Source organism: Hyposmocoma kahamanoa, unplaced genomic scaffold (assembly GCF_003589595.1).
Source record: "Hyposmocoma kahamanoa isolate Upper Pololo Valley unplaced genomic scaffold, ASM358959v1 87, whole genome shotgun sequence".
Classification (NCBI taxonomy): domain Eukaryota; kingdom Metazoa; phylum Arthropoda; class Insecta; order Lepidoptera; family Cosmopterigidae; genus Hyposmocoma; species Hyposmocoma kahamanoa.
The window spans coordinates 15,719,265-15,863,443 of NW_020654422.1; the positions used below are offsets into that span (position 1 = coordinate 15,719,265).

The 144,179-nt window shown below is 36.1% G+C and overlaps 10 protein-coding genes and 1 long non-coding RNA gene across 13 annotated transcripts in view; 6 read left to right on the top strand and 5 right to left on the bottom strand.

Annotated features, from left to right (window-relative positions):
* The first annotated feature begins 3,117 nt into the window (after positions 1-3,117).
* LOC113235074 (low-density lipoprotein receptor-related protein 6) lies at positions 3,118-33,060 on the top strand. Its single transcript, XM_026470631.1, has 22 exons — positions 3,118-3,316; positions 3,465-3,700; positions 14,085-14,275; positions 14,556-14,846; positions 15,636-15,820; positions 16,182-16,411; positions 17,251-17,421; positions 17,682-17,915; positions 18,400-18,541; positions 19,525-19,689; positions 21,393-21,537; positions 21,617-21,744; positions 22,913-23,066; positions 23,526-23,797; positions 25,112-25,354; positions 26,248-26,386; positions 28,044-28,316; positions 28,759-28,941; positions 29,799-29,967; positions 31,352-31,569; positions 32,124-32,285; positions 32,827-33,060. Exons 1-22 carry the CDS (start codon positions 3,226-3,228, stop codon positions 33,020-33,022), a joined length of 4,218 nt encoding a protein of 1,405 aa, XP_026326416.1. The 5' UTR covers positions 3,118-3,225; the 3' UTR covers positions 33,023-33,060.
* A 116-nt stretch (positions 33,061-33,176) lies between these two features.
* LOC113235393 (low-density lipoprotein receptor-related protein 6-like) lies at positions 33,177-36,532 on the top strand. Its single transcript, XM_026471072.1, has 3 exons — positions 33,177-33,201; positions 33,890-34,136; positions 35,852-36,532. The coding sequence occupies exons 1-3, from the start codon at positions 33,177-33,179 to the stop codon at positions 36,105-36,107; spliced, it is 528 nt and encodes a 175-aa protein (XP_026326857.1). The 3' UTR covers positions 36,108-36,532.
* Positions 36,533-43,528: 6,996 nt separating this feature from the next.
* LOC113235208 (cubilin homolog) lies at positions 43,529-55,537 on the bottom strand. The gene has a single exon (XM_026470833.1). It carries the CDS (start codon positions 55,494-55,496, stop codon positions 44,286-44,288), a length of 11,211 nt encoding a protein of 3,736 aa, XP_026326618.1. The 5' UTR covers positions 55,497-55,537; the 3' UTR covers positions 43,529-44,285.
* Positions 55,538-61,260: 5,723 nt separating this feature from the next.
* LOC113235209 (dolichyl-phosphate beta-glucosyltransferase) lies at positions 61,261-82,490 on the top strand. Of its 2 annotated transcripts, XM_026470835.1 has the most exons (7): positions 61,261-61,620; positions 63,286-63,460; positions 70,377-70,585; positions 71,682-71,896; positions 74,512-74,649; positions 76,066-76,270; positions 82,134-82,490. In XM_026470835.1, exons 1-6 carry the CDS (start codon positions 61,549-61,551, stop codon positions 76,262-76,264), a joined length of 1,008 nt encoding a protein of 335 aa, XP_026326620.1. In that variant the 5' UTR covers positions 61,261-61,548; the 3' UTR covers positions 76,265-76,270; positions 82,134-82,490. The 2 variants fall into 2 exon arrangements, with proteins under 2 accessions (XP_026326620.1, XP_026326619.1); XM_026470834.1 differs by lacking the exon at positions 82,134-82,490 and having other exon boundaries at positions 61,262-61,620; positions 76,066-76,335.
* LOC113235211 lies at positions 77,196-79,449 on the bottom strand. The gene is made up of 2 exons (XR_003310852.1): positions 78,652-79,449; positions 77,196-78,474 (listed from the first exon to the last, which is right to left on the bottom strand). It is a non-coding gene; the product is annotated as an uncharacterized LOC113235211 (long non-coding RNA).
* Positions 79,568-89,053, bottom strand: LOC113235210 (programmed cell death protein 6). 2 transcript variants are annotated; one of them, XM_026470836.1, is made up of 6 exons: positions 88,918-89,053; positions 88,438-88,507; positions 86,437-86,543; positions 85,717-85,985; positions 82,502-82,597; positions 79,568-80,789 (listed from the first exon to the last, which is right to left on the bottom strand). In XM_026470836.1, the coding sequence occupies exons 2-6, from the start codon at positions 88,494-88,496 to the stop codon at positions 80,778-80,780; spliced, it is 543 nt and encodes a 180-aa protein (XP_026326621.1). In that variant the 5' UTR covers positions 88,497-88,507; positions 88,918-89,053; the 3' UTR covers positions 79,568-80,777. The 2 variants fall into 2 exon arrangements, with proteins under 2 accessions (XP_026326621.1, XP_026326622.1); XM_026470837.1 differs by lacking the exon at positions 88,918-89,053 and having other exon boundaries at positions 88,438-88,625.
* A 294-nt stretch (positions 89,054-89,347) lies between these two features.
* LOC113235262 lies at positions 89,348-91,630 on the top strand. Its single transcript, XM_026470906.1, has 2 exons — positions 89,348-89,475; positions 89,868-91,630. The coding sequence occupies exons 1-2, from the start codon at positions 89,391-89,393 to the stop codon at positions 91,127-91,129; spliced, it is 1,347 nt and encodes a 448-aa protein (XP_026326691.1). The 5' UTR covers positions 89,348-89,390; the 3' UTR covers positions 91,130-91,630.
* Positions 91,631-92,063: 433 nt separating this feature from the next.
* Positions 92,064-95,268, bottom strand: LOC113235173 (60S ribosomal protein L27a). Its single transcript, XM_026470784.1, has 5 exons — positions 95,190-95,268; positions 94,956-95,019; positions 94,720-94,817; positions 93,442-93,594; positions 92,064-92,226 (listed from the first exon to the last, which is right to left on the bottom strand). The coding sequence occupies exons 1-5, from the start codon at positions 95,190-95,192 to the stop codon at positions 92,098-92,100; spliced, it is 447 nt and encodes a 148-aa protein (XP_026326569.1). The 5' UTR covers positions 95,193-95,268; the 3' UTR covers positions 92,064-92,097.
* A 1,968-nt stretch (positions 95,269-97,236) lies between these two features.
* LOC113235166 (protein SPT2 homolog) lies at positions 97,237-106,969 on the top strand. The gene is made up of 8 exons (XM_026470775.1): positions 97,237-97,431; positions 97,635-98,031; positions 100,039-100,152; positions 100,293-100,577; positions 100,745-101,614; positions 101,921-102,038; positions 106,112-106,200; positions 106,632-106,969. Exons 1-8 carry the CDS (start codon positions 97,375-97,377, stop codon positions 106,712-106,714), a joined length of 2,013 nt encoding a protein of 670 aa, XP_026326560.1. The 5' UTR covers positions 97,237-97,374; the 3' UTR covers positions 106,715-106,969.
* Positions 106,970-115,511: 8,542 nt separating this feature from the next.
* On the top strand, positions 115,512-127,925 carry LOC113235478 (7-methylguanosine phosphate-specific 5'-nucleotidase). Its single transcript, XM_026471174.1, has 7 exons — positions 115,512-115,801; positions 116,149-116,349; positions 117,538-117,697; positions 121,100-121,162; positions 122,652-122,781; positions 123,192-123,354; positions 126,714-127,925. Exons 2-7 carry the CDS (start codon positions 116,151-116,153, stop codon positions 126,884-126,886), a joined length of 888 nt encoding a protein of 295 aa, XP_026326959.1. The 5' UTR covers positions 115,512-115,801; positions 116,149-116,150; the 3' UTR covers positions 126,887-127,925.
* A 3,748-nt stretch (positions 127,926-131,673) lies between these two features.
* LOC113235477 (probable phospholipid-transporting ATPase VD) overlaps positions 131,674-144,179 on the bottom strand; it is a 112,684-nt gene continuing 100,178 nt past the window's right edge. Inside the window, exons 7-16 of the mRNA XM_026471173.1 lie at positions 143,711-143,933; positions 142,873-143,117; positions 141,972-142,187; positions 140,872-140,962; positions 139,488-139,639; positions 138,908-139,031; positions 137,660-137,922; positions 135,890-136,077; positions 134,547-134,684; positions 131,674-132,790 (exon numbers count right to left, since the gene is read on the bottom strand). Of these exons, the coding sequence (XP_026326958.1) occupies positions 132,733-132,790; positions 134,547-134,684; positions 135,890-136,077; positions 137,660-137,922; positions 138,908-139,031; positions 139,488-139,639; positions 140,872-140,962; positions 141,972-142,187; positions 142,873-143,117; positions 143,711-143,933 (1,698 nt within the window). The 3' untranslated portion in view covers positions 131,674-132,732. The remainder of the gene's footprint in view (positions 132,791-134,546; positions 134,685-135,889; positions 136,078-137,659; positions 137,923-138,907; positions 139,032-139,487; positions 139,640-140,871; positions 140,963-141,971; positions 142,188-142,872; positions 143,118-143,710; positions 143,934-144,179) is intronic.

The following is a 144,179-nucleotide window of genomic DNA, read 5'->3' on the forward strand; positions in this document are numbered from 1 at the left end:
CGAAGTTCAAATTGGAGGACAGGTCCATCCTAAGTAACTAGAGACAGTCGGCTATCGGTATATATCACGAAAAGTCGGAGTCAGCTTTGACCTGACTGAACTCAGTTTTGTGGAAAATAGACACGCCTATGTTGTGGTAGCATTTGGACAAGATTGGCATCGCCCCAATCGGAGACCTTAAGTGTCAAATCCAAACAACTGACCGTGGAGACTCGACAAGACTGGTTGTCCTCTCCACTAACCCTTGTATTGGTTAAGTAACTACCTACAACTATGCAGTCGTCAGCATACGCAAAGACACCTGGAATTAACATATCATTGATATGCAGCAGAAAGAGAATTGAAGACAGTATGGAACCCTGAGGAACTCTGGCATCAATCACCCGATGTTCAGAAGAGTAGTTCTATGTAGTTGTAATAGTTCTAAGACCACTCGAATCGAACGTTTCCTCAAGAAATCCGAGATCCAATTGTAACGGTCAATGGAAGGCCCATAAGAGGGAAACTTGCTTAAAAGGCTTGCGTGCCAGACACTGCCAAAGGCTTTAGAAATGTCCAAAGATACTGCAAGTGCTTCGCCTTGCTTTTCTATAGCCTCGCTCCATACGTGACAGATATACACAAGATCCCCAGTAGATCGCCCCAGCCGGAATCCGTTTTGGCAATCACTAAGGAGGCGCGACAAGAGGCGGGTGTTGAGTACAAGTTCCATAGTCTTGCATAGAATAGAAGTGACTGAGATAGGTCTATAGTTGGCAGAGTCAGTTTTGCTTCCTCATATCGGCACAGGTTGCACGTTTGCAAGCTTCCACGACCTGGGAACTACATCAGTCTCTAGCGAGAGGCGATAGGACTATTGTTAGAATTCCATCTGGCCCACGCCGGGATCCGCAGAGATCTAAAGTATACCTCTTTTTGGCGTATGTGAACTGGTGCCATAGTGCAGCCAATCTGAGTGTGAGAGTGGTAGGTTCCCTGCGGTATACAGACGCGAACTCTCTGCAAAGAGTGAGGCAAAAAGATTCGCCTTCTCTTCCGCAGTATGGGTCAGCGAGCCGTCCGCCTTTAGCAGTGGTGGTAAAGATGGGCGACAAAAGTTAGTTTCGACCGCTTTGGTTAAGAACAAAAAGGATTTACTACCTGCCGGATAAGAGGCAAGCTTGGCTCTCATGCAGCGTATATTGTCGAACTTGGCCCTACGTAACACGTTTTTGCATTTCTTGGCCTTATTAAAAACATTCTTCAGATTTCGAGTGCTCGGAGCTTTGCGTAGTCGACCATCTGCCCAAGCTTGGTACGCGGACTGTTTTTGTGCGTCAGCACGGCTACAGTCAGCGCTAAACCATGGCGGAGCTTGGGACCATTGGATACCTCAGAGTATAGTATGTAATACTCCAAACCCAAACGCAAAACTTCGACTACACGCACAGCTCGACAAGTCTCTTGAAGAAAAGCAAGCCTTAGGGATATGAAGCAAAGAAATGGCGCATTTCGTCCCAATCTACCAACCTGTATCACCACACCCGTCTCATACCACTAGGGTTCTGATCGGGTGGGAAGTATACGGATACAGTTTTCACCGGACAATGGTCGGAAGTACCCAGTGGGATATCCTTATCACAGAGTATCGCTCTGGATCAGTTGTTAGCAGAAGGTCCAAGCAATTAGCCGTATGAGACTCATCATCTAAGATCCTGGTCTATATGGCTATTAAATATTTTTTTCTGATTTAATTTGTGTTTTTTTTCTCCAATGTTCTAATTTTGTTGACGATGTTCAATTTTGATGATCAAAAATTTCATTTCGATATATCTTTAAAAGTGCTTGACAATTTGAAGGGCCGGTAAGATATTCTTTTTGGAATTAAGTTTTAATATAATGACAACCCATAATATTTACTTAAAACACAAAATTAAAAATTGTCACCAAAATTAGGTAAAAAAACCGTACCTGTTGAAAGTGCCTGATTTACTTTGATAACGATCTGTGAGTATGGAGATGTAGGTGATTAAAACCGCATTTCTTTGAACGTCTAATGACTATTCGTAGCTCTACTCTCACATTTTTAACAAGTTGACATTCCTATCTCCAATATATTGTAAATTATTATATATGGTATTTACTTTACAAATTACTATTTTTATTATATTCCCTTTCCTTAACCTTGTTTCTCAGTAAATATTAAAAAACCTTTTATACATATAGGGTTTCTTTAACTTTACTAAAAATAAAAATTAAATATTGAATAAAAAAATAAGAAATCGAAGTAATTAATAGCTACCTATTGGGTTTGTAAATCCCAAACCCTAGATATAATTTAGTTGCATATACACAACACTGGTTAACTAATAGGAAATGAAACTATTTTTCCGGATTTAAATCGCGTATATTTGTTTTTTCAAACAAACCGACGTTTCGGGCCCTTTACAGGTCCCATGGTCACGGTTGACAGTCAACAAATATACGCGATTTAAATCGGGAAAAATAGTTTCATTTCCTATGTGTAACAATCGCGAAAACCTAAGAACTCGATACTGGTTAACTAAGTTTTCTAGTTCAACTTGTAGATCTAAAGGTTTTCAAGATTGATTTGGTGCTAGAATTTTGCCTGAGCAGAAGGCTTATTTAATTTAATTATAAAAACACTAGGTGCGGAACAATGCCGGAAACGCGTAAATCTTAAAAATCCCGCGTGTCCTGTTTGCGGCATCTAGCGGAATTATGTTGAACGACACGAGAAGAACGGCATTCATTTTCTTCTTGGCCTCCCGAACTGAATAAGGTGAATATTAAAATAAACAAGTACAATAATGTATGAAAAATAAAGTATAATAATTAAAAACGTGAGTTTTTAATTGTAAGTATTTCATTAAAAAACAAGCAGAAATATTTTTTACAATAGAAAAGATGTCCAAAGAATTTTTTTACGAGTTCCAGAAAACATAAACAAACATATTAAGCAAAACGGAACGTCAAAGTTTACAAAAAAAGTGTAACTGTGCGTGCGTCTTGTTAAATTCTTTTTATTTTATTATCTCTATTGTAGCTAAAGTAAGGTCAGAAGTGTATTTAGCACGCAATAACGATAATATTATTTAAATCCAATAATGTGTAGATAGCACTCGTAATGATACACACTCCCGTGCCTTAGTTTCGCTGTGACAGTGTATTGTGATAAAATAAACACATGAAGAATTCGAGATTTGATCTTCACTTGTTTTCATTATGACGAAGCGTCGAAGAATCTTTCACGCGGACAAAATAATACAAAATGTTGTTCATGTGTTCTGTTTGTTGATGTTTTTACAGTTAAAAGGTTAGTATAAAGTTGTGATTATAATTAAGAATGTTATCTTTGGAATGCTTTGCATGGTAGCTGTCAAACAAAATTTGTTGAACCAAAATAAATCCTCAGTGCTCTATAGTACAATATCACCACTGATACCATTTAAATGTATTTTCAGATTATTACACAGAGGCAAGCAACCCATTATTACTATATTCAACATCAGCCGACATACGAATTATAGAAGTATCAGAATTACAGCCAAAGCTTACGAGAAACGACACTATTGTCAAGGGCCTAGAGCAAGGGTCAGCAGTGGATTTCCTCCATAGAAAAAACTTAATATGCTGGTCGGATCAAACTGCAGAGTTAATACAATGTATGAGCTACAACAAAACACATTCAGGAGAAAAGGTAAAAATTTATTCAGTTATATATTTATATATACAGTGGTGGTCGTTTAATTAGAAACACTTCTTATGATTTAAGGAAGTTTAACTTCAACGTATAATAAAATATATATATAAATTCAATAATAAATAATCATGCAATAATATAGCCACTCAAATAAAAAATCATTAAATGCATTAAAAATAAAACATATCTTACTTTTAATTATAAAATGAGTCTTACACAATGTACGAGTATATTTTCTGTTCCTGGCCGCTTGGACGTCTAATTAGAAACATTTGAAATAAGCATCTATAGCTCGTTCTTTTTTTGAAATTGAAGAATAACATTTCTTTCCTGATGTTTTCTATTAATTTGGCGGCAATTCAAAATTAGATCTGAATTTAATTTTGTTCAAAATGGGCAAAAATAAAAGTTATGACGCGTCAAGTAGGCAAATAATTGTTAATTTACATTTAGATCAAAAGTGGATGTACAGAAGAATAGCTGAGCATTTAAATTGCTCTGTGAAGAAAGTTTTTAATGCAATTGATCACTATAAAACTCATGGAACTGTTGAAAATGTTCTTAGAAAGGCTCGGCCAAGAAAAACCTCTCCCAGAGAAGATAAGCTAATCGTTCGTGTTGCTAAAAAAGACCCATTTAAAGGCTCAAACCAGATTAAAAATGAAGTTTTTTCACCTGATGACCCCAGAAACGTTTCATCAAGACTGATACGCTGAAGATTAGTGGAAGCTAAATTGTTTGGAAGAACCTCTCGAAAGGTACCACTTCTTACCAAGCAACATCGAGAGAAGCGATTATTATTTGCAATAAAATATGTTAATTGGATGGTACGAGACTGGAAAAACTTTTATTTTCAGGTGAAATGAAAATAAACATGGTAAATTCAGATGGAAAGCGCTATGTTAGAAGTCCTGTAAACAGTGCTTTTAATTATAAATACACAAGGAGCATAGTCAAGCACTCTGGATCAATGGCAGTACAAAAATATCTTAGAGGACACAATGATTCCCTACTCGGACGATCATTTGCCTGTAACCTGGATCTTTTAGTGTGAGAATGATCCTAAACACACGGCCAATAGCGTCAAATGCTTCCTTAGGGAACAGCGTATATCCATTTTAGACTGGCCAGCAAATAGTCCGGATTTAAACCCAATAGAAAATCTGTGGTATATTGTTAAGAAGAAAGTCTCAAACAAACGTAACACCAGTCAAAACGAATTATATGAAGCATTTGTTGAAGCATGGAATTCAATCCCCCTAGAAAAATGTATGACATTGATTGAATCAATGTCACGTCATTGCAGAGCTGTTATTGAAAATAAGGGATATGTCACTAAATATTAATTATAAATATTAGTAGGCTGTGAATAGTAGCTATTTCGTAAATAAAAATACTAATTGCTAATAATTAATAAAATGTTGTTTTTTTACACTTTTTTGTTGTTGTTTCTAATTACTTGTCCATTATTGTTTATACCTTAAAACTGATTTAAGTGTTTGTCCGTAATGTAATATTGAAACTGCAGTTGTGTAGTGGGATTTATATTGTTTTTCTAATAAATAATAAATCATTGAACCTATTGTTGTTCTATTTATTGTTTAGTTTCAAAATAAAAACGATTGCGGTGAAGTTTCTTACATAATGTCAAGGACCGTTTGTAGTGTTCCTAATTATACGACCACCACTGTATATATATATATATATATAATATACTATCTTCATATACATATTATCTTAAGGACTAAAATACATATGATATAATATAAAAACTAAATAACTAGTCTACACAAACACTTGTTGCGGTGAAAGCTAACTGGCCGCAGAAATGTTGATATATGACAGCCCTTCAGCCAAAACACCTACTTCGTCAAAGTCGATATGTGTTTGGTCAGCACTCACCACAAACAAATTAAAATTCACGTTTGGGCAGGACTCCAGCAGGCAGCTGGGGCAGACTAAAAGCCAAATACACCCTGAAGGTCGAGTGCCTCGGGGTGTATTTTAAAATGCAATTTTGCCGATCATAAATAAGCGTCAGTTGAGAGATAGACTAGTGCTTGGGGTGCGCGACGAGCGCCTGCGGCGTGAACTGTTGACGACCAAGGACCACACGAATGCGTGTACTGTTCAGTACTCTCTCAACAACCACGTGACGTTCCCAGACTCGTACCCTGAAGCTAGTGCATTATGGCAAACACCACAAAATCAAAATGATCCTATGGCAAAAGACAAAATAAAATCAGTGGATTATAAACACTGTGCCCAGGTTGACAAACCAAATGAGCGGTGCCCCTTTATTAAGGCTTAGTGTTATTATTGTAAACGCCATGGGCACATAACTCCAGCTTATGTCTGCGCTGAAAAATCTTATGCACCTATAACAGTAGACGTGGTTATTAATGATGCTTGATTACGGTTGGAAATTGATTCTGGAGCCTCAAGAATCATCATATCTGAAGACACATTCAAAAATTTGTGGGTGACCCGCCCCCATTAAAGTCGACAAATGTGGAATTAGTTACTTGGACCCGGGGTCCTTTAAAAGTGCTAGGGTTGGCACATGTGCAAGTAGTTTTAGGTGATAAAGCGGCCCAGTGTGAACTTGTTGTTGTTGCGGGCAGTGGACCGAGCTTGCTTGGTAGAAACTGGTTTGACAAATTAGGGCTACGATTGCTTGGTGTGTGTTGGTCAGAAGAAAAAGTAATTACATGGAAGAAGAAATATCCGAATTTGTTTAAAGGAGGTTTGGGTGAATATACGGGGCCACAAGTGTCATTGCACGTACGACCAGTGACGGGGCCACGATTCATGAAAGCGCGTCCTGTAATGGTACATCGGGAATGGTGGCGATGAAGCAACAAGTGGAAGACGAACTGCGCCATATGATTGAGGAAGGCATTTTGACACCAATCAAATATTCTATATGGCCACTCCGTTGAGAATTGTTAAGAAAGATGACGGTTCTTTGCGTATCTGTGGAGATTACCGTTCTACAGTCAATGCTCCAATACATGTTGCCACATACCCTCGTCCTACACCAACAGAGGCATTCTTGAACTTTGCAGAGAAAGTATATTTCGATACCTCCAATGAACACTACGCCATCTTTATTTTTTGGTCATCTTCTGTTATTTTTGTAAACAGCCATATTTATTTGCCTTAGTAAGTATGGCTGCTTAATATAAATATAATCTTAATCGTGCTCCCCGAATTTTGTAAAAAAAAGAAACAAGAACAAAAAAAACGAATTTTGTAAAATAAAAGAAACAAAAAACAAAATAAAAACAGAGCAGGTCCAAAAATTAAGTTGGCTTAGTGTTCATTGAAGGTATCGATTTAGTAAATTAGACTTAAGACAAGCGTATACTCAGCTCAAGGTAGATGAGGATACAGCAATGCTGCTGACTTTGAATACACCCATTGGACTAATGAAAATGAACCGCTTGGCTTTTGGAGTAAGTGCAGCAACTGGCATCTTCCAAAGAGTCATGTCCACGGCACTGGCAGACATGGAGGGAGTTGCATGTCTCTTGGACGATGTAGGTGTCACTGGGGAAATATGCAAGAACATAACCATCGATTGGATGCCGTGTTGAATAAACTCCAAAACATGGGATTTCGATTAAACATTAAAAAATGCATTTTTGCCTCCCAAAGTATAACTTTTTTGGGTCATATGCTGAATGCCGAAGGACTTCATCCATCTCCTGATAAAATAGAAGAGATTCAGGACAAACCAGCACCCATTAACAAACAGACATTCAGAGCATTCTTGGGACTGTACAATTTCTACGAGAAATTTTTACCTGATAAAGCAACATTACTGGAACCATTGTACCGTTTGCTAGACGTGAAGACACCATGGACGTGGGGTGACAAAGAGCACGAGGCATTTAATAAAGCGAAGAGCATCTGTCATCAGACTGTACTTTACTTGGATATGACCTAAATAAAGAGTTGTTATTGATTTATGATTCATCGGATTACGGCTTGGGAACTATTTTGGCCCACGTCATGGAAGATGGATCGGAACGTCCGGTGATGATGGCGTCGCGTACATTACAACCTCACGAAAGACGGTACGGGCAAATTGATAAAGAGGCATTTGCGATAATGTTTGGACTCTTCAAGTATCTTAAGTTACTTAAGTACTTTAAGTATTACTCTGGAGCACAGGTTCGTAGCTCGTGCCGGAGTCTGTGTGTACGTTCGCGATGACATCTGTGTCAAGCGTCTCAAGAACCTTGAGGCACCGAGTTTTTCCATTTTGTAGCTTCTGGTAGACACAGGAGTTACACAAATAGTGTACTGCTGTGTTTACCGATCGCACAGTGGAGATCAGGAGACGACCAAGCTGTTCCAATATCTGAGTGAGACGTCTGATGAGATTCAGCATAGATACCCAGCGGCGCAACTAGTCATTCTGGGGGACTAATGCACACCATCAAGAATGGTTGTTCCCATACCAGAGGACCGATCACACTGGGAGAGAGATGCGTAAACTTGCGTTAACGCTAAGTCTATCCCAGCTTGTCAGTGGCGCCACTAGGATACCAGATGTTGAATTTCATGCGGCTAATTGCTTGGACCTTCTGCTGACAACTAATCCGGACCGATACTCTGTGGTTGTGGAGACCCCACTGGGTACTTCCGACCATTGTCTGGTGAAAACTGTATGCGTATACTCCCCACCCGATCAGGGCCCTAGTGGTATGAGACGGGTGTGGCGATACAAGTTAGCAGATTGGGACGAAATGCGCCATTTCTTTGCGTCATATCCCTGGCAGGCGTGCTTCAGGAGATTCGACGAGCTGTGCTGATGCTGTAGTCGAAGTCTTGCGTTTGGGTATGGAGTATTACATACCATAGTCTGATGTACCCAATGGACCCCAACTTCGTCCATGGTTTAACACTGATTGTAGTTGTGCTGAAGCACATAAACAGTACGCGTACCAAGCTTGGGCAGATGCTCGACTACGCAAAACTCCGAGTACTCAGTGACCAACCCGTGTTAATGCGAATGTATGGGCCAGGAATGAAGTGGATGAAGGGTACTATTGAGAGAGTGGAGGGACCTAGTACTTATGTGGTGAGAACGGAAGACGGCGACCTGCACCGTCGCCATGCAGACCAGATAATATAATAGCTCGAGCGTTAGCTCCTACCTATGACCAACAGCCGTTTGAGTTCAGGTCTCAGCCCTCAACAACATCGGATCCCCCTATTGAAATACCACCCTCAGAGTTATGACCAGATATTATAGGAATACCTAACGATTGTTAATTATGACAGCCAATTATTAGTGTTGATTGTGATTACTTAATTATGGTAGAAAGGTATGTTGTGTATTTAGAGTTGTATTTACTTTGACAAATTGTTTATGTATGACAGTTGAAGGCAGAATGGAAATAAATGAGTTTTGCTTCTGATCTCAATGGCGTTGTACTTTTAGCAACAATTGAATATCAATGAGAGTTTTATTATATGTAAAAACATATACATTGTCCCATAAATTAATTTGTGGCTTGTGAAGACTCATGTCCAGAACAGCCAGTTTATTATTATTACTCATTATTATGTTTATCACTATATTTCACAATATTTTTTTATGATAAAATAAGTGCGCATTTGATCTCCAACTCACCCAATTACTGTACTTCTGTAACATAAATTTTCATAAATGTACAGATGTCAGCACAATAACCTACACATTGACACAGATCTTGTTCCGTTGCACTAAAAATGACATACAAATAGAAGTGTTGCTGTAAGCTGCTGTAAGAATGTGTTGTTAACTGTACTTTGACGCTAATGTTAGAATGCCAATTTCCTAAAATTTTTCTCTCAAAGACACTGATATTTTAATACTTCAGAAAGTTGTGCAGGAGTGGGCACAAAAACTCATGACATTTTTATTACAATTGGATGAATAATAATGGAAATTTATAGGATAAACATTCATTATTATGAATGAGTTGCGTCTCAATACTGCTTTTGATACGTTTTACGATTTGTTTACTCTGTTATTTGAACTCTGTTTCCAAAACGTAAAATTAGAAATGATTTTAATGCTAAGAGACAGGAATAAAAAATCATGTCAAACCACGCGCACGTTGAGATATCAATATTACAAATTACATATTCAGGACTCAAAAACAACATGTTTAAAATATTCTAGAATTTTAAGAAAATGCGTCAGTAAATCTCAAAAAATAGCCAACAATGTTTACCTAAACAATTCCAAAAATGTTTGCAAAGCAACATGGAAAATCATAATGAGTGACTCACCGAATAATGTGTGTGAAAGAATAATAGAAAGAATTATTTACAATGACATAACATTGGATAATACTACTGACATAGCGGAAGCATTGAGCAATAGTCTAATAAACGCATCTACTTCAAAAATTACAATCAGTCATCACGCCTATCCACAAAAAGGGTGATAAAAAGGATATTTAACTAACTATCGTCCAATTGCTCTAATACCAGTACTTAGCAAAGTCTTTGAAAAAGCTATACACAATAGACTTACTGACTTTTTTAGAAAAATACAATATATTAAATGCTGACCAACACGGCTTTCAGAAGGGCAGATCGACAACCACTGCTGCTTTTAAGTTAGTTACTAATATTACCGAAAATTTGAATACACTCACAGCAGGAATTTTCTTTGACATGACCAAAGCGTTTGATTTTGTGTCCAATACTATACTATTTTTACGGCATACGAGGTACAGCTCTCGCATGGTTGAACAGTTACATCAAGGATAGACAGGATGTCAGAAAGGAGTGACAGAAATGTAGAGGTGACAAGGCTTCCTTCAAAGAAGGAAGCGTATTGGGTCCACTCTTATTTTTTATCTATATTAATGATCTTCCTGCAGTAACAGGGCATAAATGTATACTCTATGCGAATGACCTTTCCGTACTGGTTCCCATCATAATCTGGAGTTAAACAAAACTGTTGCTGGTGTTATTGATTGGTTAAGATTGAACAATTTGACTGTTAATCTAAGTAAAACTAAAGCAGTTAATTTCTGCAATGTAAACTCAAGGAGTCTAGACTTCAACATTGCATACAATAATGAAAAAATCATCAGTAGTGATGAGATAAAGTTTCTGGGCATCATTTTAGATAGTGGATGTTCTTGAAATTCGTACATTGACCAACATGTAATAAAATTGACCGTTTTACGTATGCTCTTTGGCGTCTATCTAGAACTGTCAGCCAAACTGTTGCTCTTCAGGCTTATCATGGGTATGTTGTTTCAGTGATAGCTTACGGTATTCTGATCTGGGGCAACTCGTGTAACATTAGCAAAGTCCTTATCTCGCAAAAGCGCAGCGTTAGATCGATTTGCAACACTTCACCTGTAACTTCGTGCCAACCACTTTTTAAGAAATTAAATTTATTAACAGTGCCATGCATTTACGTTTTGAATGCCTGACCTTTGTCAAGCAAAATTATTCATTATTCATTATCAACGACATAAACCTTTATTTAACACGAGGTGTCCGGATAGACTTACTGTACCGGTTAACATAAAAAGAGAAGTGTATCGTCGTAACTGTCTACCTATGCGTGTCAAAATATATATATTTTGACACACATAGGTAGACAGTATATGTATATAATCGCTACCAATTGAGATTGGGGTTGTAACATTATAAAGTAGAAGTACTACACATAGTCATTTTTACTTGACATTGGCGAAATCATCGTTTCTTTCGATGGAGAAAGAAGAAGAAGAGATAAAAAATACGCCATATACAATATTCCGAAAAAGGTTATATCCAAAAGGTTATCTAACTGTTATTTTTATTCAATTCAAGTTATTATTAGTTATTTATTTAAACTTGGACAATGTCAAGTTTGCGACTTGTTATTTTAAATGAACATAATTTAATAAAATATTTTAATAATTAATATAAGTACACTAAATTTGTGGTAAATTTGCATGCTATTACTACCTAAGTGTGATATATGTTAATCCAACTATGTACACCACACTTACCGCGAATAAATTGTTATTATTATTATATTAATAGCACAGGTTTCCTTTTTCCTGGTATGTATTATTATTTTATTTATTTATTATTTATGAATAAGATTTTATGTGTATACATTATAAACATTTTATATTCACTCTCTCTTTTTCTCTTTATTTAAATCTTTAAATTCTCAGGACCATAAGATTTTTTATACTATAATATTTGGGATAATTGAATCTATAAGGGTAGTAGTGTATTTCATGAATTGTATACAACTTAACATTATATGACATTACACAACATAAAAGTGATAATGAGTGTATTTCAAATCTAACAACTAGATTTGTAACGAATATTTAGTTACTATTTGTTATTTGTCTTATTCGGCCTGTATTCTGTTAGTCGGACGAATATTGGTTCACTATTCGGCCAAAAACTAATACCTAAAAACAGAAGGAAGAAATAAGAAGTATATATGTTGCTATGAACCCAAAGTAAGTAACTAAAGCACATGTGTTATGGAAATCGGAAACAACGACGATACCAACAAACACACAAACCCGAGACAATATAGAAAAGTCAGGTTTTCTACATTGTGACCTCAGAGATGGCGACACAATGAAAACGGGTGTGCATGCCACTCGTACCACTGAGGTTGTCTAAACTTATAAAGGACATGCATTGTAAGTTTTATTTTAAAATTAAACAAAATAACTTACTTTTCCAAAAGATCAAAACATCTTAACATACGAAATGAAAACAACCTACTTATTTGTAGTTTACTAATGACTAAATAAAAGCTAACAAAATCAACCAAGTACTAATTATTCGCAAATCGAAACAAAATTTTATTTCGATTTGTTGTGTTTTTGACAGTAAATAAGTGAAGTAAATCAGTGTTGGGCGTTAATCAATTAAATTTCAATCAATAATTCAATCAGATTAAATTGATTTTAATTGCAATTGATTTCAATTGAATTGATTTTAATTGCAATTAAATTTGCAATTAAAATCAATTCCGGCCGCTTGGGGGCCCGGTTGGGGCCACGTTGGGGGGCCCGGTTGGAGGCCCGGTTGGGGCCCCGGTTGTGGGGCCCGGTTGGGGGCCGCGTTGGGAGGCCCCAGTTGGGGTCCCGGTTTGGACCCCGGTTTGGAGGCCCCGGTTGGGGGCCCAGTTGAGGGCCCCGGTTGGGGGCTCGGTTGGGGGGCCCGGTTCGGAGCAATCGGGTCCCTTAACTGGCCCCCGAACTGGGCCCCCCAACCGGGGCCTCCGACCGGGCCCCCCAACCGGACCCCCAACTGGGGCCCCCAACCGGGCCTCCAATCGGGCCCCCAACCGGCCCCCTAACCTGCCCCCAACAGGCCCCCACAACCAACGCCCTAACTCACCCCCATATGCCCTATAAATTTATCATAATTGTCAGTTTTAATTGTTAATCAAAAACATTGAAAAGATTGAAAATTGATTAATTGTTAATTGTAGATATTTGCGATTAACGATTGATCAATTGTTAGTTGCGAGAACCGCAATTAACAATTGATTAATTGTTAATTGTGGTTCTCGCAACTAACAATTGATCAATCGTTAATTGCTGTTTCGCAATTGACAATTAATCAATTGTCAATCTTTAATTGCCCGAACAATTAAATTTTGCCCAACACTGAGTAAAATAAACAATTACTTTCTTCGTTATGCCAATGAAATGGAAAATTTAAGTACCTTTTTTCTTTCATTGTACAAAACTATTATATACTAAATAATATTATATACTAAAGTCAGCTACAAAACTAACTAAAGTCGGATTGTGTATGGAGTACGCTGGCACTTATGGCTCTTATCTTATCTCCATCTTATGGGATGGCTCTTAGCAGAGCCATCCCATAAGATACCAATTGGTCAACTTGGATTCAGTTTAAAAGTGTGCTAAGAGGCTTATAGGCGACACGGATTTAGTAGAGGCGAAGCTGCAGAGCATTGAATACCTCCATTGCTTGCTTGTCGGTATTCTACAGGATATATCACGGAGAGTGTACGATGAAATTGCATGAATTAATTCCGTCTTGCCCTTTCAATCATCGGGGGACTAGGCGTAGGCTGCGGTTCCACATCACACATGTGTGCATGCTACATCACCGACCTCGTCGTCACTTTCAATCAGACGAGATGGAAGTCAAATGCGCACTTATTTTTGTATAAAAAAGCGAATGAAATGATACTTATTATTCACGCCAATTTTCGTACGTTCGTTAATTCAAAAATTCAAATGTCACAACGACCTTTGAATTCCGTCCTCTAAAAATACAAAAAATAAAATATTGATTATTTATTCCAATACACAAAAATAGCAAAGTTACAACAGATAGTCCCTTTCATAATTTGCAGATTCGAATAGTATCAGAAGGGCTAATAACTCCTACTGGAATTGCCATCGATTGGTATACAGAGAAGATATACTGGACAGATGGAGAGACAAACAGAATAGAAGTAATTAGCATTGAACAGAAACATAGGAAGGTGTTATTCTGGTCTGAAGTGGATTTGGCCCGAGCTATTGCCATAGTTCCTAAAGTAGGGTAAGATATTTGTAATGCTGTTCATTGTAATATTGAAATGATTGATAGAAATGACTTACCACAGTCACCATATTTATTAACGTGGAATCTATTTTATTTGAGACTATACTTATCGCACTAAGCTGAATCGCCATCGACCACGTGTCGTCGCAGCCGTTCGGACATAAACGCGACCGATCGGGCTTCGATATGGCATGAAAAAACTAATAGAAGTACTATTGACAATGACATACATCATACATTGTTTTACAACTTTATTAATCCGAATGCCTCTTTACAGACTGATGTTTTGGACAGACTGGGGAGAGATACCCAAAATAGAAAGAGCCGGTATGAATGGTGATCCTAAAACTCGAAAAATAATTGTTAAAGATAACATATTTTGGCCTAATGGCATTACAATAGATTATAATAACAATATGATCTATTGGGTAGACGCAAAACTGCAGTTTGTAGATGTTATTGACTTCAATGGTAATAAGAGAAATAGAGTTGTGGAGGGAAAAATAGAGTACCCATATGCTCTCGCCTTCTTTAGTGAGAAGCTTTATTGGACTGATTGGAAGACCTGGTGAGTACCACATTTTTCCTTCTTTAAAACTTCTTAAATATTACCGAAACCTATACAGGAAGTTTTGTACGATTATATAATTAGATACCCATATATCCATTCAGCAGTTCTGCCGTCCGTATCATAAACAACGTAATCGACATTTATAGCGAAATTGAGTTTATAACATATATGGAATCAGAAAAACGAGATCATCAACCTTCTATAAGCGGTTTTTTGTTATATCTTATTTAGTTTATGTTTTATTGTTAACCAAATTTAGCGTAATTCACATTTTTTTAAAGAAAAAATCCTTATATGACAATAACTCGAAAGATACCAAAATGTAAATGCTAAAAAAATAATGAAGGGTCCTAGAGACCCTACTTATTAGTAAACGTTGAACACAAAATGTCCTGGATTGCAGCATTTGCAGCATAACCAACTCTTCACCACTGTACAGTAGCCACATATCTCTCATTTATTGCAAGTGAAATGATAGCTTAATAATATTATATATATAAGCCTGCAGTGAATGTGATACGACTATTAAAAAATGCCAAATGCCAATAGGAAAAACAATTTTTATTTTAATACAGAATTCAATTTGGCCCCAAAAATTTTACTTTTAAAGATTTTGCTCCATTATTCCTTGAGATTTAAGTTTTTTGACTTTTGTTTTAACTTTTTGATGATTAAACAATTTTTACATTTATGTCAAAGCTCTTATAATTACGTATATTATTTCCAAATTTTATTTTATATTTTATTCATACAGTTCTACAAATTACCACAATCTGTCGTTTTCAGGAGCATCTACTCCTGGGATATAACGTCAAATGGTCCAATAAACGAACTTATGAAATCCTCACCAGTACCAGTAGATATCAAAGTGTATGACCAAAGCAGGCAACTCATGCCTGAAGGAGATTACCCATGTAAAGTGAATAACGGTGGCTGTTCACATTTGTGCCTTTTGTCGCCCAATGCACCTGGTAAGCGTTTGATGTTGACTCTACATAAATGTAAAATAAGTTAGAATAGAATAGACATTTATTGCAACGCGACAACACATAGATACAAAAAAAATGATAACATAAACAAGGAAAACAAAATTTAAAAAATTAATGAACACAATAAAAATACAATAAAAACACTAAACAAGACAAATCTGACAAAAAGCAAAAAACAAATTACTACAAATTTTGTACCGTCATTTGTGCGGTTGTGGCGTACGCAAAAGGATGTGGTGGCGCTGGTTTTTAATGAGGCCTGAAGCCAAAAAGTTGATTAAACTCAATATACTAGAGCTAGTTTTAGATGGAACCTAAACACAGGTTTTTTTATTTCATCCAGGTTACACATGCGCATGCCCAACAGGCGTGAAATTACGAGAGAACAGTAATACAACCTGCTACACAAGTCCTCAGTCATTACTTCTAGTCGCTCAACGTTCTACGATATCAAAAATATCCCTAGATTCGCTTGACTTTACACCTTACACACTGCCATTAAAGGACTTGAAGAGAGCCCAGACTGTTGATTTTGATCCTAAGCATGAATATTTTTATTGGGCTGATAGTCTGGTGAGTGCATCCACTGATATTTGAATATCTTATTTATATTCTTTAAACAAGTGTCTCTTTATTATAAAACTGTAATGAAAGAAAATTTGAGGCCTGGAAAATTGTAATCTACGATACGGTACACCGAAGACATTGGGCTCATTCAGAGTGCCGTCGCGGGCGCGGCGGCGGGTGCGTGCACGAGGGTCTTGGCGTCTTCCCTTTCACAGTGCCGAAGTGACTAAAACCTAGATCCACACATCGAAGTTGCAAACAGACGCTAGACCAAGCACTGTGAATGGTACGGGCGAATTGAACCAATACAACCACCGCGCCCGCGCCCTCCTCGACATAGGCACCAGCGCGGGCGCAGCGAGTGTCTACGTATACATTTGATTTACACACACCCGCCGCCTCTCTGAATAAAGCCTTTGTAAGCGGTAGTAGCCTAGTGGGAAAACGGTTGTTTCCCAATTTTGGTTCGACTTTAATTTCTAACGTACATTTATGATAGTTTAGTGGCAATAATTAACGTGATGAAAGCTGCATGTGGGAAATGGTTCACAACCACTGGAGAAACGTGTGAAGTCCCCAACCCGCATAAGACCAGCGTGGAGGTTTACGGCTAAACCCGCTGTTTAGAGGAGCAATAAAACTTGTAATAAGTTGGTGACATAATGTGTTTGTGGGTTTAAATTCCTAGTTGGAACATTTTATTTGCAGTTTAAAAAAGTGACAAAGTGGCAGACCCAGGTACAAAACCTGGGCCTGCAGCAGTGTGTGCTATCATCAAACAAACGATTGATAGCGTCATTATTGTGCACAAGTTTCGTCATAACATTTTCATTAAATTCATTCAGGCAAAAACCATATCCCGCGCTCGCTTAGACGGTAGTGAGCAATCCGTTGTAATACACAGCAACGGAATGCCGGATAGTATCGCAGTAGATCCATTGGCGAGAAACATTTACTGGACCGATCCCGTCACGGACACTATTAGCGTGGCGAAGCTCGATGGTAGCTCTAGAAAGGTAAGACGTAGAAAAGATCCTTATAAAAATTACCTGTTCAAAATTACTCGTAACTTTCGTCATAATCCTTCAATTCATAGTTACGTTCAGATACATGGTTGTTGTTGCACACATATTGCAGCTCCGGTGGTACAGGTGGGGCACAAATCTTCAGTTGTTCAAAATCTCAAATACCCTTTCTCTGTCCACATTAGTCCTTCCATACAATCAAAGTTCTAGATCTCTTAGTAAGCTATATATAATTTGAAACATTTCTGCAGGTTCTAATTTATGACGATCTATATCAACCACGAGCCATAGTACTTCATCCGACCGCTGGATTAATGTTCTGGTCAGACTGGAATGAGAAGAAACCAAAGATCGAGCGAGCTTATCTCGACGGAAGCGGTCGTACTTTACTTGTATCCGAAACTCTAACTTGGCCTAACGGAATGGCGTTAGATGTTATCACCAATAAGCTATATTGGGGTGATGCTAAAACACATAAAATTGAGGTAACTTTATAAACAATTGCACATGTATTTTTGAAAGTGAATTAAAACAATGGTGGGGTTCTCTGTGCAGTAGCAGTCTGGGTAAATGATGCTAATATATATAACGAGCAGTGCTATGTTCCGGTTTCAAGGTTAGGGAGACACACCGTTGCAGCCACAGGCGCAGAATATTACAGATCTTAAGCCCCATAGATCCATTGATTATCCGTTGAAGCCCCTTCAATGCATTTACTATGTAAACACTTGTCTTCAGGTGGACTGTTTTCTTGTTTAAATCGATAACTAAAATTTGGTGCTCAATTTTATTTTTTTTCACATAAGTAGTAGCATCTTCAAGTTTTTCAAAAAATTTGTTTATATAATACTTTCACGCCTTTCACAATTATTGTACACTTACAGAATTTAATAATTTGTAAACGTTTTCAACGACTGAAAACCTTACTTAATACATTGCACTAAAAGTGGATTTATTTTTGTATAACAGTTATGCAACATAGACGGATCTGGGAGGAAGGAACTTCATACGAATGATATTCTTCACATATTTGGTCTCACTCTACTCGGCACACATTTGTACTGGACTGACATGCAGCGACGCACTCTGGACCGCATTAATAAGGACAGTGGTATGTCTATAAACCAATTTTGTAGATTAAACTCAATTTAAGGCATACATGTCACCCTCATTTCACCAACTAACTGTCGCAAAGATTTTACTAGGAACAAAAGGTAGATGCGTCATAAACACCGCAACTAGCGCTTTCAACTGGCATCATATTGAAATGTCACAATAATATGTACCAAATGAGTGTAGGAAAATGGGATGCATTATTTACCATTTGACAAAGAAATTACACGTCTTAATACGAAACAAAAATAGATATGTTTCTACACCATCCATCCGTTTGATATACCTTCAAATCGTATAATAAGTATTTAAATATAATTATTGTTTTTCGATGCAGTACTTTTCAAGATTAGCCCGGAAAGTAGTAGTGGTGGTAAGTATATTATATCGAATCTTGGCACCAATAGTGAAACTCCCAACAACGTTGACCTCTCTTAATTTTTTATTCTTTGACCGCCACGCTCATTTTATATTGAAATAAATACTTACGCGTGATACGTGATTCCTTGCATTTTACAAGCCTTCCGGCTTCAAAGTTTCCGCCGACGACTTTGGGCAGAAATGTGTTAAAACCGGCACTTTAGGCAAATAGCCGGCACCCGGCTAAAAGTCGGACGAGTTAATTGAGTTTTAACCCACTGCCCACCTCAGGCTGTCACCGATTGATATTGTTATGTCTATTGGAGGGGCATCCTATATGTACCTTTATAATTACATTACTATATCTATTTAGTGTTGGCAATACTTGTAGGTAGTCCCACCACTGAATTACTACACTGAATATTTACTGTAATTCGAAAACCATTTACGTAAACTGAGTTAATAGTGTTGGTTACTCATTAAGTCGTATTTGTTAAGTATAGCTATGTACTACTTGTTATGTGCAACTGATTGTTCAATCGAATAAAAATAAGAAAGGCAGAAGTGGAACGATGCAGTACAGTTAGACATTGATAAAGAAAGACATTATTTTCGTTATAGGAGAAGAAAGAGAGCCGGTAGTGGAACAAATGGCGAATATGATGGGGGTAAAAGCGATCCGATTGGGTGAGCAACTAGGTTGGAACCAGTGCGTGAATGATAATGGAGGTTGCAGCCATCTGTGCTTCAATAGACCTAAGGATTACGTGTGCAGTTGTCCTCTGGGTAAATATGCTATTTCTTTTCAACTTCAGTGCGAATATTATTGCACTAGTAGTGTGGTAGACTATCGCCTACAATCAACACCTAACAATCCCCCTTTTTAGAGTCGTGCCCAATATTCTTCTTATCGTAATCATGGCATATACTGTAATCCTTGCCATCGTGGTGAAAGAATTTGCCCATCGGCGTTTTTTTACTCGCCGATTCTTGCCCAGGGCCGCCAGACGTACAGGAAGGCATGGCACCTCGTGCGGGAAGCCTCCCCATTCGTGCACTCCAATGGTGGTAAATACTAGAGTTGCAATGAATATTCTGTCTCTGGTTTTTGCTATTCGGCCAAATATCGAATATTGAGTCACTATTCGGCCGAATACCTAAAAACAGGAGAAAGAAATAAGAAAAATTCAGGAAATTATCATGTAAATACAAATTTTTCGCTTCTTAGGGTCGTTTTCCAGAACTCTACTCAATGCTCAAGTCAGGACTTGAGCAGACTTGAGTATGATTTCAAGCACTGGAAATACGACTCTAATGGCAAGGACTTGAGTATGATTTTCAGTGCTTTAAATCATACTCAAGTCCTGACTTGAGCATTGAGTAGAGTTCTGGAATACGACCCTTAATCTTAAACTCGAAATGTAATCTTAAACTCAAATCTAGCGTAAAGTTACTTTTTTAAGAGATTAAAAAAGGTTACATATCAAATGAAAATTACCTACATAAATTATGTAGTTTACCCATGACTAAATAAAAGCTAACAAAATCAACCAAGTACTTATTATTTGTAAACCAAAATAAAATTAACTTTTTGAAATAACTGCTTCCGTAGCCGAACGGTTACCATACCGGACTGCCACGCAGAGGTCCCAGGTTCATTCCCGGGCCGGGAGAAATATTTGTATGGCCTACATTTATTTCTCTCGTGAGTTTGGGTGTAATTTGTGGTTGTCTATGTGTGTATGGCACCCGCAATACGGGGTTTCCCTAGTGCGGGGCAATGTTTAGTGTGTGCGTTGTTATTAAAAGAAATTTAATCATACTGAAGTGAAATTTTCTTAATTAAGTCATACATTAAATTAAATAACTTTTTTTTAAATATAGTACTACTCGTTGCAACACTAGTAAATACGTAAGAATTATACACCTCTTCAGAAAGGAGTTGACGAAGGATGACTATTACATGGTAATACTATAGGTATATACCACATGATATTTTTTTCAGTTCTTTCGTAAAAGAACAGTGATAACCAAAAGATATTTGCATGCAAATCGAGATCATGTAATTATAGCCTGTTGTTATACTTGTTATTAAAAACAATTGTAATAAAATAAGAAATGTGATCTTCAATATCGAATGTAATTAACATGAATTCGCTTATCGCTTGAACTATAAAACATTTTAATTATTTAAACAAAGATCGAACACTAAAAAATAATTCCTTCGATCCAGCTGGATTCGAACCAGCGTCTTCCAGCAAACTATGTGATTCGTTCCGTTGCTTAGTTGCCGTAGCGTCTGGCACAGTTTGCTGGAAGACGCTGGTTGGTATCCAGCCGAATCAAACAAATTTTTTCATAGTGCTAAATCTTTGTATTAATAATTATAACTAACTAGTGGAGTAATTTCACAAAAATAATTGAATATCATGGTAAATCATCGTGACATCAAATAAAAACTTAAAAATTATAAAACATTTTTTTTCTAGAACTGGAACTGAGTAAGGACAGAAAGACCTGTGTAGAGCTAGAAGCGTTTCTCTTATACAGCCGTAAAACAGAAATTGGCCGAATAAGTCTTACATACGAAAACAACGACGCCATCTTACCCTTCGCGGAGCTAAAAGTAGTTAGGTAAGACATTTCCTTGTTATTGTTATGTGTGAGAAAAGATTTTCCTGTTTTTTTGGTGATTGTCAATTGTTTTATGCAGTGCCTTAGCGGTTCACGTATCCGGGTCCAAGTTATACTGGTCTGACAGCAAAGCGAAAACAATCAACCGGTGTTCGTTAAACGGTTCTAATATGGAGACTGTAGTCGAAGGAATGGGAACTGTTGAAGGTAATATGCTTATTTTACTTAAAAAAAACACTATATCCTGCAGCCTACATGTAAGCATAGTAAAGTGCTTACTATGCTGTACGTAGTAAGTTTTCGATAAACTTACATTTCTGCCGTCCGCTAACTGACAAAAAACGCGGGTAAGTGACAAAATATTTTTTAGAGACCTTAAAAAACCATAACCCATTTTTAGAATATTGAAGAAGAAATTCTTTAATGATATTTCAGCTATGCATAGTTAGGGTAAGTTCCGATGATTCGAACAAGTTAACTAATTTTAACTATTTTTAAAAGAGAATTTTGTGCTCTAGTTTTTGCTATTTAAATCGTTATACGTAAAAATATTTAACCATTTGTCACTTAGCTGCTTAGTTAGTGGACGGCAGATTTAATTATTTATTTGTGTTGAAGATATGATTTAGTTACTGTATAGTTTTTGGTTCGCCTCTGTGTTGAAGAGTCTTTGGTTGGTTGTACCGACGGCGCTTGTTTGACGGAATTTGTTTTAACGAGAAATATGTATTTAAAAGACTCAAAATTTATTATTTCTAACATGTTAGTAGAGCGTTCAAGAACAAATAATATGTGATTTAAATTATTTGTCAATAGTACGTTTTTTTTTTTTGAGTATAAAAATTCTAAATTTCTAACAATTTGAATAGAATTTATATCAACAACGTTGCCCTAGCGGCTGTTCTCGAAAGTAACGAAACACTGTGTATGTTAACGGTATTGTATATCATTCAGTGATTGTGTAGAATACCTAGTCGTTCCATACAATACCGGGCTCCTTTAGGCAATGTATTGAATAGTTAATATTTTTTAATTGTTATACACATCACCTAGATGTTGTATATACAACATCTATTTAAATAAAATCTAGGTATTGTATAGAATGCCAGCTGTAGATTGGGCAAAGTATTAAATGAAAGACAGAATAATTAAATCAGTAATTTCTGTTTGCATTTCCGAGCTGGTTCGACCCTCTCATTTGGGTTAAAGTTAGGTTAGGTTAGTATTATATGAAAAAGCTACGCGAGCCGAGCGAGCGAGCTGGGTCGAAGACGTAAAACAAAAAATATGGATATCATTCTTTAAACAAAAACTAAATATTCAATTTGGTACTTTAAACAAACAAATAAAAACTGACGTAATATTGATTTAACAGGTTTAGCAATAGACTGGTCTAGCCATAACATCTATTGGACCGACGGAATGACACAACGTGTCGAAGTGGCAAGACTTGATGGCTCCAGCCGCAGAACACTCATTTGGCAAGGTCTCAAGAAACCTAAGAGCATTGTTTTGGATCCTAAGAAAGGGTGAGTTTGTACAAAATTCAACGCATCATTGTCTTGAACACAATCAGCTAGAGAACCCCACCACGAACTCTAATAATTGTTGAAAATAGTCTCTCTCTTGTACCATAGCACATATTAGTAGCAGTAGAACTTCTAGTGAAAGAGTTCGTCCAGAGAAGTAGTGCCAACTTACCTATTTCTGCCGCCAAGCAGTAATGTGAGCATTTAAACAATTCTGAATTTGAGACACTCTTGTTCAAAAAACCATAAACACCACAATAAACACTTCACTATTTGATGTCATTTTTTAAACATCGAGGAAACGATTCATTTCTATGAAAAAAAAACCTTTTTATACATGAAAATAGCATCCAAAATAAAATAGTTATACAAAATCAATGTGGGTTACACCGCTTTTGCGCTGATAGCCTTACTTAGCTTCCACTTCGTAGATATCCTTTACACTAAGACTTCTTTCAGTTACATGTACTGGTCCGAACTGGGCTCTAGAAGCATTAAACGAGCCGCCATGGACGGATCATCACCCACTATATTCATGGAGCAAGTCGGCCGAGTGCACTCATTAGCCTTAGATTACGATAAGCGCGCTCTCTATTGGGCAGCGGTAGATCCTGCTGTTATAGAATTCGTATATCTGAACGGTTCTGGAAGAAAGTTACTGGTTGAAAATCTAACTATACCATATGCCTTAACCTTGTATAATGATAAGGTGATTTGGGGTGATTGGACTGGTAAGTTATTGGAAACCTTAAGTTGTTACCTTCTAAAATGATTTATTATTAAGGAAATATATTAAATATACTACCTATGTACAAAACCACGCCAGTCAGGCAGGTAGGGTCCAAGGACACCTACTTGCTAAGTATAAGTTGTCTAAACTAAGCTGTCTATCAACCCCTCCTACGTGTAGTATCGTATGTCTAAAATTGCCAAATTTGCAAGGGAGCGTTTTAAAGTTTTGAATTATCTGAAATGAGCACAACTCAGTTTTATTCGGCACAGCTCGTTACTCACATAGAGTATTATAAAATCCTAGACATCGGCTAAACGAACAACCACAATTTATTTTATAATTTTATCCTAACGCAGATATGGATCAACAAGCGGGTAAACTAAAGTGAGACTGTGCGTGTCGGGTGACACAATAAAATTATAAAATAAATTGTGGTTGTTCATCTAACCGATATCTAGGATTTTATAATGCTCTATGTGAGTAATGAGCTTTGCGAATAAAATAGAATTCAAGTTACAGAATTCTTTGAGAATTCAAAACCTTGTAAACTTGGCAATTTCGACATACGATACTTTACGTAGGAGGGATCGATATATATGTATGTGTTTTAGCTATTATAATTGATATGAAAGTAGAACAAACACACATAAAATTTCTTTCGATCTCACTAGCTTCTTTTGTTTTACATTGACAAGCTGCAATTTATCAAGCTACTCCAATTTCTAGTAATAACAAATAAATTAACTAGATGGCGCTTATTGCACTGATTTTTATGGTTAGTAATTCTTTTATTTTGTTTAGAATTAGCGCCATCTGCCCATATTAGGAAGCGTTCATTTACAAATTAGTTTGTAACACACAATGCCATTTGAATAATATTACAAGGAAAGAACTGACTTCTTATATTTAATATTTAATTGATATCCACGGCCCTTTACATAACAATAATAATTCCAGGCTATTGATCAGCGCCATCTAGTTATAAAACATCTAGGTAATATTTTTTTGTATCTGGGTGTATATTGAGTGATGTGGATACCTGTAATTGGCTTACACATAAAAACTGTGCATTACGAAATGTTGTCTTTTTATCTTATTTATAATGTGTAATATGTTGGTGTTCCAAATAAATAAATGTATACAGAAAAGAGTAAGACTTAATTTTGACCTTTTTCCGAGATACGATCTGTATGTAATATGATGATTAGCAATGGTAACACCTATTACACGTCTACTTTTACCAAGCATATAGAAAATACAATAATTACCCTTTATGCCATCTCCTATATTTATTCCAACCCTTTTTTCACAGGCAACATAGAAGAAGCAAAGAAAACAGATGGTTCAAATCGCAAGGTAATACATACAAAACTGGATTACTTATCCGATTTAAAAGTGTTCCACCGCACAAAATCATCTGGAGGTAACCAATGTGGCGTTGACAATGGCGGATGCTCGCATCTTTGTTTGCCATTGCCATCGGAAACTAGAGCAGACTACCGTTGTGCTTGCCCTGCCCATTATAAATTAAATAAGGACAACTTGACCTGTTCAGGTATGTTAGTTTATTATAGTATACGTTACAACCCATATACATGACATATATGAGACGATATTAGGCTGTAGTTGAATTTATCCCTGTAGTCCGTCTTTTTTGAAGATGAGAAAATGACAGTTCATTGCGTAAATGTTGCCCGCTTGCAAGTAACTAGTGATTGCGGTCGATAAATATTATGTCGACTATCGACTAAATGTTGATTACTTCTGAAATAAATAACCGAACTTTTAGAGCAGTAGAGCTGCTTGTGGAAGAATTAGTCCAGGGAAGTACTGCCACCTTACCTAGTTCTGCCGCCAAGCAGTACTTGCCAGCATTACTGCGTTGCGGCTTAGAAGGGTATGGGTGCTGCTTACCAACTTATGTCTTAGGGCGACGGGCGCAGTAGCAGTGCCTATAAGATCTTTGCTAGTTAAAGCTCTGAAAGGCACTGCAACTGTTATGGATAGGCGTGACGCTTACCACCAAGCGCACGACATGTTCGTCTTGCCACGTGGTATTATAAAAAAACTTGTTTCATTTGAATCGTCATCGGCTCATGATTCGTCCAACTGTTGGGCACAGATCCAGTTGAAATTTTGAAAATTCATGCATACATACACTAAATTTAGCAGTGTTTATATAAAAATACAAACAGGAGACATATTTTAAAGTTTTACATTTGACTTTAACATAATGTTTATAACTGAAAATTGATTCCGATACTGTTAGGACGGCGTAACATTCACAATTCAAACATTTTGGCAAAATTTTAACCTTCTATCACATTCTATCGAGAAAACTCGACAACAACTACAAATTATTGCTCATTGTCATTTCGGTCAACCCCGTGTACATGTACGACTATGAAAGTCATAATGGAATAAACCAGCTTATATATTTTTTTCTAGAACCCGAAGAATTTCTATTGTTTGCGCAAAGGAACTCCATTGGTCGAATATATGTTGCGAACGGAGAATGTAATGATGCGTACATACCTCTAACTGGATTGAAGAGCGTCAAAGCAATCGAATACGATCCTGTTAAAAAGTAAGTGATAAACTTTACATGCAATGAAAGCGCTTTACCACCGGCGATGCGAGACGAGAATTCAAATCTCTCCGGCCTATTTTTACCAAAAATTGCCATTAATAGCTATCGCAAGCTCGCGATTGAAATTAATGGCCATCGTGAGCTCGGGCTGAGGTTGTGGATAGTAACGACACAGTGCTGTTCAGTGCGTTCAGCGATAAACATGCGGCTGAAGTAACATGTCCCCTTAATTAATATTACCCTGCAATTCGCAGAAAAGCCATCTTGCTTTAAATCTTAAATCGTACGTGCCCCAAAATCTCGCGATTGATTTAAATATTAATATCTGTGTGTTAACTATACGCAGAAGGGACTCGGCGCCCTGCGCGTTCAATATAATAATAATGGTTTCAGGATGCTATTTGGACTACCGGGTGTAGATGACTTTTAGCTGTGATGAGAAAAAAGACTGCGAGAGTAGTGACGCTCTAGACTGCGTTCTAGTCCTAACAGCATCCTGAAAACGTTTGCGGCTGAGTTCGATGCGCCGATGCTTCGTCATTTCATCCAGGTCCTGTAGGTCAATTCAGAACCTTACGATAACTCAGTTGTCGACCGATTCGTTTTGATATCGTACGATTTCTTTTCATTTTTATTCAAAACACCCGAATCGAACGTCATACTGTCGTATTCAAAACCGTACCGAAATGACGTCACACCCGTACGATCACTCGAACTTCTCGACCGGCAAAGGCCACAAACGTTATTCAGAACACAGTTATCGAATGAAAGTTACCGAACGTCCTATTGTTTACAAAGCAAGAATGTAATATGGAAATCTCTTGTTATTTTAAATTAAGTTTGGATTTTTATTAATTTATTTTAATGCAAGAAGACTAAGGCGTTCCTGTATTTTAGGCCTTTAAAGTCTTAAAAATGTTATTACACATTTGTGTATACCAAACATTTTCAAGACTTTATGTGTTATACACCAATGTGTATAAAAGGATTTTCATTTTTCTTATAATCTATTTCACCGACAAACTCCGTAATCGCTGATGGATAATGATATCGTATCCGAATCAGAATCGAACTTTTAACTCGGAATGCTACTGAATAGCTCGAAAGCGCCATTCGATTCGAGAACGATATCCAATCGAACGATTCGGTTAAAATATCGAAGAGTTCTGAATCTGGGGCCTGGTAAGGTGATGGGGTAGTCGGCGCCTCGAGCGTAATAATGTGTGTTTTATGTTTTGTCTCTGTATTTACGAATAATAGTCATAAGTTAAAAATGTCTGTATTTACTAACAAGTGGACCTTGGATGCCAAATCCAAATAAGTGATTTATTTATTATTATTATTAATTGCCATCGCAAGCTCGAGCGAGACATCGCGTGAATCGCGTTCCCGTTACAGTGTGTTAATACAGTTCAATATTACACCAATAAATATTTCAACTCTCGTCTCAGACACATCCTCGTCAATCCAGACCATTTTCACCGAAGATGCGCTATATAAGAAAATTGAAATCATGCCATACTTTAATTTTTTTTAAGCGTTTTAGGATTACGTTTCGACATTCCGATCATAGTTTTGACATTCATACTACAAATTTATCACGTACACGACACGTATCGCTGATTTAATATAGCGTACATTTTTTCCAAAAAAGGCATTTATACTGGATGGAAGACGACTCCCATGCTATACGAAGAGTCCCTATCTCATACTCTTCAACTTCGACGGTTACCGACGCTTGGCCTGTAGTAACGGACTTAGCAAGACCTTTCCACATGGTATTGGATGTTCTTGGGAGAGCTTTGTACTGGACTTGCATAGATACCGACTCAATCAACGCTACTTCTATTGATGGCAATTCGACGGGTGTCATTTTGCGAGGACCTAACATGATGCCTAGGCATTTAGCTTTCCATCAGATTAAACGGTGAGTGTCTAATAACATAATTATATAGTATAGATTTTACCAATTTTACTCAGTACGTTTTTTTTCAACGTAGTATTCGTTAGCTGTGGGGGATTTAACTGTCCTGCTTTCGTATCTTCTGTATCTTTGTTTTTCTTAATCAATATATTGTAATTGTGCTTATACGTATAGATTCCTTAATTATATGCTAACGAAGAAATAATCTCGTTATTTTTACAAGATTTTTGATGATTTTTTTTTTAAGTTAAATATTGTACAAAGTTGTATTTATTATATATACTATTTAAGAAAAATCTAATATGCTATATTTGGACTTAATTGAAAAAAACGAAATTGAAAGAGTAACTTGTTTTACTCGCAACACAAACATTGATGTCAAAACGCATTCTCCGCCCTTTTTGAGTTCAAGAGAAACGTGTAAATCCTCATTTCAATATTACAGCATTCTGATATGGAACGACGTAGGCCTTGGCGCCATAATGCGTGCGAGCGTAGATGGCACATCTCTAAAGGAATTGGCTCGTGCGACCAACGCGACTGCCCTGACTATAGACCAAGCCACAGGCACTGTTTACTGGGCCGTTAACCGGCAGATACACGCTGTTGATCTCGACTCTCATAATGAGTAAGTTACTGCCCTGGAAAGTTTAGATTATTAATCAGTTATAACTGTGACGAATAATTCTCTAACAAAAGCTTGAGCATTTTTAATTTTTCTTAAACTGTAATAAACCAATTGACACTGCTTTAACTATTTACTGGACATTACTTCAACCTCTCTAAAATACTTGGTAAGATAGATTTGAAATTTCAGCCTTAATTCGAGTCGCTAAAAACCAGCTCAAACCGGATGAGAAGGCTGAGTACATTAAATTTATCAACGTAAATTGTATACTATTTCAATTGTGAGTTGGCTTCAAAATCCTCCTGGGTGGTTCAGCATGAGACCCAAGTAACTAAAATGTACACGACCGGTAGGAGATCGTACCCCAAGAAAAAGAAGAATTCTACCGTCTGCTAACCAAAACGCGGTTAAGTGACTAAATATTTTTAAAACCATACTAAACCCAGTTTTAGAATATTGAAATTGTTTAATAACAGTACAGCTATGCATCGTTAGGGTAAGTTCCGATAAGTCGAACACGTTAACTAATTTTAATTGTTTTTAAAAGATAATTTTGAGCTCTATCTTTTGCCATTTAAAACGGATATTTGACCATTTGTCACTTGAGCGTGTTTTATTTAGTGGACGGCAGAATTGCAAAAAGGTATATATTGCAATACTCTTGAAACCGACATCGGAGCAACACGACGAATTTCTCGCTGCATCGCAATGCACTGAAATGTATACCTTATTACAATTGCAATAGCATAAAATATACATAAATAAATTGCCTTTGCCGAAATGCAATGTACATACATGATAAATTTAATGTCTTCTACCGGTTTACGCTAGCGCTAAAGACGTTCGTGTCATTGCAGGCGCGTAATCTGGAAAGGCGGCTGGGCAGGCGTGCTGGCTGTGTACATGGGCCAGGTGTACCTGTCGGGCGGCGAACGAGCGCTCATGCGGCTGGCGCCCAGGCCAAATGCACCCGCCACGGCCGTGCCACACGTGCCGAAACCCAGCGCCGCAGTTGCTGTGCACAAGGTGCGTTACATACCTACTACCATTCCTCTAGGCTTCAACGTAACTTCACAACGTACACATTTGCGCCTTAATTGTCAGTAGTTAGAACAGAACCACTGGTTACTACCTAACTGGTGAAATTACAGACACATTGGACTTGTCAACTTACGTCTCAGGGCGACAGGCGTAGTGGCAATGCCCCTTAGATCCTTGCGATTGCGGCTTGAACCTCGGAGTGGCATTGCAACTGTTATGGACAGGCATGTAGCTTAGCATCAGGCACTCGACTTGCTCGTGCCGTCACTTGATATTATAAAAATAACGTAAACCTCACATACGCGACTTTTGTTACAGGCTTTATAATATAAATAAATAAATAATATTAGACATCACATATATTGCCCCGATCCCAAAGTAAGTAACTAAAGCACTTGTGTCATGGAAATCCGAAACAACGACGCTAACACAAACACCCAGACTCGAGACATTGTTGAAAAGATTTTGTACATTGATCCAGCCGGTGATCCAACCCGGGACTTCAGAGACCACTCGACCACGGAGGTCGTATCAATTGCCAGTTCGTTAAATTGGTCTCCACTGAATTTTTGCCCAAAGAAAATATTAGAATTATGACAATTTCAAGTTTCGAACAAAAACAAAAAACATTTTCAAAGGCTTGTAATTTTTTTTTACAAAATTATATTTTAATAATAGAAATAACAAAGTAATGCTGGTCTTTTTCGTTAAAGTTATTAATTATATAATTGATTCTATTGCTCCTTACCATGTGTGCTTCTCGGCCCGCAAAGTAATTTCTCTTTTAAATTTATTTTACTCAAATTTGTAATTATAACATTCGATCCTTAGATTTAATAAATTATAGTAACATTTAATATTATAACAGTAAACATTTTATATCTTTACTGCGTGGCCGGAATAGTTACAATGCTGGAATGCGACCCAGAGGCCCCGAGAATATTTGTATGGCCTAAATTTATTTCTCTCGAAAGTAAGGGTGTAATTTGTGGTTGTCTACGTCTGTGTCCATGGCACCCGCGATACAGGGTTTCCCTAGTGTGAGGATATGAGTGTGTTCGTATTATTATTATTATCATCTATTTATATATTTTAACTGCCTCCGTGGCCGAACGGTTACCATACCGGACTGCCACGCAGAGGTCCCCGGGTTCGATTCCCGGGCCGGGAGAAATATTTGTATGGCCTACATTTATTTCTCTCGTGAGTTTGGGTGTAATTTGTGGTTGTCTATGTGTGTGTCTATGGCACCCGCGACACAGGGTTTCCCTAGTGCGGGGCTATGTTGAGTGTGTGCGTTATTATTATATATGTATTATAGCACGCGTAGCGCAAGCAACGAACAGGCTGACGTAAGCGCACGTTGCAGGTCCCGCGAGAGCACCCGTGCTGGGGCGGGCGGCGGTGCGGCGGCTTGCCGGGCGCGTGCGCGGCCGACGGCGAGTGCGGCTGCGCGCTGTCGTGCGCGCCGGAGCCCGCCGAGACCGCGTGTCCGCCCGACCGCTTCCTCTGCCGCCTGGCGCGCGACGCGGCGCCGGACGCGCTCACCGCGCCGCTGCACACGCACTGCATCCCTCTCGACTGGAAGTGAGTGCCGCTCGATGCGGACCGATACACCCATCGAGTACATAACCAGAAATTGAGACGGAATAAGGGCCATCCATCCTTGGCAACTCATCTGGCAAATGGGCCTTATATCACTGTTAAATATCAACTCTCGTTTGCGCTGAAATCGCAAATTAGAAAGCTCAAATACTACAGCGCCAATAACTGACCTGTGCGTACGTCTCCGTATATTCCTATATTTCTAACAATGGGGGCTGTTCCATTCGGCAGTGTGGAGAAAAACAGTAAAACATCTAATTACAAAACAAACGATATCGCGTTGCATCGGTAATTAAATATGAAATGTGTAATTTTTCAATTTACTTCCATTATTGCAAAGCTCAAGTAAACCTGGTCGATTTGAAGTGAAACAATTGACGATACCCGTCAATTGTTTCGAATTCGGGCTGGCCACTTGGAGCGCAGTTGTCACAGCAATGATTTGGCATATAGTTTTCGAACAAACTAAATGACATCTCGTCTCTATTGCTGGTTATATACTCGAGGATACAATATAACCGGAGACTATCCTGCAGGTGCGACGGCCAGCCGGACTGCCCGGACGGGTCGGACGAGGACGGGTCGTGCGGCGCGTGCGCCGCCGGCGTGCGCTGCACCGACGGCTCGTGCGCGGAGACGCTCGGCGCCTGCGCGGGCGGCGCGCTCTGCCCGACACACGCGCTGCCCGACGCCTTCCGGTAACTTATCCAATCTATAACTTATTTTCAGATTGGCACCTTTCTTAAATGTTTATTAGAATATGTTGTATGGGAATTCGGAATAAATTATAATAACACTGCAACATAATACACACACCGACACAGTTAGCAGAACAAAAACATTGAGCAACGTTTACATTTAAATAGGAACAAGAGCTACACCTAAAGTAGCAATTAAATTAACATCTACTTAGGACAGCCTTACACAACCTTCATAGAAAAAATAATTGAGCAAAATACATTCTTTTAGCTTTTGTGACAAAGCAGAAACATAAAATATAAAAATTTAAGTATTTTAAAATTTATTCAATCAATTCAAACTTTAAACAAAAATAAAAAAACGTTATAAATTAATATTGACGAAATTTATAAGAACGCAAAACCTCTATAACCACTCGACAAACCTGTATATGTGAAATTAAAACAAATTAATGAAAAAAATGGCAGTCGACATTTTTTATTTTCAAATTAGACCTGTTTGTGTATTTCCTGACATTTACATCCCTTTTTTCATCACCAGCTGCGACGACCGCCTATGCCTAGCGGCTAAGCTCCTCTGCGACGGACAGCCACACTGCGACGACGGCACCGACGAAGCTCCCGCAGCCTGCGGCTTCGCGCAGAAGGTGGACACCGATGTATTGGCCGCTCTTTATTATTTTATTTTCATTTTCACTATCATAATTTGCGCAATTGATTTCATTATTTTGCTATGATTTTGTGTTTCTTAAACAAACATTTCTTTGGTTATTTAACTGCTTGTGTAATTAGTTTATATTTAATCTAAAGTTTTTTTTTTGTATCTGAACTAACAAGGTTGAGTTAACGCTTGAACTCTGCACTCGGCCCGGCTCCGCGTTCACAGTCCAAATGTCTGTGATTTTGCTCAATTGCGGTTATTTGGTTACACGTTATTGGATTTCAAACTTGTACAAAAGCAAAAACATTTACCTTGATAAATATATTAAGGAACCAAATAGTATGAATCGTGATGACGCTTCGAACTGTACTGACATAAAATTGAGGCGTATAACGTAAAGCGCCCCGTAAACAATCAAAATAATTTGTTAAATTTGTTCCTCAAACTTCACGTTTTCTTCAAACAATATCGCAAACGATCAATTAGACCATGGAACAAATTTGACAACAAAACAAACTTGCCTATAGTTCACACTCAGTCAACTCTTTGTATAGTCGTATGCACCGTACTATACTTAATAGGCTGGTTATATCTCTTCGTAATTTGCGCGAGGAGTAAGGATAACAGTTAAAGAGTTTGCTACAGTCAATGCCAGAGCATTAACTGTTACAAATAATAATAATAATAACGCACACACTCAACATAGCCCCGCACTAGGGAAACCCTATGTCGCGGGTGCCATGGACACACACATAGACAACCACAAATTACACCCAAACTCACGAGAGAAATAAATGTAGGTCATACAAATATTTCTCCCGGCCCGGGAATCGAAGCCAACCATTCGGCTACCGAGGCAGTAAATATGTATTAAGAAAAAATGAAGAGAAAAATCACGAATATTTGTTAAGACCTCGATAGATCTAGAATCGACGGTTGGAAGACAAAAGTCGGGCGCGATCTAACCCAGAGACGTCGCAGGTGGTGAGCGGCAGCCGCCAGTCCAACGCGTTCGTGGTGTGCGGGGCGATCGTGGGCTGCTGCTGCGGCGCGGCGGGCGCGTGGACGGCGCTGCGGCGCTGGCGCCGGGGGGCGCGGGGCCGCCGCGTGCCGCACTCGCTGCCCATCGCCATCCCGCTCACCAAGTCGCATGCGGACATTGCCGACGACCGCCCCTCCTCCGGCACTCTGTAAGTCCCTTCTGCTAGCGCGGTAAAAATAACTATTCTAGCCCCCGTAGTCGCAGACAGACTTTCCACAATATGCTACCAGAGAATCCTACAGTATTTTGGTCACATTGCTCGGTGACAACCAGACAACCTTGACAAACTGGTTGTGGTGGGTAAGGTGGAGGGAAAGGGACTCCGCCAAGTGACCGGCCTCACTGGCCTCCCTATAACAACTGCCCTGCGAGAGGCCGCAGACAGAACCAGATGGAAGAAAATCGTCCATAAAGTCTCGAAAACCATTCATAATTCGGGGACACGACCTTCAGCAATGAAGATAACGACTAAGAAGAGCCCCCGCAGTATACCGCCTCGTTAAAGCTATTATAGCCACATTTAACTGTCAAATTCCAGTGATAAACCTAATTTGAAAAATTTATTATTATTATTATTAAATTTTACCACAATAGCGAACATGGCGAGTACCGTGACGTCATATTTTTATATCATCGCGAGCAACTTCGACCAATGACTGCAAAAGATTAACACAGTGTCAAACATGACGGCAAGGCCCCAGCTGATTTTAACACATTTGCACAGTAATTTAATCGCCGTAAAAATTGAGCGCAACAAATGAGATGAAGACGTTTTTTGTTTCTTGGTTTTCGCAGCGATGATGACGACAAAGATAGCTGTATACGAAATTTCATATCGTTGTCCTTGTTCTTCAAAATGTATAACAAATATTTATCACCAAATAATCAAACTTAGATTTATCAACTGATTGAAATATTATCACACATATTCTGCCATGGTATGGCCACAGGTGTTACTAACAGGGTACTTAACTCCAACACCTCCACCAAACATCCACCTATTACCCGCATATGAGTTCCAGACTAATCGAACGCTTTGGGGCATTACCCGGAACAACCCATTTGACTCTTATGCATTTACACCGGGTCGGCATACTACTTCGCCTTACCGAAGGCGACGCAGTCGACTCGCTGTTTTGTTTTATATGTAACACTAAGTGACGGGAAGGACCAATCGTGCGCCTGGTGGTAAGCGATACGCCTGTCCATAACAATTGCCGGGCCACTCAGAGCTTTAAACCACAAAGATCTGAAGGCACCGCTACTGCGCCCGACACTCGGAAGAAACATTAGTGTCAAGTACCATTTGCCTGTAATTCCACCAGCACCCTTACCCTTCAACACCGGAACAGAGTAATGCTATCATTACTGCTTTGCGGCAGAAATAGGTAAGGTAGCAGTACTTCCCTGGACGAACCCCTTCACAAGGAGCTTTACTCAAGCTTTCGAGATTCACCACTTTATATTACATTATCCAAGTGTCGACATCTACAGTTTTAAATATGTACTCAAGTTTATTTGTATGAGTTGATACCCCACGGTATTAAGTATCGTCCACGGTGTGAGAAAATAAATAAATAAATATTTTTATATGACTGCGTACAGTACTGCGTACCAAATACTCGTTATTCTTTTTAGTTTTTGTCAAATAGGCATAGGCATCTACCTCTTCTCAGGCTCCATCTGGAAATCAGCGCTGTGACTCTGCCCAGCATTAAGCTGAGCTGGCTAGCCTTTTCGGTTATTATTACGTATTTAGTAATATATTTTTTGTTTTTTTAATTGTTTATTCTTTAATTTAAATTAATATTATTATTTGTATATTTATTTGTAATAGCCGAATAAATGTTTCTTTCTTTGCAGGGCAACGGACAGCCTTTGCTCCCGCTACGAGCGCTACCCGCGGCCCACGGCCAACCCGCCGCCCAGTCCGGCCACGGCGGGCGGCGGCGGGTCGCTGAGCCTGTCCCGCCGCCGGCCGTACCGGCACTACCGCGCCAGCAACCGCCCGCCGCCGCCCACGCCCGCCTCCACAGACGCCTGCGAGTCCGAGCCCGAGCCCGGGGCGCCGCCGCCCTCGCCCGCGCCCGACGCCGACCCGGCGCTGCTGCCCTTCTGACTCCTAAATACTAACCACGTGCCATAACTTAACTGACCTGATTTCCTATTTTCAGCAAGCAACATCAAACTTCACAAATACGTAAACGTTGGAACAGGTGAAATTCATGCTGATTGTTCTTGAACTAATCTATTATCTCTTTACGTGCTAAATCTGACGGTGACGAAATCGTTAACGTCACATCACGACTACCATGGACCAATGACTCTAGAGGACTGCTAATCTCCATGCCACAGATCGTAACTCTGAAAAAGGTCTAAATCCCGGCTTGTATCTAGATGGCGCCGATAGCGTAGAAGTAGTTTATGTTATGTAATTGACCGTGGATATCAATTAATTCCTTGATTAACATTTTTTTATATATAAAATCAAGTGACGGGACGAACAAGTCGTGCGCCTGATGGTAAGCTACACGCCTGTCCATAACAGTTGCAGTGTCACTCAGAGCTTCAAACGCAAAGATCTGAGGGGCACTGGCACTGCGCCCGTCACCCTGTGACATAAGTTGACAAGTCCCATATGCGTGTAATTTCACCAGCACCCTTACCCTTCAAAACTGGAACACAGTAATGCTAACATTACTGCTTGGCGGCAGAAATAGGTAAGGTGGCAGTACTCCCCTGGACGAACTCTTTCACAAGAAGCTCTACTGCTTACGAAACGTGAAATACAAGTAGTCGTTTTTTTCTTGTAATATTCAAATATTGACCATGAACTAAAATTATTTTCTGAACTTTGACAAATAAATATAAATAAATAAATAAATAACGCACACACTCAACATAGCCCCGCACTAGGGAAACCCTGTGTCGCGGGTGCCATGGACACACACATAGACAACCACAAATTACACCCAAACTCACGAGAGAAATAATTGTAGGCCATACAACTATTTCTCTCGGCCCGGGAATCGAACCTGGGACCTCTGCTTGGCAGTCCGGCATGGTAACCGTTCGGCCACGGAGGCAGTTAAATATGGTAAAATATGGATGGCATTGTGTGTTACAAACTAATTTTATAAATTACCGCTTGCTAAAATGGGTAGATGGCGCTAATCCTAAATAAAATAAAAATCTGTGAAATGAGCGCCATCTAGTTGATTTGTTTGTTATCACTCGAAATTAGAGCAGCTTTGATAAATTGTAGCTAAATACCCGACTACGCTGTCTTGTATCGCGATTAGCAATCCTCTTGATTTGTTGGTCCACGGTACTACCGCAACTTGCAGAGATCATATTACAGTAATCACAGTATATTTCGTTTTTACCATGTACTAAAAATGATCTAGGATGATCCCTGTGACAGTTCATAAACATCTTCAAAGTATAACCTGATAACGACGTGCACTTTATTACGTATTTCATGAACTATATTTATAAGTCTCACTTTTAAACGAATAGCTCTTAAGTAAATATAAATAAAAATAAAAATAACACCAACAATCAATGTTTTTTTGTAAGTAATGATCGGTCGAAAAACTTTTTTAAATTCATTAATATTTATGGACAACGTTACTTCATTACGCAGTACCTTTTGTTTGTGTTTTCCGTTTTACTAAATGTGATTTGTGTTTTCCTGTACAATAAATAATTAAATAAATAAATACTCTGCATTTGCTAGAGATGAAGTATATCGGTAAAAAGTTTTCGAATTCTAATCATAGGCAATGAATTGACATAATTACCAGTGTTATTACATTTTGAAAGCTATAAATTAACGATGTGATAAATAATTTTCGAAATTTATGATTATATACATTGAAATAGAATTTGAATTATACTTGTGTGTTTTCTGCTTTCAATATAATACAAAACACTTCACACATCTGTTCATCGTTTAGAATACGTCACAAAAATAAAACCATAAGAGTTGTCTTCAAAACTTGCTTCAAAAATCAAATACATAAAAAATCTGTCGAATTTACCTCAGCCCTATGACAAACGTCAAATGAAGTGTCACAGGGATCAATCATCCTAGTTTTAGGGTCGTATTCCAGAACTCTACTGAATGCTTAAGTCAGAATTTAAGTATGATTTAAAGCACTGGAAATACCACGGTAATGGCAGGGACTTGAGTATGATTTCGAGTGCTTTAAACCATACTCAAATCCTGACTTGAGCATTGAGTAGAGTTCTAGAATACGACCCTTATTTTGGTATAACTGTTGACGATCGGCACAGACGGCGATCGCCATAATTTTTATATTATTCTTATGATACCGACACTGCCACAAGCCTAAAAGTGGCCCCCATAAAGGTAATAATAACAATCAAGTTTTGTTTGTAGGCTATGTTTTCGATGACTAGTTTTTTGGAAAATCAACCTTTTCTGTACAAAGTTGTTGTAGGTAGGTAATTGTAGCTATTGTATTTTTTATTTACAATGTTTGTAGGTATTTTTAATAACACAAAAATGTATATTTTAATGTGTAAAGTAAAAGTAATCAAAAATATTAAGTAAGTAAAATAGACCATTATAATTTCTATTTCGTGGTAGCTAAATTATAATTAAACTTATAGGTAATTTTTGGAAGGCGATTTTCGGAAGAATTTAACAGGGCGACAGATTCACTGACCTGTAATAAATACGATGGCTTTCCGTTCCATAATGGAATTTTGAAAGTTGTAAATGTATAATAAATAATTACCGTTGTGAATTTAAATACAATAACAAACTTGATGATAATATTGTTTATTTTAAAATTTGCGACTTGAGGTTGTGTGATCTAAATATTTTATTCGGTACGGTAAACAGAAATAAAACCGTTTTGCCAGATATAAAACGATTTTATTGCTTTCAGATGAAGTTTATTAAACATCATCTAGACGCAGAAAGTCATGCTAGGAGGTGCCTTTTGTATGTACACCCCTAGTGTCTGTATAATGAACTACTTTATTGTTATTGATGAAATACTGTATTCTTCGATTTCCAACTCCTCATTCCACACTTACAAAATCTTCATCCTCAAAAACAAATTACAATGTTTCATCTTTATGTGGCTCATGCAAAATGCTCGAACACTTAGTCTTATGGGTTAGACTGTACAGGATAATACTTAAATTACTCGAAACCTCTTTATCCATCATTTCATTTTTCATTTCATCATTTTTGTAATATCACCATCATCTTACACGCATTCACTGCTGGACATAAGCCACGACTTGAGAACGCCAGCTCTCCCGGTCCTGTGTCGCCCGCCGGCGCCGTCCCAATTTTTTACTTTCGATACAATGAAGTAATCCGTATAAGGAACAGTCTATTAGCGTTTAAAAAAAATTGACAATATTATTCATTTTATATGGAAATATATTTTATGAAATTTGACCAACTTTGCTGTCCCGATATTTTTCGTCCCATACAATGAAATTGATAACTTCATGAAACTGAGTTGATCAAGTCTAAAAAAATTTTTTATCAATTTTATGGACAATACACGCTTAACCAAAACATTGATAATGCCAAAATTGTTTTCACAATTAAGTATTTTATTGGTTTCTAACAGTTTTATTGTATCTTCTATGGTTGCGGATTTCCCTGTACTGTCTCATTTAAAGAAAACCAGTCTGTGTAACAAACAATTGTATCTGTACTGATATTCGCGTTTTATTTTGGCTTGAGCAATATTCAAAAATAAAAACAGCCCGGTTTCGACTTAAGTTGTGTTCATTGCTAATCGACGACAAAGGCATTAGATACATTTTCGTACAATCATTTTTAAAAATTAAAAAAAATAGATTTTTTTGTTTTAACAGCTGCATACCCGCGTTAAAGGTTTCGGGTTATTTAAAAATAATCTTGCATGATTATAAGGTGCTATTTCAATGTTCGTGCCTCTTTAGATATATTCATTAAATACTAAGGATGTATTTTATAAAATAGATTTTTACGACGCTTCATATAAATAATGGTAGTGATTTGTAATTGTACGTAACGATGTATGAAAATAAATTAAAAAAAGGTAAATTGTATTCATATAATATTTAGGGACTCCCCGTTTCACCTGACTCCGACTTTTCGTGATATATCCATACCGACAGCCGACCGTCTCCAGCTACTTGGAATGGACCTGTTGTCCAAACTGAACTTCGGCAGATACAGCCGCAGTCAGGAAACTTTGCATCCTTTCGAAGGTGAGACGTTACTTCACACCGAGACAGTTGCTTCTGCTGTACCAAGCACAAGTCCGGTCGTGTAGGGAGTACTGCTGCCACTTATGGGATGGCTCTGCTAAATACCACCCTATGTTGTGGATATTCCCAGCTAACGCTTTCACATTTATATCGCGAGCGGCTAGTGAGTGGAATGCCCTGCCTGCGAACTTAATCCCCGAACGCTATAACTTAGACCTTTTCAACGCGAGAGTGAATAGGCATTATTTAGGTGTGCATTTGCATGCTACATCGTTGACCTCATCATCACTTTCCATCAGGTGAGGTGGAGGTCAAATGCGCACTTATTTTATATTAAAAAAAAACATTGGTATCTATGTAAACAGCTGATATTTTTTCTTAATATCGGAGGGGGTCCGTAGCTGAAGTTGTTCGTATTAATAACTAAATGTTCTTTTTGTTTACCTTTTAAAAATCTCGCAGACCTTGGGATCATTCTATAAGAGTAACTGTGTTTCGATCAATTTTAACGCATTATGCCATAGTTAATACATTTTTTATATTTTTCTAACAAAAATGTTCAGGATGTTGTTAATGAATACAATTTTCTGCATTTGTAACAAATATTTTCGTAAGGTGTTAGTTGGCTGCAAACCCATAGAAGTTGTTTTAATATAGCAAATATAAAATCTGATGGAAAAAAGTTAGTATTCAAACAAAATAGTCCTTTACAAACTGCATTGTAATTTGTCCGCGATACCCTTTAAAGTTAACAGCCAACTACCAAACACTTAACTCTGTATAATGTAAGTTGTAAGAAATATTGTAATTTTAATGTATCGTATCGTATATCTGTAAAACTAAAACTGACTGACTTAAAAAATATTGGTTTTTGTAATAAATATTTTTCCTGTTGTAATATTTTTGTTGAATAACTTCATACGCCCGTAACAAACATTAGGCCCAAATAATAGCTGAAAGGATGGCTGAGAACTTCCCATCCAATCGTTGAATTCAAGCCGCGCGGCAAATCCCAAAAACAGCCATAAATTATGCCGCTTATAATATGTTTTCTTTCTTATCTCTTTTATATAGGGGAGACCGGGGTCAGAATTAACAAAAAATATATTTTAGCTGTAGCTTCAAAACGCCTTAACATTTTGACTTGATTTTTGTGTTAAATGATGCTTAAACTATTCACTTATCATAATCTTGGCATTAATTTGATAAAAAACGGTTACTATTTGCAGAAAGATATATTTACTGAGAAAAGTCGGTTGTTAGTGCTTACCCCGCGTTGGGGTAAGAATAAACGCTTCCGAGGTGAGTATTAACAGAAGGGGCAAAAATTAACATACTTGGCGTAATCCGTCATTATTAAAACAAAACATTAATTTACAATCATATTTTTTATTAAGTTAAATAATTAACATCAGAGCATTGAAGTCAATGCATCAGACTTAAAAAGTTGAAATACTTTGCTAAACAACAATGTTTCAGCTTTATAAACTAAAAGAAACAAAACCTTTTTTATACAAGAACAAAAATTAACAAATCCTTAAATAACTTCTAATAATTAACAAATTTTACTGCTTGCATAAGATATCTACACCCTCCGGATGTATCTTCACTGCATAGACACCCCAAACAACACAGTAATATTCGTCTTCTGAACTGTTGCAGCTTTTTTCAATCTCCTTTTCTTTGCCTTTTCTACTCATAATCTTCTCTGTTGTTTCCCTTTTTCTACTCGTGATCTCCCCTTTTTCAGTTGTTTTTCCTGTATTCTTTCCCATTCCCTTACCTTGTATGTCTTTCATGTTTTCTCTATTTTTTTTTCTATTTAAATTTCGGTTTTTACCTTCTTCCAGCGCTTGTTTTTTGGGTGTGTTGGTAAGATTTGATTGTACATTTTCTCGTGGGTTTACGATTCAATTGAATTTGTGGCTGAGATTTCGGCAGAGGTTTTAAGATTTCGATTAGAAAACATTCTACTACTCATAGTACAGCAACTGTTTCCCTAGGCATTTATTCTCTCACCACAATTCATTTATACTTAAAACTGGTATACAGTAGTTATCTTTTCACATGCCTGAAGGTTCAGCCACTGGTTCACTAGACATTAAATTTGTTCTATCACATAACTACTTCTACTGCGACTCCTGCTTTCTTTTTTTGCACAAATTCGAACAGTGTGACGTAGCGGAGTTGAAATTCTGTAGCTACTTCCCTGTAGTTTCTTTTCTTCTCCATTATTTCTACAGCAGCTAACTCGTAATCCCTTCAAGGAAGTCAAATCTTGAGTAGTTTTTCGTCCTCATGCTGTAACTTGTAACAAAAAAAAATTGGTAGGTATATAATATACAAAAAATAAAAATCCAGACTCCCTCTTAATACTAGCCCAACATCGGGGTAAGAATTAACTTGTTAATACTTGCCCCGTCTGTTTTGTTAATTTTAGCCCCACGGGTACTTTTTCAATTAAAAAATCATAGCTAAAAAATAGTTTACAGTGGCGTTATTATTCTAAGACAGCGGCATTAATAAAGCTATGTAGTTTTATTGAGATTAAAACCAGCTTCTAGGAAATAAATATTAACACGGCAAAATCAATTATTCTGCATGAAAATCAAAAAATAGTAAGGTGAAAAAAAATCTTTACTTGCCAAAAATAGACGCACTGCACATAATATAACACGCTCCCATGACGTACTGATGGCGACTGGTGCATCCGCCATTTGCTTTTTAAGTAAGCGGTACAGGTAGGTATTTTTAATTCTCGCAACTATGAACACTATATGTTGTTATATATGTTATAAATTTCTTTTTCACCAAAAAAATGAAAGCAGCACATGGCGGGGGTCGAGTTGCACCTGGCGCACCAATTCATTGTACACCTACTCTGTAGGCCGCAATTTTAGAATGCCATTCAGGAGTAGGTAAAGTAAAACATACTCGTATTAGCATTCGGCACAATGTTATAATATTTTGTATTTAAAATATTGACTGTTGACATCAAATGAAATCGAGAATGTGAAAGTGCAGTGATCAGTTCGATCAATCACGGCGATGTGCGCTGTAAACCGGTTGCGACACGTTTTCGAGTAATAATCGTAAATTACGACAATGGTCAGATCCAGATATTCGGTGGCGGGATATCCGGCCTAGGTGTTCGCCAAATGACGCCCGTTTTATTTCCATTACTAATGCACGAAAGTCATCGAAATAAACCACTTTTAGTAGAATTTGGCGCCACAATTCGACAGCTTTAATTTAATTGTTTTTTCTTTAAAATTGTGAAGAGAACGCAATCCTTAGCCACGTATTTGTATTGTTTGTACATACATGGAATTAAACAACTCGCTGCCAATAAATGAACTTTATTGCATAACATAACAATGTCGACAATATCTATTAAAACATCATCATATACTATACACTCGATAAAACATACCAATATTTATATTCCTTGAATACATTAAGCGTCTTTAATAGTATTCACGGCCTCTGTCGCATATTCGTAACATTGTGATGTTTACAAACTACATATTTAAGTGTAAGGTATAATTGTACAGCCAACAGCACATCAAGCTATACGTACACTTGTCTTCGAAAATCACTGCGTGTGCAATGAAACTAAACTAGATCTATTGTACGTCGTGTACCATGTGTACGTTGTCTGTACATCGTTATAATAAGAATGAGATAACAAACTAATTTACGCTCAGTCATATAATAAATACAATATTTTCTGACAGTTTACAAAATTTTCTTGCATATTCCGGATCCGATCAAATAATAAAATATAATGTATACTGAAAAAGAGCCAAGTTTACAGCCCTAGAGGGACACCGCAGATGCGTTGGAAGGATGATATAAAGAAAGTGGGCGAGGTTGAATTGGATATAGATGATACTGAATCGAGAGAAGTGGCAGACACTGAAGGAGGCCTGCTCCGATATGGTTGAGAATGGCTAGAAGAAAAGTTTACAGTAAGAATTAACGAAAATTAGTCACCTAATTACAACTTTGTGACTACAATAAGCCGGCACGAACTTTTGGTTACTACTTATTTCAAACCGAAGAATTCTGCAACCCAACCTGTACCTCCATTGTTCATAGTAGTCGTGAATACTATCTTCACGTAATTATCAGGGCTAGTGTAATCGGCGGGAGTCTCATCACAGTACGAAGATACAACGGCACCACTTCTGTCAATCAATTGCAAGTAATTTCGATTGCAATCTCGACCCATATCAAAGATTTTAAAATGCAACTGTAAATGTGTGCCATACGGCGTTTCCAGCTCCCATTCACAAGTGCCCTTTTGCCTATACACCTCAGGATACAACGGACTGGACAGTATACCTAAAGTGTTCTGCATTTTGCCTCCGCATCCCCGACCCTTATCAGTGGCCACGTAATATAAATCGAAAGTCGCATGCATTGATGGAGTGTAGACACTATGCAAGAGAAGGAACCTCCCCGTGGAAAATAGCATAGGTGGATCTATGGAATCGGTCTTAACTGTCAACAATTTCGAAGCGGTGGTTGAATTTCCATCGAAGACCTCAAAATTGTAACCTTTTGTGTACGCCTGTATAATAGACAAAAAATAAGCAGAAATTGTAAACCCTTCCGGTGCTGTTATTAGGGTGTAACAGTGTTGCGTGGTTGTTTCTTCATATGGGGAATATGCACTAGATGATCGAATTCTACCTTGCTTTTCTGTATAATTTCCAGGACAAAGTTTTGAATACGTCACTTCCATTTCAACGCCTTTGTGTAAAAGTGAATCTGTTTCAGTATATGTTTCAAGAATAACAGTGACGCTTCCAGTCAGATATAAATCGATAGGCATTTTGTTACCACAGAAAACTAATCGATTCGGCTTATTGACTTCTTCAATATAGTAACTGAGACTGTAAGCGTCAACAAACGAATAGCTATCTAAATTGACAACTAAATCTCCGCCTATGGTCAAATTATGCGGCGCCGGTACTTTCAAAATAGTTAGGCTATCTTTGTTGCACTGACTGTCTTCTGGCTGTCCAGGTTGAATATCGAGGTGTTTTATAGCAAGATGTATTGTGTTGTAGATATTCGAGTCGAAGTGATAATAACAACGCAGACCTCGGGGAATAGATCCTTTATCGTATCCCGGAGAAGTAATTCTTTGGACGTCGTTAGATACTATGTACCAGGATTGGCCGCATATCGATCTTTGTACTGTTAACCGTGCTTCAAATCCTCCACTATTTTCTTCACCATCAGTCGATAAACTAACACTCATAAGGTTTCCCGAAGAAGTAAGCTGCGGTGGGGCTGTATGTCCACAATACGTACCAATAACTATACCGCTGGGATTAAATCCATCTCTTATTTCCACGTAGTCACAATCACATTTGCTATAGCCCACAGCTGTTTGATTAACGCCCGAACACGATGCCACGTGGAACGATGTAAATTCTATCTTAATTGTGTAGTCCTCGGGTGCACGAATAGTCCAATAGCAGTCCAAGAAATTTTCATATACCGCGCTTCCACCAAATAGAGGCGATTTCAATATTTCAGTAGACGACACATTTACGAGTCCGCCACATCCTACTGCACTGGTGTAACTGAAAGAAATTTCCGCTTTAAAACCTTTATAAGAACTGGTATAATCAGAAACCATTTGTACTACCATTTTGTTATCAGTACTATGTATAGTGGTGGGACAATCTATACGACCGCACATAAGTGCCAAACGTTTTTCGTCATCTATAATTTGACCATTAAACACGGCTACGTAGTCAGCATAACAATGTTCGGTGCTTTCTAAATAAAATTCTTGGAATTTAAGAATGACGTTTTTATTCGCTGGCGCTTCTATAATCCACGTACAATTAAGATTTTCTTCGTAAGTATCACCAAGCCCAGAACTTATAGCAGTAGGGGTTTTTATTTCCCCGCCGCAAGCAAAGATTCTGTACGACAATTTAAAGCCTTTCCTCTGAGTAAATCTATCTGATTTAAAAGTCAAGGTTATCTTCTTGTAATTACGCAATGGTGGTGGTAACTCAGTGCCACAGTAAACTCCATCAAATGAGTCATACAAATATTCACCTTTTAATGTCACATTGTCATATTCGCAAGTAGGATACATACCTTCTAATTCAAATTCGTGGAATTTCAAGTGCACGTTCCTCTCCGATTTTATTTCATATGTACAGTCAACCAATGGTGGATATTGATCAGGATATCCCGGACTATACAAAAACTGTTCTTTAGTTGTGGCGAACAGAGTCGCTCCACATATGGGAGTCCATTCGGCCTTAAATCCATCTAAACTAATATCGCCATCCGTGCGTAATAACACTTTCATTCTATTAAAAGTAGAATTGAATACAGGTGGAAGTTGGCGTCCGCATAATCTAGCCATTTCGTTATAATTGTCATTTTTCCAGTCATAAATAATAACGACATCTTTTGTGCAATTTTTTGTATCTTCTATCGCAAATCGTTCCACAAATCTAAGGGATACACGATTGCCTAAATTAGCCTTAATTTCCCAGGAACATTCGAGATTCGTAGCATAATTTTTGGGGAAATTCGGCGATTCGAAAATTCTGTCGTAATCCAAAATTAAACCTCCGCACTGACCAGTTATAGTTCTAACAGTGAGACGGACATCAGTAACATTTTTAGCCTTGGAGTGGTATTGAACTAATATATGTAGAAAACCAGCAACTATAGCGTTGTCTTGCATTCTATCTTTGCAATAATCTGCCATAGGTGGCAAAGCCTCCACAGTGTGACCGATAGTGATAAATTCGTCCAAACAGTCCAACTGGAAAGTGCCTTCTAATTTTATTTCCACACGGGCAGCGTCCGGTGAAATAACAAGCCAAGCACAATCCAATGAACCATCAGTTGCACGAGGAATATTCAACACATTCACAGCATTAATTCCGGCATGAACTACGCCACCACATGGTTGCAATTTCCAATCCAGATTAAAATAGAGTGAACTGCTCTTGCTCTTAGTTGCTATGAAATCTGCAGAAGTCGAGGGTATCCTGTATGACACTTCGGTGTTTCCACAAATATTTCTTACGAAGTTAGTTGTGCTTACAGGTGCTTTTATATGTAATTTAGGGTCAGTATATCGGCAACGATTTGTAGTTACTGAAGAATTTACTTGAGCTCTTATAAATAAAGTGTTGAATACAGTAGATGAAGTGTCGTTTTGTTGGTCTTCTATTGGACTAGAATCGTAATGCCAAGAACAGAAATATGAGCGCTGTAGATCTGGTGACTCAAGATGCCCAGTTGCACCATTCAACAAACCGCCGCACAATACTTCATCGTTAGAACTAAATTTCGCTTTGAAGCGATGGGTTGTCGCCTGAGGGTATACAAATAAAAATAAAGCTAAAGTATTACCAGTAGACTCAAAAACTCGTGTTGTGGTATCCGTACTTACCAGTGACTCTGCAAAATTTTGATATCGCAAATCGTTAAATATATCTATTCGATGTTTTTCTAAATCAGAATCCAATAGTTCTAAACGTACACGCCTGTTTTTATTCGGTACAGTTATTATCCACTGACAATATCTTACGCTAGTTTCCCGAGGATAGTTTGGAGTCATCAAAAATCCTTCTGAAGTTGAAACTGAACCTCCACAAAGAGGCCGAGTCGTATTATAAGTTAAACGAAAACCTCTATAAGTCGACGCTGTCGACCAGTGTGCATTATTTCCTATATGCCATTTTATAAAAACTTCGTTAGACGATGACTCAACTGGTTCTGGATTTTGTATATTATTGCTGCAATACGTGTGTAATATATTATTTACTGGCACTTTTTCCTCTATAGTAATTTTAGTACCACACGGCGTTTCAGAATCAGGCAAGTCGATGTCTTTGGGATAAATAAACAATATTTGTCTACGAGATGTAACGATTCTCCATTCGCATACGGTGCCAGGTTTTAATGTTTGCATGTGTGGATATCCTGGTGAAATTACTTCACCTATATTGCTGACTATAGTACCACCACACTCTTCTATTGTCACGTTTGCTGTAAAACCACTAGATGGTTCCGACAACTCCGTTATATACTTGATGTATACATTATTGGAGGTCGTCTTAATTGTGCTGGGATTCGTCTTTCCACAAATCCTTTGTCCTAGTACTGGAGCTAAATTAGTTAAGCCATCACGTATTTCCACAAATTCTGATGAGCAGTCATCTTTACGTTCCAAATCTATATGAGCAAAGTCTACTCTCAATACCTCACCTGGGGGACCTGAAAATACCCAAACACATTCTGAGTAAGGCACCGGCACAGATGGGTAATTCGGTGAATTCACTATTTCCCATGGGTGATCTGCATCCAGTTTCGAGGTCGCACCACACTCAAAACTTTTCTCTTCGAATCGTATTCTGAAATTCTGGAAACCTCTAGGTTGGGTAGTTTGAAACCGTCTGAGATATCCAATCGTATAAGTGACCAACAACGTATTACCTGAAGTTTCCAAAGAACCCTCTCTATTTTCATGTTCATATCCACAATATTTTCCGCTTCCTAAAAATGGTGACTGTGTAGAATCACCATTACGTACAGTTACATACGTGACACAATCGTCGGCGTTGTTACTAATATTGAAATGTTCAAAATTAAATTTGATAACTCTGCCAGGTCTAACCCTCACTATCCATTCACACTTAGTATTGCCTAAGTTTATATAATTAAATCTAGTCGCTGGGAAATCCGCCAAAACTGGCCCAAATACGCCCGACATTTCCGTAATTAATCCACCACATACCGATGACACTAGAGCTTGGAATCCATTCCGAGCAACAGCTACGTCTGATCTAAACGTTGTTTTAATGTAATTGGAAGCATTAAAATCGTCATTTATTTGTTCCTTTAAACATATATTCTCTTTGATTGGACGCCATTGCACGCCAGAATCTGATGAGAACACCGAAACATAATCACCGTAACACGACGCAGTCTCTTCGAGTCTCAGATCTTGAAAGTGTAACATCAAATGATGTTGTGGTGTACTTTTAAATACCCATTGGCAATTTAAATTATCTCCATATGAACTTGGATAATTCGGAGATTTAAAAACAATACCATTACCTGGTGAAACAATCTGTGTTGTATTCGAACCACAATTTATTTGATCAGTCTCATCTGTCACTTCACTAATATCCGCTTCTGTCCAACTAACAAAGAAGATAGAACCGGTATTAGAATCTTCCAAATGAAGTTTTATGTACGCCACATTGGATGACGTTTGCACTGCTTTTTGTTCATTCAACAAACCGCAAAACTGCTGTAGCAGAGGAGCTTCATCGTCGTAACCATCATAAACTTCTAAATAATTATAACAAGTAGAGCCGTGAGTTGGTATTTCTAAACTTTCGATAGTCAAAGATACAGACTGTGAACCATTTATGAGAATTCTCCAAGAGTAATCACCCGCACCCACATACTTGAAGGGATACAATGGAGAAGCAATATTCCCACTTTTTGAGCCAGTAATCACATTTCCATGAAGAAAGCCATAATGTAAAAGGAAGCCACGTCCTGCGTCCTGTGAATCGCTGTGGAACTTAATATAGAGTTTGGACGCTGCTGTAGTATTAGATGGTATATTTTTACCACAATAAAGGCCCACTAAACGACCAACGCCATCGTTTTCACGTACTTCTAAATAGTCTTCATTACAATTTTCAGAATCTTCCAAATCAAACTCTTCAAAATTTATATAAACTTTATTGCCAGGCGATGTTTTTAATACCCATTCGCAGCTGGCACTAGTGGGATAGGATAAAGGATAATTGGGAGACGCTATTGATCCTTCTTCAGATGTCAAAGTGCCGCCACAGGCTGTCGACAAAGTAGTATAGTGAGCCGAAAACTGCCCAGTCACAGAACCGCTATAGGTCCCCAATACAATAGTGATGGCACTACCTTGAGTCACAATCATGGGAGGCACTTTGTTGCCACAATATTCTTCTACTAACGGAGCTTCATCATCATTGCCATCATATACTCTGAGGAAAGATGATGGACATGTTCTATTTGCTGCAACATTCATATTTTTCGGAATGGACATATGGGTAATCGTTAAGCTTATTTTTTTATCAGGAGATGGTGCAAGAATCGTCCATGAACAGTTCACGTCTAAGTGACGAACAAAATTGTCATTGGTGACTATTCCATCGTAATGAGCTGTTATAATGGCACCACAAGTAACAGTAAAATTAGCTTTAAATCCCTTTGCTGTCCCTGCGTCACCCGAAACAAATTGTAAGCCCAATATATTATTCTTTGAAACTATATGGGTCACTTCAGAGTCGGCACAAATCCGTTGAGTATAATTTGTATCGAGAATATAATTTCCATCGTAGATTTTAATTGAGTCTCCACAGTCTTCATCATCATCTTTAAATAAATCGAAGTCCATAAAAGTTAGAAGTATTCGATGATTTCTTGGGACTTCCAATGTCCACATACAATCCAAATTTATGTCGTAATTTTTAGGATAGTTTTTAGAATGTATAACACCGGAAAGTGCCAATATTCTACCACCGCAACCAGTATTATACGAATCATATGATGAGCCGAAACGGACGTCCTTAAGCGCAGAATGTTTAACGAAACGCACCATCATGAAGTTGGTGCTGGATTGAATTTGATACAGCGGAGTAAAATGACAAACTTTGGTTAGTAATGGTGATCTAGCATCAGGTCCGTTATAAATTTCCACCGCGTCTGTTGTACAATTCTTGGAATCCATCATGTACAGATCAGTAATACGAAGATTTATACTTGTACCCGGTCGGCCTTCTATTATCCACTCGCACTCCACCTCACCGAGGACACCTATAGTATTGTCCACTGTTATACTGCCATATCTTTTCTGAACATGCCCACCACATCCGTATCTCGCCCACTCCAAACGGAAGCCCGTTTTAGGCATGACATAGCCCGTAACAAATACTATTTGCAATGTATTACCTTGAGTAGTAAATGCTGCGGGTAGTTCATTACCACACAATTTCTGGTACCTTGCATATGAAGACTCTTTGAATTGCAAATAATCCGGGTCACAAGCAGCAGGGCGTGAATACCTAATACCGTACCTAATTACAGTACTACCTACGAAACGTGGTTGAAATTTGTATACATCGAAATGGGTGAACGTTACGTTTATTTTATTTCCTTTCGGTACCGTTATAGTCCACATGCAGTTTAGATTCGTAAGATAGCTGTCAGGAAAGCCTGGGCTCTCTATAACTCCGTGGCTTCCAGTTAAATTACTTTGACACACCGTATTATAGTCGAGCAAAAAGCCTTTAGCACCTATATAGAAGTCTGACCTAAATTTTATAAACGCATAATTCGACGATGTTTCTATATGACTCGATATCTGTGCCATATAACAGTATTTCCCTAAAACAGCACCATTTACGTTTTTGTCATCATATATTTCCACATAGTCATCTCTACATGTGCTGCTTACCTCAAGATCTAAATCTCTAAATCTCAATTGGATTTTTGATCCGGCACTAGTGACGATTTTATAAAAACATTCCGCGTTGTCGTGGTAGTTGGACGGATAATTGGGAGAACTTATTGAACCAGAAGGACTGGTTAATGTACCGCCACATCCTGTCGCCGTACTATCCCATTCGATTTTAAAACCGTTCCCACCTATGTAAGAGTCGGAGTGGAAATGAAGATATAATGTATTAGAGTGCGAAACTACTTTTTTCCATTGGAATGAGCCGCAGTAGGTCCCGATTATAGGTGATGTTTCAGTAGCGCCGTTACGTATCTGTAAATAGTCTCCAAAGTTACACTTATTCCTTATGGGTCTTTCTAAGTCAAATTGTGTTATGTTTAGCATAATTTGTTGACCTTTAGGTGCCATGATAGTCCATATACAATCACGGCTACTCTGGTAGTGTTTTGGCCAGCCTGGTGAGTATATGAAACCATGAGCTTTAGTATACATTCCACCACAGTGAGATCTATCATTCAAAAATGTGTACGAAACTGAGAATCCGGCATGGCGAGAACTACTATCCGATACAAACTTTATCATCAAATTATTCGAACTGGTTGTCCAAGCGGGAGGTGTATTAGTACCGCAATATTTACCAAGAGACCTACTTTCATTATTTTCATCCAATTCCAAAACTTCTAAATAATCGGCTCCACATGAGGGCATAATTTCAAGTTCAAACCTGTTCCATGTCAATTTAATATGCATACCTTCTGGGGCTATCAGCAGCCAAGTACAAGTCTGATCATTATTGTACATTGCCTGCTCCGACGGATGATTAATCAAACCGGTCGGTTCTCTATATATACCGCCGCACTCGGTATTAATCGTTGTATAATTTGCATAAAACCCCGTTCCAGAAACACTCATATCGGATGTGAATTTCAAATACATATAATTGTGTGTCGAAGTTTGAACTGGAGGGGTGTGTTCTGTTCCACCACAAAATCGGCCTAAAAGAGTAGCATTGCTGTTTACCCCGTCTCTAATTTCAAGACTGTCGTACTGACAATCGAAACGCCTATTGTCTTCGATATCAAAATCTTGGAATGTGAGTTGTATTGCCTTACCTATTGTAGTCCCAATGACGTATTCACACATTCTATTCTCTGGATAAGTAAATGGATACCCTGGCGATTTTATGACTCCACTATCTCCAATTATATTTTGTTGACACACTGTCTCGTAAGTTATCTTAAAGCCTTCAGCAGACAGGCTGTGATCCGATTTGAATACAATAAAAAGTTTATTAGTCGACGACGTAAAAGTTTTTGGGAATGTGTTACCACAGAATTTGCCCACGAGTCTTGACTCCGATGATGGACCGTCATAAATTTTGACATAATCAAAGTTGCACCTCAAAGATGTTTCCAGTTTGAAAGAAATAAAATTTATGCGAACTTTAGTGTCGGCACTTGTTTGTATTTTGTATTCACATAATAAATTGGTCATATATCTACCCTCATAAGATGGTGAAGTGATCTCACCTTTGCTAGCTGTGAAAAAGCCTCCACAGCCTGGTACGCCGTCTGTTGGAGCAAAGGCAATCTGAAAGCCATTTCCGCCGCCGTGTGCATCAGAATGAAAGTGTAACAATAATTCAGAACTAACAGACTCTACCGGTGCGGGATGGACAGATCCGCATAATCTACTCAATAGTGGATCTGTGACGTACTCCCCATCATGTATCGCTAGGTAGTCTGAGGAACAGTTTGCGTTACCTACTATATCAAATGCAAAGAAGTGCAGCTGTATTCTTTTACCCAAAGTAGTTCTCAAATGCCAATAACAGTCTCTATTAGGAGGATACTTTCCCGGAGAACCAGGCGAACTAATTCGACCATGAACGGTGGCGTTAATTTCACCTCCACAAATAGGATGTATGCTCGTCCAATGCAACGCAAAGCCGTCTTTAGCTACATTTTGATCCGACCTAAACCAGAAGTACAGGGTATTATGACTCGAAATAATGTTACCACCATTGGGAAACGTATTTCCACAAAATCTGCCTATATGTGGACTAGCTGTAGATCTACCATCATGAATTTGCAAGAAATCGTAACGACAATCAGGACTTTCTTCCAGATTAAACCTACTAAATGTTACATTTATTACTTTGTCTTCGTCGGTTTGTATAACCCAAGCGCATTTAGAATTATGACTATAAGTAGTATTAGTCAAAGGATACACAATGCTACCTTCTTCTTGTTGGAAAAGTCCACTACAACTTCTGACCATTACATGACATACGTCACCCGTATACTGTGCCGTACACTCACATCTAAATCCTCTCGCTCCACTCTCGTCCACTCTACAGGTTCCTCCGTTGAGACAAGGGCTGCTGGCGCAGTAGTTGCTTGGCGAATCGCAGAGAGCCCCGCTGTATCCTCTGTAGCAGATGCACGTGTAACCGTGGCGTAGTGGATGACATTGACCGTGAACTCCGCAAGGATTGCTGTCGCATCCGGTTGTTGAGTTAAAAGCTGAAACGTAGCATCCTTGAAGACCAACGCCGTCGCCATCCATTCCTTCTGGGCAAATGCATTGTCCCACTTGACCGTTAATACCGGAACTTTCAATACATTGAGCTGAAGGATGACATCCTCCGTGATTAATATTACAGGAACCTCTCCATGTACAGGTAATACCATCACCTTGGTAGCCAACAGGACATGCACCGCATATACGGGAGCCTATTGTATTGTGGCATGTAACCAATGGACTAGTGCTACATCCGCCATTGGGCGTGGTAGTCGATAAACATTCATTGATATCAGAACAAATATAACCATCGCCTTCATAACCAAATGGACAAGGGCCGCATCTAAATGATCCCGGTAAGTTGATGCAGTCAACTCTAGGACTAACTGAACAGCGAGGTCCTTGTGTTGACTCGCACTCATTTACATCATTAATGCAAGCGACACTTGTTCCGTTATTAGTCCAGCCTTGATCACACACGCATGTAATTCCTTCTCCAGTTGTAACGGGTATACAGGTTCCATGTCCACACATTTCGTGATTTCCTGCGCTACAATCTTTGAGTCTTCTGGTACAGTGAACTCCAAACCACCCTGGTATACATAGACACTCGTAAGTTCCTTGTCGATTCACACAAGTAGCTCCGTTTTGACAACCCAAATCGGTACCAGCGAAATTGCGGCATTCGTTTACATCCACGTCACAATTTGTACCTTCCCAATTGGATGGGCATAAGCAGTGATAATTGTTCACTATATTTAAACATGTGCCTCCGTTCTTACATGGATTAGATTGACATTTATCTGTAATGTCGTTGTTGAGACGCAATTGCAGATTTGTAACCCTATTCGTTAACCTATTTACTCTTCTCCAAAGAACCGATATATTCAGTAACAAACCATCTGGCATTACATTTCGAGTTTCCAGCCGCTCAAGTCTTTGTAAGATGTCGTTTGGTCCATTGAGATAACTATCCAATGCATGGTTAGAGGTCTCTCTTCCACCTGTGTCTGTAATATTCAAGTCCAATATATTTACGCCCGCGATGAAAACTTTTGATCGCGGCCCGTTTGGACGTATGTGAATGTTTTGATCATAAGCAGCCTCAATGAAAAGGTCACCATCTGCAGCTTTAATCTTAGGTTGGTCTTGATATACTTCACAATCTAAATTAACAAATAAAATTACTAGAACGCAACAATGAATCTGTAACTTATTGGACATTGTGATGCCCACGCGGTGTGCGCGTAACTTAGGACTATTCTACTCCAGCTCAGTCGTATTTATTTTTTAGGGGGCGTGTGATCCGCCCACATCATTATCAAAATTTCTGGTATCCATAAAATACAAACATATCTGCAACATAAAGGGGGCCTGTTATCACTAATTATTACACAGGTTGACCCATTTGCAGTATTCCAAAAATTTTTTAAGTTGTGAACGTCTTAATGACCCATTGAAAACCGTCTTTTTAAATAACTCAAGTCGAAATCTACTCCGCTAAATCAAATTGCATGGCATGCAACGAGCATTTTTGTGTTGTTCTTAGACTGTGTCGTTGTCAGACCCCTTGGTGATTTTTTGTTGAAATAAAAAAAAATCAGTTTTATAACGTGTGCGTTTTCGAGAGTATGCGTGTAAGCATACGTCATTGTGTGCGTGCGTGCATGCGTGCGTGGGTGAGACGTGAGTGCGTGCGTGGGTAAGGTTAGGAAAGAAAATGAAAGCGTGATTTTATATGTGACGGACGTGTGTTAAATCAATTTTTACGATAGTCGAAAACATGCGTAGTAGTGCATCCGATTGTTTATAGTTCCAAGATAACAAAAGCGCCTGGATCATTTTATTTCTCAACAACCATTCAAGTCACTAAGTAAAAAATCATTAAAAGGTCGGAAATAACGACGCAATCTAAAAATAAACACAAAAATGATGAATCATTGCTTGCTAGCTACATAGCCACACTATTTCTATACCAAATTTCATATGATTTAGTAGAATAATGTTGAAACTAAAGTGGTTCGGTCACTAGAGTAGAAAATTATCAAGAAAATACTAAAAAGTCATAACTTTTAAACAGTTTAATTGCTCGCAAGTAATGTTTCTTTTAAAATAATTATAACATAATCATAATCACGCACACTCATAGCCCCGCACTAGGGAAGTCCTGTATCGCGGGTGCTATATACACACAAATAGACAACCACAAATTACACTGAACTCAATAGAGAAATAATTGTACGCCATACAATTGGGATCGCACCCAGGACCTCTGCATGGCAGTCTATATAGTCGTATAGCCACGGAGGCAAAGTGATTTGTAATGACGTCCTCTACGTAAAAACATTGGACCTCGAGACTTGAACCACTCTGTATATTTATTACTGATAAATAGTTGTTGTCGAGCGTCTAAATTTTCATGTATTTGATGTCGCATCTGTATAGTTTCATTCAACTTATTAATCACTGCTAAATCAATCATGTTAAATAGGTGTATCTACTTTTTAAATTATGGTGAAACTTTTAATTGTTGGCACTTTTTAATAGCTTCATTGAAGCAGTTTTTTCAAAATAAGTTTGTAATTATAATACACAAAACTTAATTTCAAAATAAATTTTGTGTATTATCGAGCACGGTTTATCGGAGCTTACAACCGGAGACGCCACATGATTTAATTTCTATACAAAAAAGTATGTCACTTTTGATGAGGGACGAGGCATTCAGGCAATGCATACAAATAAAATTCTACTCTATTACAACTAATCGCTTATTCCATGTCATGTCCTTTTTTTTCTGTAAAGAAATGTAATAGATTAGTCCGATTTCTTTTTCATTTTGCAAACGCATTGTAAACATGATTGTTTTTTTTAATAAAAAATAAGTGCGCATTTGACCTCCATCTCACCTGATGGAAAGTGACGATGAGGTCGAGGATGTAGCATGCACACCTAAATAATGCCTATTCACTCATGATAATTAAAGTCACTCATTTATCGGTTTTTCAGAGATTATTTACGATTGTAAGTTGTAAGAAGTCACAAAAACATATCTCTCGGCAAAAGAGGTCGAGGTCGTAGACAGTGTCAAATGTGCACCTTCACATTAGACGCTTGTAGATGTGCTGCACGCATCGACATCATAACCTGCTGCACGGCTGCAGCGGCGCGTCCGTAGTACTGCAGCTGCTCAACTACTAATTTTCATACAATATCTAGTATGCAAAAGCGGAGCGCACCTACTTCCAGATGACTAAGAATTCTTGATATTAACTACGAAATATTCTAAAGTTGTTCGGTAGATGTTTCAAAAGAAAAGATGGAAACTTTGTTGTAGCTTTTATTCAAAGTTAGTAACTTAAGAAATATTATCTCTTCTATCCAGAGACTACAGAGCCACTTAGTGTTAGGAGTCAGGAACAAGAGTCCTAAGTAGGGTTTATCTGAACACCGATTTTAAGTATTGTTTTATGATATCAAGTGACGGGTCATGCACCTGGTGGTAAGCGACACGCCTATCCATAACAGTTATAATATATAATAATAATAATAATTTATTTATTTCCACATATGACAGAACCAAAAAATTACAAGAAAAGATTAAAAATAAAAGTAAAAATAACAAAAATTCTAATTATAAAATAGTTGACACTGTTTAATTGTGGATCACAGTATTTAGCAATTGACGACCCTGTCTCTTAAACTAGGTGAACCTGTATCTTAAGAGACAGTGATTCAATCTAATGAGGTATAATTTTTGAATTACAGCAAAATAGTGAACAGTGTAATACACAACATAAGTATAAAGAACAATTTTAAAATTTAAGTTAAGCCTTATAATCTAAGTGAATGAGAGTATGTGAGTGTGTGTGTGTGTTTGTGTGAGTGCGTGTGTTGGTTGATAGATAAATAGAAATATGCCTAGTAGGGGATTATAATCAAAAGAAAGATAATTAAATAAATAAAAAAGGTCTTAGGTTTACTGAACTGGCCGTAACAATTCTTCAGTTGCAGAGTAGTTAAGTCCTTGGAGCCAATTTGTCACAGATTTCTTACACTCGAATTTGTTCCTGTCGGCAATGTTTAACTTATAATTTATTTTGTTAAAGAGAAACCGACCAAGGAAGAAGTAGAATCTATGGCCAAATGATGTTCTACACATATTTAGTAGGGGGACAACATCCCGGCGGTTTGGCCGGAGAGAGTGAGATGGTCGCTCGTTACTAATTTCTGCCAGCTCTGAATGCTGTTTGAGAGTAATATTTAAAATGAATATTTGACGAACTGTCAACACTTCGCAGTACCTATATAGGTCTTCGGTGGGGTACCGGTATGGCTTAAAGGTACATACTTTTAAGACCATCCTCTGGGCCCTTTCCAGAGATAGCATATGAGCCGTCGAAGCGCCTCCCCATGCGACTATGCAATATGATATCAGGGACTGACACAAGGCATAATAAACCATTTTAATGACATCAGCTTTGGCAACATGTCGTAGTTTTTTAAAAGTAAATATTAACTTCCGGATTCTGTTACCAAGGATATGGACATGAGGTACGAAAGAGAGGTTATTATCTACCATCACTCCCAAATACTTAATGCTGTCAGTCCTTGACAACACAGGACAGTCACAACGACATGGTACATCGCAGAGGTGGTTGTGGACTCTAATAGAGTGGGGCTCGATGTGTTGTAAAATGGTATTTCTAATCGAAAAAACGATATATTTTGATTTTTCTACATTGAGAGTCAATACATTCTGCCTTAACCAGTCTAGAACCTTATTGAAGCCTTCCTGTGTACTTCTGTAAACCTCAATCCAGCTATCAGCAGAAAAGATAAGGGCGGTATCATCTGCAAAAGCAATCAATCGACCCCCTTCCAAACTCATGTTACACAAGTCGTTCATGTAGATGAGGAAAAGGGTGGGGCCAAGAACACTTCCCTGCGTTGCAGTGTCATTCAGAGGTTTATCTGAGGAGCACTGCTAATGCACCCGTCACCATAAGACATCATAAAGTTGACAAAGCCCTTGTGCCTATAATTTCACCAACACACATACGGTTCCAAACCGGAATGCAGTAATATTCACACTACTGCTTGGTGGCAGAAAGAGGTAAAGTGACAGGTACTGCCTTGGACAAATTTTTCACAAGGAACTCTGCTTCTACTAAAAAGTATTATTTAAAAGTATAAAAGGTGTATTTAAGGTGTTTATTTATCATAGACGTGCGGTGCAAAGTATGAATTGCATACAAACTCATAGAAAATAAAAACGTTTCCGTGACCATTCTCGCGGGGGTAAAAAGAGCCCGTGTGTTAACCGCGTAAATCTAAAATTACCTTGCATTTCAATTTATTCTTTTGACCATTTTAACTTACATGTTGTAGTATTTCTTAATACCTAATAAAATAAAAAACTTTTCAAGCACACTTGACAACCTCGGAGGATCCCAAATGTCTGTAATTTCACCAGCACCCTTACCCATCAAAACCCGAACGCAGTAATGCTGACATTAGTGCTTGGCGGTAGAAATAGTTAAGCCTTTCACAAGGAGCTCAACTGCTCCTCTTAAGAGGTTTTGTTTTTTAGTTATTTTTATTATGTTTTGTACAGGTGTATACTATTCCTGTGATTTTATAAGTAATTACTTAAGAAGAAGTTAAGTTTTTATTTATTTTTTATATTGCAGTTAATAATTTAAACTTTAATTGAGTGTCGATTCCGTCCAAACTTTTTTGTAATAGTCCTGTATAGATTCAACTAAATAGACTAAAGAACATTGTAAAAGATTTTTGATACCGGATTTAATAAAAATTTTTGCAATAATAATAAGTATTTGATGAATTCAAAGGTGCCCCAGGCGGGTTCACATCTGCCCCAGGTGTGAGCAGATTTGAATCCGCAGCTTTCAGCTGGTTAGCTTTTGAACATTTGAGTTCCTTCACAAAAATGAGAATTCAGACAGTATTATATAGACTTTTTGATCGTGCTTATTATAAATATTATAGCCAAATAATAAGTTTAACTACTGCAACAAACAAAACAAATAAATAATAATGATTTAGGATTTCACAACCAGAAATGTAAAAAATGTTCAAAGGTATATTTATCACGAAAGTATAGAATTGACCGAGTTGTAAGAAAAAATTGTAGCTTGTATAGGTATGTTACATAAACCACAAAGCATTCTGCAATGCGTACAATCTACTGATGTATTTTTGTGCTAATTATTTTTTAGATATTTAATTAGTTTCCTAAAACTGAAAGTCAGTGTGAGGCTTCCTTATAACTAGGTCTATCTTTAAAACTTCATGTTAATGTTAAGCCATTTCCATCGAACTGGAGCAGCCAAAATTGCAATAAGGATAAAAAACAGAATAGGTACACATGATCGGAGGAGATCATGCCTCATGCACTCACTGTAATTTTACTAAGTACGTATGTACTATGGAGTATGTACATACTCCAACCATTTTCGATTGCCCACATTTTTCTATCCTTAGAAAAACCTCATCGATAACCTTCTTCAACTCTAAACTCCTGAAAACATGATCTCCTGAAAAATCAAGAATATTATCAAGAATCCCGTTCTATTTCATTCATTTTGTAACAAGCACTATCGAAAACTTATAAAGTAATGTAACGAAAGAAATTACTCTGTCTTGGCTGTATGGCGCATTAATGCCTTTGCCTTTTACAATGGAAAAACAGTACAAAAAAGGAGAAAAAAAAACTGTCAGTGTCAATGTCAAAACGGTGCTTGGATTCGCTCTGGACTCTTGTATTTTTAGTTTGTGCTCTGGACCTTTTGGAGGGAAAAGTGTCGTTTTTATTTTGACTTTCAATTATTTTGTGAAATCTAGTTTAAAGTGGAATAGGATAGTGCTATTGTGCCTTAATCGACGATTAAAACGCGAAATTATACGAATCTCAAACTAGAATACCCGTGTCGGCCCGTTTTAAGGAATCCCGAGTCAATCCAAGCACGCCGCCTCAAATTGCCTATCCTCTTTGTGGCGGCCATATTATACAAAGTGAAACCAAAATGAAGAAAAGAAAATGAAGATAAGGCTGTATGACATTATGCCAAAGCTGTTAAAACTATACTTAAAAAAAAAACGGTGCTATCAAAAATCAGCCTAGAAATAATGATAAACGTGCCATGCAGTAATTTGTGATTTTTTTTTGCATACAAAACTGAAACTTCTGATTAAAAGATGGTGAAATCTGTAAAGTATTATAATAAATAAACAAAAGCTCTGGCTTTGCTGAAAAATGGACACGTTTTCAATTGTTTGTACTGTACTTTGGTATGGTGCGGTTACTGCAGTAGCAGCTTTGGTTTTGGTATGTAATAAGTTTTAATTTAAATCCGCCAGCAAAAAACTATTTTTGTGTTAAATGATACTATGACGAAAAGCTAAAGTACGTTTTTTTGCTACAAGGACAAACATGTGCAACAGATAAATTAAATTGTCATTTTAAATACATTTTACAATTTTAATTGTTAAGCTACTTTTCTACGAAGTTAACGTAAAATATTTTGAGACAACTATCCTACTAGGATTTTGGATGCAACATACTTTGGGATAAGTAAACGTCGGAACCCAGTGGGAATTTTAAAAACGGCATTTGTTCATAGCTATACATACACCATAATCGTCACACTCTAATCATTCTGTTTTGATACCTGTATCAATTGCAACATAACTAACTAGAGATGTAGACTAATAAATCACTAACAAATTATTCAATTCTCAAGGTAAATTAAAAATTGTATAAATTTGTGATGATGAACCTAAAATTAATCCAACAGATTAATTTTAGATTCATTTGTTTTACATTAACATAGACCAAACAATTAACATTTATAAAGTATAATAAAATAATATTGATGCCAACATGATAGTTAAAAATCAGTTCAAAAGCAAAGACACAAGAAATAGACAAACAAGCACAAAGTCAACTTTCGAAGATGGCTAAAGACTGCTCATATATGCATACCAAGTGTCACTAAATTGAAATCAGTATAGCCAGCTCAAAAACTTTGCAACTCTACATATTCAGCACTTTTAATTTTTGATATTAACAATTAAGTAAGGTAGTATGTGTAAATAGAAATAAATTGAGTCTGTGAAATCACATATCAATAAATACAGTAGAAGTGCTTAGTAGGCGTGAAACGTGAACCAACTGTTCAGCATACAAAACATACCAAGTTTGCTTTGTACGTATTGGTCACATCAATTATCTCATGCAAAACCTCGAAAATCATGGATGAAAATCATGAACCTTGTTTCGCTACTTTGGAGTGCAAACATGATAGTCATGTAATATTATCCATGGTGGTGTTTCGTATCATCGTTAAGTTGTATTTTATTTCATTTTAATCAATTTCCTATTTTATGTTTATTATAATAATATATTTTCTACAAATAAGGTTTGTTTTTGCGATCGGTAATAGGCGTTAATCGTTCGTCGTCTTACAGCCATTGCCACTAGATGGCAGCACATAGAACGAAATTTCAATAATATAAAATAAAAACATCGTAACTTGCAGTAATAAATAAGTATTGAACTATATGCCAACTGGGTAAAATTTAAATTATATAAACAGTCCAGAATTTCTTGCATCTTTTTAACTTAGACAACAAAATTAAAAACGATGATCAATCATTATCACAATTTCATAGTATTTACAATAAGATGATGTGAGTTCTTACGACAATCGTAATTGAGGCCTTTCCATTGTTTTTTTTCAACTTATTATAATTTAAAAAAATAGATTGAACATGTAACTGTTTTCCAGACATTTCATAGTAATTCAAAATTGCTTTTTACTTTGGAAAAGTAATACTTGAAATGTGTTCTGTCCTATAATATGTAAAAATGCAACAATAAATTTAATATCTTAAAATGCAATATGAATTTATTATTTTGTTGATTTCAAGCAAAGTTACATTCTATCTCTCTTTCCGAACTTTTAATTTAGTAATATTTCTTTTTTTGCAGTTATCAATAATCATTTACGCTACTACAAAACCGTACCCTATTGTAGAAAGGTACAAAGAAGAAGAAACCTTCAGAGATCCTGTTACAAAAAAAAGACTTAAATTTCCAAACATCAATGGACATCATGAAGTTTGTTTGAGCGTTGTTGTACCTGCTTATAATGAGGAAGAGCGATGTAAGTTTGCTACAGTAGCTATAACTACACACATCAAAAGTGTCTAGGGATCAAGTACGTTTAAGAGTATTGCTGCAATTAGGGTTAATTATATTAACTTTTTTGTATCGCTATTGATACTTTTTAGTGAGTTTTAACATTTAAATAAGGAATAATGTTTAAAATTCGATAATAAGAAGAAAATCGATTGTCAATGTGGTTTTGTATAAAAATGAGTTATAGCGTTTTGACAAAATCATTACAATATCTGCATCGGAACTGAAACAATTTACATTATTATGGAGAGACGACATCATTTAACCCGAGAAGTGATGATGCGAGTCGTCGGAATGTTGGAAGCTGGTTCCAGGCAACGTGCTGTGGCTTTCACTCTTAACACTACACAGAGCGTCATAAGTCGCCTCTGGACGCGCTATCGCATGACGGGCAGCGTGGCCGAGCGACATGGAGGATGATCTCGCATCACGACTCGCAGACAGTACCGGTATATCCAAAATACTGCTCGACGGAATCGTACCATGACCGCCATGATGTTGGTTACGAGGCTCCACAGCTCCTCAGGCTTGCTAATAAGCGATCAAACAATCCGAAATCGTTTACGTGAAGTGGGTCTGCGATCCCGAAGGCCGCTCAGAGTTCCACCTATTGCACCCTGCAGGACCCGTTTACGATGGGCTCGCGAACACAGAAACTGGGAGGAAGAAGACTGGCGCTATGTGTGCTTTTCGGATGAATCCCGCTTCGGTATGAGACCGGATACAAGACGTACTCGAGTTTGGAGAACATCTGGACGTCATGAACGTTTGAGATATTGTCAGGAAGTTCATCCATATGGTGGAGGAACAATAATGGTATGGGCCGGTATTTGGATTGGCGGAAGAACCGATCTCATTTGGATCAGGGGTAACCTCAATGCTCAAGTTTACGCAGAGAGGATTGTTTCAGATGTTATCATCCCTTTGCGAGGCCAGTTGGGTGATTCATTTCAACTAATGCATGACAACGCACATCCACACACGGCTAGAGTCGTAACACGCATTCTTGCCGAAGCTCGTATCAACGTTCTGCCGTGGCCTGCTCAATCGCCAGACCTCAATCCAATTGAGCACGCATGGGATATGCTTCAAAGAAGAGCTGTGCCGAGTATGCATACCGTACATACTCTACAACAATATTTTGACTTGTTACAAAACACATGGGCGGCCATTCCTCAAAGTGATTTTGATGAACTCATCTTAAGCATGCCAAATCGCTGTAATTGTGTGATTCGTGTTAGTGGTGGAAATACAGGTTATTAATTTTCTTATCTTTACAATAAAAATGAGCAAAATCATCATTTTCGCCATTTTTTTGTCATTTAATTGACGCCGTTAATTTGAGTTTTTTCCCACAATTTGCAAAAACATCAATTTTAGTTTATTTTTATTAAATATAGGGGTAAGCGGTTAAATAAAACATAAGCATTAAAGTAAGAAGTCGTCCTGGAAGATTGGATTTGGTAAATATTGCTTAAATAATTTTTATTTCAAAAATATTCACTTGATCCTTGATCCTTGATGTGTATAATAGACTACTGATATAGATGTAATAATGAGCATATTGTTATCAGCTGTAGTATAGATACAATAAATGAGCATAAACTTTTTTAATAATGTCTTTTATAAGAAGCATGGTTTCTCATGGTAGTTGGCGTGTTAGACAATACCTCCTAGCATTGGGCTGCCTTCATTCTTTCCCTGTAGTGGGGTATTTCTAGGTACCTATTCATGTAATTCTTCCATTTTTGTAAACCACAACGCATTAGCAATAGTTTTTATTACACAATTCTTAAATCGTTGTAGGATGGCAATATTAAAACAGTGCAGTGCAATGCGCGTTCGGAAACGGACGCTCCACTACGCAGTGAGTTAATTATTAATTATAACTCGAGTTTCGTGAGGCACACGCCGCTGCGCGTAATTGACAATGCCCAGCAACTCATTGCCAATGAGCTCCTAGCGTTTATTCAACACGCCATCGACACCATACGCGAAGTCAGTATTGTGCAGATCTGCAAATCGAATTTCAACGAGGATGAGATTTGCAGTGGCAAGATGCCTGTGGTGCCAGAGCCTCGGTAAAGGCGAACAGATACCTTCTCGCCGGAGGTATGGAGCTTTACACCTCCATCCCTCCGGTGTCTCCAGGATATCATCGCACTCCTGAAGGAGAATAACCTGGCGAAGGAGCTGCGCAAGCTACCCCCTGTCACGTTTGACCACGTCGATGTCACTAGACTGCTGAAGGACATTACGTCCCTGAAGTCAATATCAATTAGAGGCTTCAGGTAACACCATAAATGAGTTACGTGCCCAAGTTATTAATCAACGCTGCTTCGGTATTAGGTCACCAGAAGCCTGTAACGTAAACACGTCGTGAGACGCAAAATGCATACATCTGCTGCCACCGCGCGTGGGGCATCGCGCCCCACTGCCCGCCCCTCCGCCCCTGCGGAAACGTCACGCTTGTGCACGTCATCCCTTACGCCACTGTAGTCGCTTCAACTAGCCGACCCGCCTCTTCAAAACTCGAGCGGCGATAATCTGCTAAGGGAAAAAGCAATCCCCGTGTGCCTGTCTCTGATGTTGCAAAAGGCAGACGTACCGGTGCGACGAGGACGTCTTCATAAAGATGGAGAAGAGGAAGCTCACCAGCCGTAACCTGTGTGGCACAGCACCAACAGGACCGAGCTTTCTGCTGCTTCCGGCAGTACCGACGACGCTGCTGTATGTATCACGACTGCATTACTACACGAAGCCTGAGGAAATAGTGGAGTACATCAGATTAAATACACCTTGAGAGTCGAGCGGTTGGATTTATGTACTTGAGACTCTACTCTGGCCGCAGACAATCTTGGAAAACACATGCAAAAGAAGAGTGATGAGGTCAATAACAAGTTAACGATTATTCATTGTGAGTAAGTCAACCATCTACAAAACAGTCCTCAAACGAGTTGGAGTCAGGGGTTGAACTGTGGAGTACAATAAGTATATTATAAGTAGAGATGGGACGAGAGAATTTTCTCCGCGAGAGAATATTCTGGAATATTCTTTTTAACTGTGAATATTCTAAGATTGAGAATTTATAATTAGAGATTTTGTGAATGAAAATACCTACATAATAATTTTTTTATTTCAATATCTAGATTTAGCTACTTTTGATACGATGATACATTTTTGATGCTTATTACTTTTAAAACAAACACATTTTCTATTGAATTTACTTTTTATGAGCTTAGCGTGTAAATTTCAAAAGTTTTATTTCAATTTTGGAACCGCGCTTATTACCTTTATACCCCCTCCCCTCGCGTGACGTGTGATGACTCGTGCCGCCAACATCGCGCTCGCGTCCCTCCCACTTGTACACCTTTATTTATACCTGTCTGTCAGTCTCTTACTGTACGTTATCGTGATTATGTTCATTCTGTGCTAGTTTTGGAGGCGTCTATTTTACAATGAAACCAAAAGGGAAAGTGTACAATTACTTCAAACAGAAACCAGAGAATGGAAAAACCGTTTATATATGTGATTTTTGAGGACAACGTTATAAAAATTGTAATGCGACTAGAATGGCTAATCATTTAATTAAGAACTGTAATCGAGGCCCTGAAACAATAAAAACAATACTAGGAAAAAGAGAATCTTTGACAGATGTTATATATATAAGCAGATTATCTTCAGAAAGCTCTGAACGATTAATTCTTCAAGAACAATCGAATGGGAATGTGGTTAGAGAGCTACAAACGGATTTTAATGAGGTAAGTACGTACATAATATAGAACCTGTCTTTAAGGCCTGGTGCTCATTGACAGGACGGCACGGCAAGGAATTTTTAAGTGACGAATGGCAATATATTGCCTTAAGATAATGACATTATTGTTGCAATTTCAATGATACTGTTCGTAGCTGCAAAATAAAGCTACGGTATACTTAGGGATGCCGAGCCGGCAGCCTCCGTAAAACCCAGGCAACCTCCGGGATGCCTCGGCAGCATTGAGAATGCTTCAGCAGTCTATGCGGGTATGCGGGGCGAGGGGAGGCACGCACCTACGCTTCGCTATTTGCTTGTCGCCAGTTCGACATAAGTATTTATGACCATGACTTGTTTATGAAACATGGCAGAAAAACCTTATTAATTTAATTCATTTCGATATACATGAATGTTTGCATAACATAAGTTAGCGCTGCTACGCTAATACTACTAACTACACGATTTGACCAATAGAAATGGAATGTTTAATGAAGTTAATGTAAAATATACCAGTTCTGCAACAAAAAATCTTGGAAAATTATCGCGGACGAGAACAGTCCTGGGAATATCCTTGGATATTTTTCTCATTAATTTCATACGTTTGTTTTAAATTAGGATTTCCACGTAAAACAAAATACCTAAGTTATCGGTTTTAACAACTTTTATTCAAATTTACACTTTTATGTAAAACATAATACAAAAACAATCTCGATAACTGCTTTTATAATTTAGATAGCTTAGAAATTTAATATTTAAAAGGAACATTATAATCACAATTTCTTTGGAATACACTATACATTTTAATCAGTCTAAAATAAAGTATTAAATTAACTACATTATTTGTGCATTAACTCTCGTAACGGATTGACGTCCACAATATCTTGTTTGATGTGATCAGCGTCCATCAACATTTCTGATTCATCCTCTGCCTTTTCTCATGTACTTAGGGAATCTTCAGAATCAGTTTCTACATTGTACGTACCTGGATTTGGTTCATTAGTTTCTTGGTTCAGTGTTTTCGATTTGTTCATAATTTTCCAATTATGAGCGATCAGACAAATTTTTCCTGCTCTTTTTGTGTTCAATTTATTTCGTTTTTTAGTGTGAATGTTTGAAAATGAGGAAAAGGAGCGTTCCACAGGCGTAGAAGTAGCTGGAGCCGACAAAAATGTTTATTGCCAATGCTCCAAATTCCTTCTTTGGATACAAATTTTGCCACCATGCGACCGGAGTGACCTTTTTAGCTGTGTCCCAAATACAATCTGTGCTCCATAAACCTATACCTCACATATGATCAGACATTTCTTGAAATAGTTTGGGTACTGATATTTTTTGCCTTTCTGCCAAATCCATCTCAAATTCCTGACCATCTACAATTTCTTGAGGTGTCAGTACCTATTGTGCCACGATTTCGTGGGTCTAATAAAACAGCTGCGTAATGTATTGGTTTTAAAACAGTAATTTTCCTGTCGCTGAATTTTTTTCAAACCAGTGTGTTCTGCGTTGCTTAAAATATCAATTCCCGTAGACTTCTCCAATAACTTTTGTAATCCGAGGAATGCACTATGTATCAAATATATAGAACAGTAATCGCTTTCAAACTTTGTAATGTCTACGATTGGTTTCAATAACACTTTAATATTTTCAAATTTCGTCCACTCATACTTATTCAAAAATAGGTTAGGTAGGCAATAAAAATTTTGACGGGTCCAGCTACGTCTGATGAATCAGAAATGTCGGTGATCAACCAAGATGTTGTGGACATTAATTAATTATTAATGGACAAATAATGTGATTAATTTAATAATACTTTATTTTAGTGAAACAACGGAAGTGTCATAACAGAAACGAAAACAGGTGTCCATAGTAAATTTTAACGGAAATGGTAACGAAAGCGGATGCCGAAGCAGAAGTGTAAATAATAGTATTTATTATCACTTAACTGCTAAAACGCGCGCCCCATTGCCAAGCAATATGCTTGCGCGTCGGAAATCCACCGCGAACTTTATAACTTCAAATTAAAGTTCTGTTATAAAACTTGTGGAAGCAGACGCGGAAACAGGTGTGAAAAAGCGTACGAAACTTCTGCAGTTGCGGAAGCAGAAGCAGAGGTCTGTTGCATCACTACTTTATTTTTGACTGATTAAAGTGTGTATTCCAAAGAAATTGTGATTATCATGTTATTTTTAATTATTTAATTTCTTAGCTATCTAAATTACGAAGGCAGTTATTGAAATTGTTTTTTAAACATATTTTACATAAAAATGTACATTTGAATAAACGTTGCTAAAACTGGTCACTTAAGTACTTTGTTTTATGTGGAAATCCTAATTTAAAACAAACGTTTCAAATTAACAAGAATTTACTGAGAAAATATCCAAGAATATTCTCGTTCGCGAGATTTTACGTTGCAGAGCAAGTTATATTTTACATTCACTTCATTAAACGTTCGAATGTACTCAAATCTATTAGTCTCATTCAAAACCAAGCTAAGACAGTCACTCATTTTTTTAAATTCTCGTAAATTCTCATAAAAAAAAAAGTTCTCGAGAACTTAACAGCAGAGTTTTCGCGGTCAGAATATTCTCGAGAATATCCCATATCAGAAGAAATAAGAATATTAATTTCTACCAGAAGGCGATAGTCGTTCTACTTGTCGGATCACCTTTTCTTTTTAATATCAACCCAATAAAACCTCAGAGCCATACTACCTTTGTTATAGGCAGTTTTTATATCTCGCGTCTCGTGTATTACGCCAAATTCTTATAAGGTGTCTCTTTTTTCTAGAACTCTGCTGGGTTGCGATAGGAGTTCCACCAAAAGTTGTCTATGGCTGGCGTACTAAGCCACTTCTTGTATTAGTTTAGTGATGTATATAGCAGCAACTTCTATATTATCTTCCCCCGTTTTTAGTTTGATCTTCGGGTCATGTTGTCTTCTAAATACATTTTAAAAGAGTTCCAGTCCATAGGTACGTTGTTGTGGAGGCTAGGAGTTGGTGTATCAATAATATTTGCACTCACCATCACAAGAGTGTGATCTGATGACCCGTAGTTGATGAACATACAGTGTATAAATTGTAACATTCACTTACATGTACATATCACATATTTGTATACTGTTTCAGTGCCACCAATGCTTGATGAAGCTATCGAATTCCTAGAAAAAAGACTGAAAGAGTGTCCATCATATAAGTATGAGATTGTAGTGGTCAGTGACGGTAGCAAAGACAATACTGTCAAAGTCGCAGAGTCATACTCTGAGAAATTTGGATGTGACAAAGTCAGATGCCTGGAATTAATCAAGAATAGGGGAAAAGGTGGTGCTGTTAGATTGGTATGTTGGAAAAGTGAAACTCCTCTTTAAATTATTTTAAAAATCATTTGGAATTGTTGTATAGTCCGGTGAAAATCATTTGAGAAACGATAAAAACAACCATAATGTGCAGTTTTAGGAATCTCTCTATGTACCTATGGAACTAATGGGTATAAAGAAAAAAAACATAAAATTTATTCCCACTAGTTCAATGTATGGAACTTTTGTGTTTCAATTGTTCCACGTGGAACTGAACACATGGAACTAATGGGAATATAAGAGAATTTCAGCTCGCAAGAAAAGCCTTGAATATTTTTCTTCCTTAGTAGTTACTTTAGTTTTGCTCATTTTTAATTTGGTGACTTTAGGACCCGGGGATCCAGCGTAACTGACAAACATTTATTTATAAACATCATTCATTATACAAAAAGTAATGATGCTGCCTACACTTTTTGTCACGATTTACATAACATCAGTGTGTTAATTAATATTCACGATTTGCATAACATTTATATCCACTTTCATGTTTCTTTTATTCGGGAGTAAAATTTTGAAATTTTTAATATTTGGGTTAAAAGGCGACACAGGGTTTCCCTAGTGCGGTGCTCGTTGACTGTGTGGGTTAATATGATTATATTAAATTATAATACAGAATAATTCAATTGATTATGTAGGTACTTTGTACGAAATCACAATATTGTATGTAAGTACCAACTAAAACTCATCAATATTTTTTTATTAATAAATAATATTTTAGAACTTTGTTAGGGAAACGGAAAGATGATTATGAGATTATTGTACTTCCAATTATTGCCCTATACGTTAGAACCGCCAAGGTTGAAACTAATATAACCTGTACATAACAAAATTTGAATTTGGTGTTTTTTTTCTTACCTATTTTCATTTATTGTACGAAACATTGTACAGCAAGTAGAAATTTAGAGCAAACACACTTTTGTCACTAAATTTATTTAATAAAATTTAATAAATTTATTTATAACAAATTATTGACTGTAGGTGAAACTGTCCAAATTATCATTACAGTTGTAATTTGCAATGGTATTTCGGTAGGTCACATCCGATTTTCAAATAAGCATTACTTTTCACCAATCCCCAGGGTATACAAAACTGTAGAGGAGCAATTATTTTATTTGCTGATGCCGATGGAGCAACAAAGTTTGAAGACCTGAACAAACTTGAAACGGCATTGGCAGACTTAGTGGGACACAATGCTGTAACAGACCCAAATATTGTCAGTGAGGAAACAGCTGTAGTTATCGGCTCCAGAGCACATTTAGAAAAGGAGTCTTTGGCTACAAGGAGCGTCTTTAGGTATTTGCATTCCACTAAATATTTTATTCATCAGACTCACCCAAAATCGTCTCTAGGACTTGATCGCCCTAAACACGACCAGACTGCTTGAATTAAACGCTGGTTTGACTCAGACCGTGTTCGCTTGCTATGAGTTGATTATAAGCATCGAGTATATAACCAGAAATAGAGACGAAATGTTATTTAATTTGTTTGAAAAATATTCTACCAAATGATTACTGTGAGAACTGCGCTCCGATTGGCCAGCCCGAATTTGAAACTATTGATGGGTGTTCTCAATTGTTTCACTTCAAATTGACCAGTTTAACTAGAGATTTGCTATAATGGACGAAAATTGCAAAATTAATATTTAATTACCGATGGAATGTGATTCCGTTTCTTTTGTAATTAGATGTTTTGCTGTTTTTCTCACACCGAATGAAACAGCCTCCATTGTTAGAGATATTATCCTTATTACAATAAATATAGAATATTTTTGGAATATACGGAGACGTACACACAGGCCAGTTGTTGGCGCCGTACTATTTCAATTTTCTAATTTGTGATTTCAGCGCAAACGAGAGTTGATATGTATAATAACAATAATAATAACGCACTCACTGAACATAGCCCTGCACTAAGGAAACACTGTGTCGCGGGTGCTTTGGACACACACATAGACATAGACAACCACACATTACACCCAAACTCACGAGAGAAGTAAATGTAGGCCATACAAATATTTGTCCCGGCTCTGGAATCGAACCAGGGACCTCTGCGTGGCAGCCCGGCATGATAACCGCCCAGCCATGGAGGCAGCCATTTACCTGATGAGTTGGCAGGGATGGATGAATGGCCCTTACTTCGTCTCTGTTTCTGGTTATATACTCGATGATTATAAGTGTTGATAGCCCGGGCGTGGTAGGGCCAAGATCATCTCTCTTTCACGCCAGAAATTTTGGCACAAAGCTATTTCAATTGAAATGTAAATGTAAAAAGAACAATCTGATTCAGATAGTTTAAAAGACGTAAAAGGTTTGATGTGACCATCTTGGAGATCCTATAGCTATATTAACTGCCACTTGAGCTTAAGTCTGATAAACCTACAAATAACCGGGGATAATATAGTAAATCATCTACGTACAAATTATAAACGTATTGGTGTTCTATTACTTACATTGACCTACCAATAAATGGACGTCGGGTTCGCGCTAAAAAGTGTCCGCACCGATAGGGCACTAAAATCGCATACAGAGCATCAATCGCGCAACAGTCTTTGTTTGTTCGACTGACAGCGCGGTTGGCAATCATGCAGTACAATATAATAATAACTTGTAATAATACAGCAGTAAAGTGTAAAAACAGGATTTTGTATCATATTTTCACTAAACAAATATATTGTGTTATCATAGTTCTCATTTAAAAATGTTATTTTATACAGTTTTATACTATTTAATTTATTAAATTTATATATAAATGAATCCTAAATATAAATTACACAAGCTCACAAAATAGTCAAATAGCTCATTGTCCTTTTTCTACACATTGCATGCGCAAAAGATGGAAAGAGACCCATTACGTCAATTTCAAGAAGCTTATATAAACTTCTTGGTCATTTTCAATTGTTCGAACCACAAGCGATTGAAATATTTAGAACAAAGAAACTATAGAGTCGCTTAGATTTTCATCTTATTTATAAAATGATTTTTTATTAAACGTTAGCAATAACTAACAAAATATTGTTGTAGTCGTTTTTCGGCTTGGGATTACCTAAAAGAAGTAAAAAAATACATTTGTCCGAAATAGCGTTAGCTCGAATTTTCATAATGTCAAATGTATTTTTTAGGAAGATTACAAAACAAAAGCTAATGTTGTCTTTGTGAAAAGCATCAAAATTACTCGAAAGCGTAACGGTTTTATTATAAATCGGTCTTCGGAATTACGGATATTTGAGTTTAGTTTAGTTGGAATATCGGTACATTTCTTATAGTACACGCTTATTTTCACATTTGTAGTAATATTTGTATGTATGTATCTGCCCAACTCTTTATTAATTTTTTAAGTGAATTCGACATAATAATATAATATTAAAAACACCATATTCAGCTTCTACTGGAAATTTAACAAAATGCACCATATTTAGCTTCGACTGAAAATTACTTGAACACAAAAGTAATGGAGTAGCCTACATCGTAAATATTAATTAATTTTTATATAATATATAAAGAATAGCCTACATCGTAAATATTAATTAATTTTTATATAATATATAAATTTTATTTTTATATAATATTGTATATTAATAAAAATTAAAAAAAATTACGATGTAGGCTACTCCATTACTTTTGTGTTCAAGTAATTTTCAGTCGAAGCTAAATATGGTGCATTTTGTTAAATTTCCAGTAGAAGCCGAATATGGTGTTTTTTGGGGCCCTTAAATGGTTGCAAGCAAAATTAGACAGTACTGCAATGAAGTTACAATTTAAATTAAATGTTTTAGTTTTTTATATTTCGTTTATATAGGTTAACTTCGGACATTTTTTTCGTAGTTTTTTTTATTAGACCCGACGTCCATTTGTTTGACCGTCCATTTGTTTATTGACCTACCAATGATTACTTATGTATATTTTTTTTAGAAATATCTTAATGTACGGCTTTCACTTCCTGGTGTGGCTGTTCACTGTACGCGGTATCAAGGATACGCAATGCGGATTCAAACTATTTACTAGAAATGCTGCCAAGATTTGCTTCCAAAATCTACATGTTAATAGATGGTAAATAAATATTTATTATGAATGATTTTTAAAGACCTAAATAAATGGGTTTTGCGGGTCTAAAATAAACTGCAGCTGCAACCTTAAAGCTTTTGCAAATTGCCTTGTACAGGTTGGTTTTTAAATACTTAAATTAGGAATAGTAGATTTTGAAACCCATTCTCATATATTGTTATTCCATGTGCTAAACAGACTGATTTGCTGCTTAATTCTCTGGCCACACAGAGACCGCCGCGGAAGCGTTCCGGACGCGGGAATTTTTGTAATGTATACGAGTTTATATGAACCCTGCCACAGTGTTGGGCGTTAATCAATTAAATTTCAATCAGAAATTCAAGGTCGTATTCTAGAACTCTACTCAATACTCAAGTCAGGACATGAGTATTGCAGTGAGCGCTGAAAATCACACTCAAGTCCTTGCCATTAGGGTCGTATTTCCAGTGCTTCAAATCATACTCAAGTCTGCTCAAATCCTGACTTGAGCATTTAGTAGAGTTCTGGAATACGACCCCCAATCAGATTAAAAAATCAATTCAATTCAATTGAAAAAATCGACACGTCGCAATTGATTTAATTGCAATTGATTTCAATTGAATTTATTTTAATTGCAATTAATTTTTTTAGTTGTTCTAAAAAACAATTGAAACTAACAATTAAAACTGAAAGTACCGAATAAAAGTGTCATTACGAATTTTGGTTTAGGGGTGGGTTAGTGGTGTCCTAACACACCGGTCGGTTCGGTTGAGGGGTCCGTTGGGGGGTCGGTTGGGGTCCGGTTGGAGTCCGGTTGGGGGGCGGTCAGGGGTAAGTGACCCACCCCCTAACCCAAACCCACTCACCCACCCCCTAACCGACCACCTAACCTACCCTCTAACCCACCCCCATATGCCCTATAAATTTATCATAATTGTCAGTTTTAATTGTTAATTGTTAATCAAAAACATTGAAAAGATTGAAAATTGATTAATTGTTAATTGTAGATATACGCGATTAACGATTGATCAATTATAATACTATACTAATAATTGATCAATCGTTATTTGCTGTTTCGCAATTAATTGTCAATCTTTAATTAACAGAACAATTAAATTTTGCTCAACACTGCCCTGCCACAATGAAACGCGCCTCTGTGTAGCCCGAGCATAACGCTCAATTTATATTGCGGAGGAACGGAGTGGAAGCGGAATTTTTGTAAGATAGCATAATGAACTTTATGGTCAATTGTGTAAAGTACAAATTAAATACGAGCCAAAATCTTTCTTCTCAAAAAGATTTTGGCTCGTTTCGCCGCAATATAAATTGAGCCTAAGATAATTATTACAAATACTAAAAAATAAATTACAACAAAATTGAAATTGTTTATCTAACATTAATTGAGAAACTACTGCTTTAATTCCGGACGATGTAACATTTCAGGGCTTTTGATGTCGAATTATTGTACATATCTCAAAAACTGAACATTCCAATAACGGAGATTCCAGTAAGATGGACCGAGATCGAAGGGTCCAAGGTAACACCTGTTTTATCATGGATCCAGATGGGTTGCGACCTAGGACTCATCTGGTTGAAGTACACAATTGGAGCATGGAAGATTCGAAGTGAAAAATTAGAGTAAGCAAAGGTACATATATATTTCTATTTCCATATGCTTATGTACGTTAATTACGTTTTATATTAAAGACTATCGCTAATTTAGAGTCATTTCATTTTCAAATTGCCGACTTACTATGTAAAGTGCGTTAGCTAGTGAATTTATTCCAAATCTAAAAACGAAGACTGCAATATCCGCTCACCTCACAAATGGTGAACTTATGTGTTTATTAGATATTGCATAACTAAAGGTTAGGAAAAAACCATTATACTACTATTTGAGAATATTAAAAATAAAACAACATTTTCTTAAAAATATAAGATATTTATAAACAAAAAACATTGCTTAAATGTAGATAAAATATAAGTCTTTGACTTAATAAACTACAAACATAAGCTCAGTATGACATTATCAGAAAATGTACATTGATTTTAGCAAGTTTCACAACTGGGAATAGTCTAATTACTCTTTAAAAATGGCTGAAACGCACATTGAACCAATATCGAGACGAAACGAAAATCTCACTTTCAACAATTTTAACTTTTTTTCAGAAACATTAGTTCATTTTTCGTTTAATGACTATATTGGTTTCAAATTGCGATAATTGTCACTTATGTATCGTCGGTCTTTCAAAGAAAGGGCGAAGGCGCCATTTTGAAATATTTTTCATGGGAGCATGCTTCAGTTTTCACGACTGTTTCAAAATATTTACGTCCTGTTTTAAATTTAATTTACATCTTAAATTTAATTAAAACCAACATTTAAAAAACAGGACGTAAAACAAAATATACTCCCCTGAAAAATTTTTCAAGATGGCGCTTTCGGCCCTTCTGCAAAACCTCTGATGGTATGTAGTCTACGTACTGGTATATGCATTAAAAGTGTTTCCTTTATGCAATACATTCAATACATTTTAAAGTCAAATTATTTATGAACAACTTAAATGGTAACGCTAGGCGCATTAAATTAATCGTCGTAAAGTAAAATACGAAATTAGTTATATAAAAATTCCGCATAATGGCGAGAGTACATTAAAATTCAATTATTTAAAAATTTGGCCAAGAGACGTGAGCAATTTGTGAAGTGTTAACGCTAAGCAATGTGGTTTACATCAACTTATAAATCATATTAATTTGAAAAATTGTGCCGAGCTCAATAGTGCATACAAGATATAAACAGACAACATAATATTTTTGGATTTTGTGGAGTTACATTTCCACATGATTCCACGTAAATAGTAATGTACAAATCTGTGATTTATAGCACAATAATGCAATGAAATGAAGGGTTTTAGGAAGATGGTTCAAACGCGATGATCGTGTATTTGCGGCAGTTTAAAATTTATTTGCCCCACTAGACCATTAGTACTAGAATTATTTATGAAAATTTTCCGTAATTTGGCTTTTTAACCCCATGATATTCTACACTCACAACACTCACGACAATCTATTTGAATTTCCAATACCTCTTATTTTTTTATTGTGACTTCAACAATGTTTGGGCATAGATGATTTACTACTCGACAACATAATATTACAGTATTGAATACCCAGTTAATTACGAGAAGACTTTCATAATCGCCGAAATCAATACCTTACGCATAGGTGGAGGCAAATATCTTCAACGCATCAAAAGCCAATCTATGTTAACACGCGACAGCTTTGGATTCTTTTTTGTTCGGTCGATGCCTTAATTTTTGAGTACCAATCTAAGATTCCACAAGCTTTGTAAATGGATGGATGCTCTGATTGACATAAAATTAATAACAAATGTTATAATAAGCCTTGTTTGAATAAAAGGAAAAGATTATTTGATATGACAAACTTATTTGAGATTAAACTTATTTAATTATAGTATTCATATTTTAACATTATAATTAAATATAAAATTGTTTATTTACTATGGTAATCATGTACAGTGTGTATTCTACAAGTCTTAGGTTAAGCATTAGCTAGTTGATCGTTTTAAATGACTATTGTTACAAACAATGTTATAGCATAGTAATAATTATATTAATATTAAAGATAATATTAATTAGTCTATGTCAACCTCGATGGGAAAAGGGCGTGAAGTGTATGTATGTATCGTTAGAACATGATCTTATCGGTACTGTACAAATGTTAAATGTTGCCCGTTTAAAAAAATATTTTGATTATTAATACAGTCACCAAATATATCAATATCATCTAAACTATCATCTAAACGATCAACGTAACTGGGGGTCTACTCTCGATCTCCGTCCGACATCCGTCCGAAACAGTTACTGTCCAATAAGTAATATTCGACAAAATTAAAAGACAAGTATCCAGTATGAAGCTTCATTCGCATTACGCGTCTTTTCATTTGGTCAAGTATTGCTTATTTTGCAGTAATTGTTTCGGACGGATGTCGGACGGAGATCGAGAGTAGACCCCCTGAAACAAATCAATGAATATAAGGTATATTTTTGATTAAAACTGAAAATAGTCTCATGATCGAAAATAATTCACAGCAGCTAAAGGTCACTATAGCCTGTTCTTTTTAGTAGTCTTTTTATTTAATGTAGTTAGCTGTTAAAATACTGAACAACACTTGAAGCATACCAAAACAAGGCTGATGCTGCACGTGCTACCGACTGCATCATTGATATAAAACTATCTGTTGCCCCGAGAAATAACATATCGATATCAATTTGATTTGCAAGCGCGTCGACCTCGTACTAGCGATTATTTACGACATTATTATTATTTTATATAAGTACTATACTGCCGCCCGCTAAATAAAACGCGACAAAATAATTTTTAGAGATATAAAAAACCATAACCCAGTTTTAAAATATTGAAATTGTTTAATGATATATCAGCTATGCATCGTTAGGGTAAGTTCCGATAAGTGGAACACGTTAACTAATTACTGTTTTTAAAAGATAATTTTTTGCTCTATCTTTTGCTATTTAAAACGGATATTTGACCATTTGTCACTTAGCCTCGTTTTAGGTAGTGGACGGCGTAGTATACATTTATACTTAGGACCCGTAGTTGATCCTCTGCTTTAAAAAAACATGCAAGATATCGTATAACGTATATTACTCTTGAATTACAAACTTCTGCTAAACTGGTTTTAAACCATATCGAGTTCTTAGGTTTTCGCGATTGTTACACATAGGAAATGAAACTATTTTTCCGGATTTAAATCGCGTATATTTGTTTTTTCAAACAAACCGACGTTTCGGGCCCTTTACAGGTCCCATGGTCACGGTTGACTGAACACGGTTTGTTTGAAAAACCAAATATACGCGATTTAAATCCGGAAAAATAGTTTCATTTCCTATGGTTTTAAACCATTTAAATTTTTTGGTACAGATTTGACATGGAGAAAAATATACACACTTTTTTTTTAACAACTCCCATTGAAGAACTAAGGTTAATATCGTTATTCCGTTGACGGAACAATTTGTTTTGTTTTCCAAGACGGAGTTTAATGACAACTGAGAGGAGCTCAGTGAATTCTGTCGAAATTCACCAGTCAATTTTTGAGTAAAAACGTGTGTGTTCCTCAACTGGACGTTGGCGAAATCATCGACTACTTTGATGGGGCCATAACATTTAAAAGAAAAAGAAGACTATAATGACAGTTCATTGCACAAAAGTGTTGCCGCTTGCAAGCAGTCAATAGATTTTATATTGTTTACTTATACATTTTTTGATAGCAGATGATAAAATATATTCTATCGACTGAATACTGGTTACGCTTATGCAATAAATAACCGAACTTCTTTTATTTGTAGGTTTATACGTTATTACCAATATATAAATCCAATAATATTACCAATAGAATATCCCAATTGGTTTAAACTTCACCCAGATTCACGCTTTTATCTAAATACATTTGTGAAATAAATTAAACTATTTGATAATGTTACTTATTACAATAACATGAAAGCTGTGCTACACCAGAATATAAATTATCTATTATGGTTATAACTCAAATTTAATGGTACTACAATGAAAGGAATAAGATGCCTATTTAAGCATCCATGTATACATATCAAGATTGTAGACTTTTCCGTTGGTACTTGTACCTACCATAGTTTTTACACGGATGTTTTATTTGTGATTGTAGTCTGCATTTTCTCATTCTACGTTTCAAATGTCAACAATAACTAACTACATGACTATATAATTTTTTTCGAAACTGGCAATCCTGCAAATGCCATTTTTACTACTTTTTTTTTATTTATTGAGGCCTGGGCTAAGCCATTTTACTCCGTCTTGATTTACAAAGTGCTATTTTTCTGTTTAATTAGTTCTACTAGAATTCCTTGTCTTTGCTTCACTAGGCAAGTTAGTGGAACAAAGTGTAGTTCAACTTCATGAAATACAAATTATAAGTGTTTAATGCATCCAAATGTTTGGATGGCACTTTCCATTTTACATTAGGTGGAGTGAAGGCATCTGCCTGTCAAGTACAAAAAAAATGTATTTCTCGGTATTAAAGAAACAGTAATATGACGTATGTACCTTTATGACGCATGAGCATGGCAACAGCGGCGTTTCGGCTACGGCCAGCACTGGACGGAAGAGAAATTTTCCTGTTAGTGCTAACGCTTATTGTATATACATATAACATAATATAACTAGCGCAATATCGTTTGCTTAAAGGTAAAACCACATAAGTGAACCACAGAAGTTTCCACAAAAAATCTCGAAATTATGTACCAGTTGTAAAAAATTCACCATCGTTCTGCAGATAAAACTCTTATTAAGTTTATAGCTTTTTTGTCATTGAGCTTCACATGCAGAAAGATAGTGATTTTCTTACCATAGCTATATAAATTAAAGACTTTTTGTGGAAAATGTCACTTATGTGGTATTACATTTAAAGAGACAATATATAACATGTCTATCTGCAATAGAGCAAAATGTAACTTTAAAAAAACTACCTCAATCCGATTTCACAGTTTTACTATGCAATATCCCTGTAATTTTGATTGTTCAATAAATTATTATTACAATTTATTTTTCTTAATATTAATGGAATGCTGTTAAGCAATAACCATGTCAACCAACATGATCATAGTTTTGACAAAATGGTGCCTAGTGTGGATTTATGTCAACGGTTTTTACCATTACTATTTGGAGGTTTCAAATCACTTTGTTTATGTAACACTTACTTTTGTAAAATGTAGACAAGACGACAAACTACAATTTGGCATGAGTTTATGTGGATTAACACGTTACTGCTTGTCATTATCCCTATCTTTACTCCTTTTGCTTCCACAAGATAGTTTACATTTGCTCTATGTAAGATAACTACAACCAAATTCTTGTTTTACTACATAATCCGGCAGACTAAACTACCAGAAGCATCTACAGTAGGTACATACACTCTCTTAAAGGATTTAACATAATGCATAATTGGAAGACGAGTAGCAGAATAGATGTATATGTATATTAGTACATAACAATGTATGATACATGTTCATACATAAGCACCATATATTCATGAACGCACAATCATGCGCCAATATAATACGAGTAATTTGAGTACAAAATACGATTCGAAAAATTGCTTAGTCATCAATATTCATTTCTACCTACTATAATAACTTTCTTCCAGTAGAAAATTAGCATGCAATAAATTGGACAGTTAAGCGTATATGTAAAAAATCATGCGTAAATGTAGTCAAATTTAAAACTTTCGTTGTAACCATAGACTAATATATTTGCAAAATACTTTATGATTTCAAGAAAGACTAATTTAAAATTCGCTATACATTAATACATTTAACTTCACTTTAATTTCTACCACAAATATCTATTTACTAATAAATGAAAAAATGTTAAACAAGCTGTACACATGGACAAAAAATACCAACATAATAATAAAATCATATATACAATTTTCCTTTCAGGTAAATAATGTCTTTGTAAGTGTTCAACATTAAAATAAGACTCGGTAACTTGGTGCCTACTACAATGCGCGTTTAAAAACAGAGAACTTCCCAATTATTGGTAAATAAATAATGCTCCAATACTCATGACATACAATCTATAAAATATTCAAATTATTCTGTTGTTTGTATCGATCAATTAAGAAAAGTGATTAATGAAAAGTACCATCATGCAATACATAGAACTACACCTTTAAAGTTACCAAAGTATTACAGTACTACAAAATAGACTCAGTTATGAAATATAGCAACATTCGTAGGTAACGCATAAACATAAAAGAAATAAGTCTTGCATTCTGTCTGTTCACAAATTAGAATTAGACTTTTACCTTCAGCCCAAATACCATTTTGAGAAACTGCTCGTAATGAATCGTGATGACGCCGTCTTGATCGGTGTCGTACTGACGGAATGCCGAAGTTAGCATCTGGGAAATGTAATTTTGATATTATTATCCAGTTAATATTTTTTATTTTGGGGGCTATATATACATAAGTGAGTGTGACAATTAAAAAATCGAAAACATTTTGGCGGTGACAGTGTGTTTGTTACATTTGAAAGTTTAATTCTTGTTAGTTACTTCTATATAACTATATAACCATAAAGTAATTTTTGTATATCTTTTACAGTCACCCAAAAGATGCCAAAGGTTATTTAGTATTACTTCGGAAGTCTACAATTATCATAAAATATCCATAAACAAAATAATAATAAAATTAGAGGCACATGGGACTTGTCAACTTATATCTCATGATGACGGGCGCATTGGTAGTGCCTCTCAGATCTTTGCAATTTAAAGCTCTGAGTGGCACTAACAGTTATGGATGTTATGTTATGAATGTGTAGCTTACTATCAGGCGCAAGACTTGTACATCCCGTCTCTCGATGTTATAAAAAAAAGTCTTACAAGAAATTATTTTTTGTACTGTTTGTTGTTGCACAATTTAACTTGAGCAATTAAGTTGTTGTTGTTGTTGTTATTAAATTGTTTCTAATACGTTATAAATCCATAGACAAATCTCAAGCAAAATAAGTGTGAATAAAAACTCATTATTTTCTAATTTCCAAAACTAGTAATCAAAATCAAATCAAAATCAAAATAATCTTTATTTCATAGGTAAGCATTATTACACTTGAAATCGTCACAATGGTTAAACTCTACCGCTCATTCGTAAGGCAGATTCCCCTGAGAAGAATGAGCAAGAAACTCTAGGGGTTGCTCTTTGTAAATAACATTATTATATACAATATTTTTTTATTTGAAACATCAGATTGAGACTACCTCCATGAGCTAAACGGGTTACTACAACGGATTTTTGTCATCCAAGTACGCAGAAGTTGTATAATAACCTTTAGTATAAAGTTTTTGTTTCACTATAGTTTTAAACCTCGTGAAAGGCAAATTTTGTATATCAACCGGAATCTTGTTATAGAAGCGTATACATTGCCCCTTAAATGATTGTTTGACTTTGTGAAGACGACTATCAAGAAAAGCTAGTTTATTTTTATTCCTCGTATTAATGTTATGTCTGTCACTATTTTTCATAAAGAAATTACTATTCCTTTTAACATAAATTATATTTTCATAAATGTATTGTGAGGCTAGTGTAAGAATGTTAATTTCCTTAAACTTATCTCTCAAAGATACTTTGGGGCCCAGATTGTAAATTGCCCTAACTGCACGTTTCTGCAGGACAAAGATTCTATTGATATCGGCGGCATTACCCCAAAGCAAAATGCCGTATGTCATTAGACTGTGAAAGTAGCTGAAGTAAACCAATCTAGCGGTTTCGACGTCTGAAAGTTTCCTTATTTTTTTAATCGCGTACACTGCAGAGCTGAGCCGTTTTGACAACTTACTTATATGGGGACCCCATTGCAATTTAGCATCTAACGTTATACCTAGAAATACAACTGTATCCACAAGATTCAATTTTTCGTTTCTAACTACAATGTTTGTAACCGTCTCTCTAACATTGGGTAATGTAAATTTCACACAATTTGTTTTTTTCTCATTAAGAAGTAGGTTATTAACAGCAAACCAATCAACTACTTTAGATATAGCATTGTTCACATCGTCATAGGAACATTGGTGCCTTTTAACTTTAAATAATAAGGAAGTATCATCAGCAAACAATACTATCTCATGATTTATACCCTCCATAAGGCTAGGTAAATCATTAATATAAACTAAAAACAAAAATGGGCCTAGAATTGAACCTTGAGGGACACCCATGCTAATTACAGACCCTGACGATCTCGTACCGTTAACATCGACCCTCTGTACCCTACCACGCAAATACGATTTAAGAAGGTCGAGATCACGTCCCGCCACACCATAATGGCGAAGTTTCCTGACCAGTGTATCATGGTGCACACAATCAAAAGCCTTGGAAAGGTCACAGAATACACCAATAGCATCATGTGAGACTTCCCATGCATCAAATATATGATTAATCAACTCTACACCAGCGTCGGTTGTAGAGCGACCCCGAGTGAAACCAAATTGTTTAGGAGACATTAAATTATTACTATAAAAATGTGCACACATCTGATTTAGAATAATTTTTTCAAATATTTTACTGAGAGTTGGTAGTATTGATATAGGTCTGAAATTGGTGGGGTCAGAAATACTACCAGATTTGAAAAGTGGAATAACTTTACTTTGCTTCATGAGGTCAGGAAAGACACCATCATCAACACATTTATTAAAGACACAGGCTAAGTAAGGCGCAATACAATCAACTATAGAACTAATTACTCTGACTGAAAGACCATCAAGATCAGCAGTATTTTTTATATTTATAGACTTAAAGGCTTTAACAATATCGTTTGGAAATACATGACGGAACCTTAAATTAGTGCTACTAACTGCATTATTTTCTTTTAGTAAGGATTCAGCGGCCGTGGGAGATGAATTTAACGAATTAGTAGTCAAAATTGGAATGTTGGTAAAAAAATTTTCAAATATTTTAGCAACTTCTGCGTCTGTGTTTACAATTTTGTCATTAAATCTTAGTTGAAAATCTAAGTTACGAGGTTTGACCCTTCCAGTTTCGCTATTTATAATATTCCAAGTCGTTTTTACTACATTCGCGCTGCTTTTTATTTTATTATTAATAAACATTGCTTTGGCTGCCACACAAACACGTTTAAACATTTTCGAATATTTCCTAAAGTACAATTAAGTACATAAAAGGAACCAGTTTCAATATCGCTAGTTACTGCCGGGACTGGATAGTGTAATATTTTTTTACACCATTCAAAAAACTTCATTCAAGAGCACTGCCCATCATTTGTAGTTGTCAACCATTCCTTTGTAGTGTGCAATTACCACTATTCATTCAAGACACGTTACAAGTGAGCCAAATTGCAATGTACATTTAAACAAAAACATTGAGAGAAATAAGTTATGCACTCACATTGCATTATTTACTAGGAAGATGATGGAAATGTGAATTTTGACTTATACTAAGAAATATCTTTTATAAGTTTGTTTTATAATAGTTTAATTTTATTCAAATAAATAAATAAATGAATACTCACATACAAAGTGACACAGCACTGTATAAAATCATCAAAGAGAATAGTGCCACGACCAAATCTATCAAACTTCTGGACCATAATATGAACAACTTCATCTGACAGTCTGTATCCAAAAGCTGTTAGTGCACTCTTCAATTCATCTTTGTCAATATTCCCCGAATTATCACGATCAAACGACCGGAAACAGTTTTGCCAGTCACTGACATATTTCCATAGAGCTCCAAAATCTTCAAATGATATGACACCTCTATTCTGTTTATCAAACATGCCTGTAACAAGTGTTTCATGTTAAATGAATTTCATTGTGAAAGTAAAACTAACTTTTTTTAAATATGGCCAGGTTTTGTATTAATAGTGAAGTAATCTTATAAAAGTGTAGATCCTGTTTTGTTTATACATTCTTTGGCATATACCAAGAGTAAAAGAGAGTGTTTAAAAATAAAGGGCGTGGAGGGAGCGAAAAAAATGGGAAAAAAAGAAAGTTTAAAATCATAGTATCTGCTTATTGAGCCACAGATGTGATAGAATACTGTCATGGTAACATTCAGATACTACTAATGAAGCTAAAGGGTATTATTAATTTATTATTAGGGTGGCTTCATTCTGTGCTTCATTTCATTGAAACTGAGACCATTCTGATGCCACTCTAAAGGCTAAAGGGTAGGTTAGGTATTCATAGATAATAACAAAACTAAGAAATATATGGTTGTATAACATTACCAATCATAAGACGCACAGTTTCTGGATTGAATGCATTCCAGGTGCCATTGGAGAGAGCTTGCTGCAACTCATCTGCTGAGATATATCCACTCCTGTCTTTGTCTACTCTGAAGCATAAAAACAAATGTTATGAAAACTTAAGGCAACTTTACTGAGGCCATATCAAAGATGTAGATGGGCATGAGCGAGTGCCCATTACACTGAATTATGATTAATGTTAGGTATATTGCATGATACACCAAATTAATTTACAGCAGAACTGTTTGAAAATCACACAAATATCAATATTATATTTCTCCCTACTTATATGTTATCGACTATCAGTATCATGACATACTATATTTTTTATTGGTTTTATATGTATTTAGTAATTTATCACACTACAATGAGTCTTGTAAGGTAAAATGGTTTTTCTTGACAGAGCAATGAACTCTAATTAAAACTTCTTCAAAATTGAAGACTGTAAAATATTTATTAAAAACTATTAAAAGAACTACTACTACTAAAGACATTATAGACAAATAAATAGAGATCCATGGGACTTGTCAACTTATGTCACAGGGTGACAGGGACAGTAGAGCAGTGGAAGTAATATCTTTCTAATTTAAAGCTCTGAGAGGCACTGCACTGTCATGAATAGGCATGTTATTTACCACCAGGCGCATGATTTATTTGTACCGTCGCTTGGTACTATTAAAAAAAATATTTCTTTTTACAGAATGTTTATTACTTTATTGTTTATTTGTAAGTCAATGCTTTATTTGCAATTTTTTTTTAATGTGCAGACATAACTACCAAAATCAAAAAACATATTCTGACACTTACAAATGATTGTACACGGAATGATCTCTGATCAATACATGCAGATATACAAATTTTCCTATTAACCCTTTCATGGACAGTACCGGCGTTTATCGTAAAATGAATAATGCGAATATTGAAGACAGTACGAGCTATCCCATTTCGATATATGGATCTTATAAAAACTACTACGGGCTTTACCGTGCATATTCCAAGTGCTTTCTTTGTGGTTGCCGCCTACTGCTTCTCCATAGAGAAGCATCAACAATGTACTGACAAAATTGAATGATTTATTTGAGATACATTTGTCGATGTTACACAAACATATTTAATATGTGCACACCAAGACAGTACCACACATTTAACATGTGCACACCAGATTAATAATCAAAATCACCTTCTCTTACTACTTTTCAAACTGTGATTTAATTATTCAAATGGTAAATAAATAACCTTCATCACTGTTTAAATATAATCTAATTAGTAATTGTTTCTTTTGGAATTGATAGAACATAATAACTTTTATTCGTCTTCTTATACTGCAAGGGTTACTATTTTTTAATGTATAGGTTTTGGCTTTTTTTTTGCTGAAATAAATTAAATAAAATCACTGTAATACTGTCATAGCCGTACTTACTTATGCACAAGAAACATTTGCGAAAACAGTTTACAGTGCTGCTATGAATGTGACGGGATCAGCCGTCAGTGATAAAGCGTTAAAATTAAGCGTTTAAATTATGTTGAATCAATATGGTCACTACGGCATAAAGAAAAATAGTGACTTTTGGTGTGCGGTATTATTTCAGTACTGTCCATGAAGAGGTTAAAATTGTCAGAATGTTAATATGTGAATGTAAATATAAAAGAAACTTCTTCAACAGTAATATGTGTGTGACTCAGAACTGTCGTATTTAAGATAATTACATCAAGACAAACACATCCAAGCAATTAAAATGATTAAAAAAATATACTTTTGTTCACCCTTATGATTTATAGAGGCTTGGGAAGCACTCCTAACACTTAACACCAATCAATCCCAAAGTTCAAAAGGCAGGTTGGTGAACACGAGGGCTCTGTCATAAGTACCACCCCACGAAAAATAGACAGACACCCAAAAGTCAAATTGCGTACACCAGCCCACACCATATCATACCATACTTTAGTCTTCTTTAAAATTATAAGTACATAATATATACGTACCTCCTGAAAATATCCCATAGGAACTCCCTGCTAGGCATAGGTGATTGGAATGCAGCCATGGTTATCTTATCTGTTAATATGTATTTAAGAACAGCTGTTTATTGTTTTATTAAATGTTTGTTTACGACATGATAAACGCATTATACTCTTATACCAAAATCATTGATAATGACCGTCAAGAAGGTATTGGCCACCTGCTATTTGGATATTAGCGCAAATCTAATGGAAATTTCACAATGTTTAACGTTTACTTGATGACGCATAACTCCGCGTGTTCGTTGTGTTACAAGCGAGTTTCAATATTTATAGTTCCGGTATATGCGGTTATTAAAGTAGGCCTAAAAACTAATTTAGAAACAGTAGCTGTAAGATAATCAGTACGAAATTATCATTAAAACTTGTTTATATACAGGCGATAATTTGATCAACTTTTCAGTGACCCACATGTTTTATCTAAAGAAAGACTATGAATATATTTACCTGTGACACTTAGAGATCAATTCACACCTTGTAAAATGAATATTTGTTAGGTTTTATTAAGAAATTATAAAAACAAACCTAAATTATCTAGAAACGAAAGCGACAAGTGAGCGAGAGTTGAGAAGAACGTGAATCAAGAACGGGAATACACGAGTTTACACGACTGTACACGACCGACTGACTGCAACTGAAATGAATGACTGATTTGCCATACGTTTTGATATTGTAAATATGAAGAGTTACAGCTATAAAAATATATTAAAAACTGTTATAGTAGTAAACAATACGAATAGATAACTATTAGTATTGTTTGTATGTTTAAAATTTAAATTAAACTATTTAAGTTCTGCAATGAGTTATGAGAAAAGAAATCAAACATTTCTATTGGCGTTTAGTTACTTTGTCTCCAAATTGCTACTTGGAAATGACTGCGCGCCCCGCGCCGAGTGCCGACTTGAGTTGCTCGTATTAAAATGGCGGATGTCCAAAGCTCGGAACGTAAAGTAAAACTAAACAAAAGTGGAAAAGTTATAAAAAAACGTCAACGAAATCCAGAGGGTAAGTGTTAAATCTTCGTATTCGAACGATAAATATCACAGCTTTCATAGAATAACTTTTTCCGATACGTCCTCATAATGTTAACTGTACAATACTATGTTCAATCTTTGTCTCTTACTACATTTTGATACTTATGTAAAGATTTCAAATAGTTTTCTACAATTTTTTGTTGTTGTTTACAACTGTGGTAGATCAAAAATTGTTGTGGTTTCACGCTTTCAATAACAGTCCTGAGAATTTGGATTTATGCAAAGCCAACCTATCTATAAATAAAACCACGTACTTACCTATTATAGTTAATGTGGATACTATTATGGATTATTTAAAAAATACTATACTCATACTAGTAATTGACTTGACTGAGTTTAAACATTAATTGCTTTCGTTTTCAGAGTGGCACAAACAAAAACAAAAACGCTTAAGGATAGCTGGATTAGAGTATATCAATGCAAATGGAAAAACAGTACCTCCAAAACAACCAGGCCCTGACTGCAACTGTCGGAGAAAATGTTTCCAAAAAGTACCTGAAGATATTAGGCTTAAAACGTTTCAGGGCTTCTATACTATGAAAACGCATGATGAACAAAATGCTTACTTGTTTGGCCTCATGAGACAAGTGGATGTAAAAAGAAAAAGAGTAAAATCAAGCAGCCGACGAACATGCACCTTTGAATACTTTGTCAGGGTTAAGGGACGAGAAACACAAGTGTGCCAAACAGCCTTCAAAAACATCCATGCCATTACAGAAAGAAAAGTCAGAGTCCTTTGCAAGAAAATGGACGATGGCGTTATGTTCCCCAGTGACAATAGAGGCAAGAATAGTCATCGCCGAACTGGGGAAGTCCGTTTACCATCTGGAGTAGTTGACCAAATAAAAAATCACATTTATTCTGTAGTACACACTCACAGGCTAAAAGATTTCATCCGATTGGACAAGGTGGCAGGCTTGGAAATCAATATTTCTAAAATGTGGAAAGACTATATAAAAACTTATGATCCAGAGAATATTACAGCAACAATGCCCAAATCAAAAAGGAGTATCGAGGTGACATTGCCATCTGAAACTCTGCCACAGCCCCAACAACAGCAGCCACCACCTCCACCTCAAGACCCTTTTAATGCTACCAGCATCTACCCAGGCAGTGGACACCTTGTAAACATTGCTGAGAATTATTTCCAAAACCACTATCAAACCACAGCATTGACTGCCACTGGCACTCCAACGAACTTTTACCAAACCCAAAATGGAGGACAGAGCATGGGAATAATAGTGCAATCAACTGCAAGACCTGTGCAACCTACAGCATATATTGTGCTGCAGACTAAACAAGAACCCCAAAATTCATATACCCAGCAGCAGCCTACAGAAATTATGCAACAAGAAGATCCTGAGAAAGTAGAAAAAAAAATCAAAAAGGAGAGGAAAAGAGGTCCTCTAGTAAAACAATGGCGGTACACAAACATTTTTCATGATGAGATCAATGGAGCAGCTTTGGCAGCTATAAAAACAAGACTCAGCATGTATTATGCCGAGAGTGATGCTGCTAGAAAAAAGGCCAAGCAGGCTCGACCTCCTGAGGTGGTTCAAGTTCAAACTCAGACCCAACCAGATCAACAAATCAGACCTACTCATACAGTAACAATATACACCTAGAATTAAGATATAATTTACTACAATTTTTACAATTAGACTGATCTGCTATGATGTTTTATTGCTCGAATCAGCTAGAAGTGTATTAGAATTAAGTTTAATCAATCTTATATTATTCTTTAAATCATCAGTACATGCATGCCTTGATTACATTATGAATAATGATACATTAGGATAAAATTTTAGCACTTCATATTTCAGTTGGTACACAGATCTTGTTTTAGAGATAGTATTCTGTAAGCCAATGGTCTGTTTTAGAATTAGAAGAAGCTAATAAGAACCCAGTGTGTCATGTTTTTTAAAATAAAGCAATAATATAATGATAAATTATTTAAGAAATTGATTTGTCTATTGTATTTTTAAATCAAAATTGTATTGAAGTGTCATACATTCTCATACATTATTTACAATTATATTAAATTTAATGCTTTAATGCTAAGATTCGTTTTCTTTGTAAACATTGTAAATGGTGAACCGCGTGTTGCGTGCGCGACTGATGCTCACTAGCGCGATCTTTCCAGTTTCCTTCAAACGTCTACACGCGCGCTTTAACGCGTAAACGAATGCTGTATTACGCGTGATAGTGTTAAGTGTAAAGCCTGCTATTAGTTTTTGTTGAGTAGGCCAACTGGGCTTAGATTTGTATATCTCATTTGGTCCAGCCATCCTGATAAGACACCTTTTTACGATAGAAAATCTGATTATTGGTGTCAATTGTGCATTTGCAGCTTACTGTATCATTGAACAACAATTTATTAAGACCCATTTCTACAAAAACATAAATTGGCGTTGTTTTTTCCTCATCCCGAATATTATGTACTCAAAACAAACAATGTACAATTTCAATGAAAAAAATTCTAGTACAGTATTATTGCCTCTTGTCGTTGCAAAGGGCAAAATACGAAATTTCTCAAATGAAAATGAAATAAAAGGAATGTGTGATTTTTTTTATACTTTTATTGTATACTAAATTACGCGCTCAGGACGCAGACACCCCCAACATCCTTGATCTTCTTCTCTGCTGTCTTGGAGAAAAACTTGGCTTTCACTATGACAGGTTGTTTGGGAAGATTGCCTTTGCCTAACAGCTTGTAATAACCCTGTAACAACAAATAACTACAGTAAATATAACCATGAGAAAAATAAAACTTAAACACACATGCACAGAGAGGCAGCTCTCTATATTAATATTTATTTGTATCCACAATACATATTATTAGTAGTAGAACTCCTTGTGAAAGAGTCCAGGGAACTATTGCCATCTTACCTATTTCTGCTGCCAAGCTGCAATGTCAGCATTACTGTAGCAGCAATACTGTCTGGTTTTGAAAAGTAAGGGTGCTGGTGAAATTACAGGCACATGAGACTTGTCAACTTATGACTCAGGAGACAGGCACAGTGGCAGTGACCCTCAGATCTTTGCAACTTAAAGCTCTGAGTGGCAGTGCAACTGTTATGGACAGGCATGTAGCTTGTCATCAGGCGCACAACTTGTTCGTCCTGTCCCAAGATATTATAAAAAAGAAGAAATAAAAAACATTAACTTGTGATTATGATACCTTTATATTCACAAGAATGTAAGAAACTATATTAAAATGTAAAGAAAAAGTGAAATGTTATTGGATAATAATATTACAATACTTGATGAACAATTATATTAAATTATATTATATTATATTATATAATTATAATATAATTATATTATATAATAATATTACCTGGATTTTTCATATTATGCCCAGAGATAATATTCCACCCCCTGTAGGTTTTTAACCCCCAAAACAAAAAAGAGGGGAATTATAATGATCCCAATTACAATATTTCTGTTATGAGGATAACATAACAGAAATATTGTAATTGGGATCATTGAATAATTGTTTATTATTCTTTTTTTTTTTATTTGACAACATCACATATGTTGCTCTGATCCCAAAGTAAGTAACTAATGCACTTGTGTTATGGAAATCGGAAACAACGACGGTACCACAAACAACCAGACCCGAGACAATATAGAAAAATTAGTTTCTACATTGACCCAGCCAGGGATTGAACCCAGGACCTCAGAGATGGCGACACCATTAAAATCGGTGTGCAAGCTACTCGACCACGGAGGCTGTCAAAAAATAATTCTCTACAAGTAGTTGGAAAGTTAGGATCTGATGATGGAGATGGAGGTGGACTCAGGAACCAAGCTTTATTAAAAGCTGACCCATCAAGTTTATACTCGTTTAGATGAGGCCTTTCTAAAGTTCACTGTTTTGTATTGTGTGTATTTTAAATTTCATATAATATTTACTTTTATTGCAAATACTCACAGCCTTAACAATATTGATGACTGGAACCTTCCCATCTGTGGCATTAGCATACTTAAGGCGGGCCTGCTCTGACACCAGTGTCCACAGCTTGTCAAGGTTCAGCACTGGGCAGAAGATCTTATTTCGCCTCAAGTGGTAGTTCCTCATACCCAGCTGAAAATTAAAAAGATGTAATGATGTAAACAATAAGTAAAAATGGGTTTATCATAATTAAGTAAAGAAATAAGCAATCATAATTTTTTATTGATAATAATGCACATAATCATTAATAGGCCTAATGTCATATCTGTCTGCAAAGTGGATAGACAGCTACAGTGACCCATCAACTCCCATGTTCATGCATACATGAGTGCCGCAATAGCTGAAACCTGCAATTTTTGCAAAAATTGCTCAAACCTGCCATCCACTAACTAAAATATGGCTAAATGACAAAATATTTTTTTGAGATATCATTTAAAGCCATAACCCAATTTTAGAATATTGAATTTATTTAATGATATTTCAGTTATGCATCATTAGGGTAAGGTCCGATAAGTAGAACATGTTAACTGTTTTTAAAAGATACTTTTGTGCTCTACCTTTTGCTTTTTAACTTTTTGACTTAGCCACATTTTAGTTAGTGGACAGTAGAAGCCCTTGTTACATTGTGCCTCTTGCGATTAATTTCTGGGACTCCTTATTATGAAACTTCCTATGCTCCTTGCTGGCATCTGGTGACCAGGTTGTGGATATAATTAAATTGATTTTATTTTACCTTTAACTTATCTAGTTACAAGACCAAATTTTAAATTTTTTTCTTCAACCGTTTCCTTTATTAATATTGTGAAAATATAATGACTTTTTCAAGCAAACAAGATTACATATAAAATGTTATAAAAAAAGTTGTAAAGGAAATCACTGCAATTGAGTCTTGATTGAAAAGAACAATTTTTATAATTACAATACATGTATTACAGTAAATTCCAGGTAACAAGGATTGACAGGGGCATACAGTGAACAATAGATTTTGAAGTACTTCACATGAACAGAAGTTTGTAATTTAGCTACAAACTTACAATTGAATTATTTATTGAATTACAATTTAATTTTGGAGTAGTTTTCAATCATCAACTAGATTTTGCTCAACACTGCTTCTAATAATTCATGCTGAAAAGCAATTGTTACTAAGATAGTCAAGCGAGAATTTGTGGGAACACGCTAATTTTGCAGTTATTTAAACAATGGTAACTGTGTGAACAATAGACAACCAATTATATACATACTGTAACATGAACTTACCTTGCCAAAATATCCAGGATGGTATTTGTCCATGTTAATTCTGTGGTGATGCTCACCACCGGCGTTACCGCGACCACCAGGATGCTTACGGTGCTTGCCTGAAAGTCATTACAACATATATTAAAGTCTCATAATAAAGAAAACGTCAAACTCTCCTTCTATAGGTTAGAATTGTTGACATGCTTATTTTATTGCGAAAATACAGATTCCAATTGTAATTTGGCACAGAAACTTACCGATACGACCGTGACCATGGCTCACATGTCCTCTCAGCTTCCTGGTCTTCTTTTTGGATGTGGCCTGAGGGATGATAAATAATTTTATTGTTGGTTCCAAAATATGCCACCGAAAAATAATGTGGTAACAAACATCACAAGGACTTATTATCCGTAAAGCTCTAAAGAAATTAGCATTACAATTTAGGATTACACCTATAAAAACAGATAAATTCAAAAGAATTTAGCACTAACCATATTTTCGGCTTCCGTCAACTTTTACAAAAAGACAGAAAGAGACGGGACGTGCATACTGCTGTCAATGTCAAAGTTGTCAAACATACGTGGTGCCCACAAATTAGAAAGATGTGGTGCCGCATGCCTTGTTTTTATTCAGTTATGGTATCATAACCACAAACTACTAATGGTAACAAACTAGAGTATGGTATTATAACCACAAACTACTATTGGTAACAAACTGGAAAAAAATGTAACAATAATGGTGAATTAAAATAATTCACAATAATAATGTTCACAATGTGAATCCGTCTTAAATATTCACCCCGGAACATTTTTGCCTGTATTGACTTTTTTTATTAGGATTTTTGGCTTGGATACAAGTGCTTTGAGCCATGTCTCCATTTAGTTTTCGGGATCTTTAATAAATATATCCTATTATGTTTTAATTTACTTATAGAATGGCAAAAACTTTATTTTTTTAAATTTTTGGTTGTTTAAATAGTCTTATAAGCAGCGGGAGTCATTATTTATGTTTTCACTTTCATTTAATTAATTTAGTTCACATGCTAATAAATTAAAAGACGTTGATCTTTGAACACGGGTTAGTAGATATTTCTTTTTGTATGCTCCCACACCATTCACCTTTTATGTCTTGAACCTTTCTTCATGCTTCCTTCAGAAACTATTCTATAATGTCCATAATTGTCTTAATTGAAAATTTTAAATCTCATAGTCTTTTTTTTCCATCATCTAAGTAGTCCTTTCAATTCAAATTTCCGCCATTTGTTAGTAACTGCCAGTATTGTGTTTTAGTGATATGGATACAGTCGAGTCGTGAAAGTCCTTTTTGAAAAATTCATATTTGTCCATTGACTTACAAATAAATGGACGACGGGTCTAATACAAAAACCACGAAAAAAATGTCCCAAGTCAACCTATTCGAAATTTAAATTGTAATGTCATCGCAGTATCGCGCTGTCAGTCGAACAAATGAAGACTAAAGCGGAGTTTGGCGCTCTGTATACGATTTTAGCGCCTTACAAGTGCGGACACTTTTTAGCGCGGACCCGACGTCCATATAATTGTAAGTCAATGTATTTGTCCAAATATTTTTCCTATATTTTTCCATATTTGACCGTTGTCAAAAATTAAAAATACTCTAATGTATTCCGAACTCTACTCAATGTTCTAGTCACGACTTGAGTATGATTTAAAGCACTAAAAATTATACTCAAGTCCTTGCTATTGGGGTCGTATTTCCAGTGCTTGAAATCATACTCAAGTCCTGAATTGAGCATTGTGTAGAGTTCTGGAATACGACTCTAGACTTTTTCCATCCTCTATGAAGAAGATACTGAACGAAGTAGAGCCATTGTGAAATAAGATTTTTTTTTATCAAGGATTCTTTTTTTGCTGTTTCGTTGTTGCTGTATTTCGCCGTTCATGTTATAAGTATCTCGTTTTACTTTATCTTCCTGTAGCCCATTTTAACCATACAATTTTATTTTATAATTCACACTAAATAAAACTTCCAAAGATATATTATATGTAAACGTAGAACATGATATGAGCCTTCTAATAATATTTTTACAAATTTTCAGATGTTATTCCGGAATAATTTCCACTATTTGGAATTTTTCGGAAAATTGATATGGACGAACATTTTAATGAGTATAGGTCTTAGAGGATGGAAAAACATAAAGGACGTTATAGGTACTGATATTTTTTCAATATTTTTCCTCTAATATTCCACATTTAACGTTGACACCCAACAACAAGTGGTGTGGTGGGTTGATGGAGGTTTTTAATTCACGTTATAATAAAATTTCAAAACATTTATTTCAATTAAATGAGTCTTCTATATTACATTTTTAGGGAATTTTTCCGTGTATACCTAACAGTACCCAATAAGGAAACAAGTCAAAAACCTTGTAAGTGGCTGGAATTCTAACTGCGAAAAGCCAAGAAAAATAATCGAACACTCCCAGTACAACTCACTCTCCCGATTCATATTCATTTCATTCTATAAGTAAAAATCATTCAATTAATCGTTCAGTGTCGTTCTGGAAAATGGTTGGATTGTGTGTTGAAGCTATTTCTGACACGTATTTTGCTAAAAATCATAATTAATCTCTGAAAACTGTACAATGTCATTGTGTAAATAGCGTTATATTAATAGGGTCATCGCATATTTGTCAAAATGGAGTTCCGCGAGACGCTGCTAGCTGCTCAACGAAATCAACAACAGAAATCATCTGTGAGTTCATTTCTACTGGTTTATTTCTTTTTCTTATGGTTTTTCAAGTTCCTTTAAAACTTGGTCGGTTTTAGTATCATCTCGAAATTTGTCATTAGCATCTATAAAAATGAGGCAATTTCTTTGTTTGTAAATCTAGACTGAAAATTTCCACAGTACTTTTACTCTTGGCTCACCTTGTGCTCATGGCGATTATGTTTTAGGAAAATCAGTACTACAAGGCTAAGTTTGACCCTCCCAAAAAGGAGCAGAAGACCAAAGATAGGTTGTCTGCAAACATTCAGAAGTTTTTGGCTAAGAAAGATGAGGAGGAAAGACAGAAGAAAATGGAGGCCCAGCGCAAGAGGGAGGAACTCTTAGCTATGCGCGATCCGAAGGCCATGCGAAAGATCCAAAAGTCTTTGAAAGTAATAAAATCTGCTAACAAGTCTGTAATTGAAGATGCTGTGGATCGTGAACACACTGCCATCACACTTGCAGGGCCTGACCAACCTGACCAAGATGACTATGGTTATGAGTCGCAAGAAGCAGCTGCTCTCTATGCGAAAATGATGCAAAAGTACAGCAAATTACCTGATGAACCTAAATTCCCCACTGGACGTAAGTGTTATTTTTTATTAATCACTCCAGTCCATTTTTGTAACACCTGCGGAACATTACAACTTAATGGGAATAATACAAATAAATTCAACCAATGGGTTTTTGATATGAATACCAAACTGATAAGGATGGCACACCCATGGATTCTAAAAGTTAACAATTGTAAATGCAGCTTATACATATGTATATGGGAAGTGGTGTTTAACATGTTCACAGTTCATGACTCCATCTGGAGTTTCAGATTGGCTTCAACCGTAAGTCATTCACATTATATGGGGTCGCAACTACATACTACTTCAATGTCAAATATTTTGATTGCACTTAATTTTTTTAAACTTGTGAATTGGGTAGTCTTTTAAAGTGTAATTTTTCAAAAATAATAATATAATTTGGATATATAAATAATTATATAAAAAATACGTAATATATAAAAATATTAAATATATGAAAAAATTTTTGATAAATTTTATTAGTTTTTATGGAAAACTCGCCCTTGACCAAAAAATTGGCCATGACAAAATAGTTTTCACAAAAAAAGACTTAATGGTTCCTAAGATAGTTTCCTCGTATCTTCTATGGTTTCGGATTTCCCTATACCATCCTATTTAAAAAAAACACTGCATAATGTAGAGTAAAAGACAAAACTAACTCTATTTCAGACAAATTCCGGTGGACTTGCGGGGTTGATTTCGGCCTTTATGGCCCCAGTGTAAATGCGTGTGACAGTGTTAATAAAATAGAGATTAAATGAGCTATTGTGCACCACAAGTATTATAATTATAGCCCTCCCTCACACTCGTTCGTGACTCATCAGTCTTAATTGAGTTTATTGCTGTGTAACTTGAAACAGTTCTAGGTATCTTTTGGAAAAATATCCAGAATACAGATACAGATAACCTTGTAGATGTAGACAAATTAGTTAACAATAGTTTCAATATTTTTAGTGTGAAAAATAAATAATATAGGAAATTAACCTATTTTTCAGGATTTAAATCGCGTATATTTGTTTTTTTTGTTCATGTGTAACAATCGCGAAAACCTAAGAACTCGATAAATAAATAATAATAGGAAATGAAACTATTTATCCGGATTTAAATCGCGTATATTTGTTTTTTCAAACAATCCGACGTTTCCGAAATCCGGAAAAATAGTTACATTTCCTATGTGTAACAATCGCAAAAACCTATTCTATTCTAAATGTTTTGTCTCATACATGTTGGGACTGTTTGCCACTATATTGCCTACCTATTACGACCTATATGACCTATACTGTAAACAAAGCACACATTACATTTTCCTACATTAGGAGATAAAAAATAAAATGTATATTTCTCCATACAAAAAAAAAATTTTTCTTTCCCGAAACTATCAACTTTTCAAGAAATTATACAAGAATAAAAGTTGTTAGGAATGTTATTATCTATCATATAAAAAAAGTTGGCTCGATACTCCACAAGTTATTCCCATGTCCAAGAATTATCAATTTGGGCCCACTATGCCGCGTCTCACAGTAACTGCCACGCGATAGCATTCATACTTCTCAGTCGTACTCAAAACTGCTGACTCTAGCTTCACTCACACTTACAGGGTCCCTACATAATCCCACCACTAATCTATGTCCACTTTTAAAGGGTTCCTACATGTACATACAGTTGTGTTGTGTGTATATTAGATAATCATCTTTGGAACCCCTAAGGGTACAAGCACCAGTGATTAAGTAACTGGCTTAAAATATTAATTCAGTACCTTAAATATAACCACTGGCTAAACCTACACTCACTAGTAGGATGTAATTTGCGGATGACTGTGACTATAGTATGCCTTGTTTAAAAACTATTATGGTATGACAAGAAAAGAGCAAGTTTTATTAAATTTATGTGTGTTGGTGTTCATTTTTAACAAACAGTAGGCTATTCATGAAAACGTGTTATCTACTGCTTATGTTGATTTCATTAAAACAAAATAAACATTTTCAATTACTCAAACTATTTATTTGATTGATTACAGACAGCTCAGTAAAGAAAGATTTAAATGGCACTAGAGAGAGAGTAAAACACGCTCTGCAGCATGAAGAAGAACCTCAGCCTCATAAACGAAAGCGAAGGACTGATAATAATGGAGGTCAGTTTATTAACGTTCTGTAACAATTTGAAGTTTGTTATATTTAATGGTAGCTTATGCCATTATTATGTGAAGTCATAAATTACCGTAACACTTGTATCCAACCACACATTTTGATTTTCAAAAATTTCAATTTTTAGAGAGAGAAACTACACCTCCAATGAAATATGAACCAGAAAAGAAAAAAGAGGAAAAACCTAAGATCCGAAGACCAATGCCTCCGCCAATGGATTTCAATCAGCTTCTTAAGCTTGCTGAGCAAAAAAAGACAGAACCTGTTGAAGTTGCTCCAAAAAAACTGGTCACAGAATCGGCAGAACCAGAAAGGTTGATGACAAAGAAGCAAAAAAGAGAGTATGAGGAAGAGATGGCAAGGAGACAAAGACGTCAGGAAAGAATAGAGGCAGAAAAAGACGGAAGAAAAAGTAAGCCAAAGTCCAGAATTGTGGCCTAAAATTTTTTCAAGATGCTATAAAGCTTTTTTTTCAATTGGGTTTCTGTTCATGAGTTATGTTCAAGTTTTGTTTGATTTTGTGTGTATTCTTAATCTAATAAATGCATGACTTTTAATGTCTATTTCCTTTATTTTCAGTACAAAAAGACGATAGGCCACCTGAAAGGGAAAAAAAACCGGAGTCTGGTGGTTTTGGGAGAATTCCAAAAATTGGCGAGAAAACCAATGTCACCAGACATAGTAGTCCAAAAGCATATGATAAGGAGAGAGAAAGGGATAGGCACGAGAAAGAGAGAGCTGCAAGGCAGAAAGAGAAGGACAGAGCAATTAGAGAGAAGGAAAAAGAGATTTTAGACAGAGAACAAGCAGAACGCGAAAGAATCAAACTGGACAAAGAGAGGCTTGACAGGCTAAAAGCAGAAAGGGATAGAATAGACAGAGAAATGGAAAGGCTGAACAGGGACAGAGAAAAACTGGATAAGACGAAATCAAAATTAGATTCAAAAATATTGGACAGGAAACCAGTTGACAAAGTTGTAGATAAATCTAAGCTGAGTTCAAAAGACTCAGTGCGGCCAGAGTTGAAGAAGAGCATAGATTTGAAAAGTCAGAATACTTATAGGATAGATAAGAATTCCAATGAGAAGAAACTTCTCCCTGGTAAAAGTGATAATACTAGATACTTAAATGGTCATAGCTCTCAAGCAAAACCTGTGCCAAAACAAATACTACAAAAAGACGGAGCCTTATTGACGAAAAAGGTTAATTTATCTATGAAAATGAATGGGCATGTTAGACCAGAAAATGAGAAACGGCTTCCAGATATAAAAGGAGTGCCTGGTAAAAGACCTGATGACAGACGAATAGCACCCCAAGCAGGGCCGAGCAAGCCCAAGATCTCAAATAATTTTGACTTTGATAAACATGTAAGCTCTATAAAGAGCAAACAGTTTCCGCCTGAAGATGTAAAGAGAAAACAACAAATTCATGATAGGAAAAAAGCCAGACGTAAGTATTATTACATTCAGTCTGTTTGCCCTGAAGTTCTTCCTTTACTACATTTTGTGTAACCATTGCCTAAGTTTAATAGAGAGGAAAGCTCCACCTGTAACAGACAATTAAAACTAAGATAATGAGATCACCCCAAACATGCAACTATTTTAATTTTTACCAGTAAGGATAGCTTAGATACGTAAAACAGCGTCAAAATTATCTGAAAATTCCTCTCCTGCTCTGTTTATCTTGACGTTAACTGCACAAGTCCAATATTTCAGGTCCTACTTGAACATATTTTAAAGATAATTTTGTTCCCAGGGCGCTTGGAGTCTGATGACGAGTATGACTCAGAGATGGACGACTTCATAGATGACGGTGACGAGAACATGGATTACTCCAGACACATCAAAGAGATATTCGGTTATGACAAATCCAAGTAAGTGACGTTTTAATGTTAATCTGTTGGATTAATCAAATTCGTACTGACTTTCGGCGTTACAATCTTTATCGCCCTTCTATTTCTTTCTTTTGTCAAGGACGTTAGGTTCAAATTAAATGTATAGAGTCAATTTCAATGGTACAGTGTATGGTTTTGTACACAGTATAATAAGATACGACGCCGTACAAACGTAGCAGCGCGGCTTGTATGTATTCACGCCCACCGCGCCTTATATCGTGGTGCAAGGCGCACGCGCCTTTTATTATAAAATTGAAACGTTTACGCGGTGACAAAAATAAAATAAAATGTAGTAGACATTGATTATTGTTGTATTTATGGTTGTATGAACAAGAGTGCCCAATTTCAGAATAGTACAGCATTTAATTTTTATTTCATAATCATACTCTCACAATCGAGATTCTATTCCGCGATCCTGGTATAAAAATATCAATATGCAAGTGCTGCATTGTACAAAGGTTATTTCAATAAAGCACGACAATACTGTGATGAATACCAACAATTTTTCAAATATATTTACAACTACAATAATATTGTGACAACCCTACCCTCCAAGCGACATGTATACACATTGACGCGCCGAGTTGGACCACTTGTCTTATTAATATGATACTATGGTATTACTGTACAGCAGGTGTACTCCACAACGATTTTGTCAGAATAATAAGGAGTGCAGTGCCTCTACCACGAGTTTACCATGACAGTTGTCGCTAGCGACTGCGTAAAATACTTTTATATGGCAAATTGTACAGCGCCCCTAGAGGTCACAAAAAGAAACAATATTTCTATTCTATTTTTGCGTTTCTGGCTTCTCTTGAAGAATTTTGCCAATGTCAAGTCAGTCATGGGAGTTTACCTTATATTATGGAAACCAAAGGACATGTTATATTGACTTATATAAATCAGACGTTATATGATGCATTTATACGTTGAAAATATAAGCATTTTATTGTCTTTGTTTAACTACTGCGTGCCGTCATAAGCCAAAAGAGAGCAGTACATTGATTTATGTCAAACCCGCGAATCAAAAGTACGTAACATCATCCTAAATGCCAACTGTCCTCATTTTATCATTTTTGGAGTACCCTTTGACATCCGTGTCCTGTTGTCAAAGGGAAGTACATGAAATGTTAAAACCAATGTTTGGCCAAATGTTTTATTGAATTATTCGCATGAATTCTAATAAATTTGGACAAAAATATTGACAGTGAGAACAATTAGTATTGATTAAAATGCGTCGCTGCGGCATTAAGGGGTGCGGCAGTAGAAAGGGCGGAAATCAACCGAATGTGGTTTTTTTGTCTATAAATCATACAAAATAGCCCAAATATCTCATGTAATTAGACTTATTTAAGTAGTTTATTCAAAAGTCTTGCCGAATTTTGCTTTGGTTACTTTATATTGCCTGTTTGTTAGTATATTTTGAAGATTGTTGATAACGATTATTTTGAGAGTTCTTGTAAGCAGACATATTATCGATATTCTGTTATTAAAACAATTCATTACGAGGCGTAATGTAAATATATAATAATAAAAATAGGATTGCCGAACATAAGCATTGGATCAAGTATCACTTTCGTTTGTTCGCTCCATTTTGAAGAGTCAAATTTTAATAGATCTTTGAATGTAACTAGATTATTGTCGTTTTTATTGGTAAATAATTTTATATTTAATTTTGAGTAAACAAGAGACATTGCTAGGCATTCTCAGTTCCTTAAGGCTCAACTCACACTGGCGCAGCGTCAAAGCGTCGCGTCCTGTTTTTCAATTACAACGCTTGGCGAAGCCGCACGGCAGCATCCGTCGACGCCAGTTTCCATATTTGCATAACACAAATTAGTATCTTAATTATGGGGTAAATAGAGATGAATATACTATAGGCGAAAAACATGACGCGTCGCGACGCTTCGACTCTGCGCCAGTGTAAGTTGAGCCTAAAACCATCCACTCGTTTTCAATTTTTTCCCCGCTGACAACTCTAACATTATATAACGAGTATTAGATGCATTGACGTCATAATTATTGGCGCCCAATAATAAATAGCAGCAACTGCAATAACTTGTTCTTCATCCATATAGTTTCAATGTAAATGATAACTGACGGCGACCAACGTGTGGGCAGCTACACAAAACTCATCTACAATGGCCGTTTGTAATGCTCTTTTTCAAACTTGTCGAGCGTGTAGACAGCAGCACTAGCTGTATATCAATTTGCTGTATGTCTTGCAGCAAACCGTGTCAGAAGCTATGCCAACTAAGCCACGGAACGAACTAGCGGACCTTATGAATTTTCCTCACTTTATGAGTGAAGAAATAGATTTCTGACAGGTGGCGCTACGGCAAAAAAGTATGAAAAACTAAAAACAAAGATCTGCAACAAGCACTTAGAAAAATTCGTAAGGTCCACTAGTTCGTTCCGTGGCTTAGTTGGCATAGTGTCTGTCACGGTTGACTGGAAGACGTTGGTTCGAATCCAGCCGGATCGTAGCAATTTTTTGTAACTGTTCGATCTTTAAGAAACTAGTGGAGTAATTTCACAAAAATAATTGAATATCATGGTGAACATCGTCACATTCAATCGTAACTTAAAAATTACAGACAAAGTAATTTAAAAATGTGTGTTAATATGTATAATAAAATGCCGCTCAAGATTAAACTATTAGACTCGTGATTGTTTATAACGAAGTTATGTAAGTGATTAAATAATAATATTTTTTATGACAGGAAAGAAGATGTAAAATTTTATGTTGATTTTAATAATTCTTGGCAAATTTAATTTGTAACTTGTGACATTTTTATTGTTGTGGTAGTTTAATATATGGTTATGTAATATAACATGTTTGTACTGAATCTGTCTCGTGCGTTGTGCTACATCTTCTGTTATACCATGTTTTAGGCAAATGAACTTACCTATTATTAATATTATATCTGACTTTATAATTATCGATAATGTTATTACAATTATATAAGTAATTTTATTTATTTCAAAAATTAAATGGAAGTGTTAGACTCACCTAAATCAAAATCACTGATATTAATTATATACCCATATATAAATACAAAACAGCTTAAACTATTTCGTAATTTGTGAGCATTTATAAATGCAAAATAATAAATTCAAAATCTCATATCTATCATCCCGGATATTCCCATATGACAATGAATATTGATCTACTTTGATTAAACATTTTAATCATGCTTTGATTACAGTAAACTAAACAAATTACAAATAAAACAAAAAAGAAACAGTTTCAACATTCAAGCCATACATTTGCATGTCGGTATTGACACTTCTCGATGATTATGGTACAACACTAAAGAAATCCGCCATTTGTGGTGGACTTTTTTTTGGTTTAGTTAGGGACGTTTATTCTGTACATAGGGCAGCTCCTTTCCTTTATTTTTATCCATCCAGTAAGGAGTTTACACAACAACATTTTGTACACAAATATTTTACGCAGTCACTAGCGATAATTGTCACTGTCAAAAGTCAACGAATCATTTATTCCATAGCTACTTGAGTGTCCTTAAACTCGCCAATGTGGGTGACAAAGCAGCTACACAGTTATGGCACACAGGACACATAACAAGCATTTGGGGGAAAACAAGCGCTTACGACCAACGGAAACGGAGTGGCCAATTGTACAAGTTTGATAGAAAATGGGAAAGGAATGCCAGAAAAAAAAGAGCAAGTTGGAAACTTGTCCAGTCGTACTACAGGCGGATTATTTTAGAAAAATATTACTTCAATTACACTATGTCACTACAACTACAATTTATGGATGCACGTAAGAGGCCTCTCCGCACAACGCACCTTACATCACGCAAATCCTATCACCACGATGGCGAGCATTATAGTTTATGCCATCGATATGATAAGAATACGCAATTCATTGCTCCATATAAAAGTATTATTGATTTAATAGTGTAAAACGCTAGAATTTTTAGTTAGAATTTCTTTATTTCGGTGTTTTTGTGTTTAGCATCTTCTGAAGACTAACACCTTTTGTACTCTAAAAATTGATACCTACGTGTTGAGTAAATACTTTGCAGATATCGGGACTTGGATGATGAGGACGATCCGAGGATGGAGTCCAGTTTCGTGCAGCAACAACGCGAAGAATTTATTAGCAAGAAAATTGGTATGTTATTTTATTTTGTAAAATATTTTCCACACCAATTTTTTTTTTATTATGTATACTTAATACTGTGGTGCTTACGTAAAGCAGTGGTTAAATATTAATTTATTCTTTCACGTTTGTAAACAAGTTCTAACAAAACTTTGCGATATTTATTCAGTTGGTGATCATACTCATGATGACAAACACGTTTCTCATTACGAAATAGAATATTGGCTCCCCGTACAAATATTGGGTAGGCGGCGCAAACTTTATGTGGAAAACAATATGTGGTGTGTTTATAATAGTTTATATACATAAGTCTAAATAAATATGGTACTATTGAAATCTTTTTTAAACGATGTATGAATTAAATTAAAAATACTTATCATTTGAAATGGCAGTGATTTCTGGTAAACTAGAAGCCTTTTAACACCGTAACAATTTAATTACAGGTATAATGGAGGATCTAGAGGACATGAGGCTAGAGGCTCTGGAGAAGAAAAAGAAGAAAAAACGTAGACTTAGCGACGACTGATCAACAGCCGGCAACCTTCGCATCACTGTGGACCAAGATTATTTACAAATTGTGGATTATGTAACAGACCATTGTTTATTTGTCTGACAGTTCATCTAACCCTGACAATGATTTATGCTGTATTTTATATTTGCGGCGTTTGGTTAATTTGACATGAATAGCAATCTTAAGTAATCTTTATGACACTAATGAAAACTCTAACTGGTAATGTGGCTAACAAGTAGTAAGCGTAAAAATAATGTGCAGTACTTCTCCTAGAGCGTTTAAATATTATTAATAAAATGGACAAAATCATAAATATTATTATATTTGGGTATAGAAAAAACAGGAAGATTTTCAAATTTATTATAGACAAAAAATAGATAATTGAAAAAGAAACAATAAAAAATGCTATTGCAGACCTGGTAAAGGGCGCCTTCAAATTCGACGCTTATAGAAGCACCACTGTGACGCTGCAGCCGCGCCACACCACTAATATTTAGTAGCGCCGTCGTGACACGTGGGCGTCACTTTTGCATTAAGTGAACTATACATTACTGACTACATACATCCATACGCGCCACTGCAGCGCTTTTACAAGCGTCTGATTTAAAGGCACCCTACGATAATTTTGCAGGCTATTACTTGTACGTCATGTAATTTCAGTTTAAATATGTTCTTCGTTTAACGTGTATGAGGTATGATTCAATTCTTTTCTTGTTGTATCGCCTAGTCTGCCTATAGATTTAGAGGTCTTCAACAGCAGTTAGTGCGACGTACATGGTTAAACCAACCATTATACTTTTGTATTCCAATTTATTGTAACAAGTACGGGGATGTATTAAATCATAGCTAACATTTTTGTTTACATATTTTGTTGTAATACTATTTGTGATTGTATTATAGTAGAATAGATTGAAACAAGTAGAAGACGGTGAGATAATGAAAGCAATGGAAGTTTGACAACTGTCCATTAAAATTTTGGATGGTAGTATTGGGTATGAATAACTTGATGTCAAATATTTAATTCGTATTTTTTTGGTCAATTTGGAAGACGGATTGTAGGCAGATAATTTGTTACCTGTATATTTCTTACTCGTTTATCAGTTTACATAGTTACTTGTTTAATTATTATATAGTGTTTGATACCTTAGGATTGAACCGTACATAGCAGAACGTAGTACTTCAGACTCTCATTCTAAAATCGGGTTACATAAAACTGCTCCCAAGAAACTGGTTTTGTATGGCACCCTACCAAACGTACTTAAACTGGTTCAATTCTTAATTGGTTGGTTAATAGGAACAAAAGGTTTGATAGTTTATTGATTGTTAAATGGTCTAGCATTAAATTAGTCTATTTTTAGTTTAGTTGCCCCAAAAACTCGCTAACTAACTTCTCTGTTTTTGGAATACATTGGATAAATCTAGGGCATATAAAGTAACTTCTACGAATCTTACCCTAACCGGTTTTGTTGTAATTGGATAAATTTAAATATATTGTTTAAATAATCAAATGTTTTCATAGTTAAAAAATAAATAGTTTAATAGACAATAGCAAATACACACGATTCTTTCATTCATTTTATGTAAAGTACTTATGAATGAATGTTTTTTTAAGGTAATAAAAACATATGTAAGAGCATTGTATCGCACATATGTCTAAACTATTCTGACATAATAGTGTCAATTTGAAAACTTTGTGGTCATTATTTACTCTTTAAGAGCAACTTCATACCCGATCGATGTTATAACTTCTAACGCATCGAGTATATGGCCAGAAATAGAGACGAAATAAGGGCGATCCATCCCTGGCATCTCATCAGGCAAATGGGCCTTATATCACTTCTAAATATCAAGTCTCGTTTGCGCTGAAATCACAAATTAGAAAGCTGAAATACTACAGCGCCAACTGACCTGTGTATGTTACCGTATATTCCAAAAATATTCTGTATTTATTGTAATAAAGATACTATCTCTGTGTGGGAAAAAACAGCAAAACATCTGATTATAAAACAAACGGAATCACATTTCATTGGTAATTAAATATACAATTTTTCAATTTTCGTCCATTATAGCAAAGCTCAAGTGAAACTGATCGATTTGAAGTGAAACAATTGACGACACCGTCAATTGTTTCCAATTCGGGCTGGCCAATCGGAGGACAGTTATCACCGCAATGATTTGGCAGAATAGTTTTTAAACAAATTTAATGTCATGTCGTCTCTATTCTTGGTTATATACTCGAAGCTTTTGCGTAACACAATTAAACCATAGGCACTAATTGAATACTAAGCCTTTGCACTTGAGTATGTCCAGGGTTTATTGGTTGCCTTTATGAGTAGTACAATGAAAAATGTAAATGTAATACAGTTATATGTTCCATTCACACCTGATGGAGCATGTCGTGTATGCAATAACTACTTAATTGCCGCCGTGGCCAAACGGTTACGTTAAAAAAATAAAGAAAATTTCAATGCCAAATGATTTTTCCTAGAATGTTCGTGAAAGCTCGCCTATTTATGAATTTGGCCAAATTGATCAAATTGATCAAAGAACGCTCGGAGGTACACACATGTACATCCCAGTATGCGCTGTCCGTCAGACAAAAATCCTTGCTCCACCGATGTGAATTGTACTTTTCGATACTGAAGTTTTACTGTATGATAACCACTCAATAGTATTATGTTACATGATTTTCCGATAGCATAAAAATTTTGCTATATAAATTTATAGCAAAACTTTTTATTTTGTATTAAATTTAGAAGTTCCATCTTTTTACAATTTCAATGACTAAGTGCTTTATTAATACAGTGGCAGACGGTTTAACCAGAACTTAAAAATATGTATGTATATTTAATAGGTAAATATATCAGAAATATAAAATATCATTTACTTCTGACAAATATTAAATTGGTTAGTTATTAATTAACACTTATATTAACAAACAGTGATATAGACCATTAAATGTAAGGATTTTTTTTTATGGTTTTGCCTTGTTTTTACTCTCTTTGACAGTGAGCATTTATCAAGTATAATATCATTGCTTTTTGAGATATAGATAAATGGTATCTATCTAAATGCTATTGTTTGTTCAATATTTTTTTATTCTAATAAGTAAATGCTAAACCTTGTACTTATCGACACCAACGTGACGCTGACATGAAGCATGCTTCACAGGTGCGTACCGCGGAGGTACCCATGGTTATTTTTACAAGCACGTAGTACTTTAGGGCTATGTTTAAGCCTACTGACGTGTTGTAATATGAATTTTGTTTTATTTAACTCTATATTTACGCGGTATTTGCAGTTGTCGTAGGAAGGCGCTGAAAGTGCTATCGCGCCATTTATTTTTTTATAACAAATATCGATTTTTGAAGCCTAGAATATTCGATTGACAGCAACATTAAACTTTCTGTTCTAATTTTAGACTTAGCTGGTAATCATTTATACGCATATTTAGCATGTCTGAAGTAATGTTTTGGACCCCGTACAAAATACACTGATTAATTTTATCTTTACTCTGTCATCTTTTATGTTCAATACATAATCATCACAATAACATAAAATACGGACTGACTTCCCTGTGTTCAAACATTCCTACAGTTTCTAAGCGCTTTGAAAGAAACCATATTATTAGGTACCTATACTTTAAGCGTTGTCTATAAATTATGCGTTGTTGAATTATAATCCTCTGCTCTATGGAGCTGGGGAAAAAGACAAAAAAAATGTACATTTGTAGTTAAATAAATAATATAATTTTTCAGCAGAATAGTTGTTTATTTTGTTTCATGTTAGTGTAGTTAAGGATTCTTGTCGGCACCCTTACACTATTCCATCCTATAAGTCCGCACCCATACGCATTTTGATGGATGATTATGATTATTCATAACTATTATTTATTTATTAAGCATTGGCTACCGCGTTATCAGCTTAAAAAGGGAACAAATAATTAAGGAACTTAAATCGTTATATACTTAAAATAAAAATTAATTCGTGTAAAAACTGTAAGTACCTAACTAAATAAACCCGCAATTTTTTCTGAATGTTCTAATTTATGTTTCGTTTCTTTTGCAAATGTATGACACAATCTTAGAGCTTAAAGGACCACATTATTCAATGTTTCAACTAGAGTTTAATCGATGTGACGATCAAGTGTTGTTTACCCATATGAACTAGAGATTTAGATGAGTAAGTTAGAATTGGAAACGTTTCAAATTTCAAAATAATTTAAATCGATAAATTTGAGTATGTGCCTGACGGGACAAGCCTGTTACAAAATCTGAATATTTTTATGAATAATCTCATTTAATTGAAAATTTAAGGACCGTCACACGCAAAAGGTTCAAGATTTCATAAAAATATTGCATGACGTTATTTAAATCGCGCATTCTTAATACCACGGCTTGGAAGGCCTATTCCGCTAGCCTCTATCAGCTGACCCCCTGGTAAAGACAAGTGGATTTTTTTTCCACTCTTCCCTACTACGCCGTCACTGGTTGGGTTTGTAGAATTTCATTTCCACTTATCCCTATCAATAAAATCTCTTGACATGAACTACACTTTCGACAAAAATATCTATTATAATTAAATATTTAGGGTAAAGAGTTATAGCTGGTGGGTATAAGATCTCTTTATTGTCTAAGATACGATAAAATAATGAAGAAACATGTAACAGTCAATATGAACCAGAAGACTTTTGGCGACTTCGCCATTTTTTATGTATGTCGTTGATGTTGTTCGTCCCGTTGCTTGACATAATAAAAATATTTAACTACTGGGAATAAACGATAATATAACGTAAATTTTCCAAAAATAGCCCAACATTAATGTACCCGTTCGTTAGCTGCATTTGTATATCTTGTACGACTTTGTCCCGGGATTGTTTTTATTTTATTTTATTTATTTATTCGTGGAAAACCAACAGCTTAACATTAAATTAAAAACATCAACAAATACATTACAGCCAATTAAAGGTTTTCGCTTATAATAGCATAATGACTAAACAATGAGCACTTAGAAAGTAATCAATGCAAATAAAATTATTATGTAACAAATACACTTAATATAGACATATACATATATACACACATATACAGCGTGTCCCAAAATTCAACGATAAGCGGGCGCTGGAGGGTGGACCTGCGCATAACTACTTGAGGAAAAATAAGAAAAAAAATGTATCTCATTTTTTTTTCAATTACGATGAAAAAATTGTTATTCTTCGAAAATTTACTCCCTTAATGATATTTTGAATCACCACGACCACATTTTTTCAGATATTTCTGATGTTTTAATTTTAACGGCCACCTAAGTAGTACTGCTGTCTACCACAACTCTTAAAAACCCTAGAATGCCTGCAGTTTTACACAAAAATCCATCAAAATATTTTTTTTCCTTAAAATTTTGAAATATTTTTACCTTCAGTCGACTTTCACTCATCGTTTTGTAAAAAAAAAGTATGGACACCACTGCGGCAAGTTTTTTTAAAAATTGACGCAACTAACCAAGATTCCAAAATGGTATAATACTTTAATAAAACTAGGCGCCAAAAATATTGGTACCATTTTTAAGAAAGATTAAAATTCTTGATTATTGTTCTTGTTCATAATAATCACTTTTACTATGTGCCGAAAAAAGGTTATGTGTTGCAATTTCTTGGAATTTCAATGGCACGTGTGCGTAGTCGATACAATTTAGAAATTAGAGAGAGAGAGAAATACCGAGAGATATACGTTAGAAAGAGATAGATAGATGTCCTTTATTGAATAGCAATAACGCAGGTAGAGAAGTTCCGGTGCTCAGCAAGTCAGTACGCTCTGCACCTTTGTTTACTGCGCACCTTTCCGTAATCAATTGACGTAGCTCTCGTACTAACGACTTTTGGCTTGGCTTATTGGACTGGATTTAAGTGATCTGCAAACTAAATTGACCTGGCATCACTTTGGACTGTGAATTGGAGTTTTGGCGTATTTTGAACTGATTATCGTTTATCATGCCGCTACCATACACACCGGTGGAATACGCTAACATGCACCTCATTTATGGAGAATGTCGGTGCAATGCTAACGCTGCCAGCAGATTGTATCGAGAAAGGTACCCAAACACTGAAAGATACCCGGATTATCGAGTATTTTTGAATGTGCATCGAGCGTTTTCGGAGGGTCATTTTCCATCTGCCAGAAGAAACGCTGGAAGACCGAATCGGAATGCGATGAAGAAGTTCTCAATGAAATAAACATTGATGCAACTACCTCAGTACGTGCCATAGAAGCAGCTACGGGAATCCCAAAAAGTACGGCACATCGAATTCTGAAACGTCACAAGCTCCACCCATATCACTATAGGCGAGTGCAGACGTTATTGCCTCGGGACTATCCACTACGGATCGCATTTTGCCGTGTGATGCTGCAAAAACACCGGGAAGATCCCCAGTTCCTAGACAAAGTTCTATGGTCGGACGAAACAACCTGCAAGAAAGATGGCTATTTAAATCTTCACAATTTACATAGTTGGAGCAATGAAAATCCGCACCTGATGAGACAAGACAAATCCCAATATCAATTCAAGGTTAACCTGTGGACAGGCATATTAAATGGAAAAGTGATTGGGCCCTTTGAGTATTTTTGTTTTTCTAATATGCATTCATTACGATCTCCAGTGAGGAATATCGTATTAATGCATTCGTTGATTATAATAATCTTTGGGCATGCAGGTAATCGTTCAGCCAAAGAGGTCGCTTTTGCTGTGCACAAATTAGAAAGATATTTGCTGTGTAAAATAACTCACATAGGCATGCCTATGAATGCGGTTCCGAACACAATTCCGAAGTGTAAGGGACGATGTTAATCTTGAGCTGTGAGACCTTAGGAGTTCTATTCATAAAGAAAATTAACGGTTTAATAATTTTTTTTATGTCGAATCGGACTATCATCCTTTCTGCATCGTGATTATGGTCTCAAAATGAGATTTTGTAATGTAAAATTTATTTAAGTTTTAACGACTAAAAAAACCTATTATAACAATAAATTTAACACGTCAATTTATGATGCATTTTAAATGATTTACATAATTTCATTCCAAGAGTTCCCGATTCTTTATTAAATTGTTAGACATATTTCATTTTTAATCTGTGTTTTTTGTGTCAAACGCTTGTCAAACTCCATGGGCCTGTGACGTCCAATTAAATAAGACCTCCATACCCAGTACGTAAGTTTGATATTTAGGTTCTGAATAAAATGGATGATGAGGATAATCTTCTATGGTCGGCTCAAATACTAGAGTGTTTCCTTAGCGTACATTGTATCGTTGTTCGCATCGCGTATCGCACGAATGTGAGAACGCGGCAAGAACGCGGCTTATAAGTCTATTAATCTATATATTCTTTTAAAACTGGCGCTGACACATGCCTAGTGGCCACCGAAAACAATAATGTTTTGTAAAACCGCGCTGTCATTTTGGTTTCTGTTATTGGCTGCCCATTAACAGGCTTCGAAATAACGGGTTGGCATTTATTTGACGCGAATTTTCGGTTTGAACCGATTTTGTTCGCATTTAATTGGGCAATTTTCCGAAAAATTTCAAATACGTACTTAGTGGTAAGTTTTCCTGAAAAATTTCGCAACAATTGGAAATATGTAATTCTAATGCTCATATTATGTTCTACTTTTAGAAATATCTTTTGAAGTCTCATTTAAATATAAAATTGAATTTAGTATAAAATTGTTTATATAAAGGGAAATTATAGAAACACGAGATTTAAAATGATTGAACAATAGCGAAGAAATAATCCTTAGTAAAAAAATCTATAAAATGGCTATGGTGTTCGTTTAGTATCTTCAAATTTTGATAGGTGTTGACTGTCAAATGGAAAAATGCAGGAAAATATTGGAAAAAAATATTTTAAACACAGATCACACACACAATATTCAACATATCGACTAACAAAAATAAAAGTGATGTTACTTAGTTTAACATGCTCGATGGTTTAACACGACAATGTGACATGATAATGTGATTTCAAGGATTTAGTGACACTTTATGTATGTACTTTTCCGCATTTAATATGTAATAATGTTGTTGGTGTCTCGAATTTTGCATAAAGGATTTTTATAATTACTACTGTGAGTTCGATAACTTAAAAAAAAACTGATCGTTATGTTTACGTCACTACAAATCTTTTGATATATAATTATATATTTTCTTGTTATTTCTAATATTGGAAGATGCGCTGAAAAAGACGCCACTAGAATTTAAGTTGCAAATTAAAGTAAAAATTAATTAGACTTTGTGTTTAGTCGGTAGATGTATTACTATAAACGAATGATGTTGGTTTTTGACTTATGTGCTTTAATCTGCCGAGCGACCTTTTGTTTAATAACTGTGTTTTGTTATCATTAATTAATTGTTAGATTCAAAAGATGTGTTGCTGGGAGTTTCTTTCGCCGTTTCTTCTCCCATGCGTTAACACCTTTACGAAACGGTAGTAGCTTTCGTTATTAATAAACAGATATAACTGAAAATACAGTATTTTATTTTAAACCACAAAACATTAGCATTATGAAAAAGTAACTAGGACCGATGAAACCGTAATTTTTACCGTAAAAGTGCGATACAGGACATCACTAATAGTAACCGATCCATAAAGGTTTGAGGCGCGTCACTATCCGGTGCACTAGCGCCACCAGCGTGCTGTCACGGGTCACGGAACTACCTCTACGAACGTTCCGTTATAGGGCCTGTTTCCTATCTGTTCCTACTATATCTTTCTAATTTGTGGATTTCGTCGATATGGGCTGGTTAAAATCGGTCGCGAATTATTGACCATATCCATGGGCTCTATATAACATGGTCGCTTATTATTGATTCCGAAGTGCAATCTTATTTCTTCTGCACCAATTGCACCATAGATACTACAATGTTCTGCATCACAAATCAGAAAAATTTGTTCTTTGAAAGGCGCACAGACTATTAGATGCGAAGGGTGTATGAAATTTTTGTTAATTAGATCATTTCTCTTTAGATTTTTCATTTTTATAAAGTCATAGCTAGGCATAGAGTACAAGGCTAAAATAAAGCAATAATACCGTTTTTGCAGTGGTTTATAATAAGGTAAGTTGCCTATGTCTCCTTTTATTTTTCTTTGATTTTTGTTGTAATTTGTACAGAGTGTATTCAGAAAATAATGTTGTATTATATACCGCAAATATTTGGCTGGTTGTGTTAGGTACGCCTTTTCTAAAGACACAAAAGTATAAGGCTCGCATCGTACACTTCGCACGTTACAAAATTTACCAATGATTAATTTACAAAGGTAGTATAGGTTCGAAAGTACAGACGTTTTCGTGTGTAATTTTTCATCAGTATTACTTTCTATTTTAATAAGGATCGAAATACCACTCTGCACATCCACCATAGAGCTTTAAATTGTACAATGTTATCTTAGGTTAATTTTTCAGCAATGAAGCTTGTACAAAGTTCTGGGGAAATTCCTGAACTTAAGAAATCTAATGTTCACATAAAAAATGAAAAAGAGCTGATTCAGAAAGTGAATAAGATAATTAATGATGGTAATAAAAAGCTACAGATTGTGACCGACTTTGACCACACTCTTACAAGACACACTATGGATGATGGCAGCATGGTTCTCACAAGTTTTGGTAAGCAAACTGTAAAACAACATTTTAATAATGAAGTAACAGAAAATGCCTAAGAGAATATAATTTTTACCATTATAGAAAACAAGTAAAAATATAAATTAGTAAAAAAACATGTTAACAAATAAAAAAGTTACCTACTAACATTTTGATGATCTCAATGGCCCAGCGGTTAATACTGGGGACTCTGTAAGGAGTTCCCGTTTTCTGTTCGATTTTAATAGTCATTCAGTTACATTTTCTCTTAGGGAGACAATGAATTTAATGATTTTTTTGCATAGTGTTAAATTTTATTGTTTTTTTTTTTTTACTAATGAGTATAGTAAAACACTGATCCTATAGTTGAAATCTAGACTTTGCTATGTAAACTTACAGAATTTAATCAATTCAGGCACAGTATTTAAATGTAAGGCACACGAAAATGTCAGCATTTAGTGCTATATGTACTGCTTACATTGATTCAATATAGTATGTTTATTGTAAATCACTGAATTTTGTCAGTAACTTGTTGATACTTCTCTATGGAGATGCAGGATGTGGCAATTATATACACAGAAAGCACTTGGAAACCGCTCTGTAATGCTTGTAGTTGGTTATTTGAGATCCATATAGCAAAAGGGGGTACTAATACTGATATTTAATTTTACAGTTCCTCTCCAATTTGCTTTTGACTATTTGGTGAACAGTTGGCTAACAGTTTTCCAAATCCTGGAATGTGTTGACATAATGTCCAATTAGTGACACTACCTCCACATCCAGCAGCCACAGTGCAAACAGTTTGGGGGACCAAGCATCTACATACATAATAGTTATAAAAAAGGGAAACACTGCCAGAATTTGGGCATCTAAATGCGGGAACCCAACTAAAAAAATACTCAAATAGGATCTATATTTTTTTTGTAAAAAAGTAACAATAAAACTGACACAGGTGATGATTGCCACAAATTAGATAGAGATATGATGGCCATATCTTACTAATACTATTCTTTTAAAATTGGAGCTGGCACACGCTTAGTGGCCGGCTCAAATTATAATGTTTTGTAAAAAGTCATGGAACAAAAGTTGTTGTTTATGATGATGTTAGTAATATAGACCTGCAAGGTTGTTAGTATTTTAAAAATAACTCTGTATATATTGATAATTTAAAAAACATTAAAAGCACTCATTGATTGCTAAATTTCTTAAACTCAGGTATGTTTAGAGAATGTCCATCAATACCTCAGGAATATAAAGATGAAGACGTCCGCCTATGGGCTCAGTACAAGCCGATTGAGGATGACCCCAATATGACCATTAAAGAAAAAACCCAGCACATGATTGAATGGTACATTGCTTCTAATAATATGCTTAAGTAAGTATAAGTAATTAAGTACATATTTGAAGGAGACCTGAAATTTATTTTTTGTTTTATTTGAAAAAAAAAAAAACAATGTGCTCTAGATAAAATTAAACTTTTTGTATATTGCATTGAAGTAACATTCAGCAATCACATAAGAAATAAAAAACATATAAAAACAGCAACATATTATTGGGCTTTTTTTGCCTAGGTATAAGCGCTGTGGTAGCTACAGGTAGCACAGCGTCTAGCACGGTAAGCTAGAAGACGTCGGTTCGAATCCGGCCGGATCGAAGGAATTTTTTCTGCGTGTTCGATCTTTGTATTATGATATAATTTTAACAAACTAGTGGAGTAATTTCACAAAAAATAATTGAATATCAATTCAATAAAAACTTAAAATAGCGACATCTCTCGCTAGGACTGGTAGCTGTAAAGGTACTAGCTGGGTGGTAAATCTTTCATAGATGTCTCAGATGGCTCTACGACTAAAAAGTCGTTGAAAAACCAAATACAAAGACTCGTGTCAACAAGCACATAGAAAAATTCGTGAGGTCCGCTGGTTCGTTCCGTGGCTTAGTTGGTATAGCGTCTGGCACGGTAAGCTAGAAGACGTCGGTTCGATTCCGGCCGGATCGAAGGAATTTTTACTGAGGGTTCTACCTTTGTATTAATAATTAAAACTTTAGTTTATAAAGTTCTAGTGTGTGTGGCTGTTGGCGCAGGCGTCATGGCCTCGGTCTTAAACGACGATTTTATTTTATGCACTAGAGCATAAAATCCTATTTTATGCAGCCTACACCCAGCATTAATATGAACTTTAAGAGCATGAGAAGTGAAAAAACATTTTGTAAAGTTATTGCCGGTGCGAAAGTTGAAATGCTATATCACGGATTATTGTGGTTTTATATTATAATCATTATATTTGCGTACCTTATTATTGAATAATAACTGAAGATAAAATTAATGCAGCTTGTATTACCTCCGAACAAAATTCGGTATTTTTCGTAGATTTGTTACTTTTTACATATCTGTCTACACACTTCTATACAATTAGTACTGTATTATTCTTATCTATCCTAAATGACTATCTATTGATAACTGTTGTGGTGAAACAATTACAATATTGCAATTATGGTTGCTACACGTCATTGGAATATCACCAATACCGATACTAGATAAAAGGTATGAAACCTTAATGGTTGGTTTATTTAGATAGAAGAAGAAAAATCCTGGCTACTAACACAAATAAAAGCAAAATATAAAAAATTTGATGATCTGAGGTTCGAACTCCAGACATTCAGTATTCATACTTTGGACAAAGAAAACTCTAGACCATGCCATGTGTGTCTAAGTTTCGAGCGAAAAATACATATTTTTATCTAATTGAAAGATTGTACGTGAAAAGTTGTAATTATATCCTTCCGCATAAAATTAATAAAATAAATAGTACAAGCGCAACTACAGTCAGTAATTTTATGTGGAGGGTGGGTTGATAAAATTAACTGCATGAAAAAATCAACACAAGCGATATTTTGCACGATTTAACCTTCACTGGGTTTGCGGAGTAGCAAATTAATTTACTTCCGTTTTTATTAACATGGACTTCCGCAAATTAACGCCTGAATCTATTAATCAATTATTGTGTATTTTTGATTATGATATAATTATCATTTTTGTTTGACGATCTCAATATAATTTATTCTACTTTGACATGTGCAATTTATACTGTAATATTATATTTGAGAAATAAACGAATCTGGGGGGCTACTCTCGATCTCCGTCCGACATCCGTCCGAAACAATTCCTATCAAATAAGTAATATTCGACAAAATTAAAAGACAAGTATCCAGTATGAAGCTTCATTCGCATCACGTCTTTTCTTTTGGTCAAGTATTGCTTATTTAGACCCCCTGAATCTGAATTCTGTTGTTAGGATGAACGTAGGTTATAGAGTGAAATATGTTGGTTTACAGACACAAACATGTTTATTGTTTTATCTTCAGAATGTATGAATGTCGCAAACTCAAATAAATTAAAATGTGAACTTATTTGCTAACAAAACTAACTATGTTCCATTCACCATAACGACCGGTATTGCGTTGCTTATTTAGTAGCAGTAGAACTCCTAGTGAATGAGTTTTTGAAGGGTAAAGGTGCTGGTAAAATTACAGGCACATGGTACTTTTCAACTTTGTCTCAGAGTGACGGGTGCAGTGGCAGTGCCCCTCAGATCATCCAGCAACCTTCTCCAGGTCATTAGTACCTTGTTGTCTTACCCACACCGCGTGTTACCACTCGAGAACTATCTGACTCCAGCGCAAGATCGGACATTGTGGTGATTTTTAAGGGAGACCTAAGTCGTCATTCAGCTGAAATGGTGATGATGCTTCATTATATATCGCGGTTACCAAGGAAATAATAACGGAGCTATGTCGATGTGGCAGAAAGAGGTTTAATAATAAATAACTTCTTCTTTATTAGCTAGCTAGCAATCGAAAATTAGTATGTAGACAAATAATAAATAAAATTTATATTTAATCGGGCACAAAGTAACTACAGTTCTAATGTCTTTATTAGCTAGCAATCGAAAATTATAGTAGACAAAGCCTTAGATATTTATAGTTTATGAGTGCTATCATGCTGAAATACTTCCAAAATATTGATTGTATATGTTTTGGTGAAGAAAATAATAAATATAATGTACAATCTGTTACTGCCTCCTTGGCCGAAAGTTTACCATGCTGGACCGCCACGCAGAGGTCCTGGGTTCGTTTCCCAGGCTGGGAGAAATATTTGTATGGCCTACAATTATTTCTCTCATGAGTGTAATTTGTGGTTGTCTATGTGGATGTCCATGGCACCCGCGATACAGGTTATCCTTAGTACGGGGCTATGAATGTGTGCGTTATTATTATTATTAAGAACAAGAGCACGACAAGCGTGAGACTTAAGATTTAAATTCAATGCTCCACAATGTCAAGCTTGATGTGCTCTGGGCTGTACGTTATTCACCAAAGTGGGAAAGAGAATGTGACAATCGACAGTTTTTGTTATTTTAACTTCTAAAATACTAATTCTTGGCCGGCTAAACATTATATTGTCAGCATCCGTACAGTTACTCACTGGAGCTTGAATTTACCCGTTCCACGCCCTTGGCGTGAGTGGTCCCTTTGTCCTTGCATAGCAGAGACGCGTAATGGCTTGCACCGTTTACTCGCTGTGGAAGTCCACACATAAGATTTTGTGCTGCCAGGCTGTTTCGGCGATAGGCTTTCAGCGCAATTAATAGAGATATTCATAAATAAGATTAATCATAAGTAAATAATTACAATTTATATTGAAGGAGGCACATACTATCATAAATTAAATCAACTCCCTGTATACTAGTAAAAACGAATTTTTCTTTTCTTCTAGAGACGTCGTTTTCCCTCGAAATGAATTGACGGATGTTGGCAAAACTATGGTCGATTGCTTTAGGTGAGTATATTTGTCCGTGCATTGATCATAAAAACAACTGTAATGTGACGACAATGTTATTACTTATTAGTAATTACAACACGTTCTAATCGGTACAATGTACTGATAGCATAGTAGAATAAAACAAGTAGGGCAACTCCGTATCAAATAACAGAGCGGTTTGTGTGTGTGCGGTACCGTCTCGCGACATGTACAGACAAGCAGTGTTGTGCAACGGTAGAGCTAGGCTATCCAAATGTGTGCGTCCGTATAAGGCGCGCACACGCACCAGTCGCGCTGCTACGGTTGTGCGGAGTTACCGTACTTGTTCTTATTCTGCTACGCTAGTCCTATTGTCATTGTCTCAGTTTTTAACGCGGATCATGTACTCGGAAATCGGACGGTGTGACCCTAAAAAGATCTAGCATGTTATGTAGCATATTATTTTACATGATATATGTAACTTATGCAGATCGATTTTTATTCAGAATTACTATTTATTATTATTAAACCGGCAATTTGTAGAGAAAGTCATACAGTCTTATTATATAGTATTGATTATAGCGCCCCTCCCTATCAATTCTGGGTTATACGGGAAGAGCACTATTAGGTAGTGTGCAAGCAAACCCGCACAGGGACCTTATCAGTGGTCCAACACAGATTTTATCTGGTGCTCAAAAGGCTATGTTGGCGAGACGCTTGCCTTAGCAGTTTTAAGAAGAAGGCGAAGGGCAAAATAATTAAAGTATCCCTCGGAATATTAGGGACGTATGACAAATGAGTATCAAAAACAAGTCAAAAGGAATGCAAATTTGAAAGGAATGAATACTATATAATCTCAGTACGAAGTCCAAAAAAACCGACTTCAAAAGTCATTCATCCAGCCGAACATACAGTCGAATTGAGAACCTCCACCTTTTTTTAAAGTCGGTTAAAAACGTATCAAAATGTGTGTGCTCGCTCTACTTGCCTCCCATTATGCACTACACAACTAATAGTTGCCACCGCTACTCCGTTGAATCTAAATTCAACTACCTTTCCGTTTTAGAGCCAGAGCTGTTGCTCACCTCCCGACGCTCCGATGCGTCTCTCTAATTTTCAAAATTCCTAAGTAGCCGGAGAGGGCGGAGAATATCTTGCTTATACTCTACTAGTTGTCCGGACTAGTACCGGATATGTCAGTCGCAGTGTCGATAGAATAATAGGCCCTCGTAGCTGCGCACGGGATAGACGCCCCGGCAACAAGCTTGATACTTTGGACTCTTCTTATCGCAAGTGGCATAGGGTTCAATTTAAATCTGAAGTGTCGGCTCAAACTCTATTATTATTCAACAGGTAATTTGTAGAGAAAGTCATGCAGTTGATATTTAATTACAATCAAAAGCACAAGCTTTATTAAACTTTACGTACGTGCTCTTGACGTACTTAGCGATGGTGGAATGAACTCATTTTTATACTTGATTTATTTTATGAGAAATTTATTTCTTTCTGTTATCTTTTTTGCTACAAGGAAAGGAGTGAAGGACATGATAACTTGGAGTGAGACACAGCAAGTGCCTGTCTTGGTGTTCTCGGCGGGACTAGGGGAGTCTGTGCTCGCTGCTATGAAGGCTGCCAACTTCCTTCTGCCACATGTCAAGGTATACCTTTTAGCAGCGTTATATTAGTTTGTAATTTCACTACGATTTGCTCTTTTTAATCTTCTCAATATGATTACGGCAATTTCTGCCACGCAGAGATCCTGGGTTCAACTCCTGGGCCGGGACACATTTTTGTATAGCCAACATTTATTTCTCTCTTGAGTTTGGGTGTAATTTGTAATTATTTATGTCTGTACAATTGCACCTGCGATATACGGTTTCCCTAGTGCGGGGTTACGAGTGTGTGCGTTATTATTATTATTATTATCAATCCTGCTTATTGGCTTTATTTATTTGTGTGTATTTGTGTGGTCGAGTGTATGTGCATATGTATACGTGTGTGTTGAAAATCGTGTTGAATACGTTGGTTCTTTGTTTAAAAAAAAACTATATTTTGCTTTGTCTAAAAGGTGGTCTCCAATTTTCTGGATACAGACAGCCATGACAAGATCACGGGCATAAAGGGCGAGGTAATACATTGTTACAACAAAAACGAGACTGTAATAAAACACACGGAATACTACGAAATGGTCAAAGACAGAAACAACGTGATCCTTATGGGCGATAATTTAGGTAACGTTATTTTTTTTTTCATTTTTGGTTCGGTTCCAAAAATAGGCAAGCAACTTTTAAAAGCCATTTAATTCACTATTATTATTTACTTTTAAAAATAAAATTATGTCTCCGTGAAGCACATTTTTTATCATCATAGTATTTTAAGTACTAAATTTAAGTACGAAACCATGCTCAAATTGATAAAGCACTCTTAAAACAATGTATTAATAGTTTATTTTGCATTGCAAGCATTGGATTAAGATAATGAACATTAGAGATCGCCGGTCAAGATTGCTTGTTGTTATTTAAAGTGAAACTAAAAGTTCATATTTCCTCGTAATATGGTCCATTTGTCCATCCTCGAACACATTCCGCCTTACTATGATGATAAATAAATTATGTCTATCTATAATATTTAAAGCACTTTTCCACCGTGTCTCATAGCCTGACGGGTGCAGTGGCAGTGCCCCTCAGGTCTATCCGATTTAAAGCTCTGAGTAGCACTGCAACTGTTATCGACAGGCGTATGTATAGCTTACCATCAGGCACACGACGCGTTCGTCCCGTCACTTGCTATTATAAAAAAAAACGCCCTGTATACATTAACTCGTTCATGGCCAGTACTTGAATAGTACCGCACACAAAATGTCACTATTTTTCTTTATGCCGTAGTGTTTATATATTGATTGAACAATGTAAATAATTGAATTTGTCAGTACGTTGGCGATATTTCTCCATGGAGAAGCAGTAGGCGGGAACTACATTTGTGTGTAATGCTTTAGCATTTGGAAATTGATCTGTAAAACCCGTAGCTGGTTTTCTGAGATCCGTTTGGCGAAACGGGGTAGCCTGTACTATCGTATGTCCCTGTCTACTGACCTGAGAGATATGGAGTTCCGGGCAGACTACGGGCTCTCCGGTAAGACCAGGGTACGTTGGGTATCCGGGCCACGCCCTCCGCCAGTGATACGGTTTCACGGGCATCTCTGGTGGACTCGGACGTGGGTATGGACTCGCCGAGGATTTTTTTTTATCGGTTTACAAATTTATTTATTTAGTTTGTACAACTTACACTCACAGTACTTATAACTAAACATGTAAGTCATAGTCACAAAAAAGGTTGAGTCGATCACCTGCCAAAGATAAGATGCGGAATTTGGACCACAGAGCTTTGGGCGGTGACGCCTCCAAATAGTAGTAACCAGCGGATGTTAGAAATTTTGATTCAGTGTTGCTGAACACGTCAGTATCACTTGTTTTGCTTAACGATTCAATTACGGCCAATGCTTCGAAGAATGGTGTCCGTCTTAGTGTCACTGTGCGGGTTAAATGAAAGTTGAATAAAGGGTATTTGCGCTGACGAAAGACGTAGCGAGAGATTAGCGGGATAGAAAAAGGAATTTGAGCCAATAGAGGAGGGTTAATTATACATCCTCTTATTAGGTTAAAAATATATTTTAGTAGCGCCAGTTTTCGCTTGATCTCAAGCGATCTGTACGATACCATGCCCAAAATAAAGGGTGTAGGGTACATAAGGATAGTACCCATAAACTTTACTATACAAATACCTCAAAAATTATTTCTGGATTCGTTCTAACATTGCTATATAGAGTTTATTGTGGGGATTCCACACTGCGCACGTAGCTTCCAATTTACTTCGAACCAAGGCATTATAGAAAGGACAAATTGCCTGTTGATGGTCAAAAAACTTAGATTGCCGCTTGATGAAGCCAAGACTTTTCCAAGCACTATTACATATATCGATAATATGATCGTTAAATTTGAGTTCAGAATCGAATCTTACTCACAAATCACGAACAGACTTCACACGGTTCAAGGTCGTGCCCCCGAGGTTTTCATTGAGGAGCTCATTGAGGATTGGATCTCTCCGGGAATAAGACATCACTGAACACTTTCCAACATTCATCTCCAAGCTGTTGTCCCGGCTCCAAGCGAAAATGCTCTTAATATCAGCTTGTAGTTGATCAAAGACCGCGGTGCACTTCACCGGCAAAGCGAGTTTGACATCGTCAGCAAACATAAGGCAGACAGAAGATTTTACAGATGTAGGAAGGTCATTTACAAGCAGTAAAAAAAAGAGAGGGCCGAGACTGCTACCTTGCCCTATACCAGAAGCACCTGTAGAAGGGGAAGATTTAAAGTTTTCAACCCGCGCGCTAGCGCGTCTTAGTAGCGGCCTAGACGACGGCTTAAGGACAGAAGACGCATGGAGCGCGTGAGTTGCCCTTTAAGTTGAAAGCTTTGTCTGGACATTGTCGCAGGAAACTGCGACCGGCATTTCCTGTAATAGCCCGTAGAGCGGGTAGAAGATGAGCTACATTCTTCCGGTCCTTCCAGGCGCGCAGGTTTCTTTGGTACTGGAGAGACGCGTCAAATCGGAGCGGAGATTTGCAGTTTGATTTTGATTGCCTCTCCCGATTGGAAACTGCGTCTCTTCCGAGTCGAGGCGCATAATTGCGATTCACTACTGGCCGATCGGAAACTTTTGACATTTCTAATCGGAACTAGAGTTGATTTAACTCACAAATTAGAAAGACATAGTAGGAATCAGGTTCATCTTCTCGCTCAGAAACCCATCTGATTTTGACACTATTTAGATATATAGTTTCCGATTTGAATCAAAATCAGGACGTGGATACCAAAGTGGACTTTAGAGCTCACGGCTCAGCGGTGACAACCGTTAGTTGTGCAATGCGCAACGGGAAGTTAGCGTGCCGGTATTTCACTACAGTTCCGATATTTATCTGGAAAATAGCAGCAGCGGGGCAGTTCTTCAGCCTTTTGAGAACCGGATGAAGCCTGTGCGAACAGGCCGATTTGGGGTCAGGACCTGACTAAAAAGGTCCCTGTGCCTGCCCAGGGTATAGTGCCCTTCTCGTATACTCTTAAGAGCGCTTGCGCACTACGTCCGATTCGTACCAGTTCTGAATCCGAGAAATGACGGTCCGAAATGTCACAGGGACCATTTTATCTCTAGTTACACAAGCGATATTTGTATTCGTTCGTATTTTCTCGGATTGGAATAGGACTTAGCGCACAAGCGACACTTGAAGTCGGTCCAAGTTTTCTAGATTTGTATAAACATGGCTTCGGGTCGAATACGAGTTTAAGCTTCGGGTCGGTAGGGAGGGTCACTATAATCAAAACTTACACAAAAAAAAAACGCGGGGTGTATTATCTATCATATTGTGATGTATAATTTTACGGCAAACGATACTGTCCATGAACGGGTTAAAGTACTATTTACTGAAGTCCAAGCTTTGTTGCTGAAGTATTTTATTGTAATGACATCTAACATTTTATAATATCGGTAAATTGTCGAATGTTTGTTAACTAGCATTCATTTAATGTTGTAGGTGACGCGGGCATGGCCGAGGGCATGGAACACTGCGATGTAGTTATTAAGGTGGGATTCCTAGGAGACAACGTCGAGGGAAACCTAAACAACTACCTCAACACTTTTGATATAGTACTAGTACGTGAACCTTCAGTGGATGTAGTTAATGCCATATTGAAATTAGTGCTGTGATTTTTATTAGTCGTGATTTAATTGTATTGCACCTGTCAGTGTACTTTACACTGTTTTTATTTTTGTACAAAATGTAAGCGTCATTTAATGCATCGCGGACTGCAGCACACTGGTTGCACTAGCAGTTGCCAATTGTGATACAATTGCGCCAACTGCATTCCAACGGGTATTTTGCAGTTGAAATGCAACAAGTATGATTACACCCTTATGTTTACGTTATGTAAACAAACGGGTAAACGTCATAATGGCTATTTTATCGTTTTAACATGACACTGTTGGATTATTTTTCTTTTAAATGTTATTTGTTCTAAAACTATTATATTATTTATTATTATATTATGTTAAATATTAGTGATTCTTTTCCGTCTGAGAGATATATTATGGTATTAGTAAATTTTTATAGGGAACATTCATAAACTGTTTTACGTCTTCTACTAATGCTAATCTGTTTGTAACGAAGACAAGAACTCTTGAGAGATGATGTGCTAAGTACGTTATTTTAACGCATTCACTGCCGGCAACGCACATAATTCGTTCACCTGACTTACACCTACTGCCTTGCTACGTGCCTTGAACGCTACTGTGAGTTCATACATTTCGAAAACTTCGCCCAGTGCCGTCAATGTATGTACATACGAGTCATACGTTACGTTTTCATCCGTTTAATTTTGCAAGGGTTTGCATAACTGAAAATATATTCAAACGTAAACATAACTATATAAAACTAAAACATTCATTTACAGGTTTATAATTTATTTTTATTACGAACAAGTAAATAAAAATTATGGAATCCCTCTTTTTAGGGTATATAGGCCGTCGGAGTAAGCTTATTCTAGCGTGGACAGTAAAACACCTTAACTTCAAAACGGCGTAACGACTAAATCTAGATTTTTTTGCGACTAGAACCGACTATCACTTTTTTCTGGCTAGTCAAATTTCAAAAACTCGACACCCGTTTGAGGCACTTGGCGAAAGTTCGAGAAACGATGCTGGCAGTTGCAGCTGTAAGTCGCACAAAGCGCATAGTAATGTTTATTTTGGAATAATAAGGAGAAATAAAACAAAGTGATAAAGAAATTAAATATCTTGTTATTATTATAAAACAACACATATTTGTATGTATTTTCTAGTCATTAATGAGTTTGCAGCGCGGGCACCGAGTAGACGACAATTTTGTTTATTGCGAACACTATCACAACATGGAAATGTACGTGGAACTAGGAAAAGGCATTTTTTCTACTAACAACTTAATTAACAACTCGTCATTGCAATGATTCAATTAAAACTTCACTCGTTACCGTAACAGGCCACAAAACTTCTATAAAAAACAAAATGTAATCAAAGAATAGTTCGGTGCTGATAGATTCGATTTTAGTCGGACTTGTTTGTGTGACTGATTACAATCATGCTATATTCTACTTGTTTGTTTATGAACGCAAACTTGTAATGCGTCTCTTGTTTTTTTTAAATACGAAAACTATATTCGTCTAAGATAGTGCAATTACGCGTAACTAGCATTGGATTAGGAGTTTCCATTTCGAAAAATCAAATCCGCGTAAATGTCGCGGCAACCACCTTGCGTGATTTATGGGAATCTATTATGAGTCCGTAGACAATATAAATTAATGCTTACTGTGCAAAAATGAAAGTCGTAGCCATTGAAATAACAAAGTAATAACGTTAATTCCCTCCCCTGTAAAAGTTGGTTTACTGCAGATACGCGCCTTTTACCATCCATAACCAAAGCAAAACTCATAACATCTCTATGGAAGATCGTTGAAGACAATAAGCATAAGTATATAACGATATAAAAATGCTCTGCAAATTCTAACTTTCGTTGAACAAAGACTAGTAATAATTAATTTACCCTAATTGCCTTTTAACAGAATGGTGATAAAAATAAACTATAGCTAAAGGGTCACAGAGTTATCTTTAAAGACTTATCGAATATTCGATGATTTCATAACTTTTTCGTGACGTTAGTACGATAATTAAAGAAAGAAATATACTTGTAGAATTTAGAGTCAGCTTATGCATAAACTTGTACTAACACATATTTGTTATAAACTAAATTCAATGATTTACATTATGGCAAGAAGTACCTTCAAACGACGTATTCGAGGCAGATATCTCCGTAAAAATGACTGGAAAATACATCTTTCATCACGATACCCTATTAGTTTAAACGATGTGAACAAATTAAAAGCTCTAAAATAAACAACAGTCTTAGAACATACAAGTTATTTACACAAAGATTGTTTTATATAAAAATATCCTACTGTACATATAACAAACATCGTTCATGTAGAAATATATAATTTGTTTTTATGTACACAACTAGAAACAATATTAAAATAGACAAATCTTGTTAGGAATCGTTCTAATAGAGCGAGGGTGCGTGAAATACACTCGTGTAGCAAGTAGTAAAAAGGCACTTGTTTTCAGGTATATTATAAAGTTCTATAAAGGGTCTAAGAACACATTATAGTATTGGTCCTGTGTTATTTGACAATAAGAACTGGATCGGTACATCACAAAAGAACGATTTAATGGAATGTTGCTTGTGTATTTGTGTATGTATTTTAAGGAAATGGTTTAATTAGTAGTATACGCTACTTGACCATAAGATGGTCATTCTCGGACTAGTAAGTAATTTAGTAGTGAACACACTACCAAATTTTCCTGGCAATTTTTATTATTTAAGTATTACACTTTTTTATCGTGCAATATTAATTAATATTCGAGTATTGTATCGTGAAATATTATTTAATATTTACTCGATAATTATACTTGAGTATTCAAATATTTAAATAATAAAAATTGCCACGGATATTAGGTAGTGAGCACTAGTTCGTGAATGATCGGAGAATAACATTATAAATGTGACATAATAGATGAATTTATTACTCAATTGTGTCGTAACAGATTTGGGTGAAATTTTGTGATAGGATAAGGGCAAAGGTCCTTTTAATTTCTGGACAGAAAAAGGTGATTAAAAGTAAAGTTCTCTACTGTGTTTCCATAGCACGAACACTTAAGATAAACTGTTGAAACAGTTAAGAAACAGAAAAACAGACACAAATATTATAAGAGTATTAAGATTATTTCAAACCAGTATTATGTAAGTTTGCAAGCAATTGACGGGTGTATTTCTTGCGAAATATTAAAAGGTACGTCCCAATAGTGAGACAGTCTCGGGCAAGGCAGCGATTGTCGCTAGATATATAGAATACACTCTACGGGGAAGCCAACCAACATCACAACTATTCACCTAGAAAAATATGACTCTTCACCGAACGGTGTTTCATAATTTCATCATAAATATTTTTTTATTTTTAACATCAACGCGTCTAGTTTAACGTTATAGACTGGAAAAGTTTGTTGCGTGTGTTGAACTTTTGTTAAGATTTAACTTGCACTGGAGCAGATATGAATACAATTCGAACTAGGGGGTCTACTCTCGTTCTCCGTCCGAAACAATTACAATCAAATATTACTTTACGACGAAATTAAAAGACAAGTATCAAGTATGAGCTTCATTCGCATTATGCTTCTTTGAATTTGGTCGAGTATTATTTATTTGACAGTAATTGTTTCGGAAAGAGAGTACAGGGCTTGAGACAGACAGCAAACAGTTAATTGCCAGCCAAATCTGTTAATCAAGGATACTTTCAAACAGCCTAGCAATTAAAGTTAGACGCATTGGCGTATCATTCAACAGTCATATATGAACACTTTAATTTATAACAAGGGCCAACTCTACCCGGTTTGAAGTACTAAATGGCAAGTTTATCTCTAAAATGGAACACATTTTTGCCTCATTTACTGGCGTAAAATAATAGAACACTTCAAGACGTTAGAAATAGGATTTTGCAGATTTTTAAAATTAAATGTTATCGCAGATAAATCGTAAGAGAATGAAAGGGAGGTTTCAAATTAGACGCTTATAGCAGCGTCTAAGTAGTTTTCAGTTCACACGCGTGTCACGACAGTGGCGCCGCAACTGAGCTTCTTAATATTGTAGACAATTAGTGGTGCCGCGGCCGCAGTGCCACAGTGGCGCCACTGCAGTGCTTCTATAAGCGTCAAATTTAAAAAGAATTGAAATTTATTTGAAGTGTTCCAATTACGTCAATCTTAATATAAAATACCCGATTTTAGCGTCCTCTAGTTATTAAACAATTTGCATTCAAAAGCAGATTAGATAAGTACATAGACATAGTGCTCGGTCAAGTTCGAAAGCATATTTATACAATAGATGCACAAAACTGATTTAAAATAACACACCATTATTATAGTTTTTTCAGAATTGGCAGATCTATCAGTACGCTCCTTGTGTGGGCTTCGAAAGACTAAAGATTATGATTTGCAAGAAAATAAAGTATGGTAACTATGAGTTCAGATCAACAACAAAGTCAAGATAACATAATACATATTTTATTCCCTTACTAATATTGTTAATGCAGTCGTTTGTTACTTAATCGCATCCAGATTGTTCACCGCACTTTAATGAAATTTTATATTTTGGTATATAACATGGTTGTCAAGTGTTAACTCATCCATTTAGACAAGAAATTAGATTCTGTACGTACTGTAAACGTGTAAGGTTTCATCTGGACTTTTTTGTTATTTTAAAATTAATTTAGAGCATCATCAAAGGTACAACTTCACTTAAAATGGTATATAAATGCCCAAATAATAAGTACATGTTTTCCAATGATAAATTCTTTTTTACATTTTATTGATTTTATCGTTGATTTCTTTGCGCGTTTCACTAATAACTTGACGATTTTAAGATTCTACTATCCTTTTCTATACATACTAATTGAAAAAGAACATCGCTACTTTGTAAAATAATATTAAGGCTGATTTCAGATAAATAAATATACTATAGGTACAACTATGTATGTAAATTATAATCACGCTAAAACGCTGCGCAAACGACGCGTTCTTTTTTATGTATGGAGCTGTCAAAACTTACTGTAATCGAATACTGACTTTTATTGCTTCATGCGTATAAAAGAACGACGTCTGTGGAGAAATCTTATAAGCCCACGTTTGCCGTTGTATAACTTACTAGGCCACCTTCAAATTAGACGCTTGTATAAGCGAATAGTTTTCATTTAATATCTAGTCTGCGCTGCAGCTGCGCCACAAGAGCACCACTGTACCGCTTTTATAAGCGTCTAATATAAAGGCGCCCTTAGACGATTATTACCCGTGTGGTTTTGAAACCAGACTTAGCATTAATAAAACACGCGACATACTGTTATATTATTCAGTTTAGTTCTTATCTCTTTAACAGTCCCGATTCTTAATACATGAAATTATAATACAGAATTGATTCGGCCAGCCCAGCACGCGCTGACGCCTCCTTCAACTTGCGCTTGACGCTTGGTCCCGCTTTTCCGTACAAAAGCACATTATTACTACACTATAATACAGTTCTAATGACAGATCACAGCCTAAGTTTAAATTAAATGGTTCGAGGTAATCGGCCTGTGACCGATTCATTGGGACGTAGCCGTGGAAACTTAGTTTTATTTCAGTTATCATTTATAGATATAAACACAATACTACACGGTTCTAACGTACTATTACTTCTAGTCTTCATATATTTGATATAATATTCAACTGATATTCGAAATCACATTTTGTTCGGCTTCTAAATAACCGATTTTCATAAGTCCTTCGTTATAACATATATTCTCTATTTTCGAAGAATACAGGCATGTATAACATGACGTTAATTGTTAAGAGTTTCATGAAGATATGAACTCGAGGCTACGTCCCATCGGCCACTATGCAAGCACCAATGAGAAGAGAACCGCGACACGTTGTCACTGTCACGTTATCGCTGTTACGTCGGAAGTTTGCTTCGCAAGTCCGTCTTCGTCAGTCGATCTGTGAGAAAAAAATATTATCACGATATTTGAACATTTTAATCGTGGGCAAATTTACTGGCAGAATGATGAAATGAAGAACGATAAAGAGTTTAATTAAATTTTTATTGAATTGATATTCAATTCTTTTTTGTGAAATTACTCCACTAGTTTGTTATAATTATTAATACAAAGATCGAACACTCAGAAAAAATCCTTCGATCCGGTCGGATTCGAACCGACGTCTTCTTGCATACCGTGCCAGACGCTATACCAACAAAGCCACGGAACGAACCAACGGACCTCACGAATTTTTCTATGTGCTTGAGTCGTGTCTTTGTATTTGGTTTTTCAACGACTTTTTAGTCGTAGCGCCATCTATGAGAAATATATGAAAGATTTATCACCCAGTTAGTACCTTTACAGCTACCAGTCCTGGCGAGAGATGTGTTTATTGAATTGATATTCAATTCTTTTTTGTGAAATTACTTCGATGGATCGAAGGAATTTTTTCTGAGTGTTCGATCTTTGTATTAATAATTATGATAAAGAGTTTATTTAAGTATTATTTTATTACATATATTTTAAGTAATACTTCGCACCCTACGCGTAACAAGGCCACATCAGCAAAATGTTAACCTTTCAAGGGTGTTGTTTAAAAATTCTACTAACTTTTTATGTTTAAATATGAAATTTATAAAATTTCAAATATACATACTACATAATTTGTTTTATGTCGTTCATATTATTTTTATGATTTCCATGTGATAAAAGTACTTTTGATGAACTATCATAGTGGCTTTATAATACCAAATGTACGACTAGAATTTGTAATGAACAAACAACCATTAGAATTAAATTTAATAGTAGTAATGACCTAGTTTGGGGGACTCTGGTCTTCTATGTTCGAAGTCCCGTTTTTATAGTTATTTTCCAATAATGTTAGTAGCTTACTTTTGTGATTGCCATTTGATTTAACGAATAAGGAAAACATATTTTTCAAATCATTTCTAAATAGACTTATGGAATTATAGTTACAGTGTTCCTATTGAATTCTGCCGTGATGCCATTTACAGGGCTACCGCTTAACTGAGTCTGTTCCTGAGGTAGCTTCGCGGTGCGGGAAGAGTGACAGTTTACGTAATAGTTATGTCGTGCATACGGGATAATTTCAACAAGACTTTTCTGACGATATTCAATAGCAAGTTGATTGAAAAAAGTGCCTACCGAATTAGTCAATTGTTGTTATGTGAAACGATAATTCGAAAAAACTTTTTATTGATAATTGAAATGAATAGTCAAGCCATTTTGTCGCCTTACTTTCTCAAACTCGTATCTTGAAGCACAAAGTTACTGAAAAGTAAAAAAAGGATTGTATATTACAAATTTTGCAGTCTGATTTCACATCACATTTCCTTCATATTCATATACTGGCTTTTACGTTTTCTTAAAGTAATGCATCTAAATTAACACCCTTGATAAGAAATTTAAGATAAATAGAAAGTTTTGCTATCTCCTGAATAATCACTCTTCTTATGATACGACTTTGAGAAAGTAACGCATCGAATTGCCATTTTTTTCAATCACCTTGTTATTTTAAATCGTCAGAAAAATCTTGTTGAAATTATTTCGTGTGCAGTGCGACATACCTGTTACGTAAACTGATACTCCTCCCGCGCAGCTACCTCAGGAACAGACTCAGTGTAACGGTAGGCTAGGCGTTTTATAGAACGGCGGATTGTGATATCGTCTGCGACATATCGTGCTTGTTCACGTACCGATAGACGTGCGCAGAGGAGGTGGTGGTGTGGTAGTGTGCGGCATACGGCAGGCGGCGCGGCGAACGACGGCGCGTCATTACGGCGCGCCTCAGCGCAGACGGCCGTATCGAGTTGCGGATTGCGTGCATAGCCATCCTAGACACATTATACACGTTTACGTAACATATATAATACATTAACTGCCTCCATGGCGGAACTGTTACCATGCCGGACTGCCACGCAGAGGTCCCAGGTTCGATTCCCGGGCCGGGAGAAATATGTGTCCGTCAGGTCAGATAAACTGTCTTTTTAGAAGATACCTTTTGCAAAGGCGTTTTTTTTTAATAATTTTTTAAAGAAGCTTCCTAAAATAGTGAAAAAAAATTATGTTTAGGTAGAAATTAGGTAGTAAATAGTTATATGAAAAAAGCAAATTATATAATATAAAGTGGTCCACCCAACCTGACATCAGAGTGGCTGGCCACTTTATTTCTTTAATATTTCCGCTAGCGCAAAGGTATCAAATATGCCAATAACTAACTACTAAATAGTCGAAAATAGGTAGTAAACAATGAGCACAGTTTGATTTGTATATCTCGTTTGATCCAGCCATCCTTTTTTTTTTTTCCTGACGGACACGAAATATTTGTATGGCCTACATTTATTTCTCTTGTGAGTTTAGGTGTAATTTGTGGTTGTCTATGTGTGTGTCCATGGCACCCGCGACACAGGGTTTTCCTAGTGCGGGGCTATGTTGAGTGTGTGCGTTATTATTATTTGTCTAGTACAGCTTCAAATTACCCCCTACTCCATACTTTGACAGAAAAAAAAACGATTATTCAGCCTATTAGGACTTGAAACGGATCCAATTCAGCATAGTATATGTCACAGCTCGACTGCTGTAACGTTGGTTTTCAGTTGGAGCCCTTTTTATCAGGATCAGATAACGCAAAAGTACTGATGTAGATTAAAACTAAAATTATAACTTATTAAGTGACAAATTACTAACAATAGGAATTATTACATGAATTGTCTATATGAAATACTGCAAACCTTATTTGGCTTATTTTTCTGCTGTCCATTATCACCTAAGTGAGAAATGGTCAAATATGCGTTTTAAATAGCAAAAGATAGAGCACAAAATCCTCTTTTAAAAACAGTTAAAATTAGTTAACATGTTCGACTTATCGGAATTTACCCTAACGATGCATAGCTGAAATATCATTAAACAATTTTAATATTGAAAAACTGCGTTATGGTTTTTTATGTTATTTCAAAAAATTAATTTGTCACTTAGTCGCGTTTATTTATAATTTTTCTTTGTTTAAAACATTTTCAAAAGCAATTATGGTTTTATTTACCTGGGCACAAGGGCAGTGACGGCGGTTAGCGTTACGATGAGCCAGTAGAAAGGGTTAGCCGCGACATGAAAGATGACGTAGTAGGTGGATGGCAGGTTCCAGCAGTGGATGCACAGCGACTGCCACAGTATCGTCATCGTAAAGTACGCCATTAGGGACCCCGCCAAAGCGATCATGTGGATTACCGTCTGCCGAGCATTTTGTCAATTTTACTTTTTATTATGGCTAGTTTAAACCTATTAAGTGACGCAGAAATTAACTACGCTTTAACTTATGTGTGTAAAGAATCCCTTAACAGCTGTTAAGTAATAATCGATTGAGTGGATAAGTAGATTAGAATTAAACCTATTTTTCGCGACCCTGCCGCACCTCGCGCAATCCCCGGTAGGCGTGGCTTTTGTAAATTGAACTTTAGCAAATCTCTCCTGTAAAATTTGATCTCGTGAAGATAAAATACCTTTTACCAACGCTACATACGCGCCTTTGCACTATCCCCAACGAAGTGGCTTTACAACAATGTAGTTAGAAATACATAACGAGTTGTTAGGTTTTAGCAATTGTTACACATAGGAAATGAAACTAGTTTACGGGTACCATGGTCACGACTGACTCAGTTGGTTTGTTTCACAACATGAATATACGCGATTTAGACCCGAAAAAATAGAAATATATAGTTTGAAAGCCTTTTAAAGTTCTGTATTGCAATTTCAACATATTGTCCTTCGTTTGTGAAACGAATATAAGTGTATTTATAGTTTCATTAGAACACGAGAAAACACTAGATTACTTAAAATTCAGTTAAAATCAAGTTAAAGCGTTAATTACTGCGTCACACTATTAAATAATCTGTGGTATTACTTAATAAAGTTCAAATTAGCCATTACGTATCAACAATTTAGGTTGTTGGCTTTCAGTAGCTTTAACATAGTATGCCAAATGTTAACTGGATAGACAATATACACTATTAGGAATCTTATCGCCAACGTGAGCGTGAGTATTATATATATATATATATATACATATATATATCTATATGTATATATATATATATAATACTTACTTTTTTAACGATATATTTATATCACTTCCGAACACAACCGACAAACGAGCCAAAACAATAAATCGATATTATGTAATTACACGAGTCTACGCAATCACTTGCGCAGGCGGTAAGAGCGACTTAGAAATCATTCTTAAAGGCTGTATAAATGTAGGAAATATTTTATTTCAAAATTTTGCACACTATAAAATGTGACAAAACAATGAATTGCCAGACATTAAGATGACATGAAAGTAAAAAAAAATGTAAACAATTTACATGCAATTTCCAGTACAAAAAACAATTCCACAAGGTGCAATCAAACTCATTCATCAATTACAGTAACGTGTTAGTCACAACATAAAGAAACGGTGCTGTGTTCAAAGCACACAATTCAATCGAATAAATCCACGCTTACAACCACTTACAAGGAAACGAGAGAAGCGCTGCATGAAACATTTATTAACATTGGATGATGCCATTATTCAGATTTTATGAAAATTATATTATCACAATATGAAGGCTGATAAGTAATTTGGACTTTACAACGTTGGCATTAAGACAGACTCTGCCACCTATACTCGTAAATTTACAATAAAGAAGAAATTGAAGATGGCGAGGGATTAAAAAAATTCTTGTCATTCATGCGATTTAAAAAATAATTTTTAGTAAAAATAAATAAATAAATCGTTTACAACGAATAAATACATTAAACGGATGATATGACTTACCCAACTTCTAGTCTCGACAGCAACGAACAACAGCATAATAATGAGGCAGCACGTCATGTTATAAATGCCGAAAGCATACATGTCAATGTCGGTGTCCCAAAATGTGCACGCGTTCACGAAGTAGATCACTACGCTGATGTATAACGATTCGGCTAATACGGCCCAGTATGAATAGTTCTGGTACGTGAGGCCGCGCCGTGAGGCACTGTACAGGCCCGGCCGCTCCGTCAGCAGAGCAGCGGGCGCGCAACGGTCGTATACGCCTGGAAAGAATATATTAATCTATCAACATTTTATTGGGTGAAATTAATTAAAGTTGCAACGAATATTCGGTATTCGGCCTCGTTTTTGTTATTCGACCGAATACCTAAAAATAGGAGGAAGAAATAAGAAAAAAACACAACAAATTGTCATGTATTAAAGCTGAACATACATTGTAAATCCACGGAAGCGCAATTTTTCGCTTCTTTATCTAAAAGATGTAAGGAAATGTAACACTAAGTTATTTTTCTAAGAGATCAAAACAGGTAACATATCAAATGAAAACTATTTACTTAGTTTACTCATATCAGTCATGAGTAAATCCGGCTATTCTTGTTAAAAGTATATGAATAAAAATTGAAATCGATACTAATAGACCGATTGTCAAAATAATAATAAAGAAGGCAATAACGCAATTAGTAATTATTAGAACGTCGTAACATTCGCAATTCAATCATTTTTGGCAAAATTTTATCTTCTTTCACAATCTATCGTCAAAACTATCGACAACTACATAACTATCTAAAATTTTATGAAAACTGGCAACCCTACAAATGTCATTTTACTTCGTCTTCAAAAAAGTCAGACTATGCTTTGTTATTCCGCGATTCGCGTTTCTTAGGCCCAGTGTCGAACAACCGACAACTCCATAAGGGTGCCTCGTAGAGTGGCCAAACACGTGACGGCAAAATTTTTGGTGGTGGTGTTTGTGATTGACTGTTGTTGTGCTTGTGTTAGTTAATGTGTTAATTAATTTTGAAATGACAATTATGACAAAAAAAACTTCACACAAGCGCAACTACTATGCAGGATTTAACCTTCACTGAGTTTGTAGAATAGCAAAGTAATTTACTTGCGTTTTTGTTAATAAGGGTTTCCGTAACGTCTGAATCTATTAATTTAATGTAATTTTTATATAATAAAATATATTGATTTTTTATGTTATTTGAATGAAAAAATTTAAGGAAAGAACATCCGAAAACTTACCAATGACAAGTGGCGGAAACGCGGTGAACATGAGATTATAGAGCATCCAGTGCATCTGGTCGAACATTACGGTCGTCGCGAAGCCGCAGTACAGCTGGTACCAGAAAACGAGGAAAACAAACGTCTGCAAATTAATTAAAAAACTCTATTGTAGTAACGTTTTCTTTTGTATGTACGAAGGGTCATACGGTTATATAAACTGTCAAAGTTTCTATCGAAAACAAGTGAGCTGTGTTCATAAAGAATTAAAATAAACCTTTGAAAACCGTCTAAAATGTCCTACTGCAAGTTTATTTTACAATTATGACAGTTATACATAATATATCGAATAGTTATAATTTTTATACCTGATGACTTTTCAATATGTTTTCCAACTTTTTACGTTCTTTTTTAATTAGCCATAGTTGATCCTAAGCACAGTTCATCATTTTTCTCAACTCCATTGTTTGTGGAACAATCATGCAAACTGTCTAAGGCCATTCCACTTCAGACTTTCTCAGTATTACATACATGACAAAAAGAAAAAGTTAACAATAACCGTAATGTTGTGGATGCGTCTTATCTATGGCTTAACACTTACGGCATTTTTAAGGAAGAAGTAAAGGATCATCCTGGCCAGCCTGTCGTAAGACCAATGGCCGTGCACAAGTAGTAACCGTTCGATGTATTTGAACCGCGACAGTGCGAAGTCCGAAGCCATCACGGCTTGTCTGCCTTCTTGCCCTGATAACCCTGTTGGCAAAATTTTATACACTACTATTAGAGATGTTATGACTAATAACAACAGACAGTGGACGTAACTATTAGACCGTTTTACATGAAAAGTAAACAAACAGGTCATTGACTCGACCATAGGCAGTTTAGTGATGTACTGCCAACTATAAATCAATTAATTAATTGAATGATTGATTTGTTTAATTGAATCATTTGAAATAACAGTTCTTTTTACGATTTCGCTGCTGATTACTAACAGAAAACAATATGTGATTCGATACTGAGTGATGATATTTTGATCCACAGAATTAGAAAATTGTAATCTGGGGTCTACACGCGATCTCCGTCCGACATCCGTCCGAAACAATTACTGCCAAATAAGTAATACTTGACCAAATGAAAAAACGCGTGATGCGAATGAAGCTTCATACTGGATACTTGTCTTTTAATTTTGTCGAATATTACTTATTTGACAGTAATTGTTTCGGACGGACGTCGGACGGAGATCGAGAGTAGCCCCCCTGTACGGGTTGTAGTGAACTTTGCACCTTGACCGTCGTGAAGATAACTAGTTGGGTGGAGTTCATAAAAAAAGTTTAATGGATGTGAAAAATAATTCTTGAAAAATTAAGATCAGTTAAAGACTGTCAATTCTTCTTCTTGGTTAATAATAGTTACATTGTTGCAAGGAAACTACATCAAAATAATAATAAGTTAAGTTATGATATATATACATACATACGCGCTGTGACTTTAAGACCTATTTGAAATCTTTATACTTAGATATTTATTCGATAGTGACTGAAATTTTACATTTACTTATTGTTTGTTATAGTTTTTGTTAATGATCACATGTTTTTTTTCGTACAGCACTGTGTAACCATAGACTGTTCAGTGTTATTTATTCAATTTATTAAGTCATTGCTTAAGAATTTTAACCAAACTGGTTTGTTTACCTTTCATCTAGAATGGATTTTTTTTTACACTTAACATTGAAACAAAGTAAACTTTTATTTTTTTTAACGTATACATTTTACAAAGGTCTAACTGGAAACAGTTCCATACACGCTCTAACACAAATAATAAACAGCGCGGAGGCACTTCTCGTGTAAGTCAGAGTACTCAATTGTCGATAATGGCTGCCGTATAAGCGTTTTTTGTTTTTGTTTCGAAACTAAGATAAAAAGCGAGGTTTCAGCAGAGCACGAAGCACCTGCCCGTACCCGACCTTAGAAAAGCATACAACTCACCTACGCCAACGTCCGCAGTTTGGATCATGGACACATCGTTGGCACCATCCCCCATCGCCAATGTCGTTACTCTAAGCTCTTCTTTGACGGCCTGAAATAGAGAACAATATATTAGTGAAATGCTCCAACACTCCTTGTTAAATTGTCGGGCTTCAATGTTTTAGTTATCCATCTTAACTTTTGCAATTTGGACATTTTGCGATAACGAAATGACATTTTGTGCGAGTGTGAAATTTTGCGTCTAATGCATACGGCTTAAGATAGAAATATATTTATTTGTAAGAATGCACGGTAAATACAGTTTACATATTTATAGTCTTAAAGTCTAGCATGTTGTGTTAACAAACATTAATGTATGTAATGTTCCCATTGACTTATAAATGAATGTTCCTATTAATTTATCATGTCATATTATTATAAATTTAATTATACAATTAAAAAAAAGAATAAAATATAATAAAAATAGCAACGGCATCAGTGGCGGAAAGTCATTGTGCTAGTCTTCTACGAAGAGGTCCATGGTTCGATTCTCTCGTGAGTTTGAGTCTAATATGTGTTTGTCTATGTGTGTTTTTATAACATCCGCGATACAGGGTTTCCCTAGAGCGGAGCTATGAGTGTGTGCGTTATTATTATAATTGTCAATAATAATAAAAAATAGATAAGAGGGTCACATGCTTCAAAATGTGAAAAACTCATGTACAGTGAAAAACAATTCGAATAGTACTTTCTTAAATCTAGGTGTAGGTATCACTTTCATGTCGTCAGGTAGTACATTATACAATTTTATGCACATGTCTTATAGTAATGTGCATATCTCGGGTAAAACAGTAGGGATATCGAGTTCAAAAAAAGGAACACTTTTGTGAGTAAATAATGTTTTTTGACAAAAATACACATCTCAAATATATATAAAAGAAGAAAGGAACAATATTTTCAGTTTTCTGTTTTTTTTTATTATATACCTTAAAGACTAATATATATATAAATAGCGCTTTATTATAAGTACACTATTTATACCAAAAAGCTTTTTTCAACAAGCGTTAATAATTATACAATGACGTTTGTTCCGTGCTAAATATGAGGAATAATTGATATACCTTGACAATGTAAGCCTTCTGCAGCGGCGTGGCGCGGCAGCACAGCACGGCGGAGCACCGTCTGGCCAAAGACAGGAAGGGCGCCACCAGCCCCGAGCGCCGGTCTAGGATGTACGTGAGCGTGCGTCCGTCCACGACCAGCGCCCGCCCCCCGGTCAGGTTCTCGGACGCGTCGCCGCTTTCCAAGTACGACTTTATCGTCGACTCGCAGTGGTCCTGTGCGATCATTTTCGATAAGTCACGGCACATTTAGTAATTATTATTATTATTATTATTATTATAAATCTAAGTATTTAATAATTAATTTAATGCAGATCGCGAGCCTAAAATGGAGATGGGCAGGACACGTTGTTAGGCGGGACAACGACGGATGGACCAAAGCGGTCACCGATATCAAAGGCGGTACCCGGTAGAAGCGAGACGTCCTCGAGGCTGACCACCTGCTGGATGGTCGGACGATATCGTCGGGGTGGCCGGAAGATTGAGGATGAGATTCGCACAGGACCGATTGAGCTTGCGTTCTAAAGAGGAGGCCTATACCCAGCAGTGGGTGTCAACAGGCTGAGATGAATGAATGAGAAAATTTAATAATTACAACTTTTTCATGAAAAAAAAAACCGACTTCAAAAGTTTGTGGAATTACATCTGTTTGTCAAGTTTCATTTAAATTGGTTACCGGAAAGCGCGCGAAACCGGATTCATCCCCTTATTTCAATCGAAATCGGTTCACAAATCTAATAAGAGTAATCACGTAACATACACACAAAAAAAATACAGTCGAATTGAGAACCTACTCCTTTTGAAAAAAATTGGTTAAAAAGAATTAGTATACAAAAAATCAATAACAATTGAAACTAAAATAAATTATCATACAAAAAAAAAAGTATTAGAATATGCCAACCTTGTCTTTAGACATTAAATACAGCAACCGATCGCCCTGCGAGAAGAGAGCGGCGGAATAAGCGATGTTGATTGCGGTCTCAGGCTTATCCCCAGTTAACACCCACACGATGATACCAGCGTCTAATAATGCCCTTATAGTTCGTGGAACATCCTCTTGCAGTCGATCTTCGACGCCTGTTGCTCCGACCAATGTTAACGCGCTTTCCAAACGGGCTAGCGACTCGCGTACTCTTCTTTCGCGACCTATAATCATATTTAACATTAATAACTTAATATGTATTCCGAAGGCATTTACTTATTTTTTCTTAAGGCATTCAAAAATCATCATGTAATTGGACATAGTTATGTAAACTAGATCCAACCTACAAAATGTCACTTTCGAGATAATTAGATTTTTGTAAAAACAGTGTGAAGAAATAAATTGGTAAATTATTTGAGACAGAAAACGTGAGTTATGTGTAGCATTGAGAATGATATAGGGAAACTATTATATTATGCAGCAACAAATAGAAAACATTATGTATCTTTTTATTTCGTTAACCAGAACCATGTTCTAGTTTTCGTAATGAAAACGCTAAAGTACTACAGTACTTCAGTACATGTGACATGGATCTATTTAGCAGGTTCTTTTTAGCTATTAAAAAGTTACTTATTTAGGGTTGGCACCTTGTAGAACTTTTATTTTCTACGTTTTGGCTTGGTAAATTGTCAGGATCTTTTGTGAGGGGGTAAAGGACACGTCGGCTGTTCTACCTAAACACATAACTCAATTTCACTTGTAGTGTGGGTTGGTGCTTGTTTGCATAACTATGTCCAATTAATCAAGTGCAACTCACCTTCACCAATTTCCGAGGCCTTATTGTGGCCGGCCAGCCACTCTTCCCATTGCGCGGGCTGCATCGTCCGCTTTGCCATAACCAGTGTACGCAAACCCGCGCGGGAATACTCTGATAAGAGCGCGCGGGTTCTTTCGTAGGCGGCCTGTTCGGCCGAGTTTGTTCGCATCGTTGCCAAAGCACCGAAGACTGTACTGTCCGCTCCTTTCACATACAAGATCACCTGGAACAATCCATTCAATCCATTATACAAAAAATGTAAACAAGCAGGTCATTGACCCGACCATAGACAATTTAGTGATGGGAAAAAAATCAATTATTTGATTTCATTAAATGATTTGATTTGTTTAATTGAATCATTTGGAATAACAGTTCTTTTTGCGATTTCGCTGCTGATTGCTAACTAAAAGCATGTAACACTGAGTTATGATATTTATACACAGGATTAGGAAATTGCAATCTTTAGGGG

Coding starts and splice junctions, on each gene's coding strand:
- LOC113235393 (XM_026471072.1), top strand. CDS start 33,177: ATGTCTGTGATTTTGCTCAATTGCG. Junction 33,202..33,889: donor TGTGATTTTGCTCAATTGCG/GTTATTTGGTTA, acceptor GACGGTTGGAAG/ACAAAAGTCGGGCGCGATCT. Junction 34,137..35,851: donor CGCCCCTCCTCCGGCACTCT/GTAAGTCCCTTC, acceptor CTTTCTTTGCAG/GGCAACGGACAGCCTTTGCT.
- LOC113235208 (XM_026470833.1), bottom strand. CDS start 55,496: ATGTCCAATAAGTTACAGATTCATTGTTGCGTTCTAGTAATTTTATTT.
- LOC113235209 (XM_026470835.1), top strand. CDS start 61,549: ATGGACACGTTTTCAATTGTTTGTACTGTACTTTGGTATGGTGCGGTT. Junction 61,621..63,285: donor CAGTAGCAGCTTTGGTTTTG/GTATGTAATAAG, acceptor CTTTTTTTGCAG/TTATCAATAATCATTTACGC. Junction 70,586..71,681: donor AAGGTGGTGCTGTTAGATTG/GTATGTTGGAAA, acceptor ACCAATCCCCAG/GGTATACAAAACTGTAGAGG.
- LOC113235074 (XM_026470631.1), top strand. CDS start 3,226: ATGACGAAGCGTCGAAGAATCTTTCACGCGGACAAAATAATACAAAAT. Junction 16,412..17,250: donor TTTATTGGGCTGATAGTCTG/GTGAGTGCATCC, acceptor AAATTCATTCAG/GCAAAAACCATATCCCGCGC. Junction 28,317..28,758: donor GCTTTCCATCAGATTAAACG/GTGAGTGTCTAA, acceptor TCAATATTACAG/CATTCTGATATGGAACGACG.
- LOC113235173 (XM_026470784.1), bottom strand. Junction 94,818..94,955: donor CCATGGTCACGGTCGTATCG/GTAAGTTTCTGT, acceptor AATGACTTTCAG/GCAAGCACCGTAAGCATCCT. Junction 93,595..94,719: donor ATCCTGGATATTTTGGCAAG/GTAAGTTCATGT, acceptor TTTAATTTTCAG/CTGGGTATGAGGAACTACCA.
- LOC113235478 (XM_026471174.1), top strand. CDS start 116,151: ATGAAGCTTGTACAAAGTTCTGGGGAAATTCCTGAACTTAAGAAATCT. Junction 116,350..117,537: donor CATGGTTCTCACAAGTTTTG/GTAAGCAAACTG, acceptor TCTTAAACTCAG/GTATGTTTAGAGAATGTCCA. Junction 123,355..126,713: donor CCTTATGGGCGATAATTTAG/GTAACGTTATTT, acceptor TTAATGTTGTAG/GTGACGCGGGCATGGCCGAG.
- LOC113235262 (XM_026470906.1), top strand. CDS start 89,391: ATGGCGGATGTCCAAAGCTCGGAACGTAAAGTAAAACTAAACAAAAGT. Junction 89,476..89,867: donor ACGTCAACGAAATCCAGAGG/GTAAGTGTTAAA, acceptor TTTCGTTTTCAG/AGTGGCACAAACAAAAACAA.
- LOC113235210 (XM_026470836.1), bottom strand. CDS start 88,496: ATGGCTGCATTCCAATCACCTATGCCTAGCAGGGAGTTCCTATGGGAT. Junction 86,544..88,437: donor CTATGGGATATTTTCAGGAG/GTACGTATATAT, acceptor TTTATGCTTCAG/AGTAGACAAAGACAGGAGTG. Junction 82,598..85,716: donor AGTGCTGTGTCACTTTGTAT/GTGAGTATTCAT, acceptor TACATTTCCCAG/ATGCTAACTTCGGCATTCCG.
- LOC113235166 (XM_026470775.1), top strand. CDS start 97,375: ATGGAGTTCCGCGAGACGCTGCTAGCTGCTCAACGAAATCAACAACAG. Junction 100,578..100,744: donor AGAAAAAGACGGAAGAAAAA/GTAAGCCAAAGT, acceptor CTTTATTTTCAG/TACAAAAAGACGATAGGCCA. Junction 102,039..106,111: donor TTCGGTTATGACAAATCCAA/GTAAGTGACGTT, acceptor AATACTTTGCAG/ATATCGGGACTTGGATGATG.